Consider the following 144,179-nt stretch of genomic DNA (forward strand, 5'->3'; position numbering starts at 1 on the left):
GATGGTGCACAGATTTACGCTCGCGCAAGCGACGACCGATCTGAATGGCCAAGGACATAGACTCATTCAAACCAGCAGGCATAGGAAATCCCACCAATACATCCTTAAGAGCTTCAGAGAGACCCTTTCTGAACAAAGCCGCTAGTGCAGATTCATTCCACAGAGTGAGTACTGACCATTTCCTAAATTTCTGACAATATACTTCTACATCATCCTGACCCTGGCATAAAGCAAGCAGATTTTGCTCAGCCTGATCCACTGAATTAGGCTCATCGTAAAGCAATCCGAGCGCCAGGAAAAATGCATCAACATTACTCAATGCAGAATCTCCTGGTGCAAGAGAAAACGCCCAGTCCTGTGGGTCGCCGCGCAAAAAAGAAATAATAATCAAAACCTGTTGAATAGGATTACCAGAAGAATGAGGTTTCAAGGCCAAAAATAGCTTACAATTATTTCTGAAGCTCAGGAACTTAGTTCTGTCACCAAAAAACAAATCAGGAATCGGAATTCTTGGTTCTAGCATCGATTTCTGATCAATAGTATCTTGAATCTTTTGTACATTTACAACGAGATTATCCATTGAGGAGCACAGAGCCTGAATATCCATGTCCACAGCTGTGTCCTGAAGCACTCTAATGTCTAGGGGAAAAAAAAGACTGAAGACAGAGCTAAGAAAAAAAAATGCTGTCAGGATTTCTTTTTTCCCTCTATTGGGAATCATTGGTGAGGCTCCTTGTACTGTTATGGCTGGCAATCAGGCAACACAGCGTGCAGTAATCAGCGCACATACAGAGATCTGGCAATAACCAAAAACAATAGGACGAGCTCTGAGACGTGGAATCTCTGTAGACTGCAGTACCTGATCTATCCTCACACAACTATAAGCAGCAGTGGATTGCGCCTATCACTACCTATGCAACTCGGCACTGCCTGAGGAGCTGACTAGCCTGAAGATAGAAATACAAGCCTGACTTACCTCAGAGAAATACCCCAAAGGAATAGGCAGCCCCCCACATATAATGACTGTTAGCAAGATGAAAAGACAAACGTAGGAATGAAATAGATTCAGCAAAGTGAGGCCCGATATTCTAGACAGAGCGAGGATAGCAAAGAGAACTATGCAGTCTACAAAAAACCCTAAAACGAAAACCACGCAAAGGGGCAAAAAGACCCACCGTGCCGAACTAACAGCACGGCGGTGCACCCCTCTGCTTCTCAGAGCTTCCAGCAAAAGACAATAGCAAGCTGGACAGAAAAAAAACAGAAAACAAACTAGAAGCACTTATCTAGCAGAGCAGCAGGCCCAAGGAAAGATGCAGTAGCTCAGATCCAACACTGGAACATTGACAAGGAGCAAGGAAGACAGACTCAGGTGGAGCTAAATAGCAAGGCAGCCAACGAGCTCACCAAAACACCTGAGGGAGGAAGCCCAGAGACTGCAATACCACTTGTGACCACAGAAGTGAACTCAGCCACAGAATTCACAACAGCCCTCATCATCTCCCGCCTTGACTACTGCAGCATCCTTTTCTGTGGCCTCCCTGCTAACACCCTTGCACCTCTCCAGTCCAACCTTAACTCTGCTGCCCAAATAATTCATCTCTCTCCTCGCTACTCTTCCGCTTCCCCCCTCTGTAAATCTCTTCACTGGCTCCCATTCCCTCAGCGTATCCAGATCAAACTACTAATACTGACCTACAAGGCCATCCATAACCTGGTCTCCTCCATATATGTCTGAACTAATCACCCGATATCTTCCCTCACGTAATCTTCAGTCCTCCCAAGACCTCCTCTCCTCCACACTTATCCGCTCCTCACCCAACCGCCTCCAGGACTTCTCCAGCATATCCCCCATCCTCTGGAATTCCTTGCCCCGACACATCCGACTATCAAGCACATTTGGATCCTTCAGACAGAACCTGAAAACCCACCTCTTCAGGAAAGCCTACAGCGCGCACTGACCTTGCTGCCTCCTCACCACTACCGAAGCTACCTCCTCACCTACACTGGAGCTCCTGCAACTTTCATCCTATTGTCTCCTTCCCCATAATCCTGTAGAATGTAAGCCCGCAAGGGCAGGGTCCTCGCCCCTCTGTATCAGTCTGTAATTGTTAGTTTGCTTACTGTAAGCAATATCTGTAATTTGTATGTAACCCCTTCTCATGTACAGCACCATGGAATCAATATGGTGCTATATAACAAAATAATAATAATGTTTTCAGCAAATACTGGAGACAATTTTGTACTCAGCCCGGAAGCTGCACATGGGATGTACTTGGACGTTCCATCATGACAATGATCCAAAACACAAGGCCAAGTCGACCTGTCATTGACTACAGCAGAACAAAGTGAAGGTTTTGGAGTAGCCATCTCCTGACCTCAATTTCATTGAGCCACTCTGGGGAGATCTCAAGCAAGCAGTTCATGCTAGACAGCCCAGGAATTTATGGGAACTGGAGGCGTTTGCCAAGAAGATTGGGCAGCTTTACCATCTGAGAAAATAAAGAACCTCATCCACAACTACCACACAAGACTTCAAGCAGTCATTGATGATAGAGGGGGCAATACACGGTATTAAGAAATGAGGAATGTGAATTTTTGACCAGGGTCATTTGGATGTTTTGGGTTGTCATTATGATTTCAAAAGGCCTAATACCTAATCTGACCTGAGAGTAAGGGGGCGCCAGAGAGCTGCAAGTGTTAAGTGGAACTGTAAGCGGGATATACATAAATCCCTGCAGTTCGTGGTATATAGAAAAGCAGTGGGATACCTAGAATAAGCCCCTGCTGTAAGCAAGAGGTCAATAGCCTTGTGTGTGGTTTTTCATCACATTGTTAGCAGTGGAGGGATAACTAGGATAAGCCCCCCTGCACATGTGATAGCCGTCTGTTGGCCTAAAGTCACCCTGATCCGTGACGTAGGGGTGACGGTCACGGTGTGAATCCTGACCCAGTGGTGACAGCGGTCAGGGGAATCGTGACAATTCCCCTGACCGCTGTCACCACTGGGTCAGGATTCACACCGTGACCGTCACCCCTACGTCACGGATCAGGGTGACTTTAGGCCAACAGACGGCTATCACATGTGCAGGGGGGCTTATCCTAGTTATCCCTCCACTGCTAACAATGTGATGAAAAACCACACACAAGGCTATTGACCTCTTGCTTACAGCAGGGGCTTATTCTAGGTATCCCACTGCTTTTCTATATACCACGAACTGCAGGGATTTATGTATATCCCGCTTACAGTTCCACTTAACACTTGCAGCTCTCTGGCGCCCCCTTACTCTCAGGTCAGATTAGGTACTGCACCCTGGGTAATTAGTCGCCAGAAAGGCTGCCTGCTATGTACTGGCTATTGGGCACGCTGCAGTTACGCGATAACTACTCCCACACAGGCAGGAACAATAATTATCAAACCCGCAGTTGCTTCAGCATAATCCAACCGTCAGCACACTTTCGCTGCCACCTCCTATCTCTCTGACCGATCCTTCACTGTATGTTTCGCTGGTTCCTCCTCCTCTCACCTTCCCCTTACTGTTGGGGTTCCTCAAGGATCAGTCCTAGGCCCCCTCCTCTTCTCTTTGTATACTGCCCCTATTGGACAAACAATCAGTAGATTTGGCTTCCAGTACCATCTCTATGCTGACGACACCCAACTATACACTTCTTCTCCTGATCTCACGCCTGCCTTATTAGAAAACACCAGTGATTGTCTTACCGCTGTCTCTAGCATCATGTCCTCCCTCTATCTGAAACTAAACCTGTCAAAAACTGAACTCCTCGTGTTTTCTCCCTCTACTAACCTACCTTTGCCTGACATTGCCATCTCCGTTTGCGGTTCCACCATTACTCCAAAGCAACATGCCCGCTGCCTTGGGGTCATCCTTGATTCTGACCTTTCATTCACCCCCCACATCCGATCACTGGCTCGCTCTTCTTACCTGCATCTCAAAAACATTTCTAGAATTCGCCCTTTTCTTACTTTCGACTCTGCAAAAACTCTTACTGTTTCACTTATTCATTCTCGTCTGGACTATTGTAACTCTCTACTAATCGGCCTCCCTCTTACCAAACTCTCCCCGCTCCAATCTGTCCTGAATGCTGCTGCCAGGATCATATTCCTCACCAACCGTTACACCGATGCCTCTACCTTGTGCCAGTCATTACACTGGTTACCCATCCACTCAAGAATCCAGTACAAAACTACTACCCTCATCCACAAAGCACTCCATGGCTCAGCACCACCCTACATCTCCTCTCTGGTCTCAGTCTACCACCCTACCCGTGCCCTCCGCTCCGCTGATGACCTCAGGTTAGCATCCTCAATAATCAGAACCTCCCACTCCCGTCTCCAAGACTTTACACGTGCTGCGCCGATTCTTTGGAATGCACTACCTAGGATAATACGATTAATCCCCAATCCCCACAGTTTTAAGCGTGCCCTAAAAACTCATTTGTTCAGACTGGCCTACCGCCTCAATGCATTAACCTAACGATCCCTGTGTGGCCTATATTAAAAAAAAAAAAAATTAATTAACTGGTTCATGCAGCTTTACACGAACACCCAAGCCTTACACTATGGCTGGTCCGAATAACTATAGCAATTGTTACCATCCACCTCTCGTGTCTCCCCTTTTCCTCATAGTTTGTAAGCTTACGAGCAGGGCCCTCACTCCTTTTGGTATCTGTTTTGAACTGTATTTCTGTTATGCTGTAATGTCTATTGTATGTACAAGTCCCCTCTATAATTTGTAAAGCGCTGCGGAATATGTTGGCGCTATATAAATAAAAATTATTATTATTATTATTAAAAGAGAAAACACAGTAGTTTGACAATAAATGGCTTCACCCAACCACTATCCATGAGTGGAGAAAAAGTTTTGGTGTTATCATTCATATTCTCTGAAAAAAGGCCAAGAAAGCAAAAACTCTGCCTCGGTATGTAAATTTTTGAGCACCACTGTATCTAGTGACAGGATAGTACAAGGAAAGTGAGGGAGAGCCCGAAGAGCCAGGTCGCCTATCTCGTATCTTAGGGTGACACCATCCGCTGATTGATAGTCACAGCAATAGGTTTAGAATAGGGTCATATAGTTTTCTTTTTTTTGTGTCAATTTATTTATTACATTTAACATTACACAGTCATATATATGCACTGTTTTTTTGTTTGGTATGATTTTAGATGTTCTAATAAATATTTTTTAAGGGATTCTATGTTCACAACATTATTGTCACTCTTTGATCATTTATTGTTCAACAGTGTATGGAAATACCATCTTTTTTTTTATCAGAGGCCCCTGAACATTTCTTCCTGAACTATTTGGGTGGTGTTCTCTTACTCTACTCTCATGGTATTTCTTACAGCAGTAAGGAATTCTTCCATATTTTTCAAAAGAAAAATAATATTTTGTATTCTCTTGGGCTACCTTTGGGGGGTTAAGATTAATGCCTTCTCTTCCAGTAGTTCTTCCTCCATGAACTCCACGATTGTCCTGGGAATCTGAGTCTAACACCTCCTCCAAGCTAATTTTCCTCTTTTTAGCCTTGGAAAGGATCTTGGATGTGGACTTGGAAAAAGAGGCCAGGGAAGATTGAATCTTCTGTCGAACCATCCCCTTAATTTTCTCCACTAAGGAAGGCTGCTCCTCCTTAATAATCTTATCTGTTTATCCCTTGCATAGTGGTTTTCTATAGGAGAGTAAAAGCTTCTTAGCACATATTGCACATGTGTATCTTGTCGCTTTAGCTTTACTCTTGAGATGGATCCTTGTCCCTCTGAAAGGAGGAATAAGACCATAAACTGACATGAATGAAGGCTTATTATACTTTTTCTTGTATAATACATTTAGGCAGTAGGAGGATCTAGACACTAAGTGACTCTATAAGGCAGTGTTCCCCAACTCCGGTCATCAAGAGCCACCAACAGGTCATGTTTTCAGTATATCCTTAGTATTGGTGATAGTTGCATCACATGCACAGGCATTAATTCCATCACCTGTGCAATAGTAAGGAAATCCTGAAAACATGACCTGTTGGTGGCTCTTGAGGACTGCAGTTGGGGAACACTGCTATAAGTTATATGAAAGACAGAGGCATAAAAAGACCAGAGTGAATAAGAGGACCATATATGATAGTAAGCACATACTGTAAGTATGTATAAGGTATATTCACAGATTGGGCTCAATAGTATCTATAATATCCCTCCCAACGGGGGACGAAGTACCATTAAACTCCTGAAGAAGCAGTGTGAAACGCGCGTCGGGGCAGAGGGACGCCGCGGCTTATCCCCATTGGACTGACTATCAGGTATATTTTAGATATTTACATCTTAATGCCTTTGTAGGGTCATCTTTGTCTTGTTTGGTCATATAACTAGGAGACATAGCGTTCAAGCCTCTCCTATATGTATATATGATAAACTAAAAACCATACAGATATCTTACCGTTCACATGTTTATAAGGCTATGTATGATGTTTTAGTATTATTAGAAGTCGACCAGTTCATATGTTAGAGATAAGCCTATGGCAGATCCATCCCTCGTTCTTTGGTTCCAGCACCTTCCTTACTAGTAGAAACTTGTTGTTTTTAACATCATATAATAAATATTGTTTTTATTTTTTGTACCATGGTCGGGGTCATTTCATTTACTGATCACGCCGGTGTGTAAAAGTATGTATAAGGATAAGATATAGTACCTCAGTCTGGAACAGGAGCAATAGTAAGTGGATGGAAGTAACTTCCCCCAACGCATGTTTCGCCATTGCTTCTTTGGTCGATTTTATCACCATAGACTCTTTAACATCAGATAAAGTATAATAAGCATGTTTAATCAGTTTATGGGCAGGCACCTTAGTATTGTGCTGAGTATCTGTAATCTCTTATAATAGGAGCATATTTATACCTCCAATAATCAGAACCTCCCACTGCCGTCTCCAAGACTTTTCACGTGCTGCACCAATTTTTTGGAATGCACTACCCAGGGAAATTGAATTAATCCTCAATACCCACAGTTTTCAGTGTGCACTAAAAATGCACTTCTTCAGTCTTGCCTACCGCCTCAACACATTAACTATCCCTGCATTGCCTATTCAAAAGTTTTAACATAACCCGGTTCCTCGTATCATGTTCTCATACACTTTATGCAGTTAATAGCCCTCTGAGTCTGTACTGTTACATATTCTGGCTGATAACCGGTTCATGCAGCATTACATGAACACCCGATCTGTACACTATGGCTGGTCCGAACAATGAGAGCAATTGTTATCCACCTTTCGTGTCTCCCTTACTTCCTCATAGTTTGTAAGCTTGCGAGAAGGCCCTCATTCCTCTTGGTATCTGTTGATCTATGTGCTTATTGTTATGCTGTAATGTCTATTGTCTGTACTAGCCCCCTCTAAAATGTAAAGCGCTGCAGAATATGTTGGCGCTATAGAAATAAAATTATTATTATTATTATTATTATTATTATTATAACCTCCATCTCTCAGATATTACTGATGGTATACACTTCCCCTTTCTGGGCACTCAGCTTTTTTATAGTTTGTTTTCTATGTAATATTTTAACTTTATGCTAAATAAAAATTGATTTTATATCTCACCTCCTGGTTCTCTTCGTGGGCTGCTGGTATGTAAGTCCAAATCTTTGTTTAAATATTGTTTCAGAGACTGCAGATTGACTACATACAACTACCCAAGGTGGGATTGTATGAATATGACCTGTTATGTGTAGATCTATAGTTGGCCAGAAGCCTATTTTGTAAAATGTGCTAATGCTAAAACAACTGCCGACAAACTTATGAAAGAGCTGATCTGAAGATACAATGTCCCAGAAACCATAGAAAGGGATATGGGTAAACACCTCACTGGAGGAATAGTGAAGGAAATTATGCATGCCCTGCAGTGACCACAGTAACTGGATGAACCGTCCCTTCAAGAAAATGCCTCCATTCGTCAAGGACCAATTTATCAGCAAGCTAACTCACTCGTAAGTCAACTCATGTTTCCCAACATCTTAATTTCTTTCTGCACAAATAGCACCGTGTCTGCAAATTGAGATTCTGATTTGGTTTTTATCCTAATGTCAAAAAACTGACTGGCACACCCAGACTGGTGGACCTCCATATACAATATACAAAAAAAGTTGCACTCTACCATGCTAAAGCATGTCGAATATGAAATACATGAAATATAAATAGTAAATAGGCTTTTGAATAGTAGGAAACAAATTTGAGACGCTTAGCATAACATTTGGCCAAATTATAACTGCCCATCAACCATTGTCAAAGTGGTCTCAAAAACTGTTGGGTACCTACATGTGTGAACAGCTCTCCTAGGCTGATGTCTGAATTCCTGGGTGAATGTGAACACCTCTGTCAGCAATGCCTGCATTTATGGGTAAGTAGGAACCTGCAAAAAACTGACTGGCAAATCCAGACTAGTGTGAATAGCTGCATATCAGGAGGAGCTACCTCCATATAGATCAGTTTTTGAGACCACCTTGACGATGGTTGATGGGCAGATATAATCTGGCCAAATTTTATATTAAGTGTCTCAAATTTTTTTCCCTAATATTCAAAAGCTGTATTGCTATTCATATTTCATATGTTTCACCACATTGACATGCTTTAGCATGATAAGAGTGCAACCTTTTTTTGTGTATTGTATATGGAGGTAGCTTCTCTTGGTATGCACCAATTCACACTAGTCTGGATGTGCCAGTCAGTTTTTTGTCATTTGAATGTTAGCTTACTGACCGAGCACTCCGCCCTTCAACACGTGGTGATTTTAATTATAGCAGGAATAGCAGGGGAGTGGATGTCACACTGAGGGTGGATGGGCGAGACAGGTGGTAAATCCCCTTAGGCCAGGTTCACACTGTGTTTTAGCAGTCCGTTAGATGGACTATGTTACACCGCGGCATAACGCGGTGTAACGCAGTCCGTTAATGCCGCCATTAAGCCCTATGGCGGACGCATCGCTAGTGCACAATAGCCCCAGGCAGCACACGAGGGCCCCAGGCAGCGCACAGGGCCCCAGGCAGCACACAGTGGCCCCAGGCAGCACATGGGGGGCAGAGACAGCGAACGGGGTGCCAGGCAGCACACGGAGCCCCAGGCAGCATAAGGGGGCTCCAGGAAGCGCACAGGGCCCCAGGCAGTACACAGGGCCCCAGCCAGCGCACAGGGGCCTCAGGCAGCGCACAGGGCCCCAAGAAGCACACAGGGGCCCCAGGCAGCGCACTGGGCCCCAGGCAGCATACAGGGGCCTGAGGCAGTGCACAGAGGGGCAGAGACAGCGCATCGGATCCCAGACAGTGCACAGGGAGAAGAGACAGCGCGCAAGGTGAAGAGAGACAGAGCACAAGGGGGAAGAGACAGCGCGCAGGGCCCCTGTGTGCTGTCTCTGCCCCCCGTACGCTGCCTGGGACCATCTGTGCGCTGTGTTGGACCTCCAATGTGATGTCTGATGCACTGCTTGGGGCCCCTGTGCGCTGCCTGGGACCCCGTGTGCTACCTGGGGCCTCGTGTGCTGCATGGGACCCCATTCGCTGTTTCTGCCCCTGTGTTTCCTGGGACCCCCGTGCGCTGCCAGGGGCCTCTGTATGCTGCCTAGGGCCCATAGGGCCCTGTGCACTGCTTGGGGCCCCTGTGGCTGCCTGGGGCCCCTTGTGCTGCCTGTGACACCGTTCACTGTCTCTAACCCCCGTGTGCTGCCTGAGGCGCTGTGCACTGCTTGATGCCCCATGTGCTACCTGGGACCCCATTCCCTGTCTCTTCTCCCCCCCCCATGTGCTGTCTGGGGCCCTGCTCTGTGTCTCTGCCTCCCCATGTGCTGTCTGGGGCCCTGTGTGCTGCGCCTGGGACCCCGTTCTTGAGTATATCACTCAATCCTGTGCGATGTCTGGGACCCCTTGCGCTGTCTGCAGCCCCATGCGCTGTCTCTGCCTCCAGTGTGCTGCCTGGGGCCCCTGTGCACTGACTGGGGCCCCGTTATTAAGTATATCACTCAATGGTTCTCAAAAGCATGAAAAATCTGATCTACAGCAGCTGGGGAATATTCTGGCCCAGAGGGGTATAAACTGGCCTAGTACAATTTATACCCCGGGGTATAGTTTGGCCTTGACCAGAATATACCCGGGGTATAATGTGGCCTAGCTTTAACCCCATTCTGGGTGGGGGTGGGGGGTTAATCTGGCCTGTTACATTGACATATTTGACTTTGGGTCAAAGCAAAACAGCTACAAGAAATGCATTGTACCTGTCAATGTCACACTGCCACTGCTCCTGGCATGATCTAACAGGCTACCACAGTTGGCAGACCTGGAGCTCGTCATGATGACCTCGGGTTGCCATAGCAACGAACGGCTCTTGCCACAATGCCCATTCGCTCTCCTAGCCTCCTAAATGCTGCGATCTGAATTGGTCACAGCATTTAGTGGGTCAAGTGACCAGGGCGGTGCATGCACCACTCCTGGCAATGACAGTCAGAGCTACAGGTGCTTCTCACAAAATTGGAATATCATCAAAAAGTTATTTTTTTCAATTCTTCAGTACAAAAAGTGAAACTCCATATATTATATAGAGTTATTACAAACAAAGTGATCTATTCCAAGTGTTTATTTCTGTTAATGTTGATTGTGGTTTACAGCCAATGAAACCCAAAAGTCATTATCTCAGTAAATTAGAATACTTTATAACACCAGCTTGAAAAAAGGATTTTAAAATCCGAAATGTTGGCCTACTGAAATGTATGTTCAGTAAATGCACTCAATATTTGGTCGGGGCTCCTTTTGCATCAGTGCGGTGTGGCATGGATGCGATCAGCCTGTGGCACTGCTGAGGTGTTATGGAAGCCCAGGTGGCTTTGATAGCAGCCTTCAGCTCGTCTGCATTGTTGGGTCTGGTGTCTCTCATCTTCCTCTTGACAATAGACCATAGATTCTCTATGGGGTTAAGGTCAGGCAAGTTTGCTGGCCAATCAAGCACAGTGATACTGTTGTTTGTAAACCAGGTATTGGTACTTTTGGCAGTGTGGACAGGTGTCAAGTCCTGCTGGAGAATGAAATTTCCATCTCCAAAAAGCTTGTCGGCAGAGGGAAGCATGAAGTGGTCTAACATGTCCTGGTAGACGGCTGTGCTGACTTTGGTCTTCATAAAACACAGTGGACCTACACCAGCAGATGACATGGCCCCCAAACCATCACTAATTGTGGAAACTTCAGACTAGACCTCAAGCAGCTTGGATTGTGGCCTTTCTACTCTTCCTCCAGATCTTGATTTGCAAAATTTACTTTCATCTGAAAACAGCACCTTAGACCACTGAGCAACAGTTCAGTTTTTTTTCTCCTTGGCCCAGGTAAGACGTTTCTGGCATTGTCTATTGGTCATGAGTGGCTGACACAAGGAATGTGACACTTGTAGCCCATGTCCTGGATACATCTGTCTGTGGTGGCTCTTGAAGCTATGACTCCAGGAGCAGTCCACTCCTTGTGAATCTCCTCCAAATTTTTGAATGGCCCTTTCTTAACAATCCTTTCAAGTTGCTTGTGCACCTTTTTCTACCGCACTTTTTCCTTCCACTCAACTTTCCATTAATATGCTTGGATGCCGCACTCTGAACAGCCAACTTCTATAGCAATGACCTTTTGTGGCTTATCCTCCTTGTGGAGTGTGTCAATGACTGCCTTCTGGACATCTGTCAAGTCTGCGGTCTTCCCCCCATGATTGTGGAGCTACTGAAACAGACTATGGGCTCCTTTTCACTTGCGAGACATACGTGCGAGTCTCGCATGTTAAAACCAAGCTCTGGCGCCGGCACTCCAGAGCGGAGCGTGCAGCTGCATAGCAATACATGGAGCTGCACGCTCCGCTCCTGAGTGCCGTCGACAGAGCTTGGTTTTAACCTGCGAGACTCGGCCGTATGTCTCGCAATTGAAAAGGAGCCCTAAGGGACCTTTTTAAATGCATTGGAAGCCTTTACAGGTGTTTTTTGTTAATTATTCTAATTTACTGAGATAATGACTTTTGGGTTTTCATTGGCTGTAAGCCATAATCATCAACATTAACAGAAATAAACACTTGAAATAGATCACTCTGTTTGTAATGACTCTATATAATATGAGTTTCACTTTTTATATTGAAGAACTGAAATAAATTAACTTTTTGATTATATACTAATTTTGTGAGAAGCACGTGTATTAATTACACCGAACTCCCAGCGGCAATTGCTCAGGAAAAGCTCATGTACCACCATGATCGCCATGATGTAAACTTATGTCAAAGTTCATGAAAAGGTTAAACAAATTAAACCTATTTGTGCATACTGGGCTCTGCTCCACTGATGTCGAACACAGGGCTCCGCTCAGCACTCATACACGCACAAGCCCGCTTCCTACACAATGCTCCACAGACGTTATACACACGCGGCTCCGCTCCGTACACCTCGTACACACACGGCTCTGCTCCGTACACCTCGTACACACACGGCTCCGCTCCGTACACCTCGTACACACACGGCTCTGCTCCGTACACCTCGTACACACACGGCTCCGCTTCATACACCTCGTACACACACGGCTCTGCTCCGTACACCTCGTACACACACGGCTCTGCTCCGTACACCTCGTACACACACGGCTCCGCTCCGTACACCTCGTACACACACGGCTCCGCTCCGTACACCTCGTACACACACGGCTCCGCTCCGTACACCTCGTACACACACGGCTCCGCTCCGTACACCTCGTACACACACGGCTCCGCTCTGTACACCTCGTACACACACGGCTCTGCTACATCCACACTGTAAACCCCTCCTGACCCCACACATAAACTTCCCCTCATCCAGCACCATGACAACCAGCACAGCAGAGTCCTGCATACACTGAGGCCCCTGATCATGTGACCCCTGACTCCTCCCCTCCTGTGACCTCATCACAGGTCCTGTGCGCACAGAACAGCCATATATGTGGTGTGCGGCTCTGCAGGTGGAGGTAGGTGCTGGAGATTCCCCATTACTGGGGGGAGGCAGTAACCCCTTCAGTGCTGAGACTGTTTTGGTGCTCTTCCTCTAATATATAAAGATTATTATATAGCACCAACATACTCTGCAGCGCTTTACAGAGGTTCATACAGCAGTCTTAAGTAACATAGTTAAAGATAATCAAGCAAAACTAAAACAATAACCAGACTCTTCAAAGCGTACGAGCTAACAATGAAGTGGAGGTGATACAAAAGTACAGGGGCTTATTTACAACTGGATGGTGGCCCGATTCTAACGCATCGGGTATTCTAGAATATGTATGTCCACGTAGTATATTGCCCAGTGACGTAGTATATTGCCCAGCCACGTAGTATATTGCCCAGCCACGTAGTATATTGCCCAGCCACGTAGTATATTGCCCAGCCACGTAGTATATTGCCCAGCCACGTAGTATATTGCCCAGCCACGTAGTATATTGCCCAGTCATGTAGTATATTGCCCAGCCACGTAGTATATTGCCCAGTGACTTAGTATATTGCCCAGTCACGTAGTATATTGCCCAGTGACGTAGTATATTGCACAGCCCACGTAGTATATTGCCCAGTCACGTAGTATATTGCCCAGCCACGTAGTATATTGCCCAGTCATGTAGCATATTGCCCAGTCATGTAGCATATTGCCCAGTCATGTAGTATATTGCACAGCCACGTAGTATATTGCCCAGCCACGTAGTATATTGCCCAGCCACGTAGTATACTGCCCAGTCACGTAGTATATTGCCCAGCCACGTAGTATACTGCCCAGTCACGTAGTATATTGCCCAGTCACGTAGCATATTGCCCAGCCACGTAATATATTGCCCAGCCACGTAGTATACTGCCCAGTCATGTAGTATATTGCCCAGTCATGTAGTATATTGCCCAGCCACGTAGTATATTGCCCAGTCATGTAGTATATTGCCCAGCCACGTAGTATACTGCCCAGCCACGTAGTATATTGCCCAGTGATGTAGTATATTGCCCAGTCACGTAGTATATTGCCCAGTCATGTAGTATATTGCCCAGTCATGTAGTATATTGCCCAGCCACGTAGTATATTGCCCAGTGACATAGTATATTGCCCAGTCACGTAGTATATTGCCCAGTGACGTAGTATATTGCACAGCCCACGTAGTATATTGCCCAGTCACGTAGTATATTGCCCAGCCACGTAGTATATTGCCCAGTCATGTAGCATATTGCCCAGTCATGTAGTATATTGCCCAGCCACGTAGTATATTGCCCAGCCACGTAGTATATTGCCCAGCCACGTAGTATACTGCCCAGTCACGTAGTATATTGCCCAGTCACGTAGTATATTGCCCAGCCACGTAGTATACTGCCCAGTCACGTAGTATATTGCCCAGTCATGTAGCATATTGCCCAGCCACGTAGTATATTGCCCAGCCACGTAGTATATTGCCCAGTCACGTAGTATATTGCCCAGCCACGTAGTATATTGCCCAGTCACGTAGTATATTGCCCAGTCACGTAGTATATTGCCCAGCGACGTAGTATTCAGCACAGAGCCACGTAGTATATTGCCCAGCCACATAGTATATTGGCCAGTCGCGTAGTATATTGGTCAGCCACGTAGGTATATAACACTGCCCACGCAGTATTTAGCAGTGTGTGCACCATATCCCTGTAAAAAAAAAAAAATTAAAATAAAAAATAGTTATATACTCACCCCTGGGATCCAGCGAAGCTGTGTGATGTGGCTGCTATCTTCCGTTCCCAGGATGCATTGCGAAATTACCCAGATGACTTAGCGGTCTCGCAAGACCGCTAAGTCTTCTGGGTAAGTTCGCAATGCATCTCTAGGAACGGAAGATGGCGGCCGGCGCGAGCGCATTGTCCGATGATGGAAGGTGAGAATAGCAGGTTTTTTGTTTTTTTATTATTTTTAACATATCTTTTTACTATTGACGCTGCATAGGCAGCATCAATAGTAAAAACTTGGTCACACAGGGTTAATAGCTGCGGTTATGGAGTGCGTTACCCGCTGCTTAACGCGGTCCGTTACCGCTGGCATTAACCCTGTGTGAGCGGTGACCGGAGGGGAGTATGGAGCGGGAACTGACTGCGGGGAGTATGGAGCGGGCGTCGGGGACACTGCGGGGAGTATGGAGTGGGGAGTATGGAGCGGGCGCCGGGGACACTGACTGTGGGGAGGATGGAGCGGGCGCCGGGGACACTGACTGCGGGGAGTATGGAGCGGACACTGTGACTGCAGGGTAGTAGGGGAGGGACTAATCGGACTGTGGCCGTCGCTGATTGGTTGCAGCAGCCATGACAGGCCGCTGGCGAGACCAATCAGCGACTTGGATTCCATGAAAGACAGAGGCCGCGACCAGTTAATATCTGTGACAGACAGAAAGGCAGAAGGACAGAAAGACGGAAGTGACCCTTAGAAAATTATATAGTAGATGATGGTCCAGCCATCTTGAGGGAATGGGGGGTAGATAATGGCTGCATGAACTAGTCACCATAGATACAGACAACCCAACCAGTAAAGACAGGAAACACGTTTTACTTACACAGTATAATGTTCCCACAGTACCGTCATCCCCCCACACACAATATAATATTCCCACAGTACCGCCATCCCCCCACAGTATAATGTTCCCCCAGTACCACAATCCCCCCCACACAGTATAATGTTTCCACAGTACAACCATCCTCCCACACAGTATAATGTTCCCACAGTGCCGCTATCTACCTACACACAGTGTAATGTTCTCACACCCCACCATCCCCCTCAGACAGTATAATGTTCCCACAGTACTGCCATCCCCCCACACAGTATAATGTTCCCATAGTACCACCATCCCCCCACACAGTGCAATGTTCTCCCAGTACCGCCATCCCCACACACAGTATAATGTTCCCATAGTACCGACATCCCCCCACACAGTATGTTTCCCCAGTACACCATCCTCCCACACAGTATAATGTCCCCATAGTACCACCATCCCCCTCATACAGTATAATGTTCCCACAGTACCACCATCCCCCAACACAGTATGTTCCCCCAGTACAACCATCCTCCCACACAGTATAATGTTCCCACAGTACCGCTATCTACCTACACACAGTGTAATGTTCTCACAGTACCACCCCACCATCCCCCTCAGACAGTATAATGTTCCCACAGTACCGCCATCCCCCACACAGTATAATGTTCCCACAGTACCACCATCCCCCCACACAGTATAATGTTCCCCCAGTACCACCATCCCCCCACACAGTATAATCTTCCCCCAGTACCACCATTCCCCCACACAGTGCAATGTTCCCCCAGTACCGCCATCCACCACACACAGTATAATGTTCCCATAGTACCGACATCCCCCCACACAGTATGTTCCCCCAGTACACCATCCTCCCACACAGTATAATGTTCCCACAGTACCGCTATCTACCTACATACAGTATAATGTTCCTACAGTACCGCCATCCCCTCCACACAGTATAATGTTCCCCCAGTACCGCCATCCCCCCACACAGTATAATGTTCCCCCAGTACCGCCATCCACCACACACAGTATAATGTTCCCACAGTACCGCCATCTACCTACATACAGTATAATGTTCCCACAGTACCGCCATCCCCCACACAGTATAATGTTCCCACAGTACTAGTGATGAGCGAGTTTACTCGGTGCTCGGGTTTTCCCGAGCACGCTCAGGTGGTCTCCGAGTATTTGTTATTGCTCGGAGATATAGTTTTCATCGCCTCAGCAGCATGATTTACGACTGCTGGACAGGCTGAATACCTGTGGGAATTCCCTAACAAACAGACATTCCTCACATGTATTCAGTGTATCTGGCAGCCGTAAATCTTGCAGCTGAGGCGATGAAAACTATATCTCCGAGCAATAACAAATACTCGGAGACCACCCGAGCAACGAGTATACTCGCTAATCACTACACAGTACCGCCATCCCCCCACATATAGTATAATGTTCCCACAGTACCACCATCCCCCACACACAGTATAATGTTCCCACAGTACCGCCATCTCCCACACACAGTATAATGTTCCCACAGTACTGCCATCCCCCCACACACAGTATAATGTTCCCACAGTACAGCCACCCCCCCACACATTATAATGTTCCCACAGTACCGCCATCCTCCACACACAGTATAATGTCCCCACAGTGCCTCCATCCCCCCACACACAGTATAATGTTCCCACATTACAACCTGTTTTTAAAGGGAACCTATCAACAGGATTGTGCATATTAACTTACAGACAGTGTCTGGTTGGCGCCGTTATATACAGAGAGAGGAGTGAAGAGAGGAAAGCTGGGGCCGTGCTGCCATGTGAGGTGCTGCACCTCCTGGAAAGGAAAGAAAGGAACAGAACAGTTTGTAGAGACAGTGAAGGAGGAAGAGAAGCAAAGGAGACTCACTAACTCCTCCACCAAGCCAGGTATATATTATCTAGGGAAGCTCCCCAGAAACCGGGTTCAGAGCTCCCTCCTCTGGCCTGAAGTCAGAACGTGTTGCATGTGTGTGAATACCTGTTAAAGGGATCCTTCCTCACTTCCAAGCATGACATCACTCTCCCCAAGAGGAAAGCAATGCCACTGTAACAACCAGTTACCTGGGGTGTTACATATCCATCTATCATCTATCTATCTCACAATCTATCTATCTGTCTATCTATCTATCCCATATCTATCTATCTCACAATATATCTACCTATCCATCTATCTATCTTTCATCTATCTATGTACCTATCTCACAATATATCTATCCATCTATCATCTATCTATCCATCTATCATCTATGTCTTTATCTCACAATGTATCTATCTATCATCTACCGTATATACTCGAGTATAAACCGACCCGAGTATAAGCCGACCCCCCTAATTTTGCCACAAAAAACTGGGAAAACTTATTGACTCGAGTATAAGCCTAGGGTGGAAATGCAGCATTTACCGGTGAATTTCCAAAATAAAAATAGATCATTATTTCCCCATAGCTGTGCCATATAGTGCTCTGCACTGTTCATTATTTCCCCATAGCTGTGCCATATAGTGCTCTGCACCGTTCATTATTTCCCCATATCTGTGCCATATAGTGCTCTGCACCGTTCATATTGCCCCATAGCTCTGCCATATATTGCTCTGCACCGTTCATATTGCCCCATATCTGTGCCCCATATATGCTCTGCACCGTTCATATTGCCCCATATCTGTGCCATATAGTGCTCTGCACCGTTCATATTTCCCCATATCTGTGCCCCATATAGTGTTCTGCACCGTTCATATTGCCCCATAGCTCTGCCATATAGTGCTCTGCACCGTTCATATTGCCCCATATCTGTGCCCCATATATGCTCTGCACCGTTCATATTGCCCCATATCTGTGCCCCATATAGTGCTCTGCACCGTTCATATTTCCCCATATCTGTGCCCCATATAGTGCTCTGCACCGTTCATTTTTGTCCCATAGCTGTGCCCCATACAGTGCTCTGCACTGTTCATTATTGCCCCATAGCTGTGCCATATAGTGCTCTGCACTGTTCATTATTGCCCTATAGCTGTGCCATATAGTGCTCTGCACTGTTCATTATTGCCCCATAGCTGTGCCCCATATAGTGCTCTGCACTGTTCATTATTGCCCCATAGCTGTGCCATATAGTGCTCTGCACTGTTCATTATTGCCCCATAGCTGTGCCCCATACAGTGCTCTGCACTGTTCATTATTGCCCCATAGCTGTGCCATATAGTGCTCTGTACTGTTCATTATTGCCCAATAGCTGTGCCCCATACAGTGCTCTGCACCGTTCATTTTTGTCCCATAGCTGTGCCCCATACAGTGCTCTGCACCGTTCATTTTTGTCCCATAGCTGTGCCCCATATATGCTCTGCACCGTTCATTTTTCCCCATATTGTGTCCCATACAGTGCTCTGCACTGTTCATTATTGCCCCATAGCTGTGCCCCATATATGCTCTGCACCGTTCATTTCTCCCCATAGCTGTGCCCCATACCCTGCTCTGCACCATTCATATTGCCCCATAGATGCTCCACATAAATCTGTGCCGCTGCTGCAATAAAAAAAAAAAACACATACCTCTCTTGATTGCAGCTCCCAGTGTCCGGTCCCAGCGTCTCTCTGCACTGACTGATCAGGCAGAGGGTGCCGCGCACACTATATGCGTCATCGCGCCCTCTGACCTGCACAGTCAGAGTGCAGATAGACGTCGGGAAGATGGAGGGGCGCCCGGCGGCTGGAACCTGGACAGGTGAATATGAGATACTTACCTAGTCCCAGCGATCCTGGCGCTCCCCGCCTGTCCCACGGTCTTCTGTGCTGCAGGCAGCCTCTTTCTCTATCAGCGGTCACCGGCACCGCTGATTAGAGAAATGAATAGGCGGCTCCACCCCTATGGGGTGAAGAGGGGAAGAAGCTGCAGCACAGAAGACCGTGGGACAGGCGGGGAGCGCCAGGATCGCTGGGACTAGGTAAGTATGCCTCAGCGCCCTCTCCCCCTCACCCGCCGACCCCACCGCTACCGTGACTCGAGTATAAACCGAGAGGGGCACTTTCAGCCCAAAAATTTGGGCTGAAAATCTCGGCTTATATTCGAGTATATACGGTATTTATCATCTATCTGTCTCACAGTATATCTATCCATCTTTCTATCATCTATCTATCCATCTATCTATCATCTATGTATCTATCTCACCATATATCTATCTATATATTTATCTATCATCTATCATTCTATCTATCTATCTATCTATCTATCTATCTATCTATCATCTACCATATATCTATCTATTGTGATGCAGTGACCCCTGTTACAGCTAGGGGCACTGTATGTGCTCCCCAGGACACGCATGGAGGCGTAATGGGGATAGTAAGACAATGTCCGGCTTTGTGGTGAATGGTCGGTATGTGTGTCGCAGAGGAGCAAACTCTGCATTGTCAGCCTGAAGCAATGTTGTGTTCTGGGACCTCTAGTCCCACAAGTAGTTGTGTAATTCTTGAGGGAGGCTGGCAAGGCTAGTTATGAGTGATGGGCGGGTCAAACTAGCAACACACCCATACTCCCACCCAGGGGAGTGGTTACAGGTATGTAATGTGACCAGGGTTTGGGTCACATGGTCTGAGTGAGGGGACCTGAATGGTCCATGTGCAAGGTCCTGGTAGAAACCTTGGTGTTGGGTGTGCTAGCCCTGAAGAGCACGTGGTGGGACTTTGCTACTGGTGGCCTGGGTATTGGACGGTCCCAGCCGGGTATGGACGTCCTGAATAAAACCCGGACAGGCTATCTGTGTGATCCCGAGTAACCTGGGTGTTGGGAGGTCCTGGGAGGAGGACTGGATTCCTGAACAGCACGAGGTGAGGGCAGGGATCTGCAGAGCCAGTTACAGCTACTGTGTGGGGAAGCTACAGTTCTTCGGTGGGTCTGGAACTGACTAGTGTGTGCCGGCCGGGCAAGTTGGTGATCCCCGTAAGGCAGTTTCCTCAGGAGAGTGGACTGACAAGGAGTCAGCAGGTGTAGCAGGAGCTTCCGTAAGGTACCTCAATAGACTGTTGATGTTTATGATGTTCCATGAACTGTGTGGTAACCCACGGCAACTGGTCAGAAGAGGACCAGCATGTTTAGTGGCCGCAGACTTAATAATGTGAAACTTAATGTGATGTCCTGATAGAATGTGTAATGGACTGTTCATGATATGGTTTATGAGTCTCTAATAAACCAAATAGACTGTTTTGTGTAAAAAACCGTGCCCGTGTGCCTGAATATCGCGGCCAAGCGAGTATTCCCCAACCCGTAAGTAAGTGCAATCTTACACTATCTGTCTATCTATCCCATATCTATATATCTATCCATCTGTCTATCTATCCCATATATACAGTGGGGCAAAAAAGTATTTAGTCAGTCAGCAATAGTGCAAGTTCCACCACTTAAAAAGATGAGAGGCGTCTGTAATTTACATCATAGGTAGACCTCAACTATGGGAGACAAACTGAGAAAAAAAATCCAGAAAATCACATTGTCTGTTTTTTTAACATTTTATTTGCATATTATGGTGGAAAATGAGTATTTGGTCAGAAACAAAATTTCATCTCAATACTTTGTAATATATCCTTTGTTGGCAATGACAGAGGTCAAACGTTTTCTGTAAGTCTTCACAAGGTTGCCACACACTGTTGTTGGTATGTTGGCCCATTCGTCCATGCAGATCTCCTCTAGAGCAGTGATGTTTTTGGCTTTTCGCTTGGCAACACGGACTTTCAACTTCCTCCAAAGGTTTTCTATAGGGTTGAGATCTGGAGACTGGCTAGGCCACTCCAGGACCTTGAAATGCTTCTTACGAAGCCACTCCTTCGTTGCCCTGGCGGTGTGCTTTGGATCATTGTCATGTTGAAAGACCCAGCCACGTTTCATCTTCAATGCCCTTGCTGATGGAAGGAGGTTTGCACTCAAAATCTCACGATATATGGCCCCATTCATTCTTTCATGTACCCGGATCAGTCGTCCTGGCCCCTTTGCAGAGAAACAGCCCCAAAGCATGATGTTTCCACCACCATGCTTTACAGTAGGTATGGTGTTTGATGGATGCAACTCAGTATTCTTTTTCCTCCAAACACGACAAGTTGTGTTTCTACTAAACAGTTCCAGTTTGGTTTCATCAGACCATAGGACATTCTCCCAAAACTCCTCTGGATCATCCAAATGCTCTCTAGCAAACTTCAGACGGGCCCGGACATGTACTGGCTTAAGCAGTGGGAAACGTCTGGCACTGCAGGATCTGAGTCCATGGTGGCGTAGTGTGTTACTTATGGTAGGCCTTGTTACATTGGTCCCAGCTCTCTGCAGTTCATTCACTAGGTCCCCCCGCGTGGTTCTGGGATTTTTGCTCACCGTTCTTGTGATCATTCTGACCCCACGGGGTGGGATTTTGCGTGGAGCCCCAGATCGAGGGAGATTATCAGTGGTCTTGTATGTCTTCCATTTTCTAATTATTGCTCCCACTGTTGATTTCTTCACTCCAAGCTGGTTGGCTATTGCAGATTCAGTCTTCCCAGCCTGGTGCAGGGCTACAATTTTGTTTCTGGTGTCCTTTGACAGCTCTTTGGTCTTCACCATAGTGGAGTTTGGAGTCAGACTGTTTGAGGGTGTGCACAGGTGTCTTTTTATACTGATAACAAGTTTAAACAGGTGCCATTACTACAGGTAATGAGTGGAGGAAAGAGGAGACTCTTAAAGAAGAAGTTACAGGTCTGTGAGAGCCAGAAATCTTGATTGTTTGTTTCTGACCAAATACTTATTTTCCACCATAATATGCAAAAAAAATGATAAAAAAAACAGACAATGTGATTTTCTGGATTTTTTTTTTCTCAGTTTGTCTCCCATAGTTGAGGTCTACCTATGATGTAAATTACAGACGCCTCTCATCTTTTTAAGTGGTGGAACTTGCACTATTGCTGACTGACTAAATACTTTTTTGCCCCACTGTATCTATCATTTATCTATCTCACGATATATCTATCTGTCTATCTATTGCAAAAAAGTGAGAGCAGCACAGAAAAGAAAAACAAAAATCAGGGTGCAGGGCCCCTCCGGCATGTACCAAACCTTGTCATAGAAGTTCAAAAATTAGAGGCAGCACACCATTCTGGTGTGAAGGTATTCAACTTTAATAGCCCATCATGGCAATGTTTCGGCCCGTGGAGAGCTTGAGAAAGGTTAAATTTGAATACCTTCATAACCTTATCCAGAATGGTGTGCTGCCTCTGATTTTTGGATTTCTATCTGTCTATCCATCTATCTATCATCTATCCATCTTTCATCTACCTATCTGTTTGTCTGTCTATCCATCTATCTATCATCTTGAAAAAGGTTCATATCTATTTGAACTGAAACGTTGCTGAGATGGGCTAATAAAAGTTAGTTAGTTAGTAAGTAAGGCCGAAAAAAGACATTTGTCCATCCAGTTCAGCCTATATTCCATCATAATAAATCCCCAGATCTACGTCCTTCTACAGAACCTAATTGTATGATACAATATTGTTCTGCTCCAGGAAGACATCCAGGCCTCTCTTGAACCCCTCGACTGAGTTCGCCATCACCACCTCCTCAGGCAAGCAATTCCAGATTCTCACTGCCCTAACAGTAAAGAATCCTCTTCTATGTTGGTGGAAAAACCTTCTCTTCTCCAGACGCAAAGAATGCCCCCTTGTGCCCGTCACCTTCCTTGGTATAAACAGATCCTCAGCGAGATATTTGTATTGTCCCCTTATATACTTATACATGGTTATTAGATCGCCCCTCAGTCGTCTTTTTTCTAGACTAAATAATCCTAATTTCGCTAATCTATCTGGGTATTGTAGTTCTCCCATCCCCTTTATTAATTTTGTTGCCCTCCTTTGTACTCTCTCTAGTTCCATTATATCCTTCCTGAGCACCGGTGCCCAAAACTGGACACAGTACTCCATGTGCGGTCTAACTAGGGATTTGTACAGAGGCAGTATAATGCTCTCATCATGTGTATCCAGACCTCTTTTAATGCACCCCATGATCCTGTTTGCCTTGGCAGCTGCTGCCTGGCACTGGCTGCTCCAGGTAAGTTTATCATTAACTAGGATCCCCAAGTCCTTCTCCCTGTCAGATTTACCCAGTGGTTTCCCATTCAGTAGCTCCTGCTTTTTCACTGAGAATGGTATGCTGCCTTCATTTTTTTGATTCCTACAATTGAGGTTTGGTCTATGCCTGGGGGGCTCTGTACCTGATTTTTCTTTCTTTTCTTTTGTATTTTTGTGCTGCTCTAAATTTTTTTCTATCTATCTATCTATCTATCTATCTATCTATCTATCTATCTATCTATCTATCTATCTATTTTTCTGTCTATCTATTCCATATCTATCTATCCAGCTATCTAACCATCTATCTATCCATCTATATATCTATCTATCCATGAATCTTTCCATCTAGCTATCTTTCTGTCTATCATCTATCCATCAATCTGTCCATCTATCTATCGATCTATATATCCATCTGTCCATGAATCTATCTATCTAAACATAATGTAAATGGGGTTTTTAAACCCTATATGTCCATGACCTGACCCTCATACCTGATGAAAGAACTTTTATTCTCTCTCTCCCTGAATCCTATTCGGTTCGGGAGTCTGCTCGGAGCACCATGTGTATAAGGTCCTCGACCACTTGGCTGCAAAGGCCGCACTTGCGCCTGCGCAGTGGAGCGGGTCACGGTGCTCCATTGAAGATAGTGCCAATGTCTCACAAGAATTGTAAAGTCTCCTAAGACTTTGGCACTCATATCGAGGGGCACGGTGACCAGCTCCACTGCGCAGGCGCAAGGCACGCCTGTCGGTAAACAAGTATGCCACAGGAGGGGCAGGAATTTTAAAAGTGAAAGGCGTGTTTTTCTGACTGTGGCGTGGTAAGTACTTTATACAGTGGGACAGCAGAGCAGCCTCCCGGACCTAATGGGAAAGTAATGTTGCGCCCCCCCCCCCCCCCTAAAAAAAAAAGGGATGAAGTATGTTGCCCTACAAAATGTGTTTGTTTTTCTTCTGAACATTATATATATATATATATAAATATATATATATATATATATACACACACATTTATAACCTGTATCTCTTTTCTTTACATTACAGGCAAAAACATTTAGAGAGAATGCCAAGTTGCCTAGTAAATGGCTGTGTTTTCACGACTGGCAGGCCTGCTCAGGGCATTCGTGGTATTTTACACACTTTTCCAAAGGATGTTGACAAAATTAAGAAATGGCTTTTCGCAACGGGTCAAGATTTTGAAAATCTTGATTCATTAGCTCAAAAAATTTTTGATGGAAGCAAAATCAACAGATATCGCTTGTGTTCGCGGCACTTTGATTCAGATTGCTATATAGTGGATCAGCGAGGAAGAACTTTGCGACCAGTTGCAATACCTTCCATATTCCCTCCTGTTCAAGAGGGACAAACTTTAATTGATGAAAGCTTATCGAGGAAAAAGTTTAGGCCAAGGAAAAGGCTACGTCAACAGCCAGAATCTACAGAATCCGTTTCACATGATAGTTTAACCATTCCAGACTTTGTTTCTACAGATACTTTAACCGGTCTAGAATCTTTTTATACAGATACTTTAACTGTTCCAGAATGTGTTATTACAGATACTTTAACCATTCCAGAATCCCTTTCAACAGATACTGAGAGCATGGGTGAAAATTCTGCATCTTCTGAAGCTAGTGGTACTAAATATGTTAGTATTGCTATACAGACTGATTGTACTTTGGAAAATTCAAGCATATCCTACACTGAAACGGTAGACATATCACATATTCTACAAGAACCAGTTTTTGACCAGGCCATTCCAGCCAAGTGTGACCTACTACAGTCAATTTCTACTCCTGATCAAGGTACTGATTTCAATTCACCATTGAAGAAAAGACCAACTTTGGCTCAGTCCAAAAAAAAGAATCTAGGATTTAAAAGTGATTTTTTCTGCAGGACAACGCCACTGTCACCATTACCTAATGTATCCACTAATTTACAGTCTTTTTCTGAAGAAGTATCCCAACACATGGAGGAAAGTCTGTCCAATAAAGAGGATTCCGATTTTATTCCGGAGTTTAACAGTGCTAACGAATCAGAGTTCTGTTCTTTGGCATCTGTCAGTGGAGTTGAGAATATGTCAGTCATAGATGATGGTACACCATCTTTAAAAGAAACAGTCAGTGAAAGGAAGCTGCTTGTGTTCGAGTCTTGTTTGGATATCCTAATTAAAAAAGTTAAATGCCAGTCTAAATACGGATGCAACCATGTTGTTTCTTCTTTCACTAAGAATGTAGATGGATGCTGCTTAACAGTTATCGGAAAGTGTACTGTTGGTCACAAATTCAAAATTTTTACTTCACAGACTAAAATTTGATGTTATTCGGCCTGAAAACATTTTGATGGCTTCAGCAATTCTTTTTAGTGGCCTCAACTTTGAAAAAGTCAAAGAACTTTGTAACATTTTGGGATTTGTTGTCTATATCCAAAAAATCTTATCAGAGATACCAAACTAAGTTTCTCTTCCCTGCAATTGATCGTGCATGGAAACAAGAGCAGGAGAACATCAGAAATGAAATAAGAGGCAAGAGCTTAACCATTTCTGGGGTAGGACAATGTGACAGTCTAGGGCACAGTGCAAAATACGGTGTTTACGCCATGATGGACACAATAAGTGATAAAATAATCGACTTTCAGGTAGTGCAACGCTGACAATGCACATCATCAGCTGCAATGGACTATTTGCATGAATCGATTGCTCAATTCAGGCCTTCGCATCAAGATTTTCGCCTCAGATCGGCATGTCGGGATACGTAAACAAATGCGAGAAGAGTATTCTACTATAAACCATCAAATTGATATTTGGCACTATGCCAAATCACTTAAGAAAGGGGTCAAACAAACAAGTCATCGGAAACTCTGCAGGGAAATAACATCATGGATAGACAAACTTGCGTTACATTTCTTTTGGTCTGTCAAAACCTGTGACAACAATATTGATTTACTTGAAGAGAAATGGCTGTCCTGCTTGGAACACATAACCAACAATCATCAGTGGGAAGGCAGGCTTTACAAACAGTGCAGCCATGGATCAGGGTTTGGGCCTGGTGATGAAGGGTGGATCTTGTGGTTAAGGAAAAATATGCCACTATTCATAAATATAAAGGAGATTTTGTCAAGCCAACAGTTACTAAACGACTTGCCGCACTTAGTGCATAATTGTCACACTGGTTCTCTTGAAAATGTTCACAGCAAATGCCTTAAAGTACAAGACAAAGCTCATCCATTTTGGTATCGATTCGATGGAGGCTCGGACTAAGCTTGCAGCTTTGACACACAACTTCAAAGTGGGAAGACCGATAGCCACAGTTAAAGTAGCCAAGAAGAATGTTGAGTCAATCAGCACTAAACGGGCAAAATTGTTTTCTCCAAAAGGTACTGCAAGATGGATTGTTCGGGACGTTTTCGAAAAACTGACTGTGGAATACATTGAAGAACTGTGTGTCACTGTATTGCAGCTTGTGAAAGGTGACATCAAATCCGAATGGATGTCCAGAGCTCCAACACTTCCCAAAAATATAAGCAACTGCGAGCGGCCACAAAAAGAGGACATTAAAGGACAACTTATTGCCCAATTCAAAATAAACAACCGATTACTTTTACAATAACTAAACTATCACCATAAAATGGTGATGAAGATGTTTTGAAAATGTTATATACCTTTTCATGCTCATTTTATGTTAAGCAATACTTTTGTCATTTCACCCTTTTAAGGCTACGTTCACATTTGCGTTGTGCGGTGCTGCGTCGGCGATGCAACGCACAACGCAAACAAGAACGCATGCAAAACGCATCATTTTGTGACGCATGTTTCCTTTTTTGGCATGATTTTGGACGCAAAAAAAATGCAACTTGCTGCGTCCTGTGCGCCATGACGCTTGCGCCAAAAAAGACGCATGCGTCACAACGCATGTCCATGTGCCCCCATGTTAAATATAGGGGCGCATGACGCATGCATCGCCGCGGCTGTGCCCGACGCAGCCCCGCAAAACGCTAATGTGAACGTAGACTAAGGGATAATTTTACATTTCACTTTACTAAACAGTACGTTTTTTGGGGAGTTTAGTAAAAATATTTTGGTAACATCATTTCTATGTACATCTGTTAATGCAAATGTAAAAAAAAAGTTAATAGCTTAAAAGAACAACATTTGATACAAATGTTGCGTTCACTTGTGCTTCCAATTACAATTTTAACCCCTTAGTGACCGAGCCAAATTTTTGAAATCTGACCAGTGTCACTTTATGTGGTAATAACTCTGCAACGCTTCAACAAATCCCAGTGATTTTGAGATTGTTTTTTCGTGACACATTATACTTTATGATAATGGTAAATTTAGTTCAACATTTTTTGTGTTTATTTATAAAAAATATCAAAAATTTGAGAAAAATGTTAAAAAATTAGCAATTTTCTAAATTTGACTGATTATCCCTTTAATCCAGATAATCATACAACAGCAAACCATTAATAAATAACATTTCCCACATGTCGGCTTTACATCAGGACCATTTGTAAAATGTTATTTTATTTTGTTAGCATTTTAGGAGGTTTAAAAATGTAGCAGCAATTTTTCATTTTTTCAAAGAAATTTACAAAATTGATTTTTTTAGGGACTTATCCATGTTTGAAGTGACTTTAGGGGTCCCATATATTGGGAAACCCCCAAACGTGATACCATTTTAAAAACAGCACCCCTAAACATATTGAAAACTGCTGTCAGGTAGTTTATTAACCCTTCAGGTGCTTTACAGGAATTAATGCAAAGTGGTATAGCAGAAATGAAAATGTTTATTTTTACCACCTAAATGTTGCTAACTTCTAAACAGATTACTACAGCCGTCAGACTCTAAGGCCACTATTTGGTCATGAATTGCCATGGCAAACATCAGGACAACAAAATCATGATCTGAGGGCACCAATTGGGACAAAGAAGAAGCCCCCACACTCTGTTAACCATTTATAATGATGTAGTCACTATTGACAGCAGCATCTAAGGGGTTAAACAGATTTAGATGGTGCAAATACTGATCCTGGCTGATACAGAAAGTTGTCAGCTATAGTGTACAACCGACAGATGCTAGATTGTCATCTGTATGGGGATACTATTCTCTTATATCTCAGGTCAGTTAAAAGACGTATTGGCGGTCATTAAGGGGTTAATAAAGTTTGCGTTTGTTAACCTATCAAAAGTATTACCTCTGTCCTTGTTTCATATATCTGATACAAAGAGCAAGTGTTCTGAAAAAAAAAATCCTACCTTTTTTATTCTAAATTATTTAATAAGTTTATCAACATTAATATTAAGGTACACTTAGAACGTACTCAAGACACTGTTCCACATTTGTGAATAAGGTCGTGTACAATACTCTGTGGACTGACATGACGAAACTCAACGTCCATTTTTGTCGGTTATACTTGATAATTATAAAAGTTGATTTTGCTGATATGCATAAACATACAGATAATAACAAAATGCTGTATATCTAGTGTTTGAAGATTATGCTCCGTTATTATCGACTAGATGTGGGACCGATGGCGATGACATCAGAATGGGTGCTGGCTCTGCGGTGCTGGGAGCTGCAGCTGTCTCACACACCCCTGTGCGCTCTCACATCTTTCCTGTCTCTGTTCAAACTGGGTTCTCTACTTTGACTACTCTCCCCCAATGTGCTGTGTTCTCCTTTTGTGCACTCCTTAGCCTGTGCGCCCTCTCTTCCCCTTTGTGCGCTCTCTCTGCCCCTTTGTGCGCTCTCTGTCCCCTTGGTGTGTGGTCGGTGTCCCCCTGTGCGTGGTCTCTGTCACCCTCTGCTCTGTCTCTATGCCCTAACTGTTAACGCTGTCTCTGCCCCCCATGTGCAGACACCGTGAGAGGGGAGCAGAGCGTGCGGAGAGCGGGAGAGGAGAGGGTAGCGGAGCTGGTAGGGACCGGGTAGAGGGGAGCGGAGCACACATACAGTGGGACTTTTTAGAGGGGAGTGAATAATGCAGAGAACGGGGCCGGTGTAGTGAGTTTGGAGTGGGCTGCAGGAGTGAGTATGTTGTGGGAGTGAGGGGGCTGTGGACCAGCCAGTAGTGGGAGCGTGGATCGGTGTCAAGGGGCAGAGTGGTGTGAGCGACTTGTGCTGCCTACTGTACCTGTCTGCTTTGCTTTCTCTGCAGTTGAGGACCTGTCATGAAATCACAGTCATGTGATCAGTCACATGCACCTGTCACATTATCACAGGTCTTGTATGCAAAGGGACAAAGGTGAGTCTTAGGCATGTGGCGTCACCGATGTGCGGCGAGGGGCAGAGGATGGAGGTGGTGTGGCGTACGTTGGTAGAGGGTGCAGCGTGCGGTGTATGCATCATCGCTTTTGGTCAATAACTGAGTCAGTGTTTGGCATAATAGTACGTCCATATCTTGGGTTCCATTATATGGCAACCGAATATTGTTCTGTCCTCTGGCCAATCACATGATAGTGGAACCTGATTACGGGTGGAAGCTAAAGAGATAAGCCACAAGGGAATTATTAAAGTAGATGGAGATGTAATGTTGAAGCGTTGAAAATAAATTGACAGGGTACGTGTAGCATTGATTTCTGGTCTTTTTGATTTCCCACAATGGAGAGTACATATATAATGAGTGTTGAAACCATTAACAATATATTTATTGTAAATATTATTTAAAAGGTGCAAATATTTAACTTATGGTTACCCCCAATTTTTTTTTTAAATAACATATTTATATTAAAGTTTTGACTTTAAATAACATACTTAACAAGATAAGCTTTTTAATACTTTTAAAATAAAGCTCTTCATTCCTCAATACTGTGTAATGGTCAATATAGATAACTCAGTCGTATGGGAGCCATGCAACTGAAGCTAATATAGTAGCCAATTGTTATTTTAACTTATTATTTAAAAAAATTAACAAGAATTATATGTCGGTAAATATTAAACAAGGTGTCAGTGAGCTGTTTTACAGTTCATTCTTTGAAAAAGGAAAGTTAATTATATTATTCAAATGCCATGAATTCTGCTGGGTTTTCATTACTGAACTTGAATCCCATGAATTGTTGATCTTCCTCAGGAAATGAATCGCGGACTCTTTTCACCACACATGACGGTATTGGACGTCAGTTTCCTACGCCGGGAAAGCCATGGATCCATGCAGTGAAAGCTCTATAAGCAGTCTTCCATTCTTTGCTGTAAAAGATAACTCGGTTATGATCTTAAATTTACCTAAAGAATCCATGTGTGAAATTATTTGAAACGGTAAGCTTAGAAAATGGTTATTTATTGATTTTTTAATAATAAAAAAAAATTATAGCCAAGCCGTAACAGGCATATAATTGTCACCTCACTGCCTGTTGTTCACCTCTGGCGCAGTTCTGTCACAGACTTCTCCTGCCGGGGACAACATGGCAAGGTAAAGAAATCAGAGGCTGTTGTTACACTGTGCTCTAAGAAGTGTTTGCATAGCAGACGTCACTCATCTAAAGTTAACTTCTCGCTAACGGATTGTGGGGGGCTGGCGCTCATTCAACATGATATGGGCTATGGGCCCGTCGGCTGAGGTGAGATGCTGCCTGTCACGAAGTGACTGTCCTAGCGTGACACGACCCGACGAGAGGTTGGTCACAAAACGGCGAAACCACAAGGGTACACTGGGGACACAATAACAAAGGTGGTCCCTGACAATAGGGAACGGAATTGGACACCTGCACTCACCTGAGGATGTGCCCTGCTCTTACTATCGTCCCTATACGGGTTCTTTCACCCCATCGCCAAGCAGGATACCTAATCCCTCACTTGCCCTGCTCCTATCCTTAAGGCTAGTTTCACATTTGTGCTTGAGTCTGCAGCTGAAAACACCTGCTAACGTAGCATTTTTTTTATCCGCATCAGCTTACGCATGATGAAAAAAAAAACCGATGCATTTGCATGCGTTTTTTGCATGCATTTTCACTTTTTATGCGCATGCGTTCGAAATTTCCAGGAGGGAGCGTTATTTCAATAGGGATTAACAGTCATAACATAAATAAAGCGTCTTAAAATCAAAAGTGAAATTACCACGAGATGATGATGATGATGCTATAATGTGTTGAAGTTACTACTGTAGTTTGTTGTGGCTTGTCAACTCTTCAGGTGATTTTACAACACACTCGCTTTAACAATGTACGCAGACATAACTCAATAAAATACTCTACTCTCCTCCAGAGCTGGTGTGGTCAAAGCGTTTTCAGTTATCGTGTTCAGAAGTCCCAAATGACATTGTTATGACACACAGTCCGCAAGTCTTAGTCACAGCTTAATTCCTCCCTCCTTCTAATCTAAACGATCAAGTATTAAGGCTGTGTGCTCACGGTCATGGAATGCAGCATATTTGACGCCAACATTTTTGAGACCAAAACACTGCGTAATACAGCAGAAGCATAATGGATGTGCTTCGTAGAAATACCATCCTTACTATGCTTCACTCATGATCAGCGGTTTGACAGCTGTGGTGCGTGTTGCCAGCATTCCACTCCTCCTCAGCATGTTCATTTCATTCTGCGTATTCTGAAACGGCCATCATCGGGTGCATGCATGGAGAACCCGCACCCACTGTAGATGGTGATAACAAGGCAGCTGAAGGCTCCCTGCACTCACGCGTGGGTTCCCTCAGGTCTGGAGGAGCTGCATCCAGCACCCAGCTCCTCCGGACCGTGAGCACATACCCATAAACAAATTGAAAGTTGCATGGAACACTCACTTAAAGGTAAATGCACCAGTGTCATAAGTTGGGAAGAAGAAAGCTGCCAGTCATTGCCATAGGATGTCCATAACATATCACGTGAGGGCACAGGGACGCAATTACTGACCACCCTGAGACCTCCACCGCCACTGTCGGTGACTATAATATTTTTTATTTTTAAGTGAGTGCACATGGGGAATGGCATGTCGTTGCACAAGTGCCACTCTACACCTTTATGCTGCAGGAACAACCATCATTAATACCAGCATGATGGAAACAGCAGGTTTGTGCGGTGTTGTACAGTAGAAGCACAATGTATGTCATTTACCCAAATGCAATGCACACCGGGCGTTTTTATTCCACTGCATTGATGAACAGAACGCGCTTGATGACGCCCAACCACTTAGCTGCAGCGCAGTATAGCGATCAACTACATGTTAAGTATAAACCGCTCAGCAACTAGTGGGCAAAGGGTCTATGCGTTCACCACCATAGGTCTCTGACTTCAATCAGGTGTATAGTCAATGAGTACAGGATGCAGTGAATAATGATTGGGTGCACATACCCTAAAGGAGAACAACAGTAATTTACAAGGATTATATAAAAAAACAGTTATATTTTTAAAGTATGTGTTGCATGTTTAAAATGTCTTGCCCCGTAATAGAAAGTCATACAAAATGGAAGTACAGTAGTTACAGCAATGGTGTGGTAACATACACCACAATTACATTCTGCTTTGTTGTTTTATGTAAGTAACATACATTAAAAAAAACATTATTTGGTTGTATAGTTATAATCAGGGCCGGACTGGCCATCTGGCAAATCCCAGAAGGGCCTCTCTTGTTGTGGGCCACCTTGTCTGCTACTTTGTTAACAGAATCGTGTGTTCTCAAGATACCCATACTGTTAAGAGTTGTGATGGAGGTATCATTAGAAATTTCGGTCTAGTAGTAAATATTGCTTTCCTCCATGAAGAGTAATATTAGTAATTTATCCCATCTGGTGCTTGGGGATGAGAACAGCATGGGCCTGTGTGATTTCGAATGCCAGGACTGAATTTCATTTCCTGGTTATAATGAAAGATGTGACAATAATTCAGACAACATAACTAAATAGTGAAAATCACAGACCAACAAGGCTAGTCCACCACAATTACCTAATGAATATGAACATCTATTATATAATTTCTCTGTCCCGTCCATCCTCCACTTCCTTCCTTCTAGTTTCTGATTGGTCAGAGGATAGAACAAGTTCTGGTGTCAAGAAATGGACACCCAAGTGATGGATCTCATAATATGTTGCCTGGGGCTGCTGAAAACTGTGTCACCGGCTCCACGAACCCCGAACAAATGATGCCGCAGGTCGATCACTCCCGCCTATTCTCTGCACCCTGCATACAGCCCACAAAACCTGTGCACCCACCGCCACAAACTCAACTGAATTACAAGCTCCGGACCTCTGGTGATGTCCTTGTCATGGCCGAACTCAGAGACCACATGACCGAGACATCACAAAAGGTCATTTAGCACGCCACACAAGGAGTTGTTGAGCACAGACAGCAGGTAAAGACAGCGGCTCACCCGCTATGCTTATCCTCGCTCAGCCCCGCTCATCTCCAGTGTCCTCCAATTTACGCCACTGGACGATGTTCTCCCCCTCAGCATGAGAGTGAGGATGGAGGGGAATAAAGAGACCACCGCAGGGGGGCCATAGTACACTAGCATTAGGGGCAGACTGTGATATCGGGGGGGAGACCAGAGAGCGACCACAGGGGGGGTGACAGCACATGCATGGGGAGGGAAGAGTGTGTGCACGGGGTTGGGTGGGCAGAGAGAGGGCATTGGGGGGGCAGTGTGTCCATGGTGGCAGACTGAGCACAGGGGGTAGACAGCAGGTGTCCCAGGCACCACAGAGCCTACCCCGTCGTCATGTCTCCGCACCCCCAATGCGATAGCATCATGCTCCCTTATCCATTTTTTTTATTATAATATTTTTGTTCTAAATAGTTACTTACCACGTTAGCTACTTTCTACTCTTTATTGCTTTCCATTCTAATTTAAATAATAAAGGAAGTAAAATTGAAATAACAATATTCGGTCCTACAATCACATTTGTCCAGCCTTGAAAAACTAAATAAAAGTGTAATTTTTTTGATACACATCGTAGTCAATCTTTGTTTTTAAATTGTCAATCAAGCCTAAAACATCAACTTGTAGCGTTGCCTCAATAGGGGTCATTACGGATTGCAAACATGGATGATAGATGGAAATAATATCTTTATATATAGCTTACATATGTGCCAATTTTCGATAGGTGTACGATTGAGATAGATGCACAAATCATTAGCGATTCATAGAAAGGTAATATTGGCAAAAATATTGGCAGCACTCCAAAACGAACTGTGTGCAATAAACCTGTAAAGGTGATGTCCAAACCTCCAAAATAGAAAAATCAGAAATAAAGAGGCAGCACTCAAAAAAATTGCAGTGAAAAAAAAGGGGCTTGACTAATCCATTGGCAACGTTTCTCAAGTTTGAGAAAAGCAGATAAATGTTCTGAAACATTGCCAATGGATGAGTAAAGGCCCATTTTTTCCACTTTAATTTTTTGTAGTACTGTTTTTTCTTCTTATACCGCTAGAAAGATAGATACAATCAAAGATGGTTATAATGATAGATAGATAGACTGATACATAAATCTAGATAGATAGTATATTAGATGGATAGAATGATATTCGAATTGCATTTTCATAATTTGATATAAGGATAGATATAGATAGATTGATAGATAGAAAGATAGATTGAATGAAACATACATACATAGAATGATACATACAGACAGATTAGTAGATTATAAATAGTCACAATGATAGATGGACCAAATGATAGATATAATTACATAAACATAGAGAGAAATTGAGATGGAGAGATATGTCCTTAAATAGAGGAACATGTGAGCCCGATGCAATGACATCATGTGGGTGGTGACGTCACGATGGGGGCATGCTCTGTGGCACTGGGGGCGGCTTCCTTCTCTCCCCCCGTAAGCTGTATTTTCAACTCACTGTCCAGCACCCCCCTGTGGTCCCTCTCAGCCCCCCACTGTGGTGACACTCTGCCCCCGCTGTGCTCATTAAGTGCCCCTCCCACCATGATTTGTTAATTCCCCCTGGTCTCTCTCTGCCCCCACCTGCGGTCTCAACCCCCTCACTCCCCCCCCATGTTTGCTCTATGTCACCCCCTGCACTTACTAAGATACAGCAGCAGTAGTAATCTGAAGGCACCATGGGGAACTGGCTTAGTTCCCACATCGTGTTGTGGATTGAGCTGTCTGGGCTGAACTAGCTGCATGGTGAGTCTTGAGAGGGGTGAATGATGGTTGGCACGAGTGGTGAGTGGCTTTAGTGGGCCGAGTGGTCATGGTCCTCTCTTCTCACCAGGGATTCAAGCTTCAGGAGGCTAATTTGCATATTCCAGGTGCCTTCTGGGAGAAGCGAAGTCTCCCTAAGCTAGAAGATCGTTGGGTACAGCCGGGACCAGCTGCTTCGAAAGCATCACCAAACCAGGGATTCAAGCTTCAGGAGGCTAATTTGCATATTCCAGGTGCCTTCTGGGAGAAGCGAAGTCTCCCTAAGCTAGAAGATCGTTGGGTACAGCCGGGACCAGCTGCTTCGAAAGCATCACCAAACCAGGGATTCAAGCTTCAGGAGGCTAATTTGCATATTCCAGGTGCCTTCTGGGAGAAGCGAAGTCTCCCTAAGCTAGAAGATCGTTGGGTACAGCCGGGACCAGCTGCTTCGAAAGCATCACCAAACCAGGGATTCAAGCTTCAGGAGGCTAATTTGCATATTCCAGGTGCCTTCTGGGAGAAGCGAAGTCTCCCTAAGCTAGAAGATCGTTGGGTACAGCCGGGACCAGCTGCTTCGAAAGCATCACCAAACCAGGGATTCAAGCTTCAGGAGGCTAATTTGCATATTCCAGGTGCCTTCTGGGAGAAGCGAAGTCTCCCTAAGCTAGAAGATCGTTGGGTACAGCCGGGACCAGCTGCTTCGAAAGCATCACCAAACCAGGGATTCAAGCTTCAGGAGGCTAATTTGCATATTCCAGGTGCCTTCTGGGAGAAGCGAAGTCTCCCTAAGCTAGAAGATCGTTGGGTACAGCCGGGACCAGCTGCTTCGAAAGCATCACCAAACCAGGGATTCAAGCTTCAAGAGGCTAATTTGCATATTCCAGGTGCCTTCTGGGAGAAGCGAAGTCTCCCTAAGCTAGAAGATCGTTGGGTACAGCCGGGACCAGCTGCTTCGAAAGCATCACCAAACCAGGGATTCAAGCTTCAGGAGGCTAATTTGCATATTCCAGGTGCCTTCTGGGAGAAGCGAAGTCTCCCTAAGCTAGAAGATCGTTGGGTACAGCCGGGACCAGCTGCTTCGAAAGCATCACCAAACCAGGGATTCAAGCTTCAGGAGGCTAATTTGCATATTCCAGGTGCCTTCTGGGAGAAGCGAAGTCTCCCTAAGCTAGAAGATCGTTGGGTACAGCCGGGACCAGCTGCTTCGAAAGCATCACCAAACCAGGGATTCAAGCTTCAGGAGGCTAATTTGCATATTCCAGGTGCCTTCTGGGAGAAGCGAAGTCTCCCTAAGCTAGAAGATCGTTGGGTACAGCCGGGACCAGCTGCTTCGAAAGCATCACCAAACCAGGGATTCAAGCTTCAGGAGGCTAATTTGCATATTCCAGGTGCCTTCTGGGAGAAGCGAAGTCTCCCTAAGCTAGAAGATCGTTGGGTACAGCCGGGACCAGCTGCTTCGAAAGCATCACCAAACCAGGGATTCAAGCTTCAGGAGGCTAATTTGCATATTCCAGGTGCCTTCTGGGAGAAGCGAAGTCTCCCTAAGCTAGAAGATCGTTGGGTACAGCCGGGACCAGCTGCTTCGAAAGCATCACCAAACCAGGGATTCAAGCTTCAAGAGGCTAATTTGCATATTCCAGGTGCCTTCTGGGAGAAGCGAAGTCTCCCTAAGCTAGAAGATCGTTGGGTACAGCCGCGACCAGCTGCTTCGAAAGCATCACCAAACCAGGGATTCAAGCTTCAGGAGGCTAATTTGCATATTCCAGGTGCCTTCTGGGAGAAGCGAAGTCTCCCTAAGCTAGAAGATCGTTGGGTACAGCCGGGACCAGCTGCTTCGAAAGCATCACCAAACCAGGGATTCAAGCTTCAGGACGCTAATTTGCATATTCCAGGTGCCTTCTGGGAGAAGCGAAGTCTCCCTAAGCTAGAAGATCGTTGGGTACAGCCGGGACCAGCTGCTTCGAAAGCATCACCAAACCAGGGATTCAAGCTTCAGGAGGCTAATTTGCATATTCCAGGTGCCTTCTGGGAGAAGCGAAGTCTCCCTAAGCTAGAAGATCGTTGGGTACAGCCGGGACCAGCTGCTTCGAAAGCATCACCAAACCAGGGATTCAAGCTTCAGGAGGCTAATTTGCATATTCCAGGTGCCTTCTGGGAGAAGCGAAGTCTCCCTAAGCTAGAAGATCGTTGGGTACAGCCGGGACCAGCTGCTTCGAAAGCATCACCAAACCAGGGATTCAAGCTTCAGGAGGCTAATTTGCATATTCCAGGTGCCTTCTGGGAGAAGCGAAGTCTCCCTAAGCTAGAAGATCGTTGGGTACAGCCGGGACCAGCTGCTTCGAAAGCATCACCAAACCAGGGATTCAAGCTTCAGGAGGCTAATTTGCATATTCCAGGTGCCTTCTGGGAGAAGCGAAGTCTCCCTAAGCTAGAAGATCGTTGGGTACAGCCGGGACCAGCTGCTTCGAAAGCATCACCAAACCAGGGATTCAAGCTTCAGGAGGCTAATTTGCATATTCCAGGTGCCTTCTGGGAGAAGCGAAGTCTCCCTAAGCTAGAAGATCGTTGGGTACAGCCGGGACCAGCTGCTTCGAAAGCATCACCAAACCAGGGATTCAAGCTTCAGGAGGCTAATTTGCATATTCCAGGTGCCTTCTGGGAGAAGCGAAGTCTCCCTAAGCTAGAAGATCGTTGGGTACAGCCGGGACCAGCTGCTTCGAAAGCATCACCAAACCAGGGATTCAAGCTTCAGGAGGCTAATTTGCATATTCCAGGTGCCTTCTGGGAGAAGCGAAGTCTCCCTAAGCTAGAAGATCGTTGGGTACAGCCGGGACCAGCTGCTTCGAAAGCATCACCAAACCGCGCGCCGTAATTTTGCCTGTAGGACATTATTGCAAGAGAGCTTGGCTGAGTAGATTACACAAGAAGGAAAACACACAGCAAGTCAGCAGGATCTAGGAGCAACATGGCAGATGTGACAACCTACATGGTGAGCTGCAGCATGTGCTACATGTTCACAGATCGACCAGAAGAAGAATCCAATTTCACCTGTCAGAAGTGTAGACTAGTGGCCCTTTTAGAAGAAAAGGTGCGGGGTCTGGAAGAAAGAATAGCAACTTTGAAACTCATCAAAGAGAATGAAGACTTTCTAGACAGAACAGAAGCATCTCTACTGGTCACAGAAGGTGCAAAAAGTGTCAGAGAACCTCCAAAAGCAGATGAGTGGAAGCATGTGACCAAAAGAAGCAAGAAGACCATGGAGAAATCACCAACCACACAACTGAAGAACCGATATCAAATCTTTGTAGAGGATGAAGATGGCACACCTAAGAATGAAGCAATACCAGCAAGCAAAAAAGAAAAGGGCACACAGCAACAAGTGACAGCAAAAAGTACAGCCAAGAAGCAACGAAGAGTGGTGGTGGTGGGAGACTCACTACTGAGAGGCACCGAAGCAGCCATCTGCAGACCGGACATAACTGCAAGAGAAGTATGCTGCCTTCCAGGTGCGATGATCAAGGATGTGACCGATAGGATACCAAAGCTCTTCAGCTCCAAGGACGTCCACCCATTTCTTCTGATACATGTTGGCACCAATGACACGGCAAGGAAGGACCTACCGACAATCTGCAAGGACTTTGAAGAGTTGGGGAAGAAAGTAAAGGAACTGGATGCACAGGTAGTTTTTTCTTCTATCCTTCCAGTAGACGGGCATGGCACCAGGAGATGGAACAGGATCCTTGATGCAAACAACTGGCTAAGACGATGGTGCAGACAACAAGGATTTGGATTCCTGGACCACGGTGTGAATTACTGGTATGATGGACTCCTCGCCAGAGACGGACTACACCTCAACAAACCTGGGAAACACACATTCGCCAGAAGACTCGCTACACTCATCAGGAGGGCGTTAAACTAGAAGAAGAGGGGACGGGAAGAAAAACATTAGACTCGAACAAAGACGACCCAGGAAAACATACTCAGAAGGGAGGTAAGAACATTTCTAAAACAATCCACAGCGAGGAGATTGGAACAAAACAAAATCCTCTAAACTGCATGCTCGCAAACGCCAGAAGCCTGACAAACAAGATGGAAGAGCTAGATGCAGAAATATCTACAGGTAACTTTGACATAGTGGGAATAACCGAGACATGGTTAGATGAAAGCTATGACTGGGCAGTTAACTTACAGGGTTACAGTCTGTTTAGAAAGGATCGTAAAAATCGAAGAGGAGGAGGGGTTTGTCTATATGTAAAGTCTTGTCTAAAGTCCACTTTAAGGGAGGATATTAGCGAAGGGAATGAGGATGTCGAGTCCATATGGGTTGAAATTCATGGAGGGAAAAATGGTAACAAAATTCTCATTGGGGTCTGTTACAAACCCCCAAATATAACAGAAACCATGGAAAGTCTACTTCTAAAGCAGATAGATGAAGCTGCAACCCATAATGAGGTCCTGGTTATGGGGGACTTTAACTACCCGGATATTAACTGGGAAACAGAAACCTGTGAAACCCATAAAGGCAACAGGTTTCTGCTAATAACCAAGAAAAATTATCTTTCACAATTGGTGCAGAATCCAACCAGAGGAGCAGCACTTTTAGACCTAATACTATCTAATAGACCTGACAGAATAACAAATCTGCAGGTGGTTGGGCATTTAGGAAATAGCGACCACAATATTGTGCAGTTTCACCTGTCTTTCACTAGGGGGACTTGTCAGGGAGTCACAAAAACATTGAACTTTAGGAAGGCAAAGTTTGAACAGCTTAGAGATGCCCTTAATCTGGTAGACTGGGACAATATCCTCAGAAATGAGAATACAGATAATAAATGGGAAATGTTTAAGAACATCCTAAATAGGCAGTGTAAGCGGTTTATACCTTGTGGGAATAAAAGGACTAGAAATAGGAAAAACCCAATGTGGCTAAACAAAGAAGTAAGACAGGCAATTAACAGTAAAAAGAAAGCATTTGCACTACTAAAGCAGGATGGCACCATTGAAGCTCTAAAAAACTATAGGGAGAAAAATACTTTATCTAAAAAACTAATTAAAGCTGCCAAAAAGGAAACAGAGAAGCACATTGCTAAGGAGAGTAAAACTAATCCCAAACTGTTCTTCAACTATATCAATAGTAAAAGAATAAAAACTGAAAATGTAGGCCCCTTAAAAAATAGTGAGGAAAGAATGGTTGTAGATGACGAGGAAAAAGCTAACATATTAAACACCTTCTTCTCCACGGTATTCACGGTGGAAAATGAAATGCTAGGTGAAATCCCAAGAAACAATGAAAACCCTATATTAAGGGTCACCAATCTAACCCAAGAAGAGGTGCGAAACCGGCTAAATAAGATTAAAATAGATAAATCTCCGGGTCCGGATGGCATACACCCACGAGTACTAAGAGAACTAAGTAATGTAATAGATAAACCATTATTTCTTATTTTTAGTGACTCTATAGCGACAGGGTCTGTTCCGCAGGACTGGCGCATAGCAAATGTGGTGCCAATATTCAAAAAGGGCTCTAAAAGTGAACCTGGAAATTATAGGCCAGTAAGTCTAACCTCTATTGTTGGTAAAATATTTGAAGGGTTTCTGAGGGATGTTATTCTGGATTATCTCAATGAGAATAACTGTTTAACTCCATATCAGCATGGGTTTATGAGAAATCGCTCCTGTCAAACCAATCTAATCAGTTTTTATGAAGAGGTAAGCTATAGACTGGACCACGGTGAGTCATTGGACGTGGTATATCTCGATTTTTCCAAAGCGTTTGATACCGTGCCGCACAAGAGGTTGGTACACAAAATGAGAATGCTTGGTCTGGGGGAAAATGTGTGTAAATGGGTTAGTAACTGGCTTAGTGATAGAAAGCAGAGGGTGGTTATAAATGGTATAGTCTCTAACTGGGTCGCTGTGACCAGTGGGGTACCGCAGGGGTCAGTATTGGGACCTGTTCTCTTCAACATATTCATTAATGATCTGGTAGAAGGTTTACACAGTAAAATATCGATATTTGCAGATGATACAAAACTATGTAAAGCAGTTAATACAAGAGAAGATAGTATTCTGCTACAGATGGATCTGGATAAGTTGGAAACTTGGGCTGAAAGGTGGCAGATGAGGTTTAACAATGATAAATGTAAGGTTATACACATGGGAAGAGGGAATCAATATCACCATTACACACTGAACGGGAAACCACTGGGTAAATCTGACAGGGAGAAGGACTTGGGGATCCTAGTTAATGATAAACTTACCTGGAGCAGCCAGTGCCAGGCAGCAGCTGCCAAGGCAAACAGGATCATGGGGTGCATTAAAAGAGGTCTGGATACACATGATGAGAGCATTATACTGCCTCTGTACAAATCCCTAGTTAGACCGCACATGGAGTACTGTGTCCAGTTTTGGGCACCGGTGCTCAGGAAGGATATAATGGAACTAGAGAGAGTACAAAGGAGGGCAACAAAATTAATAAAGGGGATGGGAGAACTACAATACCCAGATAGATTAGCGAAATTAGGATTATTTAGTCTAGAAAAAAGACGACTGAGGGGCGATCTAATAACCATGTATAAGTATATAAGGGGACAATACAAATATCTCGCTGAGGATCTGTTTATACCAAGGAAGGTGACGGGCACAAGGGGGCATTCTTTGCGTCTGGAGGAGAGAAGGTTTTTCCACCAACATAGAAGAGGATTCTTTACTGTTAGGGCAGTGAGAATCTGGAATTGCTTGCCTGAGGAGGTGGTGATGGCGAACTCAGTCGAGGGGTTCAAGAGAGGCCTGGATGTCTTCCTGGAGCAGAACAATATTGTATCATACAATTATTAGGTTCTGTAGAAGGACGTAGATCTGGGTATTTATTATGATGGAATATAGGCTGAACTGGATGGACAAATGTCTTTTTTCGGCCTTACTAACTATGTTACTATGTTACTATGTTAATGTATCCTCACCCATCCATTGTACACTTGTGGCCCTCGCCGGCAGGGTCCTCTATCCTCACCTTCTGTATCCTCACCCATCCCTTGTACAGTACACTTGTAGCCCTTGCAGGCAGGGTCCTCTCTCCTCACCTTCTGTATCCTCACCCATCCCTTGTACAGTACACTTGTAGCCCTTGCAGGCAGGGTCCTCTCTCCTCACCTACTGTGTCCTCGCCCATCCCTTGTACAGTACACTTGTAGCACTTGCAGGCAGGGTCCTCTCTCCTCACCTACTGTGTCCTCACCCATCCCTTGTACAGTACACTTGTAGCACTTGCAGGCAGGGTCCTCTCTCCTCACCCACTGTGTCCTCACCCATCCCTTGTACAGTACACTTGTAGCCCTTGCAGGCAGGGTCCTCTCCCCTCACCTACTGTATCCTCACCCATCCCTCGTACAGTACACTTGTAGCACTTTCAGGCAGGGTCCTGTCTCCTCACCTACTGTACCTTCACCCATCCCTTGTACAGTACACTTGTAACCCTTGCAAGCAGGGTCCTCTCCCCTCACCTACTGTGTCTTCACCCATCCCTCGTACAGCACACTTGTAGCCCTCGCCGTCAGGGTCCTGTCTCCTCACCTACTGTACCTTCACCCATCCCTCGTACAGTACACTTGTAGCCCTCTCCGTCAGGGTTCTGTCTCCTCACCTACTGTACCTTCACCCATCCCTTGTACAGTACACTTGTAGCCCTCACCGTCAGGGTTCTCTCTCCTCACCTACTGTACCTTCACCCATCCCTTGTACAGTACACTTGTAACCCTTGCAGGCAGGGTCCTCTCTCCTCACCTACTGTATCCTCATCTATCCCTTGTACAGTACACTTGTAAGCCTCACCAGCAGGGTCCTCTCTCCTGTGTCCTCACCCATCCCTTGTACAGTACACTTGTAGCACTTGCAGGCAGGGTCCTCTCTCCTCACCTACTGTGTCCTCACCCATCCCTTGTACAGTACACTTGTAGCCCTTGCAGGCAGGGTCCTCTCCCCTCACCTACTGTATCCTCACCCATCCCTTGTACAGTACACTTGTAGCACTTGCAGGCAGGATCCTCTCTCCTCACCTACTGTGTCCTCACCCATCCCTTGTACAGTACACTTGTAGCCCTTGCAGGCAGGGTCCTCTCCCCTCACCTACTGTATCCTCACCCATCCCTTGTACAGTACACTTGTAACCCTTGCAGGCAGGGTCCTCTCCCCTCACCTACTGTATCTTCACCCATCCCTCGTACAGCACACTTGTAGCCCTCGCCGTCAGGGTCCTGTCTCCTCACCTACTGTACCTTCACCCATCCCTTGTACAGTACACTTGTAGCCCTCGCCGTCAGGGTCCTGTCTCCTCACCTACTGTACCTTCACCCATCCCTTGTACAGTACACTTGTAGCTCTCGCCGTCAGGGTCCTCTCTCCTCACCTACTGTACCTTCACCCATCCCTTGTACAGTACACTTGTAACCCTTGCAGGCAGGGTCCCCTCTCCTCACCTACTGTATCATCTATCCCTTGTACAGTACACTTGTAAGCCTCACCAGCAGGGTCCTCTCTCCTCCTGTATCTTCACCCATCCCTTGTACAGTACACTTGTAGCACTTGCAGGCAGGGTCCTCTCTCCTCACCTACTGTATCCTCACCCATCCCTTGTACAGTACACTTGTAGCACTTTCAGGCAGGGTCCTGTCTCCTCACCTACTGTGTCCTCACCCATCCCTTGTACAGTACACTTGTAGCCCTCGCCGTCAGGGTCCTCTCTTTTCACCTATTGTATCCCCACCTATGCCTTGTATTCTGTGAACCTCATGGGCAGGGTCCTCTCTCCTCACCCATCACTTGTAGACAGTGAACCATCGAGGGCAGGGTCCTCTACTCTCCTGTATCTGTGTGTATCTTAAATAGCTCATAAATACTTGTGTATGGGTGCCCCTTTGACATGTAAATGGTGCTTTAATAGTACTAAAGAAGACAAATTGTTTATAATAAAAGATAGATAGATAGATAGATAGATAGAGAGAGTCCAAGAAGTCAAAGGCAGCACACCATTGCAAATGAGTTCAAAAAGTGTTCAAGTTTAATAGCCCATCATGGCGACGTTTCGGCTCATGGAGAGCCTTTCTCAAGCAAGGTAATGGTGTACAAACCTGGTATTTAACATACAGTAAACGATTCAATGTTAATTAGCAATCTACACTCAGCTGCATTTCATGAATCATTTCATGGCTCACCCCGTCCTGCAATCACATATGCATGCCCATCCGCACGTGTGCAGTAGACAGCTTACAGAGCCGGCGCCATCTTGGTTGCTGGAAAACCAATACCAAGACTACACCTGCTGTCAGAATGAATGGTAATCCACACATCGGCATACAGTATAACAGCGCCACCTTCTGGCGTATTTTAAAGGGGCATAAGCCCTCATACACTCCTATTAGATGTCTCATATGGTATAGGTTCCTAACCCAACAGTGCTGGGATGGCCATAGTTAACCCATAATGGTACGTACACCCCCCATTTGCTGGGGCTGGTCACGTACCATAAAGGACCAAGGGAGACCAATGCCCTGTGACAGACACGATCGCATCCTCAGTCACCACTGGGAACATCAACCAAATCTCTAATAACCGTGAGAAAAGAGATCCACCATAAATGCCCACTTGGACTCTATTTCATTCACATATCCAATAAAACAAACATAACAAAAATTAAAAAAAAGCATTCCAATAGTTGACTTCATGAATAGGGTAAGCCATGAACCCTGATCTTCAGAGAAAAAAAATTCTTCTTTCATACTTCTCAATATATCTAGAAAACATAAAAAACTATTGTAATTAATACCATCATATTGCTATACCCATCCGAGAGGCGAGGCCCCCAAGTACAGATGAAAAGGAATATATCCTGCCATTCTCCTATAATGTGACTTGCAGCTTAAAATCCACATTTAAACCGTGTGGCTTCAATGTGTTTAGTCTTCGAATCCACGTAAGTTCTCTGATCTGTAAAAGTTTAACCCTGTCACCTCCGCGTCTCAATGGGGGCATATGATCAATAATCCTGAACTTCAGATTTTTCTCTGCATGTCCACAATCCAGAAAATGTTTAGAAACTGGTAAATCACACTTTTTCTTTCGCATGGTAGACCTGTGGCGATTTAGACGGGTTTTGAAGTCCCACGTAGTTTCACCCACGTACCACAATTTACATGGATAGATATAATTTACAGAGGTATATAGCTAGATAGATTGATATTATTATGATATTATTATGATACATGTGGAGATAGTCCTGCATACACTGAGGCCCCTGATCATGTGACCCCCTGACTCCTCCCCTCCTGTGACCTCATCACAGGTCCTGTGCACACAGAACAGCCATATATGTGGTGTGCGGGTGGAGGTAGGTGCTGGAGATTCCCCATTACTGGGGGGGGGGGGGGCAGTAACCCCAGTAACCCCTTCAGTACTATTACTGGGTGGCCCGGCTGTGTTGGACCCCTATGAAATGTGTGTTCCCTCAGATGATCACATATGTTTGGTAAAATCCCCATATTTTGATGCAGCCGGCCCCTCTTCACCCTCAGGCAGCCATTGCTGAGCATTCTCCTTAGGGTGGGCTTTCAGCTCCATGTGAATATGGCCATGTCATCCCCAGAAAGAGCCCAGAGTTATGTCGGCTGATAACCGAGAAAGCCCCCTCAGGTTCGGCCGTTCTCCACCAGGTTCGGCCGTTCTCCATCACTTTCGGCCGTTCTCCTTCAGGTTCGGCCGTTCTGTACCAGATTCAGCCGTTCTTCTTCAGGTTCTGCCGTCCTCCGTCAGTTTCTGATGTTCTCCATCAGGTTCGGCCATTCTCCGCCATTTTCGGCCGTTCTCCGTCACATTCGGCCGTTCTCCATCACGTTCGGCCGTTCTCCGTCACTTTCGGCCGTTCTCCTTCAAGTTCGGCCGTTCTGTACCAGATTCAGCCGTTCTTCTTCAGGTTCTGCCGTCCTCCGTCAGTTTCTGATGTTCTCCATCAGGTTCGGCCGTTCTCCGTCACTTTCGGCCGTTCTCCTTCAGGTTCGGCCGTTCTGTACCAGATTCAGCCGTTCTTCTTCAGGTTCTGCCGTCCTCCGTCAGTTTCTGATGTTCTCCATCAGGTTCGGCCGTTCTCCGTCACTTTCGGCCGTTCTCCTTCAAGTTCGGCCGTTCTGTACCAGATTCAGCCGTTCTTCTTCAGGTTCTGCCGTCCTCCGTCAGTTTCTGATGTTCTCCGTCACATTCGGCCGTTCTCCGTCACTTTCGGCCGTTCTCCTTCAGGTTCGGCCGTTCTGTACCAGATTCAGCCGTTCTTCTTCAGGTTCTGCCGTCCTCCGTCAGTTTCTGATGTTCTCCATCAGCTTTGGCTGTTCTCTGTCAGGTTCTGCCGTTCTCCTTCAAGTTTGTCCGTTCTTGATCAGGTTCGTCCATTCTCCACCAGTCAGACGTTCTCTTTGGATTATTTACAATTTGGTCCAGAAACAGTTGGACAGTGGTCGAATCTTCATGATTTCCGCTCTGCAGGCCACAACTTTGGAGGTAAAATGAAGCATCTGAGATGCAATTGAGACTTTCAGGTGTAATTAAAGGGGTTGAACAAAAATCTCCTGTGAAACGTTTAGGCATTGCGGCCATTTTCCTACAAAGCCGCCTCATTTCAGGGGCTCAAAAGTAATTGGACAAAGTAACTTTCCTATAAATAAAATGTTCATTTTTAATACTCTGTATAGAATTCTCTGCAGATAATCATGACTTAAGGTCTGAAAGCCATGGATGTCACCAAACGCTGGGTCTCCTCCTCTGTGAGGCCTTGCCAGTCTTTACTGTGGTGACTTCAGTCAATGCTTGTTTGTAAGTCTTTCTGCCTTAAATTTTGACTTAGGCTGGTTTCACATTTGCGGACGAGGGCTTTGCGGAGGGCTGCGTAGTTCCTCTGTTAAGCCCCGACCACTGCCACGCCTCATCATGCATCCTGTATACCCTATCTTTAACATTGGGTATGCAGGCCATGCGGATGTATGCAGATGCCTCCGCATGCGTTGTTTTGACGCTGCACCGACCTGCGTCGAACGCAACATGTTGCGGTCGGCGCAGCGTCAAAACGACGCATGCGGAGGCATCCGCATGGCCTGCATACTCAATGTTAAATATAGGGTATGCAGGATGCATGCCAACGTAGGTGGAGCTGAAGGAAGAGGCGCGGTAGTGGGTGGGCTTAACGGAGGAACTACTCAGCCCTCTGCAAAGCCCTTGTCTGCAAATGTGAAACTAGCCTTTATCATGTGAAAATGCAGCTCGATGATGCCGAGATGTGGTGTTGACTCGGCCATTGCAGAATATTCCACTTATCTAATCTCAGCACAAGATACAGTCACCATTAGTGATGAGCGAACACTAAAATGCTCGGGTGCTCGTTGCTCGGGTTGAGCAGATTGGAATACTCGGGTACTCACCAGAACAACAAACTCAATGTAAGTCTATGGGAGACCCGAGTATTTTTACCGTGATTCCCCCCCGGAGGTCCTTTCAAGGGCTAAAAACGTCTGAAAATGATTGAAACACTGCTCAAAAGACACAGGTACCTCATGGGGATCGCCCCTGGAAGCATTCCTGACTCCTAGTTCACAGCTTTAATCAAAAAACACTAAAATGAAACCAAAGCGGGTTTTGCTGGGAAATATGTCAAGGTACATCCTTTGCAGGTTAATGACTTGCCTGTAAGGCCAAATATTTAACCCCAGACAGAAAATTTCCTCCCCCACTTAGGCTTAGTTCAGACGCAGCGTTTTTAAAGCTTTTTTCAACTTTAACATTGCTTAGTTTCAACCACTACAAATGCATTAACTGGAAAATGTCATTGTAATATTTAACAACCCTAGCTGGCCATGTGCTGTGTGACACATAAGCAGACCCATCTTGTTTCATTTAGGAAAGAGGGACTCTTAAAGTCAAAGAGCCTATTTTTACTGGTGCATCAGGCGGCATTAATCTTCTTAAAGGGCCATTATGAAACAGTGGGTCTCCTAAGCTGTTGTAGCCTACGCTGTGAGTGGATGGGCTGCCAAGAATTACGACGCACCACAATAACCTGTTGTGAATTCTGCTCTTGCTGCAAGAGTACAGCGCATCCAGGACTATGTTGTCCAGACTCCGGCTTTAGAGCCTAGAATTCCTACTCCTGATTTGTTTTTTGGGGACAGATCCAAGTTTTTGAACTTTAAAAATAACTGCAGATTGTTTTTTGCTTTGAAACCCCATTCTTCTGGTGATCCCATTCAGCATGTAAAAATCATCATATCCTTGCTGCGGGGTGACCCTCAAGACTGGGCTTTTTCTCTTGAAGCAGGGGATCCGGCATTATTGAATGTTGATGCATTTTTTCAAGCGCTCGGATTATTGTACGACGAACCTAATTCTGTGGATCATGCAGAAAAAACCCTGTTAGCCCTGTGTCAAGGTCAGGAAGAGGCAGAGTTATACTGCCAGAAATTTAGAAAATGGTCTGTGCTCACTAAATGGAATGAAGAGGCTCTGGCTGCTATTTTCAGAAAGGGTCTTTCTGAAGCCCTTAAAGATGTTATGGTGGGCTTTCCTACGCCTGCCGGTTTGAGCGAATCTATGTCTCTAGCCATTCAGATCGATCGGCGTTTGCGCGAGCGCAAAGCTGTGCACCATATGGCAGTATCCTCTGAGCAAAGTCCTGAACCTATGCAATGTGATAGGATTTTGACTAGAATAGAACGGCAGGAATTCAGACATCAGAATAGGCTGTGTTTCTACTGTGGTGATTCTGCTCATGTTATCTCTGATTGCCCTAAGCGTACTAAGAGAGTCGCTAGGTCTGTTACCATTAGTACTATACAGCCTAAATTTCTCTTATATGTAACCCTGATTTGCTCATTGTCGTCCTTTTCTGTCATGGCATTTGTGGATTCAGGCGCTGCCCTGAACTTAATGGACTTAGAATTCGCCAGGCGCTGTGGTTTTTCCTTACAGCCTTTGCAGAGCCCTATTCCTTTGAGGGGTATTGATGCTACACCCCTGGCCAAGAATAAACCTCCGTACTGGACACAGATGACTATGTACATGGCTCCAGCACATCAGGAAGATTGCCGTTTTCTGGTGTTGCATAACCTGCATGATGTTGTTGTACTAGGTTTCCCATGGTTACAGGAACATAATCCGGTGCTGGATTGGAAAACTATGTCGGTGACTAGTTGGGGTTGTCAAGGGGTACATAGTGACGTTCCTTTGATGTCAATTTCCTCTTCCCCCTCTCCTGAGGTTCCTGAGTTTTTGTCAGATTTCCTGGATGTATTTGATGAGCCCAAGTCCAGTTCCCTTCCTCCGCACAGGGACTGTGATTGTGCTATTAACTTGATTCCTGGTTGCAAGTTCCCTAAGGGCCGACTTTTCAATCTGTCTGTGCCGGAGCATGCCGCCATGCGGAGTTATGTTAAGGAGTCTTTGGAGAAGGGGCATATTCGGCCCTCTTCGTCACCTTTGGGAGCGGGTTTCTTTTTTGTTGCTAAGAAGGATGGCTCCTTGAGACCCTGTATTGATTATCGTCTTCTTAATAAAATCACGGTCAAATTCCAATACCCCTTGCCCTTGCTTACGGATTTGTTTGCTCAGATTAAGGGGGCTAGTTGGTTTACTAAGATTGACCTCCGAGGGGCATATAATCTTGTTCGTATTAAACAGGGTGACGAATGGAAAACTGCATTTAATACGCCCGAAGGCCATTTTGAATATCTTGTGATGCCATTTGGGCTTTCTAATGCTCCATCTGTGTTCCAGTCTTTCATGCATGATATTTTCCGCAATTATCTTGATAAATTCATGGTCGTATATTTGGATGATAATTTGATTTTTTCCGATGATTGGGAGTCTCATGTGAAGCAGGTCAGGATGGTGTCCCAGATCCTTTGTGATAATGCTTTATTTGTGAAGGGGTCTAAGTGCCTATTCAGAGTTCAGAAGGTCTCTTTTTTGGGTTTTATTTTTTCTCCCTCGTCTATAGAAATGGATCCTGTTAAGGTCCAAGCTATTCATGACTGAATCAAACCCACATCTGTGAAGGGCCTTCAAAAATTTTTGGGCTTTGCTAATTTCTATCGCCGTTTCATTGCCAACTTTTCCAATGTGGTTAAGCCCCTTACTGATTTGACGAAGAAAGGCGCTGATGTAACAAATTGGTCCTCAGAGTCTGTTGAGGCCTTTCAGGAGCTTAAACGCCGATTTACTTCTGCCCCTGTATTGCGTCAGCCGGATGTTTCTCTTCCTTTTCAGGTTGAGGTCGACGCTTCTGAGATTGGGGCAGGGGCTGTTTTGTCTCAAAGGGAATCTGATGGTTCTTTGATGAAACCGTGTGCTTTTTTTTCCAGAAAGTTTTCGCCTGCGGAACGCAATTATGATGTCGGCAATCGGGAGTTGTTGGCTATGAAGTGGGCGTTTGAGGAGTGGCGACATTGGCTTGAGGGTGCTAAACACCGCGTTGTGGTCCTGACCGATCATAAGAATCTGATTTACCTCCAGTCGGCCAAGCGGCTGAATCCTAGACAGGCTCGATGGTCCCTGTTTTTCTCCCGTTTTGATTTTGTGGTCTCGTATCTTCCGGGATCTAAGAATATTAAGGCTGATGCCCTCTCTAGGAGTTTTTCGCCTGATTCTCCTGGAGTCCTTGAGCCGGTTGGCATTCTTAAGGAGCGGGTGATTCTCCCCTGATTTGCGGCGGGTGCTTCAGGAATTTCAGGCTGATAGGCCTGACCGCTGTCCAGTGGGGAAGCTGTTTGTTCCTGATAGATGGAGGAGTAAGGTGATTTCTGAGGTTCATTGTTCAGTGTTGGCTGGTCATCCTGAGATTTTTGGTACCAGAGATTTGGTTGCTAGGTCCTTTTGGTGGCCTTCCTTGTCGCGCGATGTGCGTGCTTTTGTGCAGTCCTGTGGGACTTGCACCCGGGCCAAGCCTTGCTGTTCGGATCTTCCTGTTTCCCAGAAGATGTCTGTTATCTGGGTTGTTTGTGACCGGTTCTCTAAAATGGTCCATCTGGTACCTTTGCCTAAGTTGCCTTCCTCCTCGGATCTGGTTCCATTATTTTTTCAGCATGTGGTTCGTTTGCATGGCATTCCGGAGAATATTGTCTCTGACAGAGGTTCTCAGTTTGTCTCTAGATTTTGGCGGGCCTTTTGTGCTAGGATGGGCATTGATTTGTCTTTTTCTTCGGCGTTTCATCCTCAGACTAATGGCCAAACTGAGCGAACTAATCAGACCTTGGAGACCTATTTGAGATGCTTTGTGTCTGCTGATCAGGATGATTGGGTGGCTTTCTTGCCGTTGGCCGAGTTTGCCCTTAATAATCGGGCTAGTTCGGCCACTTTGGTTTCACCTTTCTTTTGTAAGTTTGGTTTTCATCCTCGTTTTTCTTCTGGGCAGGTTGAGCCTTCTGATTGTCCTGGTGTTGATTCTGTGGTGGACAGGCTGCAGCAGATTTGGACTCATGTGGTGGACAATTTGACGTTGTCTCAGGAGAGGGCTCAACGTTTTGCTAACCGCCGTCGGTGTGTTGGTCCCCGGCTTCGTGTGGGGGATTTGGTTTGGTTTTCTTCTCGTCATGTTCCTATGAAGGTTTCCTCCCCTAAGTTTAAGCCTCGGTTTATTGGTCCTTATAAAATTTCTGAAATTATTAATCCGGTGTCTTTTCGTTTGGCTCTTTCTGCCTCTTTTGCCATTCATAATGTTTTCCATAGATCTTTGTTACGGAGATATGTGGTGCCCGTTGTTCCCTCGGTTGACCCTCCTGCCCCGGTGTTGGTTGAGGGAGAGTTGGAATATGAGGTTGAGAAGATTTTGGATTCTCGTTTTTCGAGGCGGAGGCTTCGGTATCTTGTCAAGTGGAAGGGGTATGGCCAGGAGGACAATTCTTGGGTTGTTGCCTCCGATGCCCATGCCGCCGATTTGGTTTGTGCTTTTCATTTGGCTCGTCCTGATCGGCCTGGGGGCTCTGGTGAGGGTTCGGTGACCCCTCCTCAAGGGGGGGGGGGGGTACTGTTGTGATTTCTGCTCTTGGGCTCCCTCTTGTGGTTTCAAGTGGTATGGCTGCTCCTTGGAGTTAGCTGTTGTCAGCTGCCTCCACTTATCATCTCCTCTCTCGCCTATTTAAGCCTGGCTGTTCCTTCAGCTAGTGCCACTTGTAAATGGTTCCTGGTTGGATTCACATCTCTTTGGAGTTCCCGGTTATCCTGTCCAGTTCAGCAAAGCTAAGTGTTTGCTTACTTTTTCTGTCCATAGTTTGTGGACTTATCCATTCTGTGCTTTCTTTGTTTGTCCAGCATTATCAGTTTGAATTATTTTCTGTCTTGCTGGAAGCTCTGGGAAGCAGAGTGACCCTCCACACCTTTAGTCAGGTTTGGAGATTTTTTGTTTACTCTGTGTGGATTTTTGTAGTGTTTTATACTGACCGCACAGTGTTCCATCCTGTCCTATCTATCAAGCTAGACTGGCCTCCTGTGCTCATCCTGGTTTCATTCTGTGTATGTCTTTTTCCTCTCCACTCACAGTCATTATTTGTGGGGGGCTAATCTATCCTTTGGGGATTTTCTCTGAGGCAAGATAGTTTTCCTGCTTCTGTCTTCAGGGGTAGTTAGCTCTTAGGCTGTGACGAGATGCCTAGGGGGAGTTAGGAGCATTCCACGGCTGCTTCTAGTGTTGTGTTTAGCTTAGGGTCTGCGGTCAGTACAGTTACCACTTCCCTCAGAGCTCATTCCATGTTGCTCCTAGACCACCGCATCATAATAATAACCCTTTCAAAAGATGTCCAGGGTGGACTCCTGAAAAGGTGTTGCATTGATTTCAAGGCCTGCCCTGCTACCAATTCATTTGCACCCCAATAAGCCTTAGAACCCACATACTGGAAGGGCCCATGAAAATCCACTTCACAATATGCATTTTGTACTCCGTACTCCTTTGTTTTACACATTGGCAGCAAGGTCAGCCCTGCTGCATAGTCATATGCACCCCATTAGGCCTTTGAACCCACATACTGGATGGGCCCATGAAAATCCACTACAAAATATGCATTTTATACTCCCGTACTCCTTTGTTTTACACATTGGCAGCAAAGCCAGCCCTGCTGCATAGTCATATGCACCCCATTAGGCCTTTGAACCCACATGCTGGATGCGCCCAGGAAAATCCACTTCACAATATGCATTTTGGACTCCCGCAATCCTTTGTTTTACACATTAGCAGCAAGGCCAGCCCTGCTGCATAGTCAGTCATATGCACCCCATTACGCCTTTGAACCCACATACTGGATGGGCCCATGAAAATCCACTCGTATTTTTTAAAGGTATGATGGTTCCCACTTTGCACAATTATTAACAGGAGAATTTGGCAATTTTATTTGACATGTTCTTAACAATAAGGTTCAGCTACGGCTTTAAAAAAGGCTAATACTTGCAATACAAGGCAATTTTATTGTGAACTACAAAATTCAAGGAATAGTATGATTGAATAGTGTGAGTGCGTACACTTTTGTATATGTTAACATACACAGGTTAATAAGTACATATAAGGATTAAATAAATGTAGTGGTTACGTATATATGAAGATTAACTACATACAGTATACTTAGATCATCACCAAGAGGCTTTTAATCATCATCCGTCTGGAATATCAGAGAAGCAACCCCAAGACAGAGAACTCCTGGGAGATTAACTACACTGCATGGGCGTCCCCAATTATGCAGGTATCAGCACACTGTACATGTACAGGTACCCCAGTTTTGGCATCTGTCTTAGTCATGTTTCTCAGGTCTTATATAGTGAATAACACTATGTAGTAACTCTAGTTTCACCCACACCTTCAAGAGGCCACTTTTCAAGGTTGGATGAAACTGAGATATCATGGAGTCATCAGACGAGGGGCCATAAACCCCTAGAAAATAAGAGCCACAAGGATTTAGATCAAACCACCACCGGCATAGTTTCAGTAAACCTTAATGTTTTACAATGACAAACAGCAAACATATAGAGGCTTAGAACTGTTTGCGAAGTGAATAAACAAACATTTATCAAGATTGTGTCACTATGAGCATTGTCACATCTGTAAATGTTTTACGAGAAATGCAGCTATGTGATTGTCTGAATGCATTGGGTATACAGTATTTTAATCTTGGTTACAAATCGCCATTTGAATATTGGCCATTTGAGGCAGCCAAAGTTATGGCTCTCAAGGAGAGAAACTAATATAGTGGACCAAGCTCTATTTTTAATGGACTACTGAGCCAAACTAACAGCATTGCATTTATCAAATTTATATGAAGTGTATTGTGTCCAATGTGAGCAACCAGGCAACACAAATAGGAGCTTTTTAAGGGAGCTCCTTAAGGTACACAAATGTTATCAAGTCTTTGCCAACAAGGATGTGATTTCCCCAATGTGGGGCACCTTTTATAAAAAATAGACTAGTGCCATCGCAGGGCTCTTGCCCAAAATTAACCGACCTATAACAGTACAAAGCACGTTCACCCTGGTGATCTAGTGGCAGTTAAACAAGAGACATTGCAGGAGACAGAGTTAGGAAGTAAGCCCAATGTAGTGGTGTGGGTCACTGAGACTTGTAATGCAGTGCATGAGCTGCCAAACAATTCCCCAATGGGGGTACCTTTTTTAAAAATAGACTAGTGCCATCACAGCCCCCTTGCCCAAAATGCACCGTACAGAGCACGTTCACCCTGTTGATCTAGTGGCAGGTGAAGGACACACTGCAGGAGACAAAGTTAAGAAGTAGGCCCAATGTAATGCAATGCCCAATTCCCCAATGTGGGTACCTTTTTTTAAAAATAGACTAGTGCTATCACAGCCCCCTTGCCCAAAATGCACCATACAGAGCACGTTCACCCTGTTGATCTAGTGGCAGGTGAAGGACACACTGCATGACACAGAGTTAAGAATTAGGCCCAATATAAAGTAATGCCCAGTTCCCCAATTTGGGTTCTTTTTTTACTAAATAAACTAGTGTCATCACACCCCCGTGCCCAAAAATTCACTGGCCTATAACAGTACAGAGCACGTTCACCCCAGTCATCTAGTGGTTGTGCATGATGAGGATACGGAGGAGAACAACAAACAGACCAAATGTGTGGTTGTGAAGAGGTGCATGAGAATACACCTCCCCAAAAGAGAGAATGTATTTGAGGTTATGTTGCGCTGGTTTCACTTGGTGGTGTACAGAAGTCTTTCCCAATCCAGCCCCATTTTTATAAGAGTCAGCTTGTCAGCATTTTCAGCAGACAGGCGGATGCACTTATCTGTGATAATTCCACCAGCGGCATTAAAAACCCGCTCTGACAGAACGCTAGCAGCAGGGCAGGCCTGGACTTCCAAGGCATAGAGAGCCAGTTCATGCCACTTGTCCAGCTTGGATACCCAATAATTAAAAGGCACAGAGGAATCACGGAGGACGTTTGTACGATCTGCAAGGTACTCCCTCACCATCTTCACAAACATTGCACTTCTTGTGACAGCACCCCTTGCCTCTGTGGCATCACGATGGGAGGGTCTGAGAAAACTGTCCCAGAACTTTGCCATTATTCCCCTGCCTGAGCTGGATTGTACTTCTGTGTCTCTCGCTTGGACTCCTTGGTTATACAACAAACTCTGACGTCTGCTGCCAGCGTTCTCAGATGGGAATTTTCTAAGTATTCCCGCTACAAGGGCCCTCTGGTACTGCAACATTTTAGTACACCTTTCTGCCTCTGGTAGGAGAGATTGAAAGTTCTCCTTGTAGCGTGGGTTTAGAAGTGTCACCAACCAGTAATGAGTGTTACCCAAAATTTTTATACTGCGAGGGTCACGTGAAACGCAGCGCAACATAAATTCAGTCATGCGTGCCAGACTGCTAACAGGCAAGACTATCGCGTCCTCACCATCAGGACGACTGACCATGCTGTCCTCCTCATCCTCATCCTCCTCCTCTCTGTCCTCAGGCCATCCCCGCTGAACAGATGGTATGACAGCTGTGTTTATTGTACCGTCTATAGCTCGTGAAAGTAGCTCCTGTTCTTCCTCCTCCTCATTGACTACCAGTCCACGATGAGAAGACATGAGGCTGGGCTTAGTGTAATCCCCCTGTATGGTTCCTTGCTCCATGTCCTCGTGCTCTGCCTGCAATGCATCCTCTTTAATTGTGAGCAGAGAGGTTTTCAGAATGCTGAGAAGCGGGATGGTGACGCTATTTATGGCGTCATCGCCGCTCACCAAATTGGTGCAGTCATCAAAGTTTTGGAGGATGGTACATATGTGGGACATCCATGTCCATTCCTGAGGTCTTATGCGTGGAGTCTGAACTGAATATCGACGGCCTTGTTGATGTTGGTAGTCAACAACTGCCCTCTTCTGCTCACAAAGCCATTCCAACATAAGCAGCGTAGAGTTCCAGCGCATGGGGACATCACACACCAGCCGGTGAGCTGGAAGCTGCAAATGCTGCTGAAGCACGGCAAGGGTGGCTGAAGCTGAATTTCTAAAATGGGCAGACAGACGGCATACTTTCACTAGCATATTTGGCAGCTCCGGGTAGCTTTTCAGAAAATGTTGAACCACAAGGTTGAGCACATGGGCCAAACAAGGTACGTGTGTGAGCTCACCTTGCCTCAGAACCACCACCAGGTTACGGCCATTGTCACACACGACCATGCCTTCTGTAGGTTCAGTGGTGTCATCCAAACATCTGATGGCTCTTTCAGCACTGTTCACAACTCTTCTGCATTGTGGGGTTTGTCACCTATGCAGATTAGCTTCAGCACAGCCTGTTGCCGCTTGACTGAGGCAGGGCTGCAGTGCTTCCAGCTAGCAATCCTCAGCATGGGGAGGATGTGTATCAGACAGCAAAAAAAGGGGTACACCGGCCTACAATGAGCAAACTTGGAGCACGCAGATATATCAGGGCTGTCACGGAAATACCACACTGGCAAGTATGTGGCCTTTTTTTTGTTTAATATGCAATATAGTGCTGTATAGAATTAAGAGTATCAGACAGCAAAAAAAAGGGGTACACCGGCCTACAATGCCCAAACTTGGAGCACACAGATATATGAGGGCTTTGACGGAAATACCACACTGGCAAATATGTGGCCTTTTTTTGTTTAATATGCAAAATAGTGCTGTATAGAATTAGAGTATCCGACAGTAAAAAAAGGTGTACACTGGCCTACAATGTCCAAACTTGGAGCACGCAGATATATGAGGGCTGTCGCGGAAATGCCACATTGGCAAATATGTGGCCTGTTTTTATATGCAAAATAGTGCTGTATAGAATTAGAGTATCCAGTCAGCAAAAGGGTCATCGGCCTACAATGAGCAAACTTGGAGCACGCAGATATATGACGGCTGTAACGGAAATACCCCACTGACAAATATGTGGCCTTTTTGTAATTTTGGAAGCTAAATAGTGCTGTATAGAATTTGAGTATCAGACAGCAAAAAAAGACGTACACCGGCCTACAATGACCAAACTTGGAGCACGCAGATACAGTATATGAGGGCTGTCATGGAAATACCACACTGGCAAATATGTGGCCTTTTTGTAATTTTTGGAAGCTAAATAGTGCCGTTTAGAATTAGAGTCTCGGACAGCAAGAAAAGGGGTCCACCGGCCCACAATGTACAAAGTTGGAGCACGCAGATATAGGAGGCCTTTTTAGATGAATTTAAAAGACAAAAAAAAAATGGCACAAGGCTAGCACACACAACTATGCTACGTATGCCTGACACAAAAGCGCACAGAGAGGTAAAAAAATACTCTGTTGTAAAAAAAGTCACAGTAAATAAGCAAGTGCTAGTCAAAAAATGAAAAAATACAGGGTATTTAGTTAATACGTTTTTTTGCAAAAAAAAAAAATGCCTGACACACTATGATTTCTCAACAGGCCTCAGTCTGACAGAACAGACTGTATATTTTTGTTTTTTGGGGGTAAATTTTTTGGGGAAAAAAACGAAACAACCTTGGTATATAGTAAAGAAGCTGCAGCAGCAGACAGTTATGGAGCTTTGGGAGGGATGCAGTGGGAGCAATGGATGCACATACAGTGCCTGCAGACCTTGCACTGATATGGATATGCTGTACACTGCTGTTGTGAATTCTGTGGCCAAGCTCCCTCCTGTGGTCGAGAGTGGTACTGCGGCTTCTGAGTTTCCTTCCTCAGGTGATGAGGTTAAGTCGTTAAGTGCTGCTCTATTTAACTCCACCTGGTGCTTTGATCCTGGCCTCCAGTCAATGTTCTAGTATTGGTCTTGCTTCCTCCTGGATCGTTCCTGTGGCCTGTTTATCCTGCATAAGCTAAGTTTTGCTTGTGTTATTTTTTGTTTGCTATTTTTTCTGTCCAGCTTGCTATATTGGTTTTTCTTGCTTGCTGGAAGCTCTGAGACGCAGAGGGAGCACCTCCGTACCGTTAGTCGGTGCGGAGGGTCTTTTTGCCCCTCTGCGTGGTTGTTTGTAGGTTTTTGTGTTGACCGCATAGCTATCTTTCCTATCTTCGGCCTATTCAGTAAGTCGGGCCTCACTTTGCTAAATCTATTTCATCTCTGTGTTTGTATTTTCATCTTACTCACAGTCATTATATGTGGGGGGCTACCTTTTCCTTTGGGGAATTTCTCTGAGGCAAGGTAGGCTTATTTTTCTGTCTTCAGGGCTAGTTAGTTTCTCAGGCTGTGCCGAGTTGCATAGGGAGCGTTAGGTGCAATCCACGGCTACCTCTAGTGTGGTGTGTTAGGATTAGGGATTGCGGTCAGCAGAGTTCCCACGTCTCAGAGCACGTCCATAATTTTTGGTTATTGTCAGGTCACTTGTGTGCTCTGTACTTCTATGTCCATTGTGGTTCTGAATTACCTGTTCATAACACCCTGCCTACCTAGCGCTGCAATCTTGGGACCCACGAATTAGCCCTAAAAAGGACTGTTGGTCTCTCAGGAGTTGTGGATGTAAAAGTTGCAGACCTACACTACCTCTAAAAACCACGATTCTGACCCTATTTCGGCACCAGCACTGGCGTACAGACCCGGTGGGCAGAGGGGGCCCGCATTGGGCCCCGTCTCGTCTGCTCACCGGGCCCCTACCGGCGCTGCGGCAGTTTCACCTATTGACCTGCTGGCGCGTGCCCGCACGTCAATAGTTAACAACATCCGTCAGCCAATTGGAGGCTGGCAGCTGAAGTCGGCCGCAGGCGCAGCGCACACGCCGCCGGCGTCTGACGTCATTGTCAGTCGCTGGCGAGTGCGCGCTGCTGGAGGGAGCTCGCCGCCTGGAGCGCAGGTCAGGTGAGGAGAACTCGTTTTTTTTTTTTTGTTTGTTTTTTTCTTTGCTAACGGCAATCCGGGACACTCTCTGGGGGCAATATGCTGGAGGACACACTGGGGCAGATGATTGCTGGACACACTGGGGGCAATGCTGGAGACACTGGGGCAGATTGCTGGACACACTGGGGCAATGCGGGACACACTGGGGCAGACTGCTGGACACACTGGGGCAGTGCTGGAGACACTGGGGGCAATGCTGGACACACTGGGGCAGATTGCTGTGTGAGGGTGATCTCTTAAAGTGAGATCAATATGATTGCTTGTACCTGACCAAATATAAGCTGAGTGCTAGCTTAGGGGCTAGGAATGCATTGGACACACATGCGATACAGACAGCCTCTCTCAGCGAAAGTTGTGCCCAACTGACCTTTATTCTGAACAAAGGAAATACTTAAAACAGGAAATAGGGGAGGTCTCACAACTTCTGAATAGTTAGTGTCACTGTGATTGGTTCATTCCAAGCTTCATTTCCAAATACGGTGTATTCGTGTCTTCACTCCTGCATTCCAAAGATTCCTTCCAAGACAGTTTCAAGGGTCTCCAAGACATCTTCAAAGACGCAATCACCATCTTGCTACACCATATCTAAACTGACTTATATAAGGTTTAATAATTGATTTCATTAGACATTTTCTCCTTCACAGCTGGACACACTGGGGGCAATGCTGGACATACTGGGGCAGATTGCTGGACACACTGCGGGTAATATGCTGGACACACTGGGGCAGATTGCTGGACACACTGGGGCAGATTGCTGGACACACTGGGGCAGATTGCTGGACACATTGTCTGTGGGCAATGCTGGACACACTGGGGCAGATTGCTGGACACACTGTCTGGGGCAATGTTGGACATACTGGGGCAGATTGCTGGACACACTGGGGCAATGCTGGACATACTGGGGCAGATTGCTGGACACACTGGGGGTAATATGCTGGACATACTGGGGCAGATTGCTGGACACACTGGGGGTAATATGCTGGACACACTGGGGGTAATATGCTGGACACACTGGGGCAGATTGCTGGACACACTGGGGGCAATGCTGGACACACTGGGGGCAATGCTGGACACACTGTCTGGGGCAATGCTGGACACACTGGGGGTAATATGCTGGACACTGGGGCAATATGCTGGACATACTGGGGCAGATTGCTGGACACACTGGGGCAGATTTCTGGACACGCTGGGGGCAATGCTGGACACACTAGGGCAGATTGCTGGACACACTGTCTGGGGGCAATGCTGGACAGACTGGGGGCAATGCTGGACACACTGGGGAAGATTGCTGGACACTGGGGCAATATGCTGGACATACTGGGGCAGACTGCTGGACACACTGGGGGCAGGACTAGAGGCATGGGCAGAATGTAGATACGGGGCATGATTGGAGACACGGGGCAGAATGAAAGACATGGGGCAGGATTGGATCATGGGGCAGGATGGATACACTGGGGGAGATTACTGGACACACTGGGGCAGATTGCTGGACACACTGTCTGGGCAATGCTGGACACACTGGGGCAGATTGCTGGACACACTGGGGCAGATTGCTGGACACACTGGGGCAATGCTGGACACACTGGGGCAGATTGCTGGACACACTGGGGCAGATTGCTGGACACATTGTCTGGGGGCAATGCTGGGCACACTGGGGCAGATTGCTGGACACACTGTCTGGGGGCAATGCTGGACACACTGGGGCAGATTGCTGGACACACTGGGGGCAATGCTGGACATACTGGGGCAGATTGCTGGCCACACTGGGAGTAATATGCTGGACACTGGGGCAATATGCTGGACATACTGGGGCAGATTGCTGGACACACTGGGGGTAATATGCTGGACACACTGGGGGTAATATGCTGGACACACTGGGAGCAATGCTGGACACACTGGGGCAGATTGCTGGACACACTGTCTGGGGCAATGCTGGACACACGGGCAATGCTGGACACACTGGGGCAGATTGCTGGACACACTGGGGACAATATGCTGGACACACTGGGGGTAATATGCTGGACATATTGGGGCAGATTGCTGGACACACTGGGGGCAGGACTGGAGGCATGGGCAGAATGTAGATACGGGGCATGATTGGAGACACGGGGCAGAATGAAAGACATGGGGCAGGATTGGATCATGGGGTAGGATGGATATGATGGAGACAGATGGAGCAGGATGGGGAGATCATATGGGGTAGAATGGATACTCATGAGGGCAGGATGCGAGAACATATGGCTGGAGCCAGGAATGAGATAAACGGGGCCAGGATGGGGAATATTATTACCATAGGGGCTAATTAAGGGATATTATTACTGCAGTGATGTATTTTTTTTATTTTTTGAGTATACTGTTTTTAATGGGGAGGCGGTCCTGTTACTGTGTAGAGTGACACTGTCGCCTCTTTTTCTTCATGTGGTGTAATGTAGAAGTTGTGAAAAATTAAGTAATGTGCTCTGCAAGCGGAGCTTGAGATAACTGTGTTATTTCCTGCAGAAACGAGTCCTGGCTGGAAGAAATGATGGCGGTCTGTGCTGGATGAAAGATGAAGGACTTCATCTAGAGACGTCACTCGTGAGTCAGTGTTACCTATACACTGACACTATACACTGTATACTATATACAGAGGTCCTGTGTACAATGTCACCAGTGATCACTGTATTACCTACAGTCATGGCCAAAAGTATTGACACCCCTGCAATTCTGTCAGATAATACTCATTTTCTTCCTGAAAATGATTGCAAACACAAATTCTTTGGTATTATTATCTTCATTTAATTTGTCTTAAATGAAAAAAACACAAAAAGAATTGTCCTAAAGCCAAATTGAATATTATTCCACACCAAACATAAAAAAGGGGGTGGACAAAAGTATTGGCACTGTTCGAAAAATCATGAGATGCTTCTCTAATTTGTGTAATTAACAGCACCTGTAACTTACCTGTGGCACCTAACAGGTGTTGACAATAACTAAATCACACTTGCAGCCAGTTGACATGGATTAAAGTTGACTCAACCTCTGTCCTGTGTCCTTGGGTGTACCACATTGAGCATGGAGAAAAGAAAGAAGACCAAAGAACTGTCTGAGGACTTGAGAAACCAAATTGTGAGGAAGCATGAGCAATCTCAAGGCTACATGTCCATCTCCAAAGACCTGAATGTTCCTGTGTCTACCGTGCGCAGTGTCATCAAGAAGTTTAAAGCCCATGGCTGTTGTGAATTCTGTGGCAGAGCTCCCTCCTGTGGTCACAAGTGGTACTTCGGCTGATTCTCTCTGTGAGCTTCCGTTGGTGGAGGGAAGTGGTACTGCGGCTTCTGAGTTTCCTCCCTCAGGTGATGTGGTGAGGTCGTTAGGTGCTGCTCTACTTAACTCCACCTAGTGCTTTGATCCTGGCTTCCTGTCAATGTTCCAGTATTGGACTTGTTTTCCTCCTGGATCGTTCCTGTGGCCTGCTGCTCTGCATAGCTAAGTTTTCCTTTGCTAGTTTGTTTGCTTTTCTTCTGTCCAGCTTATCTATTTGTTTTGCTGGAAGCTCTGGGACGCAGAGGGTGTACCTCTGTGCCGTTAGTTCGGTACGGAGGCTCTTTTTGCCCCCTTTGCGTGGTTTTTAGGGTTTTGTGTTGAACGCAAAGTTACCTTTCCTATCCTCGCTCTGTTCAGAAAGTCAGCCTCACTTTGCTAAATCTATTTCATCTCTACGTTTGTCTTTTCATCTTAACTCACAGTCATTATATGTGGGGGGCTGCCTTTTCCTTTGGGGTATTTCTCTGAGGCAAGGTAGGCTTATTTTCTATCTTCAGGCTAGCTAGTTTCTCAGGCTGTGCCGAGTTGCATAGGGAGCGTTAGGCGCAATCCACGGCTGCCTCTAGTGTTGTTGGAGAGGATCAGGGATTGCGGTCAACAGAGTTCCCACGTCTCAGAGCTCGTTCTATGTTTTTGGGTTAGGCTGGGTTCCCATTGCGTTATGGGACCGCGTTAAACGGACAGCGTTGCACGGCGAAATTAACGCCGTGCAACGCGGCCGTTAACGCGCCCATTCACGCTAATGGGAACGCGCTCCACTAGCGCGTGCCATGTTCGGCACGCGCTAGCGACGCGCCGGTGATTCCTGGCGCGCGAGGCGCGCCCGCGGTCCGTTCCCCGCTCTCGCAGATCGGGGATCTGCGAGAGCGGGGACGTTACCGCGACCCCGACCGCAGCCCCATAGAAAACATTGCGTTAGCGCAATCCGCTAGCGCTAGCGCTAAACGGATTGCACTAACGCAATGTGACCCTAGCCTTATTGTCAGATCACTGTATGTGCTCTGACCTCTATGTCCACTGTGGTACTGAATTGCCTAAACATAACAGTACAGGAAGCCAAAGTACTAATGATTCTCAATAGAGGGAAAAAAGAAGTTCTGAGACCATTTTTTTTTCTCTGCACTGTGTTTTGCCTTTTTTTCCCCTAGACATTTGGGTGGTTCAGGACACAGGTGTAGCAATGGACATTAGAAGTCTGTCTTCATGTGTGGATCAGCTCTCGGCAAGAGTACAAAAGATTCAAGACACTATTGATCAGAAATCTATGTTAGAACCAAGAATTCCTATTCCTGATTTGTTTTTTGGAGATAGAACTAAGTTTCTGAGTTTCAAAAATAATTGTAAACTATTTCTGGCCTTGAAACCTCGCTCCTCTGGTGATCCAGTTCAACAGGTTTTGATCATTATTTCTTTTTTGCGTGGCGACCCTCAGGACTGGGTATTTTCTCTTGCGCCAGGAGATCCTGCATTAAGTAATATCGATGCGTTTTTCCTGGCGCTCGGATTGCTGTACGATGAACCTAATTCAGTGGATCAGGCAGAAAATAATTTGCTGGCTCTTTGTCAGGGTCAGGATGAGATAGAGTTATATTGTCAGAAATTTAGAAAGTGGTCCGTGCTCACTCAGTGGAATGAAGGTGCGCTGGCAGCTATGTTCAGAAAGGGTCTCTCTGAAGCCCTTAAGGATGTCATGGTGGGATTTCCTATGCCTGCTGGTTTGAATGAGTCTATGTCTTTGGCCATTCAGATTGGTCGACGCTTGCGTGAGCGTAAATCTGTGCAACATTTGGCGGTATTACCTGAGCTTAAACCTGAGCCTATGCAGTGCGATAGGACTTTGACCAGAGTTGAACGGCAAGAACACAGACGTCTGAATGGGCTGTGTTTCTACTGTGGTGAATCCACTCATGCTATCTCTGATTGTCCTAAGCGCACTAAGCGGTTCGCTAGGTTTGCCACCATTGGTACAGTACAGTCAAAATTTCTTCTGTCCGTTACCTTGATCTGCTCTTTGTCATCGTATTCTGTCATGGCATTAGTGGATTCAGGCGTTGCCCTGAATTTGATGGACTTGGAGTATGCTAAGCGTTGTGGGTTTTTCTTGGAGCCCTTGCAGTGTCCTATTCCATTGAGAGGAATTGATGCTACGCCTTTGGCCAAGAATAAGCCTCAGTACTGGACCCAGCTGACCATGTGCATGGCTCCTGCACATCAGGAGGTTATTCGCTTTCTGGTGTTGCATAATCTGCATGATGTGGTCGTGTTGGGGTTGCCATGGCTACAAGTCCATAATCCAGTATTAGATTGGAAATCCATGTCGGTGTCCAGCTGGGGTTGTCAGGGGGTACATGGTGATGTTCCATTTCTGTCAATTTCGTCATCCACCCCTTCTGAGGTTCCAGAGTTCTTGTCTGATTACCGGGATGTATTTGATGATCCCAAGTCCGATGCCCTACCTCCGCATAGGGATTGTGATTGTGCTATCAATTTGATTCCTGGTAGTAAGTTCCCAAAAGGCCGATTGTTTAATTTATCTGTGCCTGAGCACGCCGCTATGCGCAGTTATGTGAAGGAGTCCCTGGAGAAGGGGCATATTCGCCCGTCATCGTCGCCATTAGGAGCAGGGTTCTTTTTTGTAGCCAAGAAGGATGGTTCGCTGAGACCTTGTATAGATTACCGCCTTCTAAATAAGATCACGGTTAAATTTCAGTACCCCTTGCCGTTGTTATCTGATTTGTTTGCTCGGATTAAGGGGGCTAGTTGGTTCACCAAGATAGATCTTCGTGGTGCGTATAATCTTGTGCGAATTAAGCGAGGCGACGAATAGAAAACTGCATTTAATACGCCCGAGGGTCATTTTGAGTATCTAGTAATGCCATTCGGACTTGCCAATGCTCCATCAGTGTTTCAGTCCTTTATGCATGACATCTTCCGAGAGTACCTGGATAAATTCCTGATTGTGTACTTGGATGACATTTTGATCTTCTCGGATGATTGGGAGTCTCATGTGAAGCAGGTCAGAACGGTTTTTCAGGTCCTGCGTTCTAATTCTTTGTTTGTGAAGGGATCAAAGTGTCTCTTTGGTGTGCAGAAGGTTTCATTTTTGGGGTTCATCTTTTCCCCTTCTACTATCGAGATGGATCCTGTTAAGGTCCAAGCCATCCATGATTGGACTCAGCCGACATCTCTGAAAAGTCTGCAAAAGTTCCTGGGCTTTGCTAATTTTTATCGTCGCTTCATCTGCAATTTTTCTAGTATTGCTAAACCATTGACCGATTTGACCAAGAAGGGTGCTGATGTGGTCAATTGGTCTTCTGCTGCTGTGGAAGCTTTTCAAGAGTTGAAGCATCGTTTTTCTTCTGCCCCTGTGTTGTGTCAACCAGATGTTTCGCTTCCGTTCCAGGTCGAGGTTGATGCTTCTGAGATTGGAGCAGGGGCTGTTTTGTCGCAGAGAGGTTCTGATTGCTCAGTGATGAAACCGTGCGCCTTCTTTTCCAGGAAGTTTTCGCCTGCTGAGCGAAATTATGATGTGGGCAACCGAGAGTTGCTGGCCATGAAGTGGGCATTCGAGGAGTGGCGTCATTGGCTTGAAGGAGCTAAGCATCGCGTGGTGGTATTGACTGATCATAAGAACTTGACTTATCTCGAGTCTGCCAAGCGGTTGAATCCTAGACAGGCTCGTTGGTCGCTGTTTTTTGCCCGTTTTGACTTTGTGATTTCGTACCTTCCGGGCTCTAAAAATGTGAAGGCGGATGCTCTGTCTAGGAGTTTTGTGCCCGACTCTCCGGGTTTGTCTGAGCCGGCGGGTATCCTCAAGGAAGGAGTAATTGTGTCTGCCATCTCCCCTGATTTGCGGCGAGTGCTGCAAAAATTTCAGGCTAATAAACCTGATCGTTGTCCAGCGGAGAAACTGTTTGTCCCTGATAGGTGGACGAATAAAGTTATCTCTGAGGTTCATTGTTCGGTCTTGGCTGGTCATCCTGGAATCCTTGGTACCAGAGAGTTAGTGGCTAGATCCTTTTGGTGGCCATCTCTGTCGCGGGATGTGCGTACTTTTGTGCAGTCCTGTGGGATTTGTGCTCGGGCTAAGCCCTGCTGTTCTCGTGCCAGTGGGTTGCTTTTGCCCTTGCCAGTCCCGAAGAGGCCTTGGACACATATCTCTATGGATTTTATTTCAGATCTTCCCGTTTCTCAAAAGATGTCAGTCATTTGGGTGGTCTGTGATCGCTTTTCTAAGATGGTCCATTTGGTACCCTTGTCTAAATTGCCTTCCTCCTCTGATTTGGTGCCATTGTTCTTCCAGCATGTGGTTCGTTTACATGGCATTCCAGAGAATATCGTTTCTGACAGAGGTTCCCAGTTTGTTTCGAGGTTTTGGCGAGCTTTTTGTGGTAGGATGGGCATTGACTTGTCTTTTTCCTCGGCTTTCCATCCTCAGACTAATGGCCAGACCGAACGAACCAATCAGACCTTGGAAACATATCTGAGATGTTTTGTTTCTGCTGATCAGGATGATTGGGTGTCCTTTTTGCCTTTGGCTGAGTTCGCCCTTAATAATCGTGCCAGCTCGGCTACCTTGGTTTCGCCATTTTTCTGCAACTCTGGGTTCCATCCTCGTTTCTCGTCAGGACAGGTTGAGTCTTCGGACTGTCCTGGTGTGGATACTGTGGTGGACAGGTTGCAGCAGATTTGGACTCAGGTAGTGGACAATTTGACCTTGTCCCAGGAGAAGGCTCAACGTTTTGCTAATCGCAGACGCTGTGTGGGTCCCCGACTTCGTGTTGGGGATCTGGTTTGGTTATCTTCTCGTCATATTCCTATGAAGGTTTCCTCTCCTAACTTTAAACCTCGTTTCATTGGTCCGTATAGGATTTCTGAGGTTCTTAATCCTGTGTCTTTTCGTCTGACCCTTCCAGATTCTTTTTCCATACATAACGTTTTCCATAGGTCATTGTTGCGGAGATACGTGGCACCTATGGTTCCATCTGTTGACCCTCCTGCCCCGGTTTTGGTGGAGGGGGAGTTGGAGTATATTGTGGAGAAGATTTTGGATTCTCGTGTTTCAAGACGGAAACTCCAGTATCTGGTTAAGTGGAAGGGTTATGCTCAGGAAGATAATTCCTGGGTCTTTGCCTCTGATGTTCATGCTCCTGATCTTATTCGTGCCTTTCTTGTAGCTCATTCTGGTCGGCCTGGGGGCTCTGGTGAGGGTTCGGTGACCCCTCCTCAAGGGGGGGTACTGTTGTGAATTCTGTGGCAGAGCTCCCTCCTGTGGTCACAAGTGGTACTTTGGCTGATTCTCTCTGTGAGCTTCCGTTGGTGGAGGGAAGTGGTACTGCGGCTTCTGAGTTTCCTCCCTCAGGTGATGTGGTGAGGTCGTTAGGTGCTGCTCTACTTAACTCCACCTAGTGCTTTGATCCTGGCTTCCTGTCAATGTTCCAGTATTGGACTTGTTTTCCTCCTGGATCGTTCCTGTGGCCTGCTGCTCTGCATAGCTAAGTTTTCCTTTGCTAGTTTGTTTGCTTTTCTTCTGTCCAGCTTATCTATTTGTTTTGCTGGAAGCTCTGGGACGCAGAGGGTGTACCTCCGTGCCGTTAGTTCGGTACGGAGGGTCTTTTTGCCCCCTTTGCGTGGTTTTTAGGGTTTTGTGTTGACCGCAAAGTTACCTTTCCTATCCTCGCTCTGTTCAGAAAGTCGGGCCTCACTTTGCTAAATCTATTTCATCTCTACGTTTGTCTTTTCATCTTAACTCACAGTCATTATATGTGGGGGGCTGCCTTTTCCTTTGGGGTATTTCTCTGAGGCAAGGTAGGCTTATTTTCTATCTTCAGGCTAGCTAGTTTCTCAGGCTGTGCCGAGTTGCATAGGGAGCGTTAGGCGCAATCCACGGCTGCCTCTAGTGTTGTTGGAGAGGATCAGGGATTGCGGTCAACAGAGTTCCCACGTCTCAGAGCTCGTTCTATGTTTTTTGGTTATTGTCAGATCACTGTATGTGCTCTGACCTCTATGTCCACTGTGGTACTGAATTGCCTAAACATAACACATGGCACTGTGGCTAATCTCCCTTGATGTGGATGGAAAAGAAAAATTGACAAGAGATTTCAACGCAAGATTGTGCGGATGTTGGATAAAGAACTTCGACTAACATCCAAACAAGATCAAGCTGCCCTGCAGTCCGAGGGTACAACAGTCAACCCATACTATCCATCGGCGTCTGAATGAAAAGGGACTGTATGGTAGGAGACCCAGGAAGACCCCACTTCTTACCCCGAGACATAAAAAAGCCAGGCTGGAGTTTGCCAAAACTTACCTGAAAAAGCCTAAAACGTTTTGGAAGAATGTTCTCTGGTCAGATGAGACAAAAGTAGAGCTTTTTGGGCAAAGGCATCAACATAGAGTGTACAGGAGAAAAAAAGAGGCATTCAAAGAAAAGAACACGGTCCCTACAGTCAAACATGGCGGAGGATCCCTGATGTTTTGGGGTTGCTTTGCTGCCTCTGGCACTGGACTGCTTGACCGTGTGCATGGCATTATGAAGTCTGAAGACTACCAACAAATTTTGCAGCATAATGTAGGGCCCAGTGTGAGAAAGCTGGGTCTCCCTCAGTGGTCATGGGTCTTCCAGCTGGACAATGACCCAAAACACACTTTCAAAAAGCACTAGAAAATGGTTTGAGAGAAAGCACTGGAGACTTCTAAGGTGGCCAGCAATGAGACCAGACCTGAATCCCATAGAACACCTGTGGGGATATCTAAAAATGGCAGTTTGGAGAAGGCACCCTTCAAATATCAGGGACCTGGAGCAGTTTGCCAAAGAAGAATGGTCTAAAATTCCAGCAGAGCATTGTAAGAAACTCATTAATGGTTACCGGAAGCGGTTGGTCGCAGTTATTTTGGCTAAAGGCTGTGCAACCAAGTATTAGGCTGAGGGTGCCAATACTTTTGTCTGGCCCATTTTTGGAGTTTTGTGTGAAATGATCAATGTTTTGCTTTTTGCTTCATTCTCTTTTGTGTTTTTTAATTTAAGACAAATTAAATGAAGATAATAATACCAAAGAATTTGCGATTGCAGTCATTTTCAGGTAGAAACTGAGTATTATCTGACAGAATTGCAGAGGTGTCAATACTTTTGGCCATGACTGTATACATTATATACAGAGCTCCTGTGTATAATACCACCAGTGATCTCTGTATTACCTCTACACAGACATTTCATACTAAGTACAGATCTCCTGTGAATACTGGCATTTATGGTGATAATATTGTGTTTTTTGTTTTTTTTTTATTACTGATTAGTATTGTAGTATTCAGTCACTATGTGGTGGTAATATATGGTCTGGAAATGGTGTTGCGGTATTTGTCCCTTGTATGTGCTATTTGGTCACCAAGTGGTGGTAATATGTAGTCTTGACATGGTGCGGTGGCATTTGTGCCTTGTATGTGATATTATTCGATCACAGAGGTTGTAATTTGTGGTGTGGTCATGGTGCTGTGGTATTTGTTCCTTGTATGTGATATTGGTCATTTAAAAAATTTAAAAATAAATCGAAATATACCTAAATTGTATTTCATATTTTAACAAATATTTAATAGATTACAGTAGAGTAGGGCCCGGCCATTTTTCTGGAATAATCTGGTTCAGGTATATCATGATCCCGGTCACATGACCCCCGTCACATGACCGGGAGGTCCACAGTGTCTGAACAGCCTGGGGCCCTGGCTACCCTTAAGGTACCTTCACACTAAACGATATCGCTAGCGATCCGTGACGTTGCAGCGTCCTGGCTAGCGATATCATTCAGTGTGACACGCAGCAGCGATCAGGATCCTGCTGTGATGTCGCTGGTCGGGGCTAGAAGGCCAGAACTTTATTTGGTCGCTGGCTCTCCCGCTGACATCGCTGAATCGGCGTGTGTGACGCCGATTCAGCAATGTCTTCGCTGGTAACCAGGGTAAACATCGGGTTACTAAGCGCAGGGCCGCGCTTAGTAACCCGATGTTTACCCTGGTTACCATCGTAAAAGTTAAAAAAACAAACACTACATACTTACCTACCGCTGTCTGTTCCCAGTGCTCTGCTTCTCTGCTCTGGCTGTGAGCACAGCGGCCGGAAAGCAGAGCGGTGACGTCACCGCTGTGCTTTCCGGCTGCCCGGCGCTCACAGCCAGAGCAGAGAAGCAGAGCGCCGGGGACAGACAGCGGTAGGTAAGTATGTAGTGTTTGTTTTTTTAACTTTTACGATGGTAACCAGGGTAAACATCGGGTTACTAAGCGCGGCCCTGCGCTTAGTAACCCAATGTTTACCCTGGTTACCGGCATCATTGGTCGCTGGAGAGCTGTCTGTGTGACAGCTCTCTAGCGACCAAACAGTGACGCTGCAGCGATCGACATCGTCGGTATCGCTGCAGCGTCGCTGTGTGTGAAGGTACCTTTAATCCACCCCTGCTCGAAATGATGCTGTGCGGCCAAGCCAATCACTGCACAACCACAACAAAGATGGCTGCGGCGTTTCAGGGCCTGGCAGACAATCCCTGCACCGTGATTGGGTCTCTAAAGTCCGCCAAAAACGCTGGGTGGAGACACCAATTACCGCCGAATAATCCTGGAAATGCTTGCTGCTCACCGAGTACACCGAGCATAGTGATACTCGGGCGAGTAACGAGTAATGGCGAGCACATTCACTCATCACTAGTCACCATATTTAATTGCATCCTGTGTGATAGACTCTGCTTAGCCCTGTGTCTATTCCCCTCGTAAGGTATACACTACACAGAGCTGCATATCTATCAGGGCATGACACAGTCCATGTATTAAATCCCAGTGAATTATATAGTCCGTGTATGTAATCCCATCCTGTTTTGTACTCTTCTGAACCCTGTGTCTAATCCCATCAAATGTGATACACTACACTGAGCCCAGTATCTAAACCCAGCGTGTGATACAGCGAGCAGCACCAACTAACAGAATCGGTGCTGCCAGCCAACCTCAGTGACTGTCTACATCTCGGTATCACCTTGCAGTCACCAGTAATGTCTCTGCGCTGTGATTTTAAACTTTATCCTCCTTTATCCTTTTACAAACGCCAAGAAGGGGAGGAGTGATATCAGCCATGCATGGGCAAATCCCATCCACATTTACAGCAGTCGTAGTGCGAGACAGCAGTAGACTAGGTTTTCATGTGCCATAAATGTGCAACACCCTGCTGTGACCTGTGATGCATCTGGGATCTGAAGCTCAGAGAGATTAGCTTATCACGGGTCCTCTTTGGACATGACTGGTACAGGTTTATTGATTTTTATGGTACAGAATGGATTAAGAGTTCCTGGTTTAAATCTGTTGAGATTCCATTTGGCTTTTTGTCTCAGCTGCTGATCTTTGAGACCACTCCCCTTCAATATTTAATCCCACTCCTGACTTCCTCTCATGCCAGTAATAGAGTTTCTATCCAGAGCCTGACTTCTCTGGAGAAAGGTGTTAATGGAGAAGCTGTTGTGTCTTCCATTGAAGCTGTGGAGTTCTATTTGTGTGTTTTCCCCTGCTTGTCTCCTTCCCTGTTTTGTCTTGTCATAGTAGTAAGACCAGTGTCTTGCTGCCCATCTCATTATCCAGGGCAGAGCCCAGGGTCACCGACTGTGCATGGGGGGAAGGACCCGTTTAGGGTGATAGGGAGCGCAGGGTTCAGTATTCAGTGCCGAGTCAGCATCTTCCCCTCTCCCCATCATCAGGGCCCTCCCTTTCCTGTTTGCGCCACTCCCCATGCATCTCTCTACTCTGGCATAACATTATTGTTGGTCCCATTTTCCCAAGATCCCAACATGGATGCGGTTGCAACTCTTGCAATACAAATGCAGACTGTGTCTCTAGAATTAGAAGATCTGTGGTTATTAGTTATGGAACAGCAGCAACAGACCTCCAGGTCTGGTGGTCTCGTCTGTCAACCTGCCTGAACCCAAACAGTGGGACAAGTTTGCGCTGTTTAAGCCTGTAAACTTTTTTTCAGGCTGCACCCTCGTTCTTCTGCTAATGAAGAACAGCGGGTAAAGATTGTGATTTCCTTACTTCAATGGAATCCTCAATCCTGGGCCTTTTCCCTTCCGGCATCCTCTGTTGGAAAAAGTCTTCATTCCCTGCAGCCGTGGACTCTAGTCTATAACCAGCTTCTCACAATGGCCACATTGTTTCTCTAGAATGTTTCTGGGGAAAAGTGGCTGACAGCGTATATACAGTCATGCCCCTGCATTGCTACACAATTCCTATGGGCAACTTGTGAGCAGGTCATACTTGGGTACTACCCTTGTAAGGGCAGGAGCAATGCAGGCGAATGACAAGGAGTATTAGGGGAAAAGAGTAACTTCAACTTCCACCCTCCCCTGTAATCATTGTTCCTCTCCTGCTCCTATCTTGTGCACCTGACAGGGAAAGAAAACTGTGTTGGTGAGATCAAACCAAATTTTTATACGAGCACTGGTTACTTTGACCACTAGCACTTTATGTATTGTCTTGGTTATTATGTATATATGTTAGCCTTGTAGATTTTACAGTACTAATTAAAGGTTTATATTTTATTTAATTTCTCACCTTGCTATAGTCTACTGTACTTGTTGGAAGGAATAGAGACCAGTTATACCCACAACACTCTTCCTGGGTCCTTCCTCTGTGCACAGTCTAACTAATCAGAGTCCTCTAATGATGATACTGGTGCTGATGCTGAACTATCATACTAACAGTCCTTCTAAGGGTTAATACTGTGCTTTGCTGTTTGTATCAGATACATACTGCATTTAGCCTTGGGACAATGGAGGAGCAGGGAGAGGGACTGAATACAGCCTATAGGCAGGGCTTGTTATGATTTGTGTGAAAGTTGTTGGCTTGTGCGTTAGGGGTTAATTCGGTTGGCCTCTTTCTGGCTATAGGAGGACTTCACATATTATTTTCATGTATTTCGACCCATATAGACTCAACATCCTCATTCCCTCTGCTAATATCCTCCCTTAAAGTGGACTTTAGACAAGACTTTATAAAAAGACATACTCCTCTCCGATTTTTACGATCCTTTCTAAACAGACTGTAACCCTGTAAGTTAACTGCCCAGTCATAGCTTTCATCTAACCATGAGGATGTTGAGTCCATATGGGTCGAAATACATGGAGGGAAAAATAGTAACAAAATTCTCATTGGGGTCTGTTACAAACCCTCAAATATAACAGAAATCATGGAAAGTCTACTACTAAGGAAGATAGATGAAGCTGCAACCCATAATGAGGTCCTTGTTATGGGGGACTTTAACTACCTGGATATTAACTGGGAAACAGAGACCTGCAAAACCCATAAAGGCAACAGGTTTCTGCTAATAACCAAAATTATCTTTCACAATTGGAGCAGAATCCAACCAGAGGAGCAGCACTTTTAGACCTAATACTATCTAATAGACCTGACAGAATAACAAATCTGCAGGTGGTCGGGCATCTAGGAAATAGCGACCACAATATTGTACAGTTTCACCTGTCTTTCACTAGGGGGACTTGTCAGGGAGTCAAAAAAAACACTGAACTTTAGGAAGGCAAAGTTTGACCAGCTTAGAGATGCCCTTATTCTGGTTGACTGGGACAATGTCCTCAGAAATAAGAATACAAGTAATAAAAGGGAAATATTTAAGTACATCCTAAATAGGCACTGTAAGCGGTTTATACCTTGTGGGAATAAATGGACAAGAAATAGGAAAAACTTAATGTGGCTAAACAAAGAAGTAAGAGGGGCAATTAACAATAAAAAAAAGCATTTAAACTACTAAAGCAGGATGGCATCGTTGAAGTTCTAACAAACTATATAGAAAAAAATACTTTATCTAACAAACTAATTAAAGCTGCCAAAAAAAGAAACAGAGAAGCACATTGCTAAGGAGAGTAAAACTAATCCAAAACTGTTCTTTAACCATATCAATAGTAAAAGAATCATAAGTGAAAGTGTAGGCCCCTTAAAAAATTGTGAGGAAAGAATGGTTGTAGATGACGAGGAAAAAGCTAATATATTAAACACCTTCTCCACGGCATTCAAGGTGGAAAATAAAATGCTAGGTGAAATGCGGAGAGACAAAGAAAACCCAATATTAAGGGTCACCAATCTAACCCAAGAAGAGGTGCGAAACGGGCTAAATAAGATTAAAATAGATAAATCTCCAGGTATGGATGGCATACACGAGTACTAAGAGAACTAAGTAATGTAATAGACAAACCATTATTTCTTATATTTAGGGACTCTGTTGCGACGGGGTCTGTTCCACAGGACTTGCGCATAGCAAATGTGGTACCAATATTCAAAGAGGGCTCTAAAATTGAACCTGGAAATTATAGGCCAGTAAGTCTAACCTCTATTGTTGGTAAAAGAATTGAAGGGTTTCTGAGAGCTGTTGTTCTGGATTATCTCAATGAGAATAACCGTTAACTCCATATCAGCATGGGTTTATGAGGAATCGCTCCAGTCAAACCAATCTAATCAGCTTTTATGACGAGGTAAGCTAAAGACTGGACCATGGTGAGTCATTGGACGTGGTATATCTTGACTTTTCCAAAGTGTTTGATACCGTGCCACACAAGAGGTTGGTACACAAAATGAGAATGCTGGGTCTGGGGGAAAATGTGTGTAAATGGGTAAGTAACTGGCTTAGTGAAAGAAAGCAAAGGGTGGTTGTAAATTTTACGTACTCATGCACTGGTTAGAGTTACTTCACCATCGTATTAAACAGTGCAGGTTTTTTCCTTGCTAGCAGTTCAAGGGTTAATCTGTTCAGTTGAGGCTCCTGGAGATTTCCTTCCACTATTGCCTCAACTGTTCAATGTTGGCCACTTCCCTCTGCAATATATGCTGGCCACTGGCACTTAAGGATTACCAGTGTTAGTTCTAACTGCCTAGTTCTGGAGTTGGAGGTGTTGTCTTTGGTTGTAGTTGTTGTTTGAAGATTGTTCAGGAGATTATTACTTGGAGTTTTGTCTGTGTGCACATCCTCATTCTCTCCTATTTAGTTTATACCTTCAGGTCCCTGTGTCCAACTCTGTTGTTTGGTGAGTGTATTTGTTTATCTAGTTAGTGAGTTCCTATGCACTTCAATTTCCACATCCCTGGGTGGTGGATGGGACAGATAAGGGTTGATATAGGACCATAGCAAGGCACGTGAACCCGGCGTCTCCACCTTCAGGAGTAACCCGAGTGACAGGAAAAGACTAAGGCTCCCCTAGTTCTAGGGACCTGGTTAACACTCAACACCATCCTAATACACATCTTGCACAACAGATTTGAGGAGCCCAGGATTTGTCTTGATCCACAATCTTGCATCCAAAGTACAGCTCATTGGCTTTCATAATGAGAGCGTGTACACTCCGCAAATGTAACAAAAGGTATCGCTACTGTTCCGACACTGGCCAGAGATTTTATCTATATCAGATTGTACTGTACGGTAGTAGTTTAAAGCTGCTTAAGGTTGGAATAACTTGCAGTATCTTTGGAAGCAGATTTTAAAGCCTCTGCAGGCAGGTCCAGACATGCCTAGTCTGTAACAATTTGACTGAAATTTTGTAACTTTAATGAAATGACATGACAGCACATACCGCATATATTCGATTATAAGCCGAGATTTTTAGCCCATTTTTTTAGGCTGAAATTGCCCCTCTCGGCTTATACTTGAGTCATTGTCCAAGGGTGTCGGAGGGGGAGCTGCAGCTGTCCATCATACTCACCTGCTCCAGGCGCATCTCTGCTTCTCCGGCGCCTGCAGCTCTTCCTGTACTCAGCGGTCACGTGGTACCGCTCATTAAATTAATGAATATGACGTGACTCCACTCCCATAGGGGTGGATCCGCATATTCATTACTTTAATAAGCGGTACCAGTGACTGCTGAACACAGGAACAAGCTGCCGGTCCGGGACGATGGAGAAGCAGGGACTGCGCTTGGAGGGTGAGTATAACGAGGGAGGGTGAGCATTACGATATTCACCTGTCCCCGTTCCATCGCCGGGCTCCGTCTTCCGCGTTCTCTGGCTGTGACGTTCAGGTCAGAGGGCTCGAAGACGTAGTTAGTGCACGCCGCCCTCTGCTTGAACAGTCAGAGAGCCGGAAGACGGAGCGGTGTATGGTGGTGGAATGGGGATAGGTGAATATCACAAGTGCTGGGGGCCTGAGCGACGAGAGGTGAGTATGTCATTTTTTTTTCTTCATTGCAGCAGCAACAGCATATGGGGCATGATCTATGGAGCATCTAATGGGGCCATCAACCTTTATGCAGGATTGTATGGGGCATAATCTATGGAGCATATTATGGGGCCATCAACCTTTGTGCAGCATTACATGGGGCATAATCTATGGAGCATCTTATGGGGCCATCAACCTTTATGCAGGATTGTATGGGGCATAATCTACGGAGCATCTTATGGGGCCATCAAACTTTGTGCAGCATTATGTGGGGCATAATCTATGGAGCATCTTATGGGCCATCAACCTTTGTGCAGCATTATATGGGGCATAATATTCTATAGAGCATCTTAACGGGCCATCATTAACATTTTGTGCAGCATTATATGGGGCATATTTTTAATATGGAGCATCTTATGGGTCCCATCATGAACTTTATGGGGTTTATTTTGTATAGAACATCTTATGGGGCCCGTCATGAACTGTATGGAGCATTATATGGGACTCCTGATTCAATATGGATATTCAAAAACACTTAACCTACTGATGTTTCAATCAATTTTACTTTTATTGGTATCTATTTTGATTTTTGAAATTTACCAGTAGCTGCTGCATTTCCCACCCTAAGCTTATACTTGAGTCAATAAGTTTTCCAAGTTTTTTGTGGCAAAATTAGGGATCTCGGCTTATACTCGGGTTGGCTTATACTCGATTATATACTGTATATTGTGGGCAATACATGGACAGCCTGAAAATCTGAAATAAAAAAATGCTCGAACAGAAGATTTCAGAAAAACAGTACGTGATAGGAAAAAGTGTTCAGGAAGCAATAGCTTACTTGTCCAGTGTAATCTATCTATCTATCTATCTATCTATCTATCTATCTATCTATCTATCTATCTATCTATCTATCTATCTGTCTATCCCATAACTGCTTTTTGCATGTTGTTTACGCCCTGAATCTTTCTATCTTCTATATCCTTATGTAGCCTACCTATCTCTCCCTTTCCCTATGTAACTAATTAGCCAGAATAATTATATTCATTATATATTTTATTGGGTTGAACTTGTTTTTTATAGTAATACTGTTTTTCTGAAGTTGCCTTCACTGGAGAGATATTTTGAGCAGCTGCGATATATTATTTCACTTCTGCGCGCTCCCACCCTGGTCCTCTGCATATAGTAGGCAGCGCATGCACAGATTTAGAAACGAGATCGATATAGTGGAAATATGACTGCGAATGCGCCACTGCCGTCATAATTTTGATCACAGCAATTATAGCGCCGGCGCAATATTTAAAATAGGAATAGGGTCACTGACGGATCAGTAACCTGTATTCAAAAAGGGGGATGACTAAAGGACAATAGCACTTAGACTTGGTCCACAGGCCACGCTGGTGCACGAAGATATGATTACAGGAGAACTTCAAACACTAGTTAAACAAAAAGCACAAAACTGATTTCTTCACCACATATATAAGTTTAATCAGTATTACAACACCAGTATAATCATGTTTGTACTTTACTTTGCAAAATCCTTCTGACTGGTTCTCTTTAAGATGTACCGTATTTTTCGGATTATAAGAAAATGAGAGAAGAGATGGGGATGCGTCTTGCAATCCAAATGTAAATTACCCGGAGGGGGGCTGCTGCAGTGGAGCGGTATTCTAGGGGGCAGGATCACTGCTGCAGGAAGTTGGCAGCAAAGGCGTCAGGAGTGGGGCGATGCTGCGGGCCCCGGGCTGGGAGAAGGGGGTGTTCGGCAGTTGGAGACCCGCGTCACCTTTTCTCAAAATGTCGGCAGAGTCCCCATAGTTCTCATTGTTTCCATGGCAGTTTACTCCAAGAAAATGTCGACTCTCGGGAGATGATCACACAAGTTTCATCAATTCCAAAAAGGACAGAGCTGTGGTAGAAGAGGGGATCGCTGGTGGGGCCTAATGCAACTCATGTTTCAACCCATACTAGAAGAGCAAATATGACATCTACACGTTATATCTCCTCATACGTTTCCCCTTATTATCTTCAGTAATTGTATTATTACTCAGGGTTCCTTATGATTTTACATCAGCTCATCTTCTTCCCATTCAGGTCCTAGAATATCAGATCCTCTCAGTGGACATCTTCTATATAAGAACATTTTCCTGATTGACCAGTCAAGGATGGATAACGACAGGGACAAGATGGCGGAGAGGATATTACACCTCACCTTAGAGATCCTCTTCCGGCTTACTGGAGAGGTGAGAGATTCTGATGATGTCACCTTACATCATTCTTATCTATGGGAATAACAGATGGACAGAACTGGAGAGGTGAGGACTCTGGAAATGTCTGTAGTGAGATTTATTAATGTGTCTCTCCATAACCAGGATTACACAGTAGTGAAGAAGACCTCTACTAAGCGCTGTCAGGACCCTGTGTCTGAGGGATGGGGAGGATCCCTGAGCCCAATCACAGGGCCTCCATCTCACCCCCTGATACATGAGGACATCAATGACCAGAAGATCCTAGAACTCACCTACAAGATAATTGAGCTGCTGACTGGAGAGGTGACACTGTTGGGAATGCTGGGACATTATACAGTAACGCTATGAAGGGATTGGGGGGATGACTGTATCATTATATGTGTCAGGTTCCAATAAGGTTTCAGGATGTCGCCGTCTATTTCTCCATGGAGGAGTGTGAATATTTAGAAAGACACAAAGATCTGTACAAGGACATTATGATTGAGGTTCCCCAGCCCCTCACATCACCAGGTAACAGAAAAGACTAAATACACACAACCTATATCTGTATGTAAAGAATGAATTCAGTCCCTGTATGTGTTTCCTCCAGTTCCATCCAGTGAGAGGACAACACCAGAGAGATGTCCCCGTCCTCTTCTTCCACAGGACTGTAAACAAGAAAATCCCAATGTTCCTCAGGATCATCAGGTAGATGGAGAGAAGGTGTCATGAGATCTCCCCTATGATGTGTAGACGGCTGTGAAGGTCTTGTGCCCAGTCTTGTTTTATCCACCAGCATTATATGTTTTGTACTTGTGTAATGAGAATGGTGGAGATGGCAGGATTAGAACTGATCATAGATGTGACTTCTCCATCTGTCTGTCACTCTTACAATATTTTTTCAGGATAAAGATCTGAGACGTATTAATACTAAAGAGACATATGTGAGGAGTGATGAGTGGTGGTGTAAAGTGGAGATTTCTACAGATAGCTGCCCAGGTGAGTAACTACTAAATGTAGGAAAGTCACAGATTCTTTTCAGTCACTGGATGTGACTATCTTATCTTTGGTGTAGTCCGGTCATATCACTATCAAGCAGTCACTATTCTCCTGCTAACTGAAAACTTCCCCCATTACTTTGGGCATTAGAAGTCCTTCTGTTGGTGTGAGACCTGTTCTGGCCTGGAGAATACACCCTAGTACCTGGAATTAGAAGATTCTGACCCTTACCTTCCTAGATTTGTAACGTGCAAATCCAAATGACAGCATGCGTAGAATGTGCTGACAACATAGAAAATCATGTGAACAAAAATATAATCCTTATGGTGGGCCTAACTTTTATGACAAGACACCAGTCCAAGTCCTTTTTATTTATATGCTCAAAATGTAAACAGTGGACACATAAACATAAGAAATTAGAAAAATATGATAATTGTATTTTTCTATTTAAACGCTTCGCCCTCACCTCTCCCTTCCCCCATTCAGAGGAGAGAAAAGAAGAGAAAACTCTTCAATCAATAATTGTTGCCCATATTTCCTAAATTCTTTGCTTCTACTTATTCCAGGAATTAATTTATTGGGACGTGTAAGTTGGCAGAAGTTGTTGTTAGAAATATATATTTTTTAGAAGTTATCTAGTCCTTAAAAATCATTTCCATTGCAGATAATGAACGTGAAATAATTAGATCCTTAGTAGGACAATCCATCTTGACTCCTTTAAAGAAAATAAAATGGCAAAACAAAATTCAGCCTCTCAGCAACAAATGTGATAACCGGTTCCCAAAATTCCCTAATTTCCCGGCAGTCCCAATACATGAGATAGATCTGCCACCTCTGAGTTACACTTGGGACATTTAGAATATTTAATATATCCACTCTTCTACATAAAAGCCGTGGGACGGTGCAACCTGTGAATAACCATAAATTGGAACATTCTCCCATGTGACGTAGAGAAGAACATTATCAGAATTTACAATTATTTCCTATTGTGTAAGATAACTCCAAGATCTGATTCCAGAATTTATTCTCTTCTGCAAGACAATTCATCAAATGTTTTTATAGGGAACTAATTCTGCCTTTACAGATTTCAGTTGACAATAAATAAATCCATGAAAAGATATGTTCACCCAAAACGAAAAACAAGGGTGAAGACTGAATAGAACGTCTTGTCTGCAAATATGGAAAGAAATCTGAAACCTCTAATCCTACTTGTATAACAAATCCCTCTATTAATATCTGTGACAATAATTACCGTATATAATCGAGTATAAGCCGACCCGAGTATAAGCCGACCCCCCTAATTTTGCCACAAAAAAATGGGAAAACTTAATGACTCGAGTATAAGCCCAGGGTGGGAAATGCAGCAGCTACCGGTAAATGTCAAAAGTAAAAATAGATACCAATAAAAGTAAAATTAATTGAGACATCACTAGGTTGTGTTTTTGAATATCCATATTGATTCAGGAGCCCCATATAATGCTCCATAAAGTTTATGATGGGCGCCATGCTCCATATTAACCCCTTCCCGACCTGTGACACAGCGTATGCGTCATGAAAGTCGGTGCCAATCCGACCTGTGACGCATATGCTGTGTCACAGAATGATTGCGTCCCTGCAGATCGGGTGAAAGGGTTAACTCCAATTTCACCCGATCTGCAGGGACAGGGGGAGTGGTAGTAAAGCCCAGGGGGGGTGGCTTCACCCCCCCGTGGCTACGATCGCTCTGATTGGCTGTTGAAAGTGAAACTGAGAATCAGAGCGATTTGTAATATTTCACCTATTAAAACTGGTGAAATATTACAATCCAGCCATGGCCGATGCTGCAATATCATCGGCCATGGCTGGAAACACTGGTCTGCACCCCCCCACCGCCACCGATCCGATCCCCCCCCCCAGTCCTCCGATCAGTCCGGTACACAGTTCCGCTCCCCTCCGTCCTCCTGTCCGCTCCCCCTGTTCTCTTGTCCGCTCACCCCCGTGCTCCAATCCCACCCCCGTGCTCCAACCACCCCCCCTGCACTCCGATCCACCCCCTGCCCTCCGATCCACCCCCCCTGCACTCCGATCCACCCCCCGGTGCTCCAATCCACTCCCCCTGTGCTCCGATCCACCCCCCCCCCCCGTGCTCCGATCCACCCCCCGTGCTCCGATCCACCCCCCCCACGTGCTCCCCCCCCCACCCCATCATACTTACCGAGCCTCCCGTGGTCCGTCCGTCTTCTTTCCTGGGCGCCGCCATCTTCCAAATGCCATCTTCTGCCGGCCGACAGATTAGTTTCAAGTGCATTTTGATCACTGTGACCCATCACAGTGATCAAAATAAAAAAAATACTAAATGACCCCCCCCTTTGTCACCCCCATAGGTAAGGACAATAATAAAATAAAGACATTTTTTTTTTTCTTCCACTAAGGTTGGGGTAAGAACTAGGGTTAGGGTTAGGGTTAGGGTTTCGGTATGTGCACACGTATTCTGGTCCTCTGCGGATTTTTCCGCAGCGGATTTGATAAATCCGCAGTGCTAAACCGCTGCGGATTTATCGCGTTTTTTCTGCGCATTTCGCTGCGGTTTTACATCTGCAGTTTACTATTGGAGCAGTTGTAAAACCGCTGCGGAATCCGCAGAAAGAAGTGACATGCTGCGGAAACCCCTGCGTTTCCGTGCAGTTTTTCCGCAGCATGTGTACAGCGATTTTTGTTTCCCATAGGTTTACATTGAACTGTAAACTCATGGGAAACTGCTGCGGATCCGCAGCGTTTTCCGCAGCGTGTGCACATACTTTTAGAATTAGGCTATGTGCACACGGTGCGGATTGGCCGCTGCGGATTCGCAGCAGTGTTCCATCAGGTTTACAGTACCAAGTAAACTTATGGAAAACCAAATCCGCTGTGCCCATGGTGCGGAAAATACCGCGCGGAAACGCTGCGTTGTATTTTCCGCAGCATGTCAATTCTTTGTGCGGATTCCGCAGCGTTTTACACCTGTTCCTCAATAGGAATCCGCAGGTGAAATCTGCACAAAAAACACTGGAAATCCGCGGTAAATCCACAGGTAAAACGCAGTGCCTTTTACCTGCAGATTTTTCAAAAATGGTGCTGAAAAATCTCACACGAATCCGCAACGTGGGCACATAGCCTTAGGGTTAGGGTTGGAATTAGGGTTAGGGTTGTGATTAGGGTTATGGCTAAAGTTGGGATTATGGTTAGGGGTGTGTTGGGGTTAGTGTTGGAGGTAGAATTGAGGGGTTTCCACTGTTTAGGCACATCAGGGGTCTCCAAACGCAACATGGCGCCACCATTGATTCCAGCCAATCTTGTATTCAAAAAGTCAAATGGTGCTTCCTCACTTCCGAGCCCCGACGTGTGCCCAAACAGTGGTTTACCCCCACATATGGGGTACCAGCATACTCAGGACAAACTGCACAACAATTATTGGGGTCCAATTTCTCCTGTTACCCTTGTGAAAATAAAAAATTGCTTGCTAAAACATCATTTTTGAGGAAAGAAAAATGATTATTTATTTTCACGGCTCTGTGTTGTAAACGTCTGTGAAGCACTTGGGGGTTCAAAGTGCTCACCACATATCTAGATAAGTTCCTTGGGGGGTCTAGTTTCCAAAATGGGGTCACTTGTGGGGGGTTTCTACTGTTTAGGCACACCAGGGGCTCTGCAAACGCAACGTGACGCTCGCAGACCATTCCATCAAAGTCTGCATTTCAAAACGTCACTACTTCACTTCCGAGCCCCGGCATGTGCCCAAACAGTGGTTTACCCCCACATATGGGGTATCGGTGTACTCAGGAGAAACTGGACAACAACTTTTGGGGTCCAATTTCTCCGGTAACCCTTGGGAAAATAAAAAATTCTGGGCTAAAAAATTATATTTGAGGAAAGAAAACGTATTTATTATTTTCACGGCTCTGCGTTATAAACTTCTGTGAAGCACTTGGGGGTTCAAAGTGCTCACCACACATCTAGATAAGTTCCTTTCAGGGTCTAGTTTCTAAAATGGGGTCACTTGTGGGGGTTTCTATTGTTTAGCCACATCAGGGGCTCTGCAAACGCAACATGACGCCCGCAGAGCATTCCATCAAAGTCTGCATTTCAAAACATCACTACTTCACTTCCAAACCCCGACGTGTGCCCAAACAGTGGTTTACTCCCACATATGGGGTATCAGCGTACTCAGGACAAACTGGACAACAAAATTTGGGGTCCAATTTCTCCTATTACCCTTGGGAAAATAGTAAATTCCAGGCTAAAAAATCATTTTTGATGAAAGAAAAATTATTTTTTATTTTCATGGCTCTGCGTTATAAACTTCTGTGAAGCACCTGGGGGTTTAAAGTGCTCAATATGCATCTAGATAAGTTCCTTGGGGGGTCTAGTTTCCAAAATGGGGTCACGTGTGGGGGAGCTCCAATGTTTAGGCACACAGGGGCTCTCCAAACGCGACATGGTGTCCGCTAACAATTAAAGCTAATTTTCCATTCAAAAAGTCAAATGGCGCGCCTTCCCTTCCGAGCCCTGCCGTGTGCCCAAACAGTGGTTTAGCCCCACATATGAGGTATCGGCATACTCGAGAGAAATTGCCCAACAAATTTTAAGATCCATTTTATCCTATTGCCCATGTGAAAATGAAAAAATTGAGGCGAAAAGACATTTTTTGTGAAAAAAAAGTACTTTTTCATTTTTACGGATCAATTTGTGAAGCATCTGAAGGTTTAAAGTGCTCACTGTGCATCTAGATAAGTTCCTTGGGGTGTCTAGTTTCCAAAATGGGGTCACTTGTGGGGGAGCTCCAATTTTTAGATACACAGGGGCTCTCCAAAAGCAACATGGTGTCCGCTAAAGAGTGGAGCCAATTTTTCATTCAAAAAGTCAAATGGCGCTCCTTCCCTTCCAAGTCCTGCCATGCGCCCAAACAGTGGTTTACCCCACATATGAGGTATCAGCGTACTCAGGACAAATTGGACAACAACTTTCGTGGTTCAGTTTCTCCTATTACCATTGGGAAAATAAAAAAATTGTCGCTAAAAGATCATTTTTGTGACTAAAAAGTTAAATGTTCATTTTTTCCTTCCATGTTGCTTCTGCTGCTGTGAAGCACCTGAAGAGTTAATAAACTTCTTGAATGTGGTTTTGTGCACCTTGAGGGGTGCAGTTTTTAGAATGGTGTCACTTTTGGGTATTTTCAGCCATATAGACCCCTCAAACTGACTTCAAATGTGAGGTGGTCCCTAAAAAAAATGGTTTTGTAAATTTCGTTGTAAAAATGAGAAATCGCTGGTCAAATTTTAACCCTTATTACTTCCTAGCAAAAAAAAATGTTGTTTCCAAAATTGTGCTGATGTAAAATAGACATGTGGGAAATGTTATTTATTAACTATTTTGTGTCACATAACTCTCTGGTTTAACAGAATAAAAATTAAAAATGCGAAAATTGCGAAACTTTCAAAATTTTCGCCAAATTTCCGTTTTTATCACAAATAAATGCAGAATTTATTGACCTAAATTTACCACTAACATGAAGCCCAATATGTCATGAAAAAACAGTCTCAGAACCGCTAGGATCCGTTGAAGCGTTCCTGAATTATTACCTCATAAAGGGACACTGGTCAGAATTGCAAAAAACGGCCAGGTCATTAAGGTCAAAATAGGCTGGGTCATGAAGGGGTTAAAATATGCCCCATATAATCCTGCATAAAGGTTAATAATGGCCCCATAAGATGCTCCATAGACACATTTGCCCAATATAATGCTGCACAAATGCTGATTATGGCCCCATAAGATACTCCATAAAGATATTTGCCCCATATAGTGCTGGACAAACCTTGATTATGGTCCTATAAGATGCCCCATACAGACACTTGCCCCATATAGTGCTGCACAAATGTTATCGCCCCATAGATGTTCCATACAGACACTTGCCCCATTTGCTGTTGCTGCGATAAAAAAAAATAAATCACATTCTCACCTCTCCATCGGTCAGGCCCCCAGCACTTTCAATAGTCACCTGCTCCTTGTTCCGGCGCCACTCCATATTCAGCATCTTCAGCACTGACGTTCAGGCAGAGGGCATGCACTAACCACGTCACCGCGCCCTCTGACCTGAGCTGTTGTGAATTCTGCTCTTGGGCTCCCTCCGGTGGTTATGAGTGGTAGTGCTGCTGTCTGTGGATCGCAGCATTTATCAGGTGTGTTCACTTTTTGCAATTTAGACTCAACTATTTAGTCCTGCTTGATCCTTTAGTCAGTGCCAGTTGTCCATTGTTTTTGGAGGATTCACATCCCTTTCTGGTCTCTCCTGTTTGCTGTGCTTTTCAACAAAGATAAGTCCTGGCTTTGTTTCTGCTGTCCACATGCTGTGGGCCTTATAGTTCAGTGCATTTTCATGTTTTGTCTTGTCCAGCTTGTCTGTGAAAGGATTTTTTGCAGCCAAGCGGTATCTCTGGAGATGCAGATATACCCTCCATGTCTTTAGTCAGATGTGGAGTTTTGTATTTTCTGTGGTGGATATTTTCTAGTGTTTTAATACTGACCGCATAGTTCTCTGTCCTATTCTTTCTTTTTAGCTAGTAAGGCCTCCTTTGCTAATCCTGATTTCAGTCTGCGTTTGTCATTTCCCTCTCCTCTCACAGTCAATATTTGTGAGGGGCTGTCTATCCTTTGGGGATTTTCTCTGAGGCAAGATAGTTTTCCATTTCTATCTTTAGGGGAAGTTAGTCCTTAGGCTGTGTTGAGGTGTCTAGGGAGTGTTAGGTACATCCCACGGCTATTTCTAGTTGCGCTGCTAAGTTGAGGGTCTGCGGTCAGTACAGGTACCACCTTCTCCAGAGTACGTCACATGCTGCTCCTAGGCCACCAGATCATAACAGTACAACTGGCCAACAATGAGTTAATTGCATCTCAGAAGAAGGGAGGAAAGGTTTTGAGCCATTTTTTTTTCCTTAGCCTGTTTTGTCTTTTCCTACCTCTTAATCTCTGGGTGGCTGCAGAACCTAGTAATAACATGAATGTTCAGGAGTTAGTTTCTCGTGTGGATCAGCTTGCTGCTAAGTTACAGGGTATTTCAGATTATATTGTTCAGACTCCTGCCTTAGAACCTAAGATTCCCACTCCTGATTTATTCTTTGGTGACAGATCCAAATTTTTGAGTTTCAAAAATAACTGTAAACTGTTTTTTGCATTGAGACCCCGGTCCTCTGGTGATCCCATTCAGCAGGCTAAAATCATATCCCTGCTGCGTGGTGACCCACAGGATTGTGCATTTTCCCTGGAAACTGGCAATCCTGCTTTGCTTAATGTTGATTCTTTCTTTCAAGCATTGGGGTTATTGTATGATGAGCCTAATTCTGTGGATCAAGCTGAGAAGATCTTGTTGGCCCTGTGTCAGGGTCAAGAAGCGGCAGAATCGTATTGCCAGAAATTTAGAAAATGGTCTGTACTGACTAAATGGAATGAGGATGCCTTGGTGGCAATTTTCAGAAAGGGTCTTTCTGAATCCGTTAAAGATGTTATGGTGGGGTTCCCCACGCCTGCTGGTCTGAGTGATTCTATGTCTCTGGCCATTCAGATTGATCGGCGCTTGTGCGAGCGCAGAGTTGTGCACACTGTGGCGTTGTCCTCTGAGCGGAGCCCTGAGCCGATGCAGTGTGATAGGATTTTGTCTAGAACTGAACGTCAAGGATTCAGGCGTCAGAATAGGTTGTGTTTTTACTGCGGCGATTCTGCTCATGTTATTTCTGATTGCCCTAAGCGTACAAAGAGAATCACTAGTTCTGTTACCATCAGTACTGTACAACCTAAATTTCTGTTATCTGTGACCTTGATCTGCTCATTATCATCATTTTCTGTCATGGCATTTGTGGATTCAGGCGCCGCTCTGAACTTAATGGACTTAGAATTTGCCAGACGTTGTGGTTTCCCCTTGCAACCTTTGCAGAACCCTATTCCTTTAAGGGGCATTGATGCTACACCGTTGGCTATAAATAACCCTCAGTTTTGGACACAGCTGACCATGCGCATGGCGCCATCCCATCAGGAAGATTGTCGTTTTCTGGTGTTGCATAATTTGCATGATGATATTGTGCTGGGTTTTCCATGGTTACAGGTACATAATCCAGTGTTAGATTGGAGATCTATGTCTGTGACTAGTTGAGGTTGTCAGGGGGTTCATGGTCACGTTCCTTTGATGTCAATTTCCTCTTCCCCCTCTTCTGAAATTCCTGAGTTTTTGTCAGATTTCCAGGATGTATTCGACGAGCCCAAATCCAGTTCCCTTCCACCGCATAGGGACTGTGATTGTGCTATTGACTTGATTCCAGGTTGTAAGTTCTCTAAGGGCCGACTTTTCAACCTGTCTGTGCCAGAACATGCCACTATGCGGAGCTATATTAAGGAGTCTTTGGAGAAGGGGCATATTCGGCCATCTTCTTCACCATTGGGAGCAAGTTTTTTTTTTTTTTGCCAAGGATGGATCCTTGAGACCCTGTATTGATTATCGCCTCTTGAATAAGATCACGGTCAAATTTCAATACCCTTTGCCTTTGCTTACTGATTTGTTTGCTAGGATTAAGGGGGCTAGCTGGTTTACTAAGATTGACCTTCGAGGGGCAAATAATCTTATTCGTATTAAGCAGGGGGACGAATGGAAAACTGCATTTAATACGCCTGAAGGCCATTTTGAATACCTTGTGATGCCATTCGGACTCTCTAATGCCCCATCTGTGTTCCAATCCTTCATGCATGATATCTTTCGGAGTTATCTTGATAAATTCATGGTTGTATATTTGGATGATATTTTGATTTTTTCCAATGATTGGGAGTCTCATGTGAAACAGGTCAGGATGGTATTTCAGATCCTCCGTAATAATGCTTTGTTTGTGAAGGGGTCAAAGTGCCTCTTTGGAGTGCAGAAGATTTCTTTTTTGGGTTTCATTTTTTCTCCCTCATCTATAGAAATGGATCCGGTTAAGGTTCAGGCCATTCATGATTGGATTCAGCCCACATCTGTGAAGAGCCTTCAGAAATTCTTGGGCTTTGCTAATTTTTATCGTCGTTTCATTGCCAACTTCTCCAGTGTGGTGAAACCTCTGACCGATTTGACGAAGAAAGGCGCTGATGTGACGAATTGGTCCTCCGCGGCTGTTTCAGCCTTTCAGGAGCTTAAACGCCGATTTACTTCTGCCCCTGTGTTGCGTCAGCCGGATGTTTCTCTTCCAATTCAGGTTGAGGTTGACGCGTCTGAGATTGGGGCAGGGGCCGTTTTGTCTCAGAGGAATTCTGATGGTTCCTTGATGAAACCGTGTGCCTTCTTTTCTCGGAAGTTTTCGCCTGCGGAACGCAATTATGATGTCGGCAATCGGGAGTTGTTGGCTATGAAGTGGGCATTTGAGGAGTGGCGACATTGGCTTGAGGGGGCCAAGCACCGTATTGTGGTCCTGACCGATCATAAGAATCTGATTTACCTCGAGTCTGCCAAACGGCTGAATCATAGACAGGCTCGATGGTCCCTGTTTTTCTCCCGTTTTGATTTTGTGATTTTGTGGTCTCGTACATTCCTGGTACTAAGAATGTTAAGGCGGATGCCCTCTCTAGGAGTTTTTTTCCTGATTCCCCTGGGGTTCTTGAGCCGGTCGGCATTTTGAAGGAAGGGGTGATTCTTTCTGCCATCTCCCCTGATTTGCGACGGGTTCTTCAGGAATTTCAGGCTGATAAGCCTGACCGCTGACCTGTGGGGAAACTGTTTGTTCCTGATAGATGGACTACTAAAGTGATTTCTGAGGTTCATTGTTCTGTGTTGGCTGGCCATCCTGGGATTTTTGGTACCAGAGATTTGGTTAGTAGGTCCTTTTGGTGGCCTTCTTTGTCGCGGGATGTGCGTTCTTTTGTGCAGTCCTGTGGGATTTGTGCGCGGGCTAAGCCTTGCTGTTCCCGCGCTAGTGGGTTGCTTTTGCCATTACCGGTCCCCGAGAGGCCCTTGACACATATTTCTATGGATTTTATTTCCGATCTTCTTGTTTCCCAAAAAATGTCGGTTATCTGGGTTGTCTGTGACCGATTTTCTAAGATGATTCATTTGGTGCCTTTGCCTAAATTGCCTTCTTCTTCTGATTTGGTTCCGTTGTTTTTTCAGCATGTGGTGCGTTTGCATGGTATTCCAGAGAATATTGTGTCCGACAGAGGTTCCCAGTTTGTTTCTAGGTTTTGGCGGGCCTTTTGTGCCAAGCTGGGCATTGATTTGTCTTTTTCTTCTGCATTTCATCCTCAGACAAATGGCCAGACTGAGCAAACTAATCAGACCTTGGAGACCTATTTAAGATGCTTTGTGTCTGCTGATCAGGATGATTGGGTGGCTTTTTTGCCATTGGCCGAGTTTGCCCTTAATAATCGGGCTAGTTCGGCTACTTTGGTTTCGCCTTTTTTTTGTAATTTTGGTTTTCATCCTTGTTTTTCTTCTGGGCAGGTTGAGCCTTCTGACCTTCCTGGTGTGGATTCTGTGGTCGACAGGTTGCAGCAGATTTGGGCTTATGTGGTGGACAATTTGGTGCTGTCTCAGGAGGAGGCTCAACGTTTTGCTAATCGTTGTCGGTGTGTTGGTTCCCGGCTTCGGATTGGGGATCTGGTTTGGTTATCTTCCCGTCATGTTCCTATGAAGGTTTCTTCCCCTAAGTTTAAGCCTCAATTTATTGGTCCTTATAGGATTTCTGAGATTATTAATCCGGTATCCTTTCGCCTGGCGCTTCCGGCCTCGTTTGCTATTCATAATGTTTTCCATAAATCTTTGTTGCGGAAATATGTGGAGCCCGTTGTTCCCTCTGTTGATCCTCCGGCCCCTGTATTGGTCGATGGGGAGTTGGAATATGTTGTTGAGAAGATTTTGGATTCTCGTTTTTCGAGGCTGAAGCTTCAGTACCTTGTCAAGTGGAAGGGTTATGGCCAGGAGGATAATTCTTGGGTTTCTGCCTCTGATATCCATGCCGTTGATTTGGTTCGTGCCTTTCATCGGGCTCATCCTGATCGGCCTGGGGGCCCTGGTGAGGGTTCGGTGACCCCTCCTCAAAGGGGGGGTACTGTTGTGAATTCAGCTTTTGGGCTCCCTCCGGTGGTTGTAGAGGGTAATGCAGTTGTGCCTGAATTGCAGGAGTGGACATGTGTTTCTACTAATTGCAGGACTGACTGGGGTATATAGCTTTGCTGGATCCTTTAATCAGTGCCAGTTGTCCATTGTTCTTTAAGGATTCACTTCCCTGCTGGTCTCTCCAGTTTGCTGTGTTTTTCTACAAAGATAAGTCCTGGCTTTGTTTTTTCTGTCCACCTGCAGTGGACCTTATAGTTCTGTGCATTTTCATGTTTTTGTCTTGTCCAGCTTGGTCTGTGAAGGATTTTTTGCAGCCTAGCTATTTCTCTGGAGATGCAGATATACCCCCCATGTCATTAGTCAGATGTGGTGATCCGTATTTTCTGCGGTGGATATTTTCTAGTGTTTTTGTACTGACCGCATAGTACTCTGTTCTATTCTTTCTTTTTAGCTAGTATGGCCTCCTATGCTAAAATTTGATTTCATATCTGCGTATGTTATTTCCCTCTCCTCTCACAGTCAATATTTGTGGGGGGCTATCTATCCTTTGGGGATTTTCTCTGAGGCAAGATAGGTTTCCTGTTTCTGTCTTTAGGGGTAGTTAGATCTTAGGCTGTGCCGGGGGGTCTAGGGAGAGTTAGGTACCCCCCACGGCTGCTTTTAGTTGCGCTGCTAGGTTCAGGGTTTGCGGTCAGTACAGGGACCACCTTCTCCAGAGTACGTCTCATGCTGCTCCAAGGCCACCAGATCATAACAGATTGGGTGGCTTTCTTGCCATTGGCCGAGTTTGCCCGTATTAATCGGGCTAGTTCTGCTACCTTGGTTTCGCCTTTTTTTTTTAATTTTGGTTTTCATCCTCGTTTTTCTTCAGGGCAGGTTGAGCCTTCTGATTGTCCTGGTGTGGATTCTGTGGTTGACAGGCTGCAGCAGATTTGGGCTCATGTGGTGGACAATTTGGTGTTGTCTCAGGAGGAGGCTCAGCGTTTTGCTAACCGTCGTCGGTGTGTTGGTTCCCGGCTTCGGGTTGGGGATTTGGTCTGGTTGTCTTCCCATCATGTTCCTATGAAGGTTTCTTCCCCTAAGTTCAAGCCTCGGTTTATTGGTCCTTATAGGATTTCTGAGATTATCAATCCAGTGTCTTTTCGTTTGGCCCTTCCAGCCTCTTTTTCCATCCATAATGTTTTCCATAGATCTTTGTTGCGGAAGTATGTGGTGCCCGTTGTTCCCTCTGTTGATCCTCCGGCCCCGGTGTTGATTGATGGGTAGTTGGAGTATGTGGTTGAGAAGATTTTGGATTCTCGTTTTTCGAGGCGGAAGCTTCAGTATCTGGTCAAATGGAAGGGTTATGGCCAGGAGGATAATTCTTGGGTTGTTGCCTCCGATGTTTATGCTGACGATTTGGTTCGTGCCTTTCATTTGGCTTGTCCTGATCGGCCTGGGGGCTCTGGTGAGGGTTCGGTGACCCCTCCTCAAGGGGGGGTACTGTTGTGAATTCTGCTCTTGGGCTCCCTCCGGTGGTTATGAGTGGTAGTGCTGCTGTCTGTGGATCGCAGCATTTATCAGGTGTGTTCACTTTTTGCAATTTGGACTCAGCTATTTAGTCCTGCTTGATCCTTTAGTCAGTGCCAGTTGTCCATTGTTTTTGGAGGATTCACATCCCTTTCTGGTCTCTCCTGTTTGCTGTGCTTTTCAACAAAGATAAGTCCTGGCTTTGTTTCTGCTGTCCAAATGCTGTGGGCCTTATAGTTCAGTGCATTTTCATGTTTTGTCTTGTCCAGCTTGTCTGTGAAAGGATTTTTTGCAGCCAAGCGGTATCTATGGAGATGCAGATATACCCTCCATGTCTTTAGTCAGATGTGGAGTTTTGTATTTTCTGTGGTGGATATTTTCTAGTGTTTTAATACTGACCGCATAGTTCTCTGTCCTATTCTTTCTTTTTAGCTAGTAAGGCCTCCTTTGCTAATCCTGATTTCAGTCTGCGTTTGTCATTTCCCTCTCCTCTCACAGTCAATATTTGTGGGGGGCTGTCTATCCTTTGGGGATTTTCTCTGAGGCAAGATAGTTTTCCGTTTCTATCTTTAGGGGAAGTTAGTCCTTAGGCTGTGTCGAGGTGTCTAGGGAGTGTTAGGTACATCCCACTGCTATTTCTAGTTGCGCTGCTAAGTGTTGTGTATTCTGTTGTCGAACTCCCTCCTGTGGTCGTGAATGGTACTTCGGCGAGTTCTGTCCATGGACTCCCTCTGGTGGCTATGAGTGAAGCTGCTGCTTCTGAGGTTCCTTACACAGGTGACGTGGGTTATCCTTTGGTTGGCTGCTCTATTTAACTCCACTCAGATCGTTACTCCAGGCCAGCTGTCAATGCTCCTGTGCTGGTTCAGTCGCTCTTGGATTTTTCTGGAGACCTGTCTCTTCCTGCAAGAAGCTAAGTCCCCGTTTGTTATTTTCTGTTCATGGTTTTCTTGTCCAGCTTGCTTTCATGATTTTGTCTTGCTAGCTGGAAGCTCTGGGATGCAGGGTGGTGCCTCCGCACCGTGAGTCGGTGCGGGGGTCTTTTTGCACACTCTGCGTGGTCTTTTGTAGTTTTGTGCTGACCGCAAAGATACCTTTCCTATCCTCTGTCTATTTAGTTAGTCTGGCCTCCCCTTTGCTAAAACCTGTTTCATTTCTGTGTTTGTGACTTTCATCTTTACTCACAGTTAATATTTGTGGGGGGCTGCCTTTTCCTTTGGGGAATTTCTCTGAGGCAAGGTAGGCTTTATTTTCTATCTCTAGGGCTAGCTAGTTCTTAGGCTGTGTCCGAGGCATCTAGGCCTGTTAGGTAGGCCCCACGGCTATTTCTAGTGTGTGTGATAGGATTAGGGATTGCGGTCAGCAAAGTTCCCACTTCCCAGAGCTTGTCCTGTGAGTTTAACCATCAGGTCATTCCGGGTGCTCCTAACCACCAGGTCATAACAGTACAGCTGGCCCAAAGTATTAATGCATCTCAATAGAGGGATAAGAGAAGCTCTGAGACCATTTTTTTTTCTTTGCACTGTGTTTTGTCTTTCTTATCCCCTAGACCTTTGGGTGGTTCAGGACACAGGTGTAGGTATGGACATTCAAGGTCTGTCCTCTTGTGTGGATCATCTCACTGCAAGGGTACAAAACATTCAAGATTTTGTGGTTCAGAATCCTATGTTAGAGCCTAGAATTCCTATTCCTGATTTATTTTCTGGAGATAGAGCTAAGTTTCTGAATTTCAAAAATAATTGTAAACTGTTTCTAGCTTTGAAACCCCGCTCCTCTGGTGACCCCGTTCAACAAGTAAAAATCATTATTTCCTTGTTGCGTGGTGACCCTCAAGACTGGGCATTTTCCCTTGCGCCAGGAGATCCTGCATTGCGTGATGTTGATGCGTTTTTTCTGGCGCTTGGATTGCTTTATGATGAACCAAATTCAGTGGATCAGGCAGAGAAAATCTTGCTGGCTTTGTGTCAGGGTCAGGATGAAGCGGAGGTGTACTGTCAGAAGTTTAGAAAATGGTCTGTGCTTACTCAGTGGAATGAGTGTGCCCTGGCGGCAATTTTCAGAAAGGGTCTTTCTGAAGCCCTTAAGGATGTCATGGTGGGATTTCCCACGCCTGCTGGTCTGAATGAGTCTATGTCCTTGGCTATTCAGATCGATCGGCGCTTGCGTGAGCGCAAAGCTGTGCACCATCTGGCGGTATTCTCTGAGCATAGGCCTAAGCCTATGCAGTGTGATAGGACTTTGAACAGAGCTCAGCGGCAAGAACACAGACGTCGGAATGGGCTGTGTTTTTACTGTGGTGAATCCACTCATGCTATCTCCGATTGTCCTAAGCGCACTAAGCGGTTCGCTAGGTCTGCCACCATTGGTACTGTACAGTCTAAATTTCTTTTGTCCGTTACTCTGATTTGCTCTCTGTCTTCCTATTCTGTTATGGCATTTGTGGATTCAGGCGCTGCCCTGAATTTGATGGACTTGGAGTTTGCCAGGCGCTGTGTTTTTTTCTTGGAGCCCTTGCAGTATCCTATTCCATTGAGAGGAATTGATGCTACGCCTTTGGCCAAGAATAAGCCTCAGTACTGGACTCAATTGACCATGTGCATGGCTCCTGCACATCAGGAGGATATTCGCTTTTTGGTGTTGCATAATCTGCATGATGTGGTCATTTTGGGGTTGCCATGGCTACAGATCCATAATCCAGTGTTAGATTGGAAATCTATGTCTGTGTCCGGCTGGGGTTGTCAGGGGGTACATGGTGATGTTCCATTGTTGTCTATTTCGCCTTCCACTCCTTCTGAAGTCCCTGAGTTTTTATCAGATTACCGGGATGTATTTGAAGAGCCCAAATCCGGTGCCCTACCTCCTCATAGGGATTGCGATTGTGCTATTAATTTGATTCCTGGTAGTAAGTTTCCTAAGGGCCGTCTGTTTAATTTATCTGTGCCAGAGCACGCCGCTATGCGGAGTTATATAAAGGAATCCTTGGAGAAGGGTCATATTCGCCCGTCGTCGTCACCATTGGGAGCAGGGTTCTTTTTTGTGGCCAAGAAGGATGGCTCTTTGAGACCTTATATTGATTACCGCCTTCTTAATGAGATCACAGTCAAATTTCATTATCCTTTGCCGCTGCTGTCTGATTTGTTTGCTCGGATTAAGGGGGCTAGTTGGTTCACCAAGATAGATCTTCGAGGGGCGTATAATCTTGTGCGAATTAAACAAGGCGATGAATGGAAAACAGCATTTAATACGCCCGAGGGCCATTTTGAGTACCTGGTTATGCCATTCGGGCTTTCTAATGCTCCATCTGTGTTTCAGTCCTTTATGCATGACATCTTTCGAGAGTACCTGGATAGATTCATGATTGTATATTTGGATGACATTTTGGTCTTTTCGGATGATTGGGAGTCTCATGTGAAGCAGGTCAGAATGGTGTTCCAGGTCCATCGTGCGAATTCCTTGTTTGTGAAGGGGTCAAAGTGTCTCTCTGGAGTTCAGAAGGTTTCATTTTTGGGTTTCATTTTTTCCCCTTCTACTATCGAGATGGACCCTGTTAAAGTTCAGGCCATTTATGATTGGACTCAGCCGACATCTGTGAAGAGCCTGCAGAAGTTCCTGGGCTTTGCTAATTTTTACCGTCGCTTCATCGCTAATTTTTCTAGCATTGCTAAACCGTTGACTGATTTGACCAAGAAAGGTGCTGATGTGGTCAATTGGTCCTCTGCGGCTGTAGAGGCTTTTCAGGAGTTGAAGCGTCGTTTTTCTTCTGCCCCTGTGTTATGCCAGCCAGATGTTTCGCTCCCGTTTCAGGTCAAGGTTGATGCTTCTGAGATTGGAGCAGGGGCTGTTTTGTCACAAAGAAGTTCTGATGGCTCGGTGATGAAACCATGTGCCTTCTTTTCTAGAAAATTCTCGCCTGCTGAGCGCAATTATGATGTTGGCAATCGAGAGTTGTTGGCCATGAAGTGGGCATTCGAGGAGTGGCGACATTGGCTTGAAGGAGCTAAACATCGCGTGGTGGTCTTGACGGATCACAAGAATCTGACTTATCTCGAGTCTGCCAAACGGTTGAATCCTAGACAGGCTCGATGGTCGCTCTTTTTCTCCCATTTTGATTTTGTGGTTTCATACCTTCCGGGATCTAAGAATGTGAAGGCTGATGCCCTGTCAAGGAGTTTTGTGCCTGACTCTCCGGGTGTTCCGGAGCCGACGGGTATTCTTAAAGAGGGGGTAATTTTGTCTGCCATCTCCCCTGATTTGCGGCGCGTGCTGCAGAAGTTTCAGGCTGATAGACCTGACCGTTGTCCAGCGGAGAAACTGTTTGTCCCTGATAGATGGACTAGTAGAGTTATCTCTGAGGTTCATTGTTCGGTGTTGGCTGGTCATCCTGGAATCTTTGGTACCAGAGACTTGGTGGCTAGATCCTTTTGGTGGCCTTCTTTGTCACGGGATGTGTGTTCTTTTGTGCAGTCCTGTGGGACTTGTGCTCGGGCTAAGCCCTGCTGTTCTCGTGCCAGTGGGTTGCTTTTGCCCTTGCCGGTCCCGAAGAGGCCCTGGACGCATATTTCCATGGATTTTATTTCGGATCTCCCTGTTTCTCAAAGAATGTCGGTCATTTGGGTGGTTTGTGATCGCTTCTCTAAGATGGTCCATTTGGTACCCTTGTCTAAATTGCCTTCCTCCTCTGATTTGGTGCCATTGTTTTTCCAGCATGTGGTTCGTTTGCATGGCATTCCAGAGAACATCGTCTCGGACAGAGGTTCCCAGTTTGTTTCGAGGTTTTGGCGGTCCTTTTGTGCTAAGCTGGGCATTGATTTGTCTTTTTCTTCGGCTTTCCATCCTCAGACTAATGGCCAAACCGAACGAACTAATCAGACTTTGGAAACATATCTGAGATGCTTTGTTTCTGCTGATCAGTATGATTGGGTGTCCTTCTTGCCTTTGGCTGAGTTTGCCCTTAATAATCGGGCCAGCTCGGCTACTTTAGTTTCTCCTTTTTTCTGTAATTCTGGTTTCCATCCTTGTTTCTCTTCAGGGCAGGTTGAGCCTTCGGACTGTCCTGGTGTGGATACGGTGGTGGACATATTGCAGCAGATTTGTACTCATGTGGTGGATAATTTGACATTGTCCCATGAGAAGGCTCAACGTTTCGCTAACCGCCGGCGCTGTGTTGGTCCCCGACTTCGTGTTGGGGATTTGGTTTGGTTGTCATCTCGTCATGTTCCTATGAAGGTTTCCTCTCCTAAGTTTAAGCCTCGTTTCATTGGGCCATATAAGATTTCTGAAGTTCTTAATCCTGTGTCATTTCGTTTGGACCTTCCAGCTTCTTTTGCCATCCGTAATGTGTTCCATAGGTCATTGTTGCGGAGATACGTGGCGCCTATGGTTCCCTCCGTTGATCCTCCTGCCCCGGTGTTGGTCGAGGGGGAGTTGGAGTATGTGGTGGAGAAGATTTTGGATTCTCGTGTTTCGAGACGGAAACTCCAGTACCTGGTCAAGTGGAAGGTTTATGGTCAGGAAAATAATTCCTGGGTTTTTGCCTCTGATGTTTATGCTGCTGATCTAGTTCGGGCCTTTCATTTGGCTCATCCTGATCGGCCTGGGGGCTCTGGTGAGGGTTCGGTGACCCCTCCTCAAGGGGGGGTACTGTTGTGAATTCTGTTGTCGAACTCCCTCCTGTGGTCGTGAATGGTACTTCGGCGAGTTCTGTCCATGGACTCCCTCTGGTGGCTGTGAGTGAAGCTGCTGCTTCTGAGGTTCCTTACACAGGTGACGTGGGTTATCCTTTGGTTGGCTGCTCTATTTAACTCCACTCAGATCGTTACTCCAGGCCAGCTGTCAATGTTCCTGTGCTGGTTCAGTCGCTCTTGGATTTTTCTGGAGACCTGTCTCTTCCTGCAAGAAGCTAAGTCCCCGTTTGTTATTTTCTGTTCATGGTTTTATAGTCCAGCTTGCTTTCATGATTTTGTCTTGCTAGCTGGAAGCTCTGGGATGCAGGGTGGCGCCTCCGCACCGTGAGTCGGTGCGGGGGTCTTTTTGCACACTCTGCGTGTTCTTTTGTAGTTTTGTGCTGACCGCAAAGATACCTTTCCTATCCTCTGTCTATTTAGTTAGTCTGGCCTCCCCTTTGCTAAAACCTGTTTCATTTCTGTGTTTGTGACTTTCATCTTTACTCACAGTTAATATTTGTGGGGGGCTGCCTTTTCCTTTGAGGAATTTCTCTGAGGCAAGGTAGGCTTTATTTTCTATCTCTAGGGCTAGCTAGTTCTTAGGCTGTGTCCGAGGCGTCTAGGCCTGTTAGGTACACCCCACGGCTATTTCTAGTGTGTGTGATAGGATTAGGGATTGCGGTCAGCAAAGTTCCCACTTCCCAGAGCTTGTCCTGTGAGTTTAACCATCAGGTCATTCCGGGTGCTCCTAACCACCAGGTCATAACAGCTAAGTTCAGGGTCTGCGGTCAGTACAGGTACCACCTTCTCCAGAGTACGTCACATGCTGCTCCTAGGCCACCAGATCATAACACTGAGCGTCACTGCTGAAGACAGAGCGGCGCCCGGATCAGGGAGCAGGTAAATATCGCGCAGCGCTCCCCCTCCCCGTTATACTCCCCTGCTCCTGGCGCTGTGCAGTCCCTGCTTCTCCGATGCCACAGCTTCATCCTGTACTGAGCGGTCACCGTTACCACTCATTACAGTAATGAATATGTGGCTCCACCTCTATGGGAGGTGGAGCCGCATTTAATTTTCAACATGTTTTGAGGTGATCCTACCACTTCATCAGGACAAACCACAATGATCGTTGTGGTTTGTCCTGATGAAGAGGTGTGATCACCTCCAAATGTGTTGACAAACAAAACCGTATCCATACTGTATCTGTTTCCTTATCATATATTATATTGGATCCTCAGCAGTGCAAGTTTTGTTTACTATCTGTTTGGTGGATCTGCAGCAGCCATCGTTTGCTTTGAAGCTAATAAAGAGGTTGTGATTTTCACAACCCCCCAGATAAGCAAGTCCATTTTTAATACTTCTTTTGTAATCCAGATACGACCCTGTTGCTCTTTTTGTCATTCCAGTTTTTATCTAAATATATCCTGTTTTTACAGGTGATAGTCACATAAGAGTTTCTCTAAGGGTGACGATATCTGATGTTGTGGAATTGAATTGTACGGACTCAGGTGGGATCAGGAACTCACAGCCTTCCCTTTCCCCTGTCAAGCGGTCTGAGGCAGACACCACTGTGTTAGTGTACTGACTCAGGTGGTATCAAGGGGTCTGGGTCTTCCCTTTCCCTGGTCAATTGGTCCGGGGCTGACCTCTCTCTGGGCAGAAGTCACTCAGCCATCAGCCAGTCTGTGCTTCATTTACTATAATGCAGCATTTCTGATTGTGCCGCCGCGTCCCTCCATAGTGGGCTCTCGGTGTTACCAGCTTCCCCTGTCCATAATCTGGAGAAATTTCTGAGATAGGGTGGAGCTACAGGATGGTGTGGAATTAGCACAGGTAAGTGCACTGTGTAAATATTGTATGGGCTAGGCTTCTGGGCTGATACTAGCCACAAGATGTTATACCGAAGCTGGGCTTTAGGCTTCAGGTTCTGACGTTTTGTTTTAGCCACGCTAGCTAGACCTTAGGCCTCCGAGCTAATGTTAGGTCACATGCCTGAGTGATGTCTCATCATTTTACTTCAGTTTGCTGCCTCATGTATTGGCCGTTGCTATTTGGATGTTTTCATGGTTTTGCTGCTCGAGGCCTCATGATTGGTGGTTGAATAACACTCAGATATTTCCACTATTGTTTTACCAGACAAGGTTTAGTCTGACTACTTCATCTATACGAGGGCATATGATTCAGCATATTATCTCCTATATGCACACTGCTCTCCATCTGCGCCTCATGGTGAAATAATTGGCTCCTTCTGGTGGGGCTAGCCTGACAATTGAGATATACCATTCAAAGAAAATGTCCTGAATTCACAGATGGATTACTCTTTTGATGCACTGCTCTGGCTGCTTCTTCTTAGAGTGCAGCTCTGGCCTCGTGCCTTATGTCTCTGAGCGCAGGCTCTGATCTCGTGCCTCATGCCTCTGAGCACGTACTCCTCATGCCTCAGGGCTTCGTACACCTCACACCTTGTACATCTTTTGCCTCCAGGTCTCTGGACTCTAGCTGTGTGCCTCTGACCTCCGGACTTGTGTCTCTGACCTCTGGACTTGGGCCTCGTGCTTCTGTGTTTAGGCCTCATATACCTAGGGACTCATAAACCTCAGGACTCCGAGCCTCTAGCCTTGGCCCTCTCTGCCTTAAACCTTTCTGTCTCGTACGCTTCATGTTTCCTGGCTTTATGCCTCTGGCCTTACGCCTCGGGGCTTCTGCCTCGCACCTTATGTCCCTATCCTCAGTTCTGTTTAGAGGGGCCTCGTGCCTCTGGACCTGGATCCAGCTTCACTTGCCTCATTCTGTCGGACTCGGACCTTAATTGCCTAACTCTGGATTCCATTTTATAGTAAATTCTTGATGTGAAACATATGTCTATTGAGTTCATCCTAGAACATGACATATTGATCCAGGGAAAGGAGTTAAAACCCAGTGAGGCAAATGCTAACTTCAGCAGTGTGAGTAGCTTGCCTTCTTGTAAAGACTAGTGAACCAATGGATGTAGAGCATAATCCACAGCTCTAAGGGATACTGACTTTTTCCAGCACGGAACACTGGTTACGTCCAAATTATTGACGTAGAGATTTATTTGATAATGGCTTGCTCGTCAGTTAAAGTGCACTTTTTTCACCTGGAAAGTGTTCTGCCTGTGGAATCAATGTTTCCATTCAGTGACAGTAAGCAGAGGAATACGTGCGGGCTGGATCTTATATATACATAAGATGAAGGTAAAGGTAAAAGCAATCATTCCATTTCTCTTGTTGGTATCTCAGAAGCCTAAATTGAGCAATTCTTTCATATAAGACTGTACGTTGACTCTTGTTGTATGGTAATTTGTGAATGCATGGGGATTACATATTGCATCAGCCTACTGTAGTTTACTAACCTACACAATTTAGGATAAATACACAGATCATTTGAACAATCGACCAATGAAGATCACGTACCCCACTGTCCTCCAATCATGTTGAAAAATGTTCTAAATGGGAGCTGTGGCTATAAATAGCCTCTGGCTTCCTCTGCCAACAGACCATCTTCAGGAACAGGCAAAGGAACCATTTTCTCCATCTGGTGGAATTAAGGTCTGCTCTTGTGCCCATCGCTGATCCCACACAGACATTTGGAGAACCTCGGTTGGGACTGTACTATATGTGGTTGCCGACTGTAGCTTTATACACATGCTATGGTCGTGATATCTATCGTCCAGATGTTAGGAACTATCTTAAGGACTGTTGTTGCCGGCTGGACCTTGACACACATGCTACGGTCATCATATCTATCTTCTGGATGTGAGGAACTATCTTAAGGATTGTATTTTCCATCTGGAGAGGGAGACGTGGTACGGTCGTTGTATGGAACATGGACTGTGACTATAGACCATACTGGAGGGAGATAGAAAAGCTGTGGGCCAACTATCCTTGGGAGACATTGGGTATGGGAGGCAGTGGAACGATCGGCCCCAGGATGGGATCTTTTGGACTAGAGAAATTGCATTGTGACCATCTAACCGGAATTGCAGTAAGACTATGAATGTAAGGCGTAAAAAATACTTGCATTGTTAACCTGCCTAGGTGATTATTACAATCTTTCTGATCTTCACACCCATATTAGGGTAAAAGTTCCTTTCCAACTCCACTCGTTCCGGGATCAATGTCCCATCACAGAATCGAGTGTCCATAACCTCTAATATTACATTGATCAAGAAAGGCATCCAGGTCCTTCTTATAATTTGTTGGGAATCAAACATTACAACATTATGTTACAGTAAAGAATCCATAGTCTCATTGCTCTTGTATTAATGATTCCATATGTTCTGACAGTAATGATTTGCCCTCTGTGATTGGCGAGAGACCTTCTTTACCTGGACGCCGAGATTGGCCCCTTGTCGCTGTTGCAGACTAAGAACAAAAAGATCAGTGTGAAAATCTTTTGCTGTTCCCTCATATATTTGCACATTGTAGTGGATATGCCTTTAGGCCTTTGATCTACTAAGTTGGTGAGCCTAATTTTAATAATCTGTCCCGTTTACCAAGGAAAGAAAATATGGGATCCAAAAAAATTGGGATATACTGAGTGGATTTAGGACTTTTTTTTTAGACCATTCAAGTATGTTGTAAAAGCGACCCTTATAACAGAGGCCCTAGTGGTGATGTCTGTACTTTTTATAGGAAAAACTTGTTGACACGTTCCGTTTAATACATTAGGGTCTGCTATTTTTACTTTCAAGAGCTTGAAAGATATTTTCTATGTAAATAATTCTACAAATGTCTATTATATAAGAACTGGTATGAGGGCTATCCATGGTTGAGTCTAAGATGGCAGAAAATAAAAGCCCCCTTTTATTACAAGAGTTAGTGAAGTTAACCTTTTAATATCTAGAATATTGGTCATTTTTGGACTTTTGTGTTTTTCTTGTCTTCTTCCAAGACCCATAACTTTTTTTTTTCTTGTCGACAGACGTTTTTGTAGTACAAGTTGTAGTTTTGAATTACACAATTTCTTTAACCATGTAATGAACTAAAAAACAGGAAAAAACTTCTAAGTACGACTTAACGTTGAAAAATGCAATGCTGCCATTATTTTTGGGGTTTTGCTTTTAGAATGTTAATTTTGCTGTAAAAATGTCTGGAGACATAATGTCTCTTTACGGCGATAGCAAATGTTGATAGTTTGTTTATATTTATATAATGAAAAAAATTCTGGCATTCTTGGCATTTTACGTGACCCATTTATTGGGTACCGTAAGTTTTTATTGGTATCATTTTGGCCTGCATAATATTTTTTGCTGGTGTATTATTCCAGTATCTGTTAGAACAAACAAACAGGGTTGAAAATCACACTCTACACATTCATGCTCTAATGTTTGATTGTCAACTGGTTTTGTCTACGTAACTTGCAATTTCTATGTATATTTTATAAATGTTATACAAATATATTTTTAAGAATATTTTATTCAAAACTAATAATTTTTTTTCTTGGCAGATAACGGTACCTTGAGATCAGAGGGACAAGTGACTTCTGCAATTTTTAAATCAGAAGACCTTGAGATCACACAAGATATAACTAAAAAAAATGTCATTACTCCAGATATTTCATCATCCCTTCACAGTAAAGATCTATCATATGATTCTTTTGAACATGTACAAACTTCTGATTCATCACAGACTATTAAGAAAAATGAAAATCGCGAAAGAGGCATTAAAAATCAAACTGCTCTTAGAGCAAAGAAGCCATTGTCAAATGCAGAAAATAGAAATATTTTTTCCCTCAAAATGTCTATTGCTGCTCTAAAAAAAATGCACACAAAGGAGAAAATATTTTTTTGTTCAGAGTGTGGGAAATATTTTAACCATAAATCAAAGCTTGTTAGACATGAGAGAATTCACACAGGAGAAAAGCCATATTCATGTTCAGAATGTGGAAAATATTATACAGATAAGTCAAGTCTTGTTAGACATCAAATATTTCACACAGGAGAGAAGCCCTTTTCATGTTCAGAATGTGGTAAATGTTTTTCAGAGAAATCAAGACTTGTTATACACCAGAGAACTCACACAGGGGAGAAGAAATATTCCTGTTCAGAATGTGGGAAATGTTTTCCAGTGAAATCACATCTTGTTATACACCAGAGAACTCACACAGGGGAGAAGCCGTTTTCATGTTCAGAATGTGGAAAATGTTTTAATCAGAAAACACATTTAGTTGGCCATCAGAGAACTCACACAGGGGAAAAACCTTTTTTATGTTCAGAATGTGGAAAATGTTTTGCTGAGAAATCAAGTCTTGTTTTACACCAGAAAACTCACACAGGAGAGAAGCCATATTCTTGTTCAGAATGTGGGAATTCTTTTACTCGGAAACTCGATTTAGTTGTCCATCATAGAAGTCACACAGGGGTGAAACATTTTTCATGTTCAGAATGTGGGAAATGTTTTGCAGGTAAATCATGTTTAGTTAAACACCAGAGAATTCACACAGGAGAGAAGCCATATTCATGTTCAAAATGTGGGAAATGTTATACAGATAAATCAAGTCTTGCTAGACATCAGATATTTCACACAGGAGAGAAACCATTTTCATGTTCAGAATGTGGGAAATGTTATGCAAATGAATCAAGTCTTGTTATTCATCAGAAAATTCACACAGGGGAGAAACCTTTTTCATGTTCAGAATGTGGGAAATGTTTTGCAGATAAATCAAATTTTGTTAGACATCAGAAACTTCACACAGGGGAAAAGCCATATTCATGTTCAGAATGTGGGAAATGTTTTAATCAGAAATCAGATTTAGTTGTGCATCTGAGAACTCACACAGGGGAGAAACCTTTTCCTTGTTCAGAATGTGGGAAATGTTTTTCAGAGAAATCAAGTCTTGTTATACACCAGAGAATTCACACAGGAAAGAAGCCCTTTTCATGTTCAAAATGTGGGAAATGTTTTAATCAGAAATCACATTTAGTTGTCCATGAGCGAACTCACACAGGGGAGAAACCTTTTTCATGTTCAGAATGTGGGAAATGTTTTGCAGTTCAATCAAATCTTGTTAAACATCAGAAACTTCACATAGGGTAGAAACTATATTCAATGTTTAGAATGTGGGTAATATTTTAAACATAAATCACGTTTAGTTGTCCATAAAGAAAACTCACACAGATTAGAATCTATATATTTTGACAAACTGTACAAGAAAATACATAATAGAGACAGTCAAAGTAACAGCAAATAAGTAAATGATAAAGATAAGCAAGTTAGAACTTATATTAGAATTAAAATACACACAGTTACTAATAGGCATCTCATATCTAAAAAGCAATATAACATTGAATATTTCATGTTGTTATTATTTATATATTCACTATATGGACAAGAGTATTGTGACCCCATCCACTGCCCCAAACCAGAAAAAAAATACCTAACATTTCTTCCTCCTTTTTTCTTAACTCCCAATCTCAGTGATCTGCCATTCTTTACAGGTTCTGTAAATCCTCAATCTCCGTGTCTGAACAAATGTCTTGAGTTTATGTATATTACAATAATAAACATATTAATGTTGTAAATTACTATTTACATCTATGATCCATTCCTTCTTTGTAGGAACATCTCAGGAGATCCATTTTAAGCACTTTCTGTGCTAAGTATAGTAGTTTTTCTCATTATTAGGAACTGATTCCCTTTTCTATACCCCAATACACATATTATTGGGTATAGAGAGGATTTGACTTCAATAGCCTTCCACAATTGTCTCAATAACCTGACCCCCCACACAATTTACACTTTATAGCATAACAATAACATACGATGGGTTAATGTGACATTTAGGACACTCAGGGTCCCTTTTGTTATTCATCTTTGACAATATCTCTGGTGTTAAATTAATCTTATGTACAATGAACAATTCCAAGATGCTAACCTTTGGATTTTTGTAAGACAAATTCTTAGGCCCGAAATTGTTAAGACTGATGTTTCATACACCAGTCTTAATGAGGAAGGTGCAGCAATAAGATGTACCAAATGCAATGCGACGGCACTTAATGAATTTGGGGAATCTTATCAGTAGCTTTCACCTCACGAGAAATAGTACTCCAGTTAGGAATCGGAGTAACAGTTCTGATTTTCTCTCACCTTTCCCTATCCAAAATGTTGGAGTAAGACTATCTCTACAGCGAATAATGCTCACCGGCACTGGAAGCCCCAGATAACCACTACGTAGTAGGATGGAGAGGGAAACATCCAACCACAGATCTTATAGTACTCCCCAAAGCAAGTAGAAAAGGAGACACAGGCAGTGGTGCTCATCTGATAGTGAGAACTTTGTTGTAATCGAGGTAAGAAAAATAGCGTCACTCAATACCAAATAGAGAGCTAACCTTTTATTGAAGCATGAAATTGCTAAACTGGGAAGATGAAAACCCAGCGGGCAACGCCATTTTGTGTGAACACTCACTTTCTCAAGGCACTCACTTTCTCTAAGGTATTTTTCTTACCTGGATTATCTCTACATAAGTCTCATGAACAGAAATATTAGGGCTACATCAACATCACATATTTTATTGTTGTGAATTCAGCTTTTGGGCTCCCTCCGGTGGTTGTAGAGGGTAATGCAGTTGTGCCTGGACCGCAGGAGTGGACAGGTGTATCTACTAATTGCAAAACTGACTGGGGTATATAGCTTTGCTGGATCCTTTAGTCATTGCCAGTTGTCCATTGTTCTTGAAGGATTCACTTCCCTGCTGGTCTCTCCAGTTTGCTGTGTTTTTCTACAAAGATAAGTCCTGGCTTTGTTTTTGCTGTCCACCTGCAGTGGACCTTATAGTTCTGTGCATTTTCATGTTTTTGTCTTGTCCAGCTTGGTCTGTGAAGGATTTTTTGCAGCCTAGCTATTTCTCTGGAGATGCAGATATACCCCCCATGTCTTTAGTCAGATGTGGTGATCCGTATTTTCTGCGGTGGATATTTTCTAGTGTTTTTATACTGACCGTATAGTACTCTGTTCTATTCTTTCTTTTTAGCTAGTATGGCCTCCTCTGCTAAAATCTGATTTCATATCTACGTATGTTATTTCCCTCTCACAGTCAATATTTGTGGGGGGCTATCTATCCTTTGGGGATTTTCTCTGAGGCAAGATAGGTTTTCTGTTTCTGTCTTTAGGGGTAGTTAGATCTTAGGCTGTGTCGAGGGGTCTAGGGAGCGTTAGGTACCCCCCACGGCTACTTTTAGTTGCGCTGCTAGGTTCAGGGTTTGCGGTCAGTACAGGGACCACCTTCTCCAGAGTATGTCTCATGCTGCTCCAAGGACACCAGATCATAACATTTTATACAGAGAATAGCGCTATCTCATAGTTCTCTAATCTATATATATAATTGTCTAAGGGTTTTTCTGTCTGTCTGTCTTTCTGTCTGTCTGTCCTGGAAATCCCGCGTCTCTGATTGGTCGAGGCCGCCAGGCCTCGACCAATCAGCGACGGGCACAGTATCGACGTAGAAATCCCACGTCTCTGATTGGTCGAGGCCGCCAGCATTGATGCTACACCATTGGCCAAGGATAAACCTCAGTACTGGACGCAGATGACCATGTACATGGCTCCAGCACATCAGGAAGATTGCCGTTTTCTGGTGTTGCATAACCTGCATGATGTTGTTGTACTGGGTTACAGGAACATAATCCGGTGCTGGATTGGAAAACTATGTCTGTGACTAGTTGGGGTTGTCAAGGGGTACATAGTGACGTTCCTTTGATGTCAATTTCCTCTTCCCCCTCTTCTGAGGTCCCTGAGTTTTTGTCGGATTTCCAGGATGTATTTGATGAGCCCAAGTCCAGTTCCCTTCCTCCACATAGGGACTGTGATTGTGCTATTAACTTGATTCCCGGTTGTAAGTTCCCTAAGGGCCGACTTTTCAATCTGTCTGTGCCAGAGCATGCCGCCATGCGGAGTTATGTTAAGGAATCTTTGGAGAAGGGGCATATTCGGCCGTCTTCGTCACCATTAGGAGCGGGTTTCTTTTTTGTTGCTAAGAAGGATGGCTCCTTGAGACCCTGTATAGATTATCGTCTTCTTAATAAGATCACGGTCAAATTCCAATACCCCTTGCCTTTGCTTTCTGATTTGTTTGCTCAGATTAAGGGGGCTAGTTGGTTTACTAAGATTGACCTTCGAGGAGCATATAATCTTGTTCGTATTAAACAGGGTGACGAATGGAAAACTGCATTTAATACGCCCGAAGGCCATTTTGAATACCTTGTGATGCCATTCGGGCTCTCTAATGCTCCATCTGTGTTCCAATCTTTCATGCATGATATTTTCCGCAATTATCTTGATAAATTCATGGTTGTATATTTGGATGATATTTAGATTTTTTCCGATGATTGGGAGTCTCATGTGAAGCAGGTCAGGATGGTATTCCAGATCCTTCGTGATAATGCTTTATTTGTGAAGGGGTCTAAGTGCCTATTCGGAGTTCAGAAGGTCTCTTTTTTGGGTTTTATTTTTTCTCCCTCGTCTATGGAAATGGATCTTGTTAAGGTCCAAGTTATTCATGACTGGATTCAACCCACATCTGTGAAGAGCCTTCATAAATTTTGGGGCTTTGCTAATTTCTATCGCCGTTTTATTGCCAACTTTTCCAGTGTGGTTAAGCCCCTTACTGATTTGACGAAGAAAGGCGCTGATGTGACGAATTGGTCCTCTGCGGTTGTTGAGGCCTTTCGGGAGCTTAAACGCCGATTTACTTCTGCCCCTGTGTTGCGTCAGCCGGATGTTTCTCTTCCTTTTCAGGTTGAGGTTGACGCTTATGAGATTGGGGCAGGGGCCGTTTTGTCTCAGAGGGATTCTGATGGTTCTTTGATGAAACCGTGTGCTTTTTTTTCCAGAAAATTTTCGCCTGCGGAACGCAATTAAGATGTCGGCAATCGGGAGTTGTTGGCTATGAAGTGGGCGTTTGAGGAGTGGCGACATTGGCTTGAGGGAGCTAAGCACCGCGTTGTGGTCTTGACTGATCATAAGAATCTGATTTACCTCGAGTAGGCCAAGCGGCTGAATCCTAGACAGGCTCGATGGTCCCTGTTTTTCTCCCGTTTTGATTTTGTGGTCTCGTATCTTCCGGGATCTAAGAATGTTAAGGCTGATGCCCTCTCTAGGAGTTTTTTGCCTGATTCTCCTGGAGTCCTTGAGCCGGTTGGCATTCTTAAGGAACGGGTGATTCTTTCTGCCATCTCCCCTGATTTGCGGCGGGTGCTTCGTGAATTTCAGGCTGATAAGCCTGACCGCTGTCCAGTGGGGAAGCTGTTTGTTCCTGATAGATGGACAAGTAAGGTAATTTCTGAGGTTCATTGTTCAGTGTTGGCTGGTCATCCTGGGATTTTTGGTACCAGAGATTTGGTTGCTAGGTCCTTTTGGTGGCCTTCCTTGTCGCGCGATGTGCGTGCTTTTGTGCAGTCCTGTGGGACTTGCGCCCGGGCCAAGCCTTGCTGTTTCCACGCTAGTGGGTTGCTTTTGCCTTTGCCGGTCCCTGAGAGGCCCTGGACGCATATTTCCATGGATTTTATTTCGGATCTTCCTGTTTCCCAGAAGATGTCTGTTATCTGGGTTGTTTGTGACCGGTTCTCTAAAATGGTCCATCTGGTACCTTTACCTAAGTTGCCTTCCTCCTCAGATTTGGTTCCATTGTTTTTTCAGCATGTGGTTCGTTTGCATGGCATTCCGGAGAATATTGTGTCTGACAGGTTCTCAGTTTGTCTCTAGGTTTTGGCGGGCCTTTTGTGCTAGGATGGGCATTGATTTGTCTTTTTCTTCGGCATTTCATCCTCAGACTAATGGCCAAACTGAGCGAACTAATCAGACTTTGGAATCCTATTTGAGATGCTTTGTGTCTGCTGATCAGGATGATTGGGTGGCTTTCTTGCCGTTGGCCGAGTTTGCCCTTAATAATAGGGCTAGTTCGGCTACTTTGGTTTCACCTTTCTTTTGTAATTTTGGTTTTCATCCTCGTTTTTCTTTGGGGCAGGTTGAGCCTTCTGATTGTCCTGGTGTGGATTCTGTGGTGGACAGGCTGCAGCAGATTTGGACTCATGTGGTGGACTGTTGTGAATTCTGTGGTCAAGCTCCCTCCTGTGGTCATGAGTGGTACTTCGGCTGGTTCTGTCTATGAGCTTCCTCTGGTGGATGTGAGTGGGGCTGCGGCTGCTGAGTTTCCTTCCTCAGGTGACGAGGTTAAGTCGTTAGGTGCTGCTCTATTTGACTCCACCTAGTTCTTTGTTTCTGGCCTCCAGTCTATGTTCCAGTATTGGTCTTGCTATCTCCTGGATCGTTCTTGTGGCCTGTCTGCCCTGCATAAGCTAAGTTTTGCTTATGTTACTTTTGTTTGCTATATTTTCTGTCCAGCTTGCTATATTGGTTTTTCTTGCTTGCTGGAAGCTCTGAGACGCAGAGGGAGCACCTCCGTACCGTTAGTCGGTGCGGAGGGTCTTTTTGCCCCCTCTGCGTGGTTGTTTGTAGGTTTTTGTGCTGACCGCAAAGTTATCTTTCCTATCCTCGGTCTATTCAGTAAGTCGGGCCTCACTTTGCTAAAATCTATTTAATCTCTGTGTTTGTATTTTCATCTTACTCACAGTCATTATATGTGGGGGGCTGCCTTTTCCTTTGGGGAATTTCTCTGAGGCAAGGTAGGCTTATTTTTCTATCTTCAGGGCTAGCTAGTTTCTCAGGCTGTGCCGAGGCGCCTAGGTTTTGTCAGGAGCGCTCCACGGCTACCTTTAGTGTGGTATGATAGGTTTAGGGATTGCGGTCAGCAGAGTTCCCACGTCTCAGAGCTCGTCCTATGTTAGTAACTAACAGGTCACTTGTGTGCTCTTAACCACTAGGTCCATTGTGGTTCTGAATCACCTGTTCATAACAGTAGTGGAGGCCAGGAACAAAGAACTAGGTGGAGTCAAATAGAGCAGCACCTAACGACTTAACCTCGTCACCTGAGGAAGGAAACTCAGCAGCCGCAGCCCCACTCACATCCACCAGAGGAGGCTCATAGACAGAACCAGCCGAAGTACCACTCATGACCACAGGAGGGAGCTTGACCACAGAATTCACAACAGTAACCGTGCACCATTTGGCGGTATTATCTGAGCATGGACCTGAGCCTATGCAGTGCGATAGGACTTTGACCAGAGCTGAACGGCAAGAGCACAGACGTCAGAATGGGCTGTGTTTTTACTGTGGTGATTCCACTCATGCTATCTCCGATTGTCCTAAGCGCACTAAGCGGTTCGCTAGGTCTGCCACCATTGGTATGGTACAGTCGAAATTTCTTTTGTCCGTTACTTTGATCTGCTCTTTGTCATCCTATTCTGTTATGGCATTTGTGGATTCAGGCGCTGCCCTGAATTTGATGGACTTGGAGTATGCTAGGCGCTGTGGGTTTTTCTTGGAGCCTTTGCAGTATCCTATTCCATTGAGAGGAATTGATGCTACGCCTTTGGCCAAGAATAAGCCTCAGTACTGGACCCAGCTGACCATGTGTATGGCTCCTGCGCATCAGGAGGATATTCGCTTTTTGGTGTTGCATAATCTGCATGATGTGGTCGTGTTGGGGTTGCCATGGCTACAAGTCCATAACCCAGTATTGGATTGGAAATCAATGTCTGTGTCCAGCTGGGGTTGTCAGGGGGTACATGGGGATGTTCCATTTCTGTCTATTTCATCATCCACCCCTTCTGAGGTCCCAGAGTTCTTGTCGGATTACCGGGATGTATTTGATGATCCCAAGTCCAGTGCCCTACCTCCGCATAGGGATTGTGATTGTGCTATCGATTTGATTCCTGGTAGTAAGTTTCCTAAAGGTCGACTGTTTAATTTGTCTGTGCCTGAGCATGCTGCTATGCGGAGTTACGTAAAGGAATCCTTGGAGAAGGGTCATATTCGCCCGTCGTCGTCGCCATTGGGAGCAGGGTTCTTTTTTGTTGCCAAGAAGGATGGTTCGCTGAGACCTTGTATTGATTACCGCCTTCTAAATAAAATCACGGTCAAATTTCAGTACCCCTTGCCGCTGCTGTCTGATTTGTTTGCTCGGATTAAGGGGGCTAGTTGGTTCACCAAGATAGATCTTCGTGGTGCGTATAATCTTGTGCGTATTAAAAAGGGCGATGAATGGAAAACAGCATTTAATACGCCCGAGGGCCATTTTGAGTACCTGGTTATGCCATTCGGGCTTTCTAATGCTCCATCTGTGTTTCAGTCCTTTATGCATGACATCTTCCGAGAGTACCTGGATAAATTCCTGATTGTATACTTGGATGATATTTTGGTCTTCTCGGATGATTGGGAGTCTCACGTGAAGCAGGTCAGAATGGTGTTCCAGGTCCTGCGTGCGAATTCTTTGTTTGTGAAGGGGTCTAAGTGCCTCTTTGGTGTTCAGAAGGTTTCATTTTTGGGTTTCATTTTTTCCCCTTCTACTATCATCTCGTTAAACCGTGTTAAAGTTCGAGCCATTTATGATTGGACTCAGCCGACATCTCTGAAGAGTCTGCAAAAGTTCCTGGGCTTTGCTAATTTTTATCGTCGCTTCATCAATAATTTTTCTAGTATTGCTAAACCGTTGACTGATTTAACCAAGAAGGGTGCTGATGTGGTCAATTGGTCTTCTGCTGCTGTGGAAGCTTTTCAAGAGTTGAAGCGTCGTTTTTCCTCTGCCCCTGTGTTGTGCCAACCAGATGTTTTGCTTCCGTTCCAGGTCGAGGTTGATGCTTCTGAGATTGGAGCAGGGGCTGTTTTGTCGCAAAGAAGTTCTGATGGCTCGGTGATGAAACCATGCGCCTTCATTTCCAGGAAGTTTTCGCCTGCTGAGCGTAATTATGATGTTGGCAATCGTGAGTTGCTGGCCATGAAGTGGGCATTCGAGGAATGGCGTCATTGGCTTGAAGGAGCTAAGCATCGCGTGGTGGTCTTGACTGATCACAAGAACTTGACTTATCTCGAGTCTGCCAAACGGTTGAATCCTAGACAGGCTCGTTGGTCGCTGTTTTTCTCCCGTTTTGACTTTGTGGTTTCGTACTTTCCGGGCTCTAAAAATGTGAAGGCGGATGCCCTGTCTAGGAGTTTTGTGCCCGACTCTCCGGGTTTGTCTGAGCCGGCGGGTATTCTCAAGGAGGGGGTAATTTTGTCTGCCATCTCCCCTGATTTGCGGCGGGTGCTGCAAAAATTTCACGCTAATAGACCTGACCGTTGCCCAGCGGAGAAACTGTCCCTGATAAATGGACGAGTAGGGTTATCTCTGAGGTTCATTGTTCGGTGTTGGCTGGTCATCCTGGAATCTTTGGTACCAGAGATTTGGTGGCTAGATCCTTTTGGTGGCCGTCTCTGTCGCGGGATGTGCGTTCATTTGTGCAGTCCTGTGGGATTTGTGCTCGGGCAAAGCCCTGCTGTTCTCGTGCCAGTGGGTTGCTTTTGCCCTTGCCAGTCCCGAAGAGGCCCTGGACACATATCTCTATGGATTTTATTTCGGATCTCCCCGTCTCTCAAAAAATGTCGGTCATTTGGGTTGTTTGTGATCGCTTCTCTAAGATGGTCCATTTGGTACCCTTGTCTAAATTGCCTTCCTCCTCTGATTTGGTGCCATTGTTCTTCCAGCATGTACTTCGTTTACATGGCATTCCGGAGAACATCGTTTCTGACAGAGGTTCCCAGTTTGTTTCGAGGTTTTGGCGAGCCTTTTGTGCTAGGATGGGCATTGATTTGTCTTTTTCCTCGGCTTTCCATCCTCAGACAAATGGCCAGACTGAACGAACCAATCAGACCTTGGAAACATATCTGAGATGTTTTGTTTCTGCCGATCAGGATGATTGGGTGTCCTTTTTGCCTTTGGCTGAGTTCGCCCTTAATAATCGGGCCAGCTCGGCTACTTTGGTTTCGCCATTTTTCTTCAATTCTGGTTTCCATCCTCGTTTCTCTTCAGGGCAGGTTGAGTCTTCTGACTGTCCTGGTGTGGATACTGTGGTGGATAGGTTGCAGCAGATTCAGTGGCGTAGGAAGGGGGGTGCGGAGGGGGCGGTCCGCCCCGGGCGGCACAATGCTGGGGGCGGCCGGCGCTGCAGAAGAAGATAAAAAAAAAAAAAAAAAAAAAAAGACGCCCCTTTAAATCTTCGGGCGGCGCCGTCCGCCGCCACGACCAGGGCCAGCTCCCCCCACCCCCGGGTCCCGCCCCCGCCCCCGCCCCCCGCTCTATACTCACCTCTCCTGGTTCCTGCGGCGCCGGCAGCTGCAGCCTCCTCTGACTCTGCGACGTCTCAGAGCAGAGGGCGCGATGACGTCAGTACTGTGCGCGCCGCTCTGCCTCTCTGTCCTGAGCGTCGCAGAGCCGGAGAGACGCTGACTGCACCGGACCTGCGCTGGGAACGGGAGAGGTGAGGATTTTACTTTTTTTTTTTTTTCTTTATTTCTGACTGTCTGGGGCTGGGGCAATGCTGGAGACCATGGGGCAGAATGCTGGACACACTGGGGCAATACAGGAGACCATGGGGCAGATTGCTGGACACACTGGGGCAATACTGGAGACCGTGGGGCAGATTGCTGGACACACTGGGGCAATACAGGAGACCATGGGGCAGATTGCTGGACACACTGGGGCAATACAGGAGACTATGGGGCAGATTGCTGGACACACTGGGGCAATACAGGAGACCATGGGGCAGATTGCTGGACACACTGGGGCAATACAGGAGACCATGGGGCAGATTGCTGGACACACTGGGGCAATACTGGAGACCATGGGGCAGAATGCTGGACACACTGGGGCAATACTGGAGACCATGGGGCAGATTGCTGGACACACCGGGGCAATACTGGAGACCATGGGGCAGAATGCTGGACACACTGGGGCAATACAGGAGACCATGGGGCAGAATGCTGGACACACTGGGGCAGTACAGGAGACTATGGGGCAGAATGCTGGACACACTGGGGCAATACTGGAGACCCTGGGGCAGATTGCTGGACACACTGGGGCAATACTGGAGACCCTGGGGCAGATTTCTGGACACATTGAGGCAATGCTGGAGACCCTGGGGCAGACTTCTGGACACACTGGGGCAATGCTGGACACTGGGGCAGATTGCTGGACACACTGGGGGTAATATACTGGACACACTGGGGCAATGCTGGACACTGGGGGTAATATGCTGGACACACTGGGGCAGACTGCTGGACACACTGGGGAAAGGCTGGACACTGGGGCAGATTGCTGGACACACTGAGGGCAGATTGCTGGACACACTGGGGGTAATATGCTGGACATACTGGGGCAGATTGCTGGACACACTGGGGGTAATATGCTGGACACACTGGGGCAGATTGCTGGACAACATGGGGGTAATATGTTGGACACACTGGGGCAGATTGCTGGACAACATGGGGGTAATATGCTGGACACACTGGGGGCAGGACTTGAGGCATGGGCAGAATGTAGATACGGGGCATGATTGGAGACACGGGGCAGGATTGGATCATGGGGCAGGACGGATACGATGGAGGCTGGTGGGGCAGGATGGGGAGATCATATGGGGTAGAATGGATACTCATGAGGGCAGGATACGACAACATATGGCTGGAGCCAGGAATGATATAAACGGGGCCAGGGTGGGGAATATTATTACCATAGGGGATAATTAAGGGATATTGTTACTGCAGTGATGTATTTATTTTATTTTTTGAGTATACTGTTTTAAATGGGGGGGCGGTCCTGTTACTGTGCAGAGTGACACTATATCACCTTTTTTTCTTCATGTGGTGTAATGTAGAAGTTGTGAAAAATTAAGTAATGTGTTCTGCAAGCGGAGCTCGAGATAACTGTGTTATTTCCTGCAGAAACGAGTCCTGGCTGGAAGGAATGATGGCGGTCTGTGCTGGATAAAAGATGAAGGACTTCACCTAGAGACGTCACTGGTGAGTCAGTGTTACCTATACACTGACACTATACACTGTATACTATATAGAGGTCCTGTGTATAATGTCACCAGTGATCTCTGTATTACCTCTACACAGACACTGCATACTAAGTACAGATCTCCTGTGAATACTGGCACTTATGGTGATAGTATTGTGGTTTTTTTTTTAATTACTGATCAGTATTGTAGTATTCAGTCACTATGTGGTGGTAATATGTGGTCTGGAAATGGTGCGGTGGTATTTGTCCCTTGTATGTAGTATTACTCGGTCACTATGTGGCCTGGTCATGGTGTGGTGGTATTAAGTCACAGGTGTGGCATGTGGGGGTGACACCATTAGGCCCAGTTTAAGTTCTACAAAACAGGAAAACCATTTTTGGTAACCTTTGTGTGTATTGAGCTGGAGGGGGGGGGGGATGGGGGGATGGGGGGGGGGGGGGCGCCAAACTCGGGAACAGCCCCGGGCGGCAAAAGCTCTAGCTACGCCTCTGAGCAGATTTGGACTCATGTGGTGGACAATTTGACATTGTCTCAGGAGAAGGCTCAGCGTTTCGCTAACCGCAGGCGCTGTGTGGGTCCCCGACTTCGTGTTGGGGATTTGGTTTGGTTGTCATCTCGTTATATTCCTATGAAAGTTTCCTCTCCTAAATTTAAGCCTCGTTTCATTGGTCCGTATAGGATTTCTGAGGTTCTTAATCCTGTGTCTTTTCGTTTGACCCTTCCAGCTTCTTTTTCCATCCATAACGTGTTCCATAGGTCATTGTTGCGGAGATACGTGGCACCTGTGGTTCCATCCGTTGATCCTCCTGCCCCGGTTTTGGTTGAGGGGGAGTCGGAGTATATAGTGGAGAAGATTTTGGATTCTCGTATTTCGAGATGGAAACTCCAGTACCTGGTTAAGTGGAAGGGTTATGGTCAGGAAGATAATTCCTGGGTCTTTGCCTCTGATGTTCATGCTGCCGATCTGGTTCGTGCCTTTCATTTGGCTCATCCTGGTCGGCCTGGGGGCTCTGGTGAGGGTTCTGTGACCCCTCCTCAAGGGGGGGGTACTGTTGTGAATTCTGTGGTCAAGCTCCCTCCTGTGGTCATGAGTGGTACTTCGGCTGGTTCTGTCTATGAGCTTCCTCTGGTGGATGTGAGTGGGGCTGCGGCTGCTGAGTTTCCTTCCTCAGGTAACGAGGTTAAGTCGTTAGGTGCTGCTCTATTTGACTCCACCTAGTTCTTTGTTCCTGGCCTCCAGTCTATGTTCCAGTATTGGTCTTGCTATCTCCTGGATCGTTCTTGTGGCCTGTCTGCCCTGCATAAGCTAAGTTTTGCTTATGTTACTTTTGTTTGCTATATTTTCTGTCCAGCTTGCTATATTGGTTTTTCTTGCTTGCTGGAAGCTCTGAGATGCAGAGGGAGCACCTCCGTACCGTTAGTCGGTGCGGAGGGTCTTTTTGCCCCCTCTGCGTGGTTGTTTGTAGGTTTTTGTGCTGACCGCAAAGTTATCTTTCCTATCCTCGGTCTATTCAGTAAGTCGGGTCTCACTTTGCTAAAATCTATTTAATCTCTGTGTTTGTATTTTCATCTTACTTACAGTCATTATATGTGGGGGGCTGCCTTTTCCTTTGGGGAATTTCTCTGAGGCAAGGTAGGCTTATTTTTCTATCTTCAGGGCTAGCTAGTTTCTCAGGCTGTGCCGAGGTGCCTAGGTTTTGTCAGGAGCGCTCCACGGCTACCTTTAGTGTGGTATGATAGGTTTAGGGATTGCGGTCAGCAGAGTTCCCACGTCTCAGAGCTCGTCCTATGTTAGTAACTAACAGGTCACTTGTGTGCTCTTAACCACTAGGTCCATTGTGGTTCTGAATCACCTGTTCATAACAGTGGACAATTTGACGTTGTCTCAGGAAAAGGCTCAACGTTTTGCTAACCACCGTCGGTGTGTTGGTCCCCGGCTTCGTGTGGGGGATTTGGTTTGGTTGTCTTCTCGTCATGTTCCTATGAAGGTTTCTTCCCCTAAGTTTAAGCCTCGGTTTATTGGTTCTTATAAGATTTCTGAAATTATCAATCCGGTGTCTTTTCGTTTGGCTCTTCCAGCCTCCTTTGCCATTCATAATGTTTTCCATAGATCTTTGTTGCGGAGATACAGTATGTGGTGCCTGTTGTTCCCTCGGTTGATCCTCCTGCCCCGGTGTTGGTTGAGGGAGAGCTGGAATGTGAGGTTGAGAAAATGTTGGATTCTCGTTTTTCGAGGCGGAGGCTTCAGTATCTTGTCAAGTGGAAGGGTTATGGCCAGGAGGATAATTCTTGGGTTGTTGCCTCCGATGTCCATGCCGCCGATTTGGTTCGTGCTTTTCACTTGGCTCGTCCTGATCGGCCTGGGGGCTCTGGTGAGGGTTCGGTGACCCCTCCTCAAGGGGGGGGTACTGTTGTGAATTCCGCTCTTGGGCTCCCTCCGGTGGTTGTAAGTGGCACTTTTGTGAGTTCTGCTCTTGGGCTCCCTCCGATGGTTTTAAGTGGAATGGCTGCTCCTTGGATTTAGCAGTCTGCAGCTGCTTCCACTGATTGTCTTTCTGCTTGGCTATTTATGCCTGGCTCTTCCCTTCAGCTAGTGCACTTGTCAATGGTTCCTGGTTGGATTCACATCTTTGCTTGGATTTCCCTGATTTCCTGACCAGTTCAGCAAAGATAAGTCCTTGCTTTGCTCTTTTCTGTCCACATGTTGTGGACTTATTCGTTCTGTGCATTCTATGTTTTGTCCAGCTTGTCAGTATGGATTAATTCAGTTAAGCTGGAAGCTCTGGGAAGCAGATTTACCCTCCACACCTTTAGTCAGGTGTGGAGATTTTTGTAAACTCTGTGTGGATTTTTGTAGTTTTTTATACTGACCGCACAGTATTCTATCCTGTCCTATCTATCTAGCTAGACTGGCCTCCTGTGCTACATCCTGGTTTCATTACTTGTGGGGGCTATCTTTCCTTTGGGGATTTTCTCTGAGCCAAGATAGTTTTCCTGTTTCTATCTTTAGGGGTAGTTAATTTTCAGGCTGTGATGAGATGCTTAGGGAGTGACAGGAGCATCCCACGGCTACTTCTAGTGTTGTGTTGAGCTTAAGGACTGCGGTCAGTACAGGTACCACCTCCTTCAGAGCTCGTCCCATGTTGCTCCTAAACCACCAGATCATAACAGTTGACCCTGTGGAGAAACAGATATGTCGTAGTCAGCGCCAACATTTGGGGAAGGGGGTGAAGACTGGGCAATTGCTCAGGGCCCAATCCACTAAGGGGCATTTGACTCCAGGCAATGATTATCTTTTATTTCCCCTGAGTTTATAGTGCACATGTGGAGTGCCCTGTCAGGGCAAGGGGGTACTCGGTACCGGGTCCGGTTGGCTCAAAGGGGGAATGTCACTGTGGCTGACCCGGTCCGTGGCCTTGGAACGTCCATGAAAAAGGGAAAGGTCTTTAAAGGGATAAAGTTTATGTTCGTGACGCACCTGTGGCACTCGGTCAGGGTGACCGACGCTGCTTTAAGGGGTCCTCTGGGGTGATGTTATGGCAGCTAGATGGTGTACCTTCCTACAGATGAAGTACATCCCCAGGGCTTCCCGGTGTGTAGATGGTGGTATGGTGAGAGGCGCAGAGAAGAACGAGGACACAAGGTTGCAGTCTCTTTACCGTTACTGAAGACTTCAGCATCCACAGTCCAGAGCACCAGACCACAGGATAGGCAGAGTCCGGCTGGTCCAGAGTCCCCTTGTCCAGGTGGAAATCAATAGCCTTCCCTTGCGCTGTAGTGGTGTAGTCTCTTACTGCATAAGCTTCAAATAAGGTCCTCACAGATGTGGTGTTTCTCTCTCTCTGTCCCCCGTAGTCGGATAGGACAAAACCCGTATGACTGGTGACTTGAGCCTGTCTATAGGGTCTCTTAGATAACCCGGCTCTGTGGGATGTCACCGTGCCTCCTGGGTGTAGGTGCGGACAGGTAACATAAAGTTCAGCTGTCCTGCCGGTCTCTGAAGTAAGGAGAAGAGGTCCTTACTACCTCGGTGTTCTGGCTACCGGCGTTCTGCGCCTCAGAAGGAGGCAGCCAGTTTGGGGCTGGCCCCCTTCTGGTATCCTCTCCTTTTGCTTTGACTACCCTCACGCTCGCTGCAATACAATTCTCCTTCAAAATATCTCTTTCTGGGAGCTGCATCTCTGTGGGCATGCACAGCTCCATGGACCCTCTGTCCTCCTCAGACTCATATCTGGAACTCACTAACTTTCCCTACAGACTACCAGTTATATATATGGGGAGTCACGTAGTAAATAGGATCAGAAGCTCCCCCTGGTGGCATGGAGTGTGAATGTGTTGCATGTTTGTGGTACCTGGTTGCAGTTATCCTTTCTTGCCTTCAAGCATAACATCACTCTCCCCGTGAGGAAAGCCATGCTTCTGTGATGACCAGGACCCTGGGGCGCCACACATGTGTCACAAATGACATGCACAGTACAAACTCAAACACAGGGAGCAAGCAGGGGAGAAGGGAGGACAGACCACCAATCAAAGTGCAGAGTGAGTCATGTGACCAGCCATCTGCGGAGAAGAGGGGAGTTCACTCACCCAATCCCAGCTCAGTGCTCTTCTTTAACCCCTTCACCCCGAAGCCTGTTTTCACCTTCCTGACTGGGCCAATTTTTACAATTCTGACCACTGTCCCTTTATGAGGTCTTAAAGGGACTTTGTCACCTGAATTTGGAGGGAACAATCTTCAGCCATAGGGGCGGGGTTTTTGGGTGTTTGATTCACCCTTTCCTTACCCGCTGGCTGCAATATTGGATTGAAGTTCATTCTCTGTCCTCCATAGTACACCCCTGCGCAATAAGTTTATTAACCCTTCAGGTGCTTCACAGGAAATTTTGGAATGTGGAAGAAAAAAATAAACATTTACTTATCTTTCACAAAAATTTTCCTTTAGACCTATTTTTTTTAACTTTTGCAAGGGTAACAGGAGAAAATGGACCATACATTTTGTTGTGCAATTTCTCCTGAGCATGCTGATACCCTATATGTGGGGGAAATCTACTGTTTGGGCGCACAGCAGGGCTTGGAAGGGAAGGAAAATTTGCTGGAATAATTAGCGGTTGCCATGTCGCATTTGGAGAGCCCCTGATATGCCTAAACAGTGGAAAACCCCAACAAGTGACACCATTTTGGAAACTAGACCCCTTAGGGAACTTATCTAGATGTGTATTGAGCACCTTGAACCTCCAGGTGCTTCACAGAAGTTTATAACATTAAGCCGTTAAAAAAAAAAAATTTCTCCCAGAAATCTTTTTTAGCTCCAAATTTTGCATTTTCATAAGGGTAACAGGAGACATTGATCCATACAATTTGTTGTGCAATTTCTCCTGAGTACACCGATGCCCCATATGTGGGGGAATACTACTGTTTGGGCGCACGGCAGGGCTTGGAAGGATAGGAGCGCCATTTGAATGTAAGAATTTACTGGAATAATTAGCTGATGCCATGTCACGTTTGGAGAGCCTTTGATGTGCCTAAACTGGAAAACCCCCACAAGTGACACCATTTTGGAAATTATAACCCTTTGGGAATTTATCTACAGATGTTGTTGTGAGCAGGAGGTGGGATGCAGTAACGGACCGGAGACAAAGCAAGAGTTAACGGAATTTTACTTGAACGGGGGTATACTCCAGCCAGGGAGGAGATAGGATAAACTGGGGTTTAACAGTTGGTATACGGGATGAGGGCAAAGTATGAGATAAGGATAAAGATAACAGTTCTCAAGGGTTAACTGATCAGTCCGACAGCTTCCTGAGTCCACAATGGAAACAGTGGCGCCAATACGGTCAGCGCGGGGTGGATCTGGTGTCGTCATGTGGGTGTCCTTGAGTCGAATCCTGACGGCGGCGGTTTGTCCTCGGTATCTTTAACGAGTTCCTTGGTCCAGGATTTGCTGCATAGGGTGCAGTACAGTCCATAGCACTAACGGAGCCCAAAGTGGCTCGACAGATGTACACCAGGGAGTCAGAGCACAGTTCACGGTGAGTCACCTGGTCCTTCCTGAGCAGTGCATGCGCGTCACCTACGGGCCCGGAGTGTCTGGCACCTCGCGTCGCAGGAGCCAGCGGGCACAAGGCAAGATTCTGGTCACAGTCTTTGTGAGTTACCACAGGGAAGCATGAGTGCGGGCTTGTGCTATTCCGGTGCTCAGGAGTCAGAGCACTCTGGTCCCTGCTGCGCGCAGCTTCTTCTCGCCAAGTCTGTCTGCTCACGCGCACGCTCAGGCTTTATCCTAGTAGCCACGCCCCCTGCTCTGTAGTCAGTCCAGGTTTCTAAGTTCTCCCCCGGACAACAGAGGAGACAGCCCCGACAGTTCCGGACCTGGAACAAGACAGGTACCCCTGGTCCAGTTCCTCTTCTTAAATAGTAACGATTTTGACTCCATGTGTGTTTTCCAGAAACCGGCAACAGTGGATGTTGCTGAGTTAAAGTTGCAAACTGCTGTTGTGGTGACCAGTGCATTGTGCCCAGCTCATGCTTCTGGAGACACACACCTGTGAGGAGCCTGACTGTGAGGAGCAGCAGCCAGGACTAAAGGATATGAGGGGATTAGTGATGAGATGTATTCTCACCCATCCCTTGTAGATTGTGAGCCTTCGCGGGCAGGGTCTTCACTCCTCCTGTACCATTTATGACTTGTATTGTTTAAGATTATTGTACTTGTTTTTATTATGTATACCCCTCCTCACATGTAAAGCGCCATGGAATAAATGGCGCTATAACAATAAATAATAATAATAATAATAATGAGCGAGCACTAAAATGCTCGGGTGCTCGTTGCTCGGGTCGAGCAAATTGGAATACTCAGGTACTCGACCCGAGCAACGAGCCCAATGTAAGTCTATGGGAAACTCAAGCATTTTTGTCACGATCCCCCCGGAGGTCTTTTGAGGGTCTAAAAATTGTGGAAATTGATGGGAAAAGTGCTCAAATGACATTGGAGCAGCATGGGAACAATTTTGCATTTTGAAAGAATATGTGTCTGTCTGTGTATGCATGTATGTTCGGGTGTCTGTGTGTGTGTGCGGGTGTCTGTGTGTGTGTGCGGGTATCTGCGGGTGTGTGTGGGTGTCTGTGTGTGCGGTAACGCTATCGCCGGAACTGTCGGGCCAAGCCTGCTTCACCACTGCGGGTCACAGCTTCAGAATCATGCTGACATCTGCCAGCATGATCCCGCAGCGCTGTGACCGACAGTACCAGTGGTAGCATTACCGCACACACAGACACCAGCACATACCTGCAGACACAAGCGACACACATACACCCGCACACACAGACACCCACACACACAGGCTGATAACAGAGAGCACAGGGAGTGACAGGCTGATAACAGAGAACACAGACACAAGGGGTGGATCACAAGCAAATGATAGCACAAAAGCACCAGGGTTGTGAGGCAGACAACAGCTCACAGAAAGAAACATGACACAGGATGCTAGCACAGAGAGTGAGAGGCAGACCAGATTACTGGGTGAAGAACGAAATATAAACATGGAGACTATGGCAAGAAAAGAGAAGCTGATAACAGGACACTAATGACTAGAGAAGAGCGAATTTGATCGGGTCCCTGCTTATTTGGCAAGCTATAGCGCTAACCGAATAAGCTGCAGAGGGAACCTAGATACCTGGAGCGCTCCATCTGATCAGCTGTTCAGCGCCACAGCTACATGTGTCGCTGCTGTGTGACTGTCACGACACATGCATGGAGAGTCTGTGTTAAAGCATAGAGAGCCCACATGGTGCTGCATATAGGTGTGACATGCTGCACATTTGGAGGCTATGGGGGTGACATACTGCACATGGGGATGCTATTGGGGTGTCATGCTGCACATGGGGAGGCTATGGGGTGACATGCTGCACATGGTGCTGCATATGGGGTTGACATGCTGCACATGGGGAGGCTATGGGTCCTCATGCAGTATAAGGGGAGGATGTGTGGGGGCTCATGCAATGTATATAGGGATGCTCTGAGGCTCATTCTGCGTATAGGGAGTGTCATGATCCATTCCGGGGTTTAGTTCTGTCTGCCCTTTTCCCAGGTGGATCATGTCAAGGGTTAACTTTGCTCGGCCTCGTTCTGGGTTCAGGTTTGCTATTTAGCTCCGAAGCAACCTGCTGGTGGTGTCAGCTATAGTTCTGCCTTCGGCGTGTGTACCTGACTCTGGTAGATCTTGCTTTGTCCTGCTGTCATCCCTGACATGCCCCGTGTCTGTTAACTCCCTATGTCTGCCTTTTCCAGTGTCTCCCTGTAAGCTTGTTTCATTCCCTGGTTTTGACTTGGCTTGCATTCGGACTTGCTTCTGCCTTCTGTCTTTGTCTTATCCGCTTCCAACTGTTGCTGAACCCCCTGGCTTGTTCCTGTCCACGTGTACTTCTGCTCCTGTTTTTCGACTTGGCTTGTCTTACCAATCTTTGCACTTGGTGGCGCCTGTGCTGCTGCTCTGTGGTACTCCTCTCAGCCTCCTTTTCCTCACTAGCTCCCCCTGGTGGAGGTTGCGCTATACTGCACTGCAGCAGCACGACAGGGAGGCTGTGTGTGGCTCATGCTGCATATGGGGGAGGCTGTGGGGCTCATATAATACACAGAAGGGCCTGTACTCGGGTTCATACTGTTAGGGCTAGCGGAAAGCACCAAATAATTAGAGAGAAGGTATGAGGTGCGTTCGCAGCCCGGGGTCCACCGTGCAGAGATGGAACCTGCTGCTGAGTAATGACGGACTATATGGTGGTACAATGTAGATACACACATGGGTTAACTTCACCCTGTATGAAGGAAGCGAACCCTGTTGCATCACAGGGCCGCGGTACCGCACAAAGAGCGCAAGCAAGGAATCACAGAACTCTATCCCAGGACACAGGATTAGAGTTTGTGTAGACCTTTTGCGCTCGACACCACAATAAGGGTATCAGAGTAACAGAAAAGGTAACTTATATGCACAAAAGTGCGTGCTGTGCCACTCTGGCGAACGCCACTAACCACCCAGACTTGGGACAGGAAAGCGCTCTAATAGTGTACGGCGCCGCACTAGCGGTCACAGCAATTAGACACTGTTTTGTGTGTTTTTGTGCTGATAGCTCAGCCGGGCGCTAGATAGCAGACATCCACCTTACACGAGCAGTCATACACACACAAGGGAGAGGATGATTAAAGAACGACTTGCACGCATCAACACACACACGTTTTCAAATGTACACTAGCGCATGGCCGAGCGGCCATGCAAACCTTTTATAGCGGCAGTGCTACAAGACCTTCCAGATGGACCAATAGGAGCCGCAACAGGACCTGAGCATGTGATCCCCGACCTCCAATGGGAGGTCATCCCGTGGGCATGCTCAGTATGAGAAAAGCAGGACTTAGTCCCAGAAAGACCTGCTCTCTGCTGATCACTGCTGGCTACAAAGACAGAGTCTGGAAGGGCATTAGTAACCAGTTGTCCAGTATCAGCCTGAGTTAGACGCTGGGACTGATGTCTCTGCTGAGCAGGCTGAACTGTGGCCAGAGAAGAATGGGAGACCGCAGTGGAGATGGCTCGAGATTCCCCCTGTGCAGAGGTGGGAATTCGACACCTAACGTTATCCCCCCTCCTTGGGCCTCACTACGCTTGAAGGCTGCAATGAGCTGTGGTGCTCAGCAGGCTCCCAGGACCTGTCCTCTGGGCCATAACCATTTCTATCCACCAAATAAAATTTTTTTACCACGTACCAACTTACACCCCAAGATAGCATTCATCTCATAATTGTTCGTAGACGAACCTGCTGTCCCAGCAGATGACTCAGAAAACTGGGACATGTGTACGGGCTTTAAGAGGGACACATGAAAGGTGTCGGTGATACCAAGGCATGGAGGAAGGGCCAGACGGTAGACCACAGGATTAACCTGTTCGAGGACATTGAAGGGACCAAGTAGCGAGGTGCAAACTTAGTGGACTCAACTCGCAGCCTGATGTTGCGGGCCACACTAAGTCTCCAGGAGCAAAGGTCGGAGTGGGGTGCCGATGTGCATCGGCGGAGGACTTCATTCTCTCCTTGGAGGCCCGGATGGCATCCTGAGTACGATCCCAAATGTCCTCCACAGCTCAGTCTGCCACCCTGGAGTCGGGGGATGACACGGGCATAGGCACAGGAACCCACAAATGCGGGCCATAATTAAGGAGGAATGGGGTCTCCGCCCACAGTAGCAAGGATGCCCAGTCATCCTGCCTGGCTGAAACAAAATGTGATAGATATGTGACCAGAGTCTGGTTGGCACTCTCTACCAACCCATTCGTCTCTGGATGATATGCTGAAGAGAGATTCAACTCAATGCTGAGTAGACAACAAAGCTCTCTCCAGAACCGAGACGCAAACTGGGGACCCCAGTCACTGACAATTTTGTCCGGCATACCGTGTAGGCGACAGATATGCTTAATAAACAACGCTGCCAGAGCCCATGTAGAAGGTAGCCGTGGAAGAGGCACCAAGTGCACCATTTTGGACAAATGGTCGGTGATCACCCAAATAATGGTGCAGCTACGTGACTTGGGTAAGCCCACCACAAAATCCATCCCGACCATCTCACAGGGCCTGTCCACCACCGGCAGGGGGTAAAGTAACCCAGCTGGCTGTTGTCGAGGGGACTTGTTCTTGGCGCAGGAGACACGCCCGAACTCTGACATCACGGGCCATATGTGGCCACCAGTATGTCCTTGCCAGCAGCTCAGATGTCCTTTTGGCCCCAAAATGTTCACCCACCCTGGACGAGTGAGCCCAAGAGAGAACCTCTGGATGCAAATTAGTTGGTACAAAAGTCTTGCCCGGGGGCTCAGACTCTAGCAAAACCGGAGCCATGGTTCTCAGGCTCTCAGAAGGGACAATTAGCTGAGGCTCCTCTTCCTCCTCCTCAGATGATACAACGGAGCGAGAGAGAGCATCGGCACGAATATTCTTCTACCCGGAGAAAAAATGGAGGGTGAAATGGAACCGGGAGAAGAACAGGGACCATCTGGCCTGGCGAGAATTTAGCCGCTGGGCTGTCTGTAAGTAGACCAAGTTTTTGTGGTCTGTGAATACTTGGAAGGGAAAGCGAGCCCCCTCCAAAAGGTGTCTCCACTCAGAGAAAGCCAACTTCATTGCAAGCAACTCCCTGTCCCCGATGGAATAATTCCTCTCTGCTGGTGTGAAGGTCTTGGAAAAGAAGCAGGGATGCTTCTGACCTTGAGCATCCTTTTGGAAGAGGACTGCTCCAGCACCAACGGATGAGGCATCCACCTCCATTATAAATGGCTTAACAACATCGGGGCGACGTAAGATGGGAGTGCTAGAAAAATGAGACTTAATAGTAGTGAAGGCCTTGGAGACCTCCTCAGACCACAATTTGGGACTTGCTCCCTTCTTGGTGAGGGCTACAAGGTAGCTACCAAAGTCGGGACATGAAGGATGAACTGGCGATAATAGTTAATGAACCCCATAAAGCGCTGCACTGCTTTAAGAGAATGGGGTTCTTGCCAGTCCATCACAACCTGTAGTTTGGCAAGATCCATAGCCAATCCCTGGGAGGAGATGATATAGCCCAGGAAAGGTAAAGACTCCTGCTCAAACACACATTTCTCCAACTTGTCATAGAGGGAAGACACTGCAAACATCTCTCCGGTGGGAGTCAATATCTGGAGAGTAGATGAGAATATCATCCAGATAGACTACGACTAGGGTGGAGAGCATATCCCGGAAGATATCATTTACAAAGTCTTGGAAACGGCCGAGGCACTACAGAGCAAAAAGGGCATCACTAGGTATTCATAGTGCCCATCCCTAATGTTAACAGCCGTCTTCCATTCGTCCCCCTCACAGATGCGAATCAGGTTGTAAGCACCCCGCAGATCTAGTTTAGTAAATACCCTTGCTCCCCGAAGCATATCAAAGAGCTCAGATATCAGGGGCAGAGCATACTTATTCTTAACGGTGATGGCGTTAAGTCCCCTGTAGTCTGTGCATGGACGTAGTTCCCCATTCTTCTTCTGCACGACGAAGAACCCAGCCCCTGCAGGTGACACGGACTTCTAATGAGTCCTCTTGCCAGATTTTCCTGGATGTACTGTGACATTACCTCCGTCTCCGGGAGAGATAACGGATAGACTCGACCCCGGGGAGGCTCAGCACCAGGCAAGAGGTCAATAGGACAATCATAGGGGGGGGGGGTGAGGCGGAAAGGTCTCCGCAGCTCTTTTGGAGAACATATCCGCATAGGACCAATATTGCTTGGGGAGAGAGGAAAGATCTGCGGGTACCTCCGTAGCAGCAACCTGAATGCATTCCCTCTGACATCTACCCCCACAAGATTCACCCCATTCCAAAATTCTGCCTGTGGACCACTCAATATGAGGAGAGTGGTACCGTAGCCAAGGTATCCCTAGCAGGATCTCATCAATTCCCTCAGGAATGACGAGCAGAGATATAATCTCCTGATGAGATGGCGTGTGTTATGTTGTTATGTGGTGTGTTATCTGTGAGGGCAGTGTTGACCCATTTACCACTTGTACGGTTACTGGTTGAGTAAGCATCATCAGGGGTATTGCCTGACGTTGGGCGAAGGCAAAAGACATAAAATTGCCCTCCGCCCCAGAATCCATGCAAAGCTCTACCGAATGAGTGGATAAGCCTATTGTAATTGTCCCCTTAAAGGACAATTTGGAGGCAAACGTCGACGAGTCTAGTGTACCTCCACCTACTACCACTAGACGCTGATGTTTCCGCTGAGAACATCTGGTGGCAAGATGTCCTGACTGCCGGCAAACATGGCAGACCTTGAGTGTACGAGTGGTACGGGACTTAGATCCCGCTCGTGACACTTCCATGGCCTCATGTGATTCAGGAGCTTGGACCGGAGATTCCAAAGGTTTGGCGAAGGTGGGAGCTAGCCGAAACCTCTGCCTACACTGGGCTCGTTCTAACCTCCGCTCGTTAAAATGGAGGTCAATACGAGTGGATATAGCTATTAGCTCCTCCAGTGTGGCGAGAATCTCCCTAGTGGCCAAAGCGTCCTTCTCATGTTCAGCCAGCCCCCTCCAAAATATAGGGATAAGGGCTTTATCCGACCACTACAGCTCAGATGCTAAGGTGCGGAAGTGGACGGCAAATTGGCTGACCAAGGACGAGCCCTGAGTCAATGTCAACAGTTGGAGCGCCGTATCACTGGTGACTCGAGGTCCTAAAAAGACCTGTTTTAGAGTGCTCAGGAACAGCAGAGAGCTCTGCACCACATGATCGCCACGCTCTCACAGCGGCGTAGCCCCTTCCAACACCCTGTCTGACAGGAGAGACAAAATGAATCCCACCTTTGCCCGCTCTGTGGGGAAACGTGCAGCCAGGAGCTCACGGTGTATAGAGCACTGGCTCACGAATCCCCTACAAGATTTGCTATCACCAGAAAATGTATCTGGCAGCGGGAGGCGAGATAGGGTCGGAACAGGGGTGGCAGTGGAAAAAGTTGCTGCAGTCACGCTAGCAGCCTGAACAGCTACTGTGGTAACATGAACAGCTGAGGTTGTGCGCTCGAGAGCTGCCAAGCTACCCTCCAGCTGCTGGATGTACCGCAAAGATTGCTATTTGTCTGTCATTACAAGCCAGACCCTGGCGCTAGTGTAATGTTAGGGCTAGCGGAACGCACCAAATAATTAGAGAGAAGGTATGAGGTGCGTTCGCAGCCCGGGATCCACAGTGCAGAGATGGAACCTGCTGCTGAGTAATGATGGACTATATGGCGGTACAATGTGGATATGCACATGGGATAACTTCACCCTGTATGAAGGAAATGAACCCTGTTGCGTCACAGGGCCACTAACGACCCAGACTTGGGACAGGAAAGCGCTCTAATAGCGCACGGCGCCGCACTAGCGTTCACAGCAATTATACGCTGTTTCGTGTGTTTAATGCTGATAGCTCAGCCGGGTGCTAGATAGCAGACATCCACCTTACACAAGCAGTCATACACACACAAGGGAGGGGATGATTAAAGAACGACTTGCACTCATCAACACACACACATTTTCAAATGTACACTAGCGCATGGCCGAGCGGCCATGCAAACCTTTTATAGCGGCAGTGCTACAAGACCTTCCAGATGGACCAATAGGAGCCGCAACAGGACCTGAGCATGTGACCCCCGACCTCCAATGGGAGGTCATCCCGTGGGCATGCTCAGTATGAGAAAAGCGGGACTTAGTCCCAGAAAGACCTGCTCGCTGCTGATCACTGCTAGCTACAAAGACAGAACCTGGAAGGGCATTAGTAATCAGTTTTCCAGTATCAGCCTGAGCTAGATGCTGGGACCGACGTCTCTGCTGAGCAGGCTCCACTGCAGCTGGAGAGGAATGGGAGACCACAGTGGAGATGGTTCGAGATTCCCACTGTGCAGAGGCGGGAACTTAACACATAAGATATATAGGGGGATGTCAGCATCCTTAATATTAAGTGATGGAATTAATATAATTATCAATAATATAACCATTATAATATATTAATACTGAGTAGAATTCATTTTGGCATATTGGTTCAGCCTTCTACAACAGTTATGGTCTCTCCTGTGGCCCCTCAGGGAAATTACGGTAATTCCTCACCCCTGCTCTAGCACCTCCAGCTTCCTCCTCCCCCACAGTCGTAAGAAAGATCTTACTTGTGAATTGAGGGTGAATGATCAGTCCCAGAAGGGGAAATAATCTGATTTCTGTGATTACATATTACAGCATTTATTTTCTCTGATTGTAATATTCATGAAAAGGAAACTGCTGAGATGCCCGGTGTCTATTGATCACTGCATCCAGATATTCATACTTGTTTTCCATCTTTTTCCATCACATATTCATCTATCCCAACGCTGCCCCCCCCCCATTCCCACTGATGGAGTCCCGCATGGAGGACGGGGGAAGCAAAGCCAAACAGTGGCTCAGTGGTTAGCACCAACTCCATGAGGATGGTCTGAGTGCCCGATGTCCACAGATGGGTCTCACAGCCCAACACCGTGCAGGACACTTGGCATTTGCCACAGAACAACAGGATGGGCAAGTTTGCCACTGGCGTCCTGTGCTCTTAACCACAGAAAAAAAACAAAACCCTAAAAGCATTTTTTATTCATAAATATTTAAAAAGACCAAATGATCAACACTAGACAAATACATAAATTACATAACCAAACTGAAATTGGGTATTGGTACAAGGGTACTAATCTGGAAGGTGCCAGATTAAAGATAATGGTACACAAACCTAATGTGGCCCTAATAAAGTCCTACACACGCTGTGCCTTCCTGACAGTAGAGGTTGGCACCCTAACTTCGACACGGCGCCCCCACTCCGCGGCGGCTGTCCCTTCTATCCCTGAAGGCCCTGTCAGCTACCCAACCCAAGACCCACCACCATGCACACAAATAGTTCCTTTGGCTATAAAAATATAGAATAGCCTCTCCTAAGATAGAAAAAAACAACCCTCTAGGGTTTATTGGGAGTTGCCAAACAGTGTCCATTCAAAGGACTACAAATTGCCCTTATATTAAAGGCTCATGCTGTAACTGTCATTGGCATGACTAAGAAAAAGAGCAAATGCAAGATGACTATGTATATATTATCCTCGAATTTCAAATTAACATCCAAATCTACTCTTTAGTAAATTATGAGCAAAAGGAATAAAAATAATTTCATAGCAAGCTCTGGTACAGTCCAATAGATATATGCATTCACCAAGTTCTCCTGGTACCGCTGTGCCACATGTAGTATCAAATCTATTGCCATAAATGTTTGTGGCCAGCAAGCTATAGAAACTAGTTACTTATCTGAGTCACGTAAATTGTTTCATAGTCCACGTTCCTACGCGTTTCACCCCTTCCTGATATAGGGGCTCATCAGGGGACCATCAATAGAGGCAAAGCCATAGTGGCCTAAAGTGCATGTGGCCCTGTGCTCTTCACAGATGAAAGCAGGTTCACGGGGCGTGGCATAGCGAGGAATGTGAGCGGACGTGCGACGGATCTCTCTCCCTGCACCGCTCCTAAAACTCACCTTTGAAGGCGCCGCCGAACGCCGAAAACCGGGCAGAGAGGCCCCGCAAGTCCCTGGCGTGAGGGAGAAAGCACCGGAGACAGTGTGCGGTGAGGAGCGGAGATGCCATGCCGAAAGCAGTCGGCGCCTGCGGCCGGCGCGAAAATCCAAGATGGCGCCGTGGCAGAGGAGGAGGCGGCCAGAGCCAGCGCTTCATACCGCCGGAGGCTGGAGGTAATAGCCCGGCTGGAGCGATTTGCCCGCACGGAGGAGGGGGGAGCCCTGCTGCTAGATCCAGAGGGGCTTGGAGAGGAGGAAGCCCTGATGAGGCTGAAAAGTGGAGGGGAAGTTAACCCCAGTGAAGTGGAGCTGCAACGTTCCCCAGGGAGGGTGCAGGGAGTGCACAGTGCAGAAAATGTGACACCTGCTGCTAGCCCTGTGCAGACCAATGATTCTGATGAAGTGCAGCAGCCAAGTATGGGGGAACCAACGCTGCAGGACATTTTCTCTGTCGTTATACACTGCAAATCTGCTTTGGCCGCGCTGAATCTAAGGGTGGATGATCTGACAGTTGAAATGAAGTCCCTTAACTCTGCTATGCGCAAAGTGGAAAAAAGAGTGGAGGTGGTGGAGGAGCGTGTGGGCAGTGTGGAGGATCAGACAAATGAACTGTTAAAAAGAGAAAAGAAATATATTCAACGAATTGCAGAGTTAGAATTCAAGACAGACGATTTGGAAAATCGATCTCGGAGAAACAATTTAAGAATAATCGGGGTTCCGGAGAAGGTGGAGGGAAACAACCCCACTGAATATATTGAGGCATGGCTTAAAAACTCGGTGGGAGGAGCAGACCTTACCAACCACTTTCCGGTGGAGAGGGCTCATCGATTCCCCACTCGCCCTCTGCCGCCCGGCTCTGCCCCTCGAGCTATATTGGCAAAAATTTTGGACTACCGGGATCGGGAAACCCTACTGAGGACAGCTAGGCTCAGTGATGGCCTGAGCATAAACGGAAATCGGATCTCCATTTATCCGGACTACTCGGCATAGGTGCAGAAACTCAGAATGAAGTTTGGGGAAGTAAAGCGACGGCTCCGTGAACTGGACCTAAAATACTCAATGCTCTACCCAGCCAAGCTCAGGGTGGTGGCGCTGGACCGTGTTCAATTTTTTCAAAGTCCGGAGGAGGCGATGCAATGGCTGGACACTAACGCCAAGAAAATTGGCACTGATTGGAACCGTTGAGACTGATTCTGAAGATTTATAACTCTACTGGTTCTGCCTCTCTTTGGGGGAGGGGTTCTTTTTGAATGTGATTGGTGAAGTTGGTCTAATTGCACCTAACGGTTACAGTATTGTGTTCGGCGGCGCAATGAATAGTTCATATTGGTCGCGGTGGGAGGGGGAGAGATGGACGGTAAAGGACCTAGTTCTAGGGTAAATCAAGTGCTCTCAGTTCTCATATAGAGAAAGAAAGTTCGGAGTATCTGAGTTATTTTGAGTTTCAGATGGGGGAGGTTGGTTTAGTTGTTGGGGAGAAGGGTGGGAGGGGGGGGGAGGAGGGCATTAGTGGAGACCTGGGAGAGACGATTCTCATCTTTTATCTTTCTTTAAGGAAATGGGAGGGAACGTTAATATTGTAAGTTGGAATGTTAGGGGGCTAGCGGATGCTAATAAGCGTGCGGCAATATTTCAGTACCTATTGAAACAGAGGCCCTCGGTGATATGCCTGCAAGAAACTCATTTAGTGGAGGAAAAAGTTCATATGTTACAGAAGAAATGGGTGCGCAGGGCGTATCACTCGACGTTCTCTAATTATGCCAGGGGGGGTGTCTGTTTTGATCCATACAAGTACTCCATTTGTGGAAATTGAGGTAAAAACTGATAAAGATGGTCAATATGTCCTTTTAGTGTGTAAAATTTTTAACCGTTTGATTTGCATCGTTTCACTATATATACCCCCGCCGTATTCTGGTAAGAAAATTCAAGAGATTTTGGAGCATATGAGAGGGTGGGTCGGGGTTCCCCTTCTGGTGGTGGGAGATGTGAACAACATTGCTGACGACCATTGGGATAAGAGTAATCACGCTCCACCACGCAGGGACAGTAACAGCACTCCTTTTGGGAGCTATCTTAGAGAAATAGGCTGGATTGACTTATGGCGGGTTCGCAATGTTAATACATACTCTTACTTCTGTTACTCGACCACGTATGGTTCTATGTCTCGAATCGATGTCGCCTTGGGTAATGATGGGATGAACGAACTGATAAGTGGGGTGGAATATAATCCCAGGATTCTATCAGATCATAGTCCAGTTCAGGTCTCATTAAAGCTATCAGAACAGGTTGGGTCACGGAAGATGGGATGGAAGGTTCACCCCTCCTGGCTACGGCTCTTGGACATAGAAAGGGTGGGGGCTGAGATAGAGGAGTTTTTTAAGATTAACGATGGTAGTGCGGAATGTCATGTAGTATGGGACACTGTGAAGGCGTATTTAAGGGGCATTTTGTTTCGGGACATTTCACGACACAAGACAAGGACTAGAGTACAGGATCAAGCTGTCCTGGAGGAACTGAAGGCAGCTGAGGCGGCATTGGGGGCCCATGGCACTAGGGAGTCTCAGAGTCGGATGAGGAAGGCTCAACAGGAGGTCAACCAACTATATTTGAGAAAGGCGGAGAGATTGCGGGCTTTTCAAAGAGCATCTTTCTATTCAGAGGGGGAAAAGGTGGGGCATTTACTTTCGGTAGTGGCGTCCGCACAGAGGGACTCTTCACATGTCTACTCAATTAAGACGGAGGATGGAACATTGGTTACTCGGGGGGAGCAAATTCTGGAGGTGTTTAGAAAATTTTACTATAAATTATATACTTCTAGTGCGGAGAGGGGGGCTGAGGACATGACGGGCTACTTGGAGGGGATTGACCTGCCTAGGTTGAGCAGAGAAGAATGTGAGGTGTTGGAGGAGCCGATTGGGGAAGAAGAATTGGGGGCCGCATTGGCGGGTGTTGCTGGGGGTAAGGCTCCGGGGGCGGATGGTATTCCAGCCGAGGTTTGTAAGGTACTGACAGAAACTTTGTTGGCCAAATTGTCGGAGGTGTATAATAGATCATTGTAAAGAGGGGAGCTACCTTTATCAATGAGTGGAGTGGAGTTATCTATGGTCAGTACTGGAACGAATGGGGTTTGGACCTAAATTTATTTCCTGGGTGCGGCTGTTGTACTCTTCTCCGGTGGCCAAAATTACAGTGAATGACGCTCTCTGTGAGACCTTTTCTTTGTCTAGGGGTGCTAGACAGGGCTGCCCTCTGTCCCCGCTGCTCTTTGCCTTGGCGGTGGAACCCCTTGCTGCGAAGATCAGAGGGTCCCGAGAGGTGAGGGGTTTTATGTACGGGGAGGCAGAAGAAAAAGTAGCGTTATACGCTGATGATATTCTGCTTTTCTTGGAGGATTCTGAGGGGACCCTGGTTAAGACGGAAGCCATTATTGAGGAATTCGGGAGTTACTCGGGCCTAAGGATCAATTGGGACAAATCGAATATGATGTTGATAGATGGGAGTTGCGGTGTCGATGGAGGGGGGACTCTTTCACAAGGTTGAGGTTAGTTGATAAATTTAAATACTTGGGGATCCAGATCGCTTTCCCTTTGACTAGTTTTGAGGAACTGAATTTGGCACCTCTTCTGCGTAAGATACGTACTAAGGTCCAGGCATGGAAAAAGTTACATTTATCAGTAATCGGCAGGATAAACCTGATAAAGATGATTGGATATCGCAGAATAGATTTCGGAGGATTAGATCTTTGTTTGGCGAGTTGATTTGGGGTGGAAAGAGCCCCAGATTTAAACAGGAAACTCTACAAAGGCCAAAGACGGAGGGAGGGGTGGCATTGCCTAATCCGTGGTTGTATTTTTTGGCTTCACAGTGTCAGCATTTCAAGGGATGGGGTGATGTGTCAGGTGGGATGCGGGCACCCTGTAGCCTGAGATCATTGATTGGGATGAATGTACTGAGTGAGGGCCTGGAGGGGGGGCACTTCCGTGAGAAAGGTTCTAAATTTTGTACTATTAGGCTTATTCACAAGGTTTGGGACAAAGTTAAAGGAATTAGGGGAGTGCGGGCACTTACTAGATTCTCACCCATTTGGAATAACTGTTTCCTACAAGAGTTTAGACAGATGGAGGGATTTCATATTTGGAAGGAGGCAGGCATCTCTCGGATGGGCCAGATTTTACACCAGGGCAGAATTAGAAACTTTGAGACCTTGCAGGAAGAGTTTTTACTCCTGAACTCTGAGATGTTTCAATACCGCCGTCTTTCTCACGCATACCGAGCACAGTGTAGGAGAGGACCCGTGGAGATCCAGGTGGATCTTATGCTGGATTTTATCCTTGTAGGGGGAGGCACGAAGGGGGTGATCTCGGGAATATATGAATTCCTTCTATTCTCTTTTTTGGAGGAGCACCCTATTAGAGCAAGGGCGAAATGGGAGGCTGACCTGGGGGCGATTGATAATGACCACTGGGAATCAGTACTGGACTATGTGCCCAAGATATCAATGAGCGAGCCTGGGAGGCTGTCACAATTATTTGTTATTCATAGGGCTTATAGAACCCCGGACATGTTATTCAAAGCCGGATTGAGACCTAATTCAGAATGCCCTAGATGCTCGCAGTCCAAGGCGGGCATCCTTCATATGTTGTGGCAGTGCCCCAGGTTGTCCTCTTTCTGGGTGGTGGTGCTGAATAAAGTGGGACTGGCATACAGTTGCACTGTGCCGCGGGATCCTTTGGTATGTGTTTTGGGCTATGTGGAGGAGATTATAACTGATAAGTTGTATAAAATGGTTATTGCTAGACTGTTATTTATTGCACGAAAGTTGATCGCCAAATTCTGGATTAGGGAAGAGCCACCAACAAGGAGAGACTTTATGAAGCAAGTGGACCATATTATTGCTTTGGAGAGGAGTATCTACGCTAGGAGGAACAAGATGGACCTCTTTGACAGGTTGTGGAACCCGTGGCTTGAATCAATGTGATCTAAAGGCCTTTTGCCCCACTGGGAGTATTATTGACAAGTCATCTTCCTTTTCTTGTACTTTTATATATGATGTAGTAGGGGGGGCGACTCTTGACAGGTCTCTAGAGGGTGGGGGGAAGGGGGGTGGGAGTTTGGTTTGGGATTAAATACGTTTTCTAAAAAAAAAGTATTGTACATCTGTATATTGCTGATAACAAAGTATTCCTTTTTATTGTCTACTAGCTGAAGAGCCCGGCGTTGCCTGGGCATAGTAAATATCTGTGGTTAGTTATAGCACCTCACTTCTCTTATTTTCCCATCACGCCTCTCATTTTCCCAATCACATCTTTCATTTTCCCCCTCACATCTCTCATTTTCTCCCTCACATCTCTCATTTTCTCCCTCACTCCTCTCATTCCCACCTAACACTTGTCATTTCGACCTCACATCTGTCATTTTCCGATCACTACACTATTTTCCCTCACTCCTCTCATTTTGCACTCACACCTTTTCATTTTCACCTCACACCTCTCATTTTCACCTCAGTATATACATGTTTGTCATCTCCCTTATATATAGCATACACCTGTATGTCATCTCCTGTATATAGTATATACCTGTATGTCATCTCCCCTGTATATAGTATATACCTGCTGTGTGTCATCTCCCCTGTATATAGTATATACCTGTATGTCATCTCCTCCTATATATAGTATATACCTGTATGTCATCTCCTCCTATATATTATATACCTGTATGTCATCTCCTCCTATATATAGTATATACCTGTATGTCATCTCCTTCTATATATAGTATATACCTGTATGTCATCTCCTCCTGTATATAGTATATACCTGTGTGTCATCTCCCCTGTATATAGTATATATCTGTGTGTCATCTCCTCCTGTATATAGTATATACCTGTATGTCATCTATATATAGCATATACCTGTATGTCATCTCCTCCTGTATATAGTATATACCTGTAGGTAATCTGCTCCTGTATATAGTATATACCTGTGTGTCATCTCCTCTTGTATATAGTATATACCTGTATGTCATCTCCTCCTGTATATAGTATGTACCTGTATGTCATCTCCTCCTCTATATAGTATATACCTGTGTGTCATCTCTCCTGTATATAGTATACAGTGGGGCAAAAAAGTATTTAGTCAGTCAGCAATAGTGCAAGTTCCACCACTTAAAAAGATGAGAGGCGTCTGTAATTTACATCATAGGTAGACCTCAACTATGGGAGACAAACTGAGAAAAAAAAATCCAGAAAATCACATTGTCTGTTTTTTTTTAACAATTTATTTGCATATTATGGTGGAAAATAAGTATTTGGTCAGAAACAAACAATCAGGATTTCTGGCTCTCACAGACCTGTAACTTCTTCTTTAAGAGTCTCCTCTTTCCTCCACTCATTACCTGTAGTAATGGCACCTGTTTAAACTTGTTATCAGTATAAAAAGACACCTGTGCACACCCTCAAACAGTCTGACTCCAAACTCCACTATGGTGAAGACCAAAGAGCTGTCGAAGGACACCAGAAACAAAATTGTAGCCCTGCGCCAGGCTGGGAAGACTGAATCTGCAATAGCCAACCAGCTTGCAGTGAAGAAATCAACAGTGGGAGCAATAATTAGAAAATGGAAGACATACAAGATCACTGATAATCTCCCTCGATCTGGGGCTCCATGCAAAATCCCACCCCGTGGGGTCAGAATGATCACAAGAACGGTGAGCAAAAATCCCAGAACCACGCGGGGGGACCTAGTGAATGAACTGCAGAGAGCTGGGACCAATGTAACAAGGCCTACAATAAGTAACACACTACGCCACCATGGACTCAGATCCTGCAGTGCCAGACGTGTCCCGCTGCTTAAGCCAGTACATGTCCGGGCCCGTCTGAAGTTTGCTAGAGAGCATTTGGATGATCCAGAGGAGTTTTGGGAGAATGTCCTATCGTCTGATGAAACCAAACTGGAACTGTTTGGTAGAAACACAACTTGTCGTGTTTGGAGGAAAAAGAATACTGAGTTGCATCCATCAAACACCATACCTACTGTAAAGCATGGTGGTGGAAAGATCATGCTTTGGGGCTGTTTCTCTGCAAAGGGGCCAGGACGACTGATCCGGGTACATGAAAGAATGAATGGGGCCATGTATCGTGAGATTTTGAGTGCAAACCTCCTTCCATCAGCAAGGGCATTGAAGATGAAACGTGGCTGAGTCTTTCAACATGACAATGATCCAAAGCACACCGCCAGGGCAACGAAGGAGTGGCTTCGTAAGAAGTATTTCAAGGTCCTGGAGTGGCCTAGCCAGTCTCCAGATCTCAACCCTATAGAAAACCTTTGGAGGGAGTTGAAAGTCCGTGTTGCCAAGCGAAAAGCCAAAAACATCACAGATCTAGAGGAGATCTGCATGGAGGAATGGGCCAACATACCAACAACAGTGTGTGGCAACTTTGTGAAGACTTACAGAAAACGTTTGACCTCTGTCATTGCCAACAAAGGATATATTACAAAGTATTGAGATGAAATTTTGTTTCTGACCAAATACTTATTTTCCACCATTATATGCAAATAAAATGTTAAAAAAACAGACAATGTGATTTTCTGGATTTTTTTTTCTCAGTTTGTCTCCCATAGTTGAGGTCTACCTATGATGTAAATTACAGACGCCTCTCATCTTTTTAAGTGGTGGAACTTGCACTATTGCTGACTGACTAAATACTTTTTTGCCCCACTGTATATCTGTGTCATCTCCCCTGTATATAGTATATACCTGTGTGATCTCCTGTGTTAGACCTCGTTAACACATTATTTGCTCAGTATTTTTACCTCAGTATTTGTAAGATAAATTGGCAGCCTGATAAATCCCCAGCCAACAGGAAGCCCTCCCCCTGGCAGTATATATTAGCTCACACATACACATAATAGACATGTCATGTGACTGACAGCTGCTGTATTTCCTATATGGTACATTTGTTGCTCTTGTAGTTTGTCTGCTTATTAATCAGATTTTTATTTTTGAAGGCTAATACCAGACTTGTGTGTGTTTTAGGGCGAGTTTCGTTTGTCAAGTTGTGTATGTTGAGTTGTGTGTGGCGACATGCATGTAGCAACTTTTGTGAGATGAGTTTTGTGTGGCAACATGCGTGTAGCAACTTTTTGTGTTGAGTTGCATGTGACAGGTTAGTGTAGCAAGTTGTGTGCAGCAAGTTTTGCGCATGGCGAGTTTTGGGCGTGGTGAGTTTTATGTCTGGTGCCTTTTGAGTATGTGCAAGTTTTGTGTGAGGCAACTTTTGCATGTGTTGCAAATTTTGTGCATGTGGCAATTTTTCCGCGTGTGCAAGTTTTGCGTATGGCGAGTTTTCCATGAGGTGAGTTTTGCACTTGTGGCGAGTTTTGCGTGAGCCTAGTTTTTGCATGTGGCGAGTTTTGCGCGTGGTGAGTTTTGAGCCGCGACTTTTGTGTTTCAACTTTTATGTGGCGAGGTTGGTGTATGTGTGGTGAAATGTGTGCTGAGGGTGGTATATGTGTTCAAGCACGTGGTAGTGTGTGGCGCATTTTGTGTGTGTGTTCATATCCCCATGTGTGGTGAGTATCTCATGTCGGGGCCCCACCTTAGCAACTGATCGGTATATACTCTTTGGCGCCATCGCTCTCATTCTTTAAGTCCCCCTTGTTCACATCTGGCAGCTGTCAATTTGCCTCCAACACTTTTCCTTTCACTTTTCCCCATTATGTAGATAGGGGAAAAATAGTTTGGTGAATTGGAAAGCGCGGAGTTAAAATTTCACCTCACAACATAGCCTATGACGCTCTCAGGGTCCAGACGTGTGACTGTGCAAAATTTTGTGGCTTTAGCTGCGACGCCTCCAACACTTTTCCTTTCACTTTTTTCCCCATTATGTAGATAGGGGCAAAATTGTTTGGTGAATTGGAAAGCGCGGGGTTAAAATTTCGCCTCACAATATAGCCTATGACGCTCTCGGGGTCCAGACGTGTTCCTGTGCAAAATTTTGTGGCTGTAGCTGCGACGGTGCAGATGCCAATCCCGGACATACACACATACACACACACACATACACACATTCAGCTTTATATAGTAGATGTACAATATTTATGGTTTAATAAAAATATCTGATTTAAAAAAAGAAAGCAGGTTCACACTGAGCACATGTGACAGACGTGAGAGAATCTGGACACGCCGTGGAGAGCGATCGGCTGCGTGCAACATCCTTCAGCATGACCGGTTTGGCAGTGGGTTCAAATCTCACCAAGGACAACATCGGCAAGTTTGTATGTTCTCCCCATGTGTGTGTGGGTTTCCTCCGGGTTCTTCCATTTTCTCGCACATTCCAAAGATATATTGACAAACCGGAGTACCCGGAGGAAACCCACACAAACACGGACAGAACATACAAACTCCTTGGAAATGTTGTTCTGGTGGGATTTGAACCCAGGACTCCAGTGCTGCCTATAGTATATATATATATATATATATATATACTTCATTCAGAGATATCTAGGATGTGGGATGTTAGTGTTCCCTTTTTTTTTGAGCAGTGTGCATGTATATACAGCACGCCCCGGCCTCGGAGGGGTGCCACCATGCCTCCTGGATGTTAGTTCGGACAGGTAACGTAAAGTTGAGCTGTCCTGCCGGTCTCTGATGTAAGTCATAGAGTGCCTTACGAACCTCGGTGTTCCGGCTACCGGTCCTGCACCTCAGAAGGAGACAGCCTGCTCGGGGCTGGTCTCCCTCTGATATCCACTCCTGTGCTTTGGCCTCCTGCACGCTCTCTGCAATCAATTCGGCTTTCTGAATGTCTCTTCCCAGGAACTGCTGCACTGGGGCTACACAGCTCCATAAAACCTTCTACTTTGCCTCAGACTTATCCAGTCTGTACTGTGGCAAGTAGTGACTGACTTCTCCCAACAGACTACCAGTTATATATATATATATATATATATATATATATATATATATATATATGGAATCACCTAGCAATTAGGATCAAAAGCTCCCCCTGGTGGCCTGGAGTGTGAATGTGTTGCATGTTTGTGGTACCTGGTTGCAGTTATCCCTTCTTGCCTTCAAGCGTAACATCACTCTCCCTGTGAGGAAAGCAATGCTACTGTGACGACCAGGACACTGGGGCGCAACAGATCTCCTCCCAGACCTGGACTAAAGCATCCGCCAACTCCTGGACAGTCTGTGGTGCACTGTGATGTTGGTGGATAGTGCGAGACATGATGTCCCAGATGTGTTCAATCGGATTCAGGTCTGGGGAACGGGCGGGCCAGTCCATAGTTTCAATGTCTTCATCTTGCAGGAACTGCTGACACACTCCAGCCACATGAGGTCTGGCATGGTCCTGCATTAGGAGGAACCCAGGGCCAACCGCACCAGCATATGGTCTCACAAGGGGTTTGAGGATCTCATCTCGGTACCTAATGGCAGTCAGACTACTTCTGGAGAGCACATGGAGGGCTGTGTGGCCCTCCAAAGAAATGCCACCCCACACCATTACTGACCCACTGCCAAACCGTTCATGCTGAAAGATGTTGCAGGCAGCAGATCGCTCTCCATGGCGTCTCCAGACTCTGTCACGTCTGTCACATGTGCTCAGTGTGAACCTGCTTTCATCTGTGAAGAGCACAGGGCGTCAGTGGCGAATTTGCCAATCCTGATGTTCTGTTGCAAATGCCAAGCGTCCTGCACGGTGTTGGGTTGTGAGCACAACCCCCATCTGTGGACGTCGGGCACTCAGACCATCCTCATGGAGTCGGTTTCTAACCGTTGGTGCAGAAACATTTGTGGCCTGCTGGAGGTCATTTTGCAGGGCTCTGGTAGTGCTCCTCCTGTTCCTCCTTGCACAAAGGCTTAGGTAGCAGTCCTGCTGCTGGGTTGTTGCCCTCCTACTGCCCCCCCACGTCTCCTGGTGTACTGGCCTGTCTCCTGGTTGTGACTCTGGACACTTCGCCGACAGATACAGCAAATCTTCTTGCCACAGCTTGCATTGATGTGCCATCCTGGACGAGCTGCACTACCTGAGCCACTTGTGTGGATTGTAGAGTTCGTCTCATGCTACCACAAGTGTGAAAGCACAACCAACATTCAAAAGTGACCAAAACATCAGCCAGAAAGCAT

The 144,179-nt window shown here is 45.8% G+C and overlaps 1 protein-coding gene across 2 annotated transcripts; it reads left to right on the plus strand.

Moving 5' to 3' along the window:
* The first annotated feature begins 12,958 nt into the window (after positions 1 to 12,958).
* On the plus strand, positions 12,959 to 106,573 carry LOC138663878 (zinc finger protein 665-like). 2 transcript variants are annotated; one of them, XM_069750243.1, is made up of 7 exons: positions 12,959 to 12,995; positions 79,646 to 79,794; positions 79,924 to 80,103; positions 80,187 to 80,310; positions 80,390 to 80,487; positions 80,685 to 80,778; positions 104,500 to 106,573. In XM_069750243.1, the coding sequence occupies exons 2-7, from the start codon at positions 79,717 to 79,719 to the stop codon at positions 106,086 to 106,088; spliced, it is 2,163 nt and encodes a 720-aa protein (XP_069606344.1). In that variant the 5' UTR covers positions 12,959 to 12,995; positions 79,646 to 79,716; the 3' UTR covers positions 106,089 to 106,573. The 2 variants fall into 2 exon arrangements, with proteins under 2 accessions (XP_069606344.1, XP_069606343.1); XM_069750242.1 differs by lacking the exon at positions 12,959 to 12,995 and adding an exon at positions 46,036 to 46,087.
* The last annotated feature ends 37,606 nt before the right edge of the window (positions 106,574 to 144,179 follow it).

The sequence above is a fragment of the Ranitomeya imitator genome, chromosome 2 (assembly GCF_032444005.1).
Source record: "Ranitomeya imitator isolate aRanImi1 chromosome 2, aRanImi1.pri, whole genome shotgun sequence".
NCBI lineage: Eukaryota > Metazoa > Chordata > Amphibia > Anura > Dendrobatidae > Ranitomeya > Ranitomeya imitator.

What these genes read in the sequence shown, in the direction of transcription:
- LOC138663878 (XM_069750242.1), top strand. An exon ending in TTGAGCTGCTGACTGGAGAG is followed by an intron (nt 80,104 to 80,186) that starts GTGACACTGTTG and finishes TATATGTGTCAG; the next exon opens with GTTCCAATAAGGTTTCAGGA. An exon ending in TTCTACAGATAGCTGCCCAG is followed by an intron (nt 80,779 to 104,499) that starts GTGAGTAACTAC and finishes TTTTCTTGGCAG; the next exon opens with ATAACGGTACCTTGAGATCA.